The 123,031-nt window shown below is 39.1% G+C and overlaps 9 protein-coding genes and 1 pseudogene across 12 annotated transcripts; 5 read left to right on the top strand and 5 right to left on the bottom strand.

Annotated features, from left to right (window-relative positions):
- The first annotated feature begins 1,363 nt into the window (after positions 1 to 1,363).
- Positions 1,364 to 15,286, top strand: LOC134627682 (sodium- and chloride-dependent GABA transporter 2-like; annotated as a pseudogene).
- A 466-nt stretch (positions 15,287 to 15,752) lies between these two features.
- On the bottom strand, positions 15,753 to 18,685 carry ppil1 (peptidylprolyl isomerase (cyclophilin)-like 1). The gene is made up of 4 exons (XM_063473021.1): positions 18,483 to 18,685; positions 18,109 to 18,263; positions 16,354 to 16,422; positions 15,753 to 16,002 (listed from the first exon to the last, which is right to left on the bottom strand). The coding sequence occupies exons 1-4, from the start codon at positions 18,536 to 18,538 to the stop codon at positions 15,782 to 15,784; spliced, it is 501 nt and encodes a 166-aa protein (XP_063329091.1). The 5' UTR covers positions 18,539 to 18,685; the 3' UTR covers positions 15,753 to 15,781.
- Positions 18,686 to 25,850: 7,165 nt separating this feature from the next.
- On the top strand, positions 25,851 to 35,772 carry LOC134627093 (sodium- and chloride-dependent GABA transporter 2-like). Its single transcript, XM_063473022.1, has 14 exons — positions 25,851 to 26,086; positions 28,289 to 28,423; positions 28,507 to 28,647; positions 28,861 to 28,948; positions 29,800 to 29,932; positions 31,594 to 31,728; positions 31,823 to 31,926; positions 32,531 to 32,655; positions 32,876 to 32,988; positions 33,098 to 33,235; positions 33,451 to 33,553; positions 33,836 to 33,936; positions 34,030 to 34,200; positions 34,526 to 35,772. The coding sequence occupies exons 1-14, from the start codon at positions 25,912 to 25,914 to the stop codon at positions 34,619 to 34,621; spliced, it is 1,758 nt and encodes a 585-aa protein (XP_063329092.1). The 5' UTR covers positions 25,851 to 25,911; the 3' UTR covers positions 34,622 to 35,772.
- A 7,100-nt stretch (positions 35,773 to 42,872) lies between these two features.
- On the top strand, positions 42,873 to 50,276 carry eno1b (enolase 1b, (alpha)). 2 transcript variants are annotated; one of them, XM_063474001.1, is made up of 12 exons: positions 42,873 to 42,984; positions 44,588 to 44,682; positions 44,865 to 44,960; positions 45,499 to 45,557; positions 45,663 to 45,732; positions 46,697 to 46,830; positions 46,956 to 47,178; positions 47,328 to 47,525; positions 48,042 to 48,243; positions 48,774 to 48,882; positions 49,158 to 49,216; positions 50,013 to 50,276. In XM_063474001.1, the coding sequence occupies exons 2-12, from the start codon at positions 44,598 to 44,600 to the stop codon at positions 50,080 to 50,082; spliced, it is 1,305 nt and encodes a 434-aa protein (XP_063330071.1). In that variant the 5' UTR covers positions 42,873 to 42,984; positions 44,588 to 44,597; the 3' UTR covers positions 50,083 to 50,276. The 2 variants fall into 2 exon arrangements, with proteins under 2 accessions (XP_063330071.1, XP_063330069.1); XM_063473999.1 differs by lacking the exon at positions 42,873 to 42,984 and adding an exon at positions 44,341 to 44,461.
- A 3,571-nt stretch (positions 50,277 to 53,847) lies between these two features.
- On the top strand, positions 53,848 to 65,610 carry rereb (arginine-glutamic acid dipeptide (RE) repeats b). 3 transcript variants are annotated; one of them, XM_063474004.1, is made up of 17 exons: positions 53,848 to 54,050; positions 54,872 to 54,920; positions 55,813 to 55,937; positions 56,734 to 56,833; positions 56,923 to 57,021; positions 57,383 to 57,463; positions 57,594 to 57,747; positions 57,902 to 57,988; positions 58,091 to 58,284; positions 58,472 to 58,633; positions 59,955 to 60,065; positions 60,301 to 61,436; positions 62,876 to 63,080; positions 63,172 to 63,874; positions 63,967 to 64,107; positions 64,207 to 64,375; positions 64,605 to 65,610. In XM_063474004.1, the coding sequence occupies exons 1-17, from the start codon at positions 54,025 to 54,027 to the stop codon at positions 64,636 to 64,638; spliced, it is 3,576 nt and encodes a 1,191-aa protein (XP_063330074.1). In that variant the 5' UTR covers positions 53,848 to 54,024; the 3' UTR covers positions 64,639 to 65,610. The 3 variants fall into 3 exon arrangements, with proteins under 3 accessions (XP_063330074.1, XP_063330073.1, XP_063330072.1); XM_063474003.1 differs by having other exon boundaries at positions 58,475 to 58,633; positions 64,201 to 64,375; XM_063474002.1 differs by having other exon boundaries at positions 53,850 to 54,050; positions 64,201 to 64,375; positions 64,605 to 65,609.
- An 8,083-nt stretch (positions 65,611 to 73,693) lies between these two features.
- Positions 73,694 to 79,272, bottom strand: lg5h1orf159 (linkage group 5 C1orf159 homolog). Its single transcript, XM_063474008.1, has 9 exons — positions 79,094 to 79,272; positions 77,294 to 77,374; positions 77,115 to 77,199; positions 76,308 to 76,403; positions 76,164 to 76,220; positions 75,903 to 76,037; positions 75,767 to 75,792; positions 75,615 to 75,639; positions 73,694 to 75,355 (listed from the first exon to the last, which is right to left on the bottom strand). The coding sequence occupies exons 2-9, from the start codon at positions 77,363 to 77,365 to the stop codon at positions 75,252 to 75,254; spliced, it is 600 nt and encodes a 199-aa protein (XP_063330078.1). The 5' UTR covers positions 77,366 to 77,374; positions 79,094 to 79,272; the 3' UTR covers positions 73,694 to 75,251.
- A 5,078-nt stretch (positions 79,273 to 84,350) lies between these two features.
- Positions 84,351 to 87,617, bottom strand: kbtbd12 (kelch repeat and BTB (POZ) domain containing 12). The gene is made up of 7 exons (XM_063473023.1): positions 87,597 to 87,617; positions 86,082 to 87,238; positions 85,720 to 85,990; positions 85,390 to 85,540; positions 85,065 to 85,262; positions 84,421 to 84,969; positions 84,351 to 84,368 (listed from the first exon to the last, which is right to left on the bottom strand). The coding sequence occupies exons 2-6, from the start codon at positions 87,152 to 87,154 to the stop codon at positions 84,800 to 84,802; spliced, it is 1,863 nt and encodes a 620-aa protein (XP_063329093.1). The 5' UTR covers positions 87,155 to 87,238; positions 87,597 to 87,617; the 3' UTR covers positions 84,351 to 84,368; positions 84,421 to 84,799.
- An 800-nt stretch (positions 87,618 to 88,417) lies between these two features.
- On the top strand, positions 88,418 to 95,136 carry slc26a6l1 (solute carrier family 26 member 6, like 1). The gene is made up of 19 exons (XM_063474006.1): positions 88,418 to 88,659; positions 88,747 to 88,886; positions 88,985 to 89,095; positions 89,186 to 89,361; positions 89,457 to 89,621; positions 90,195 to 90,347; positions 90,665 to 90,747; positions 90,845 to 90,992; positions 91,106 to 91,219; positions 91,555 to 91,632; positions 91,734 to 91,829; positions 91,943 to 92,049; positions 92,226 to 92,295; positions 92,372 to 92,464; positions 92,769 to 92,879; positions 93,898 to 94,311; positions 94,613 to 94,667; positions 94,750 to 94,895; positions 95,006 to 95,136. The coding sequence occupies exons 1-19, from the start codon at positions 88,418 to 88,420 to the stop codon at positions 95,030 to 95,032; spliced, it is 2,529 nt and encodes an 842-aa protein (XP_063330076.1). The 3' UTR covers positions 95,033 to 95,136.
- Positions 95,137 to 95,252: 116 nt separating this feature from the next.
- p4htmb (prolyl 4-hydroxylase, transmembrane b) lies at positions 95,253 to 103,010 on the bottom strand. Its single transcript, XM_063474007.1, has 9 exons — positions 102,091 to 103,010; positions 101,925 to 102,006; positions 100,635 to 100,825; positions 100,423 to 100,519; positions 98,194 to 98,356; positions 97,932 to 98,117; positions 97,595 to 97,685; positions 97,300 to 97,423; positions 95,253 to 96,008 (listed from the first exon to the last, which is right to left on the bottom strand). The coding sequence occupies exons 1-9, from the start codon at positions 102,427 to 102,429 to the stop codon at positions 95,785 to 95,787; spliced, it is 1,497 nt and encodes a 498-aa protein (XP_063330077.1). The 5' UTR covers positions 102,430 to 103,010; the 3' UTR covers positions 95,253 to 95,784.
- A 2,273-nt stretch (positions 103,011 to 105,283) lies between these two features.
- LOC134627685 (myosin heavy chain, fast skeletal muscle-like) lies at positions 105,284 to 116,033 on the bottom strand. The gene is made up of 39 exons (XM_063474005.1): positions 115,830 to 116,033; positions 115,109 to 115,252; positions 114,865 to 115,021; positions 114,715 to 114,742; positions 114,509 to 114,620; positions 114,336 to 114,428; positions 114,158 to 114,221; positions 113,942 to 114,040; positions 113,742 to 113,845; positions 113,393 to 113,531; positions 113,173 to 113,291; positions 112,829 to 112,978; positions 112,509 to 112,679; positions 112,117 to 112,423; positions 111,887 to 111,957; positions 111,699 to 111,786; positions 111,494 to 111,611; positions 111,293 to 111,416; positions 111,026 to 111,162; positions 110,603 to 110,858; positions 110,276 to 110,518; positions 110,018 to 110,194; positions 109,782 to 109,927; positions 109,402 to 109,492; positions 108,907 to 109,296; positions 108,663 to 108,789; positions 108,447 to 108,565; positions 108,159 to 108,355; positions 107,889 to 108,072; positions 107,635 to 107,800; positions 107,183 to 107,307; positions 106,785 to 107,093; positions 106,497 to 106,700; positions 106,283 to 106,408; positions 106,017 to 106,187; positions 105,822 to 105,926; positions 105,628 to 105,723; positions 105,415 to 105,546; positions 105,284 to 105,304 (listed from the first exon to the last, which is right to left on the bottom strand). Exons 1-39 carry the CDS (start codon positions 116,031 to 116,033, stop codon positions 105,284 to 105,286), a joined length of 5,814 nt encoding a protein of 1,937 aa, XP_063330075.1.
- Positions 116,034 to 123,031: the final 6,998 nt, after the last annotated feature.

The following is a 123,031-nucleotide window of genomic DNA, read 5'->3' on the forward strand; positions in this document are numbered from 1 at the left end:
GGAAAGCATTGTGTCAATGAGATGTCCCCACAAGGATATAAATACACACATGTGTGTGTGTGTGTGTGAGAGAGAGAGAGAGAGAGAGAGAGATATGCTGCATTCAGCACTAATTGAATAACAAATTACGCAAATTAAATATACAAAAGTACAGCTGAAAAGCAAATAAATTATAAACTTCAGGCAAAACAGGAAGAAAATCAGGATAAATATTTATTTGAAAGTTATACAGAACTAATGCCAGAGACTGAACTTTATTAAAAATATAATCATATTAAATCATTAGGTTTTTTCCTCTTCGTAAAAAACATTGCAATAACGTCATCAGATAATGTAAAAAAATAGATTTTAGTAACTTGAATTTGCACTCATGAATGTGTAACAGGTCTTTGTGACACTGAGTTAGAAACACTATTCCGCCTGTGGCTTTATTGACGAAGGCGTATTTGAGCCACATTAAGAAAAAAAATGACTTTCGATCATTTTGATTAAAGTCGTAATTGTATTTCGAGAAAAAGTCGAAATGTGGAGATTACAGTTGTTGTTTAAAGCTGCCAAACAGTAATCTCCACATTTCGTTTTCTTTCTTAAATGATCATACATACATACATACATACATACATACATACACACACACACACACACACACACACACACGCACACACACACACACACACACACACACATAGTCTATATGTATATATAGATAGATATATATGTGTGTGTGTGTGTGTGTGTGTGTGTGTGTGTGTGTGTGTGTGTGTGTGTGTGTGTGTGTGTGAGCGAGAGAGAGAGAGAGAGAGAGAGATGCTCCGTCCGTCGTACTTTTTAAAGGCCTGTTCTTTATGTGTGGTTTTTAGTCTTTTGATTTTTCTTTTCTTTTCTTTTCTTTCTTTCTTTCTTTCTTTCTTTTTTTTTTTTGTCAAACACCGAGAAGGATTCTTCCCTCAGGACAGATACCGAGCACGCGCACACCCACGGAACACCTGTGGGCGTAACGGATTTTGACAGGTAAGCACGTTTCTTCACCGTCACGCTCGCACTGTCCCGAAGAGGAGGCTGTTGGTCATGTTATAACATCTGCACGCACAGCGAATTGCTACATGGTGAAAGAATTCTATCAGAACAAAAAAACAAAACAAAACAAAAAACAATGAAGTAGTGAGCTGGACTTCACTGAGTAGTCGGCTGCTGGCCCGACAGTCTTGCAAAGCTCGGTTTGTGGCCTCACAGTCGGACAGTTAGGTAACAATTAGGTAACATTTAGGTAAGCTCGTGCACATCTGCATTACAGGTCCCCAGCCCGTCACTCCAGAAACTCGGGGACTTGTGCCAGTCTTAGGTAAGCTCTCTGCACAGCAGCATGGCAGACTCTCTGTGCAGGCTCTTCCATTCCTCCACAAAGAGCACTTCAAAAACTGTTGAAGAGCGTGGCAAGTGGGGCAGCAAAAAGGAGTTCATCCTGTCTGTGGCCGGTGCTATTATTGGACTTGGCAACGTGTGGAGATTTCCATATCTTTGCTACAAGAATGGCGGGGGTGAGTATTTCTGTTATGCTCCCCCTTAACCAAAGTGCAGTGCGATGTCTGAACCTCCGAAACCTCTCAGAGAGAGAGAAGAAACAGACTACGACCAGTAGACTATTGTTTTATTAATCGCTTGTGACTTTTTCTTGGTTGGGGGAGGGTCTAATTAGCGGATGAAAAACGTATTAAATGGTTTATAAGCAGCTTAGTTTTCATCCCCGTTTCCTTCTGTCCCACAGGTTATTGAAAAAAAAAAATACATTGCCAGATTTATTCTGGTTTTTTTATTACAAAGAAAATTCCTTTCGCCTTTTTTTGTAGCCTAATTTGAATTTTACTGATTAATCTACAGAGTTTTAGGCGCATGACAGAAGCAAACAACAAAAAGTGCGCTGGGTCAATGCAACAGTGTTTTGGCAGAGGGCAGCAAGTTTACCAATCAGAACAAGTTACAAAGTAAACGCCATGTGATGATGTCAGTGTAATAAACAGTAAAGTAAGTTACACATCCCAAAAGTCATTATATTAATAAATGTTTACAAGAGAAGCAGTCGGTTAAACCATCGTAACAAATGCCAGTGCCACTGAAGCTGGACCAGAAAACAAGCTCAAGAACCGCCTTTAAGTCAAAGCGCAGGGCGTGGAGTCGGAGTCAGCGTGGTTTTCACGAGCCCGTGTCAGCAGAGACTACACACCTGTGACGTAACGCAGTACCGAACCGCTGCAGTGCGCAGAAAGTCCCACAGTGCATACTTTTCGCATACGGAGCTTATTATCACCACTACTGGCGCACATCCCAGGACTGCTCCTCACCAGAAAACAGTCTGTCCACACTGATGCACAGACCGTGGAGCTGCTCATTATAGTGTTGTTTGTTATACATGTGTGATTTTAATAAAGTGAAAGTGTGGAAGATCAGCAGTAGGGTTAACCAGTATAAACGAAGCCAAAGATTTATGTGGGTAAATGAAACAAAATGTGTCATCAGAGGATGAAAGATGAAGTGCTTTGGCAGTATGTTCTAAACCATGCCAATATGTCAATTTTAATGAGATTTATAACAAGAAGAGGAGCGATTTGGCACCAAAAACAGGTTTTGTTCCTCAACAGCTGCAAATATTAATCTCAAAGAGGGTTAAAGGCCACATTTACCAGCAAGTTTACTTCAGCTGCCAGAAAGGTGTGAAAGAATGTGTTCTTTGACACTTCAGTGAATTACTTACAGCTCTTTCTGCTGCCTTCCCTCCAGAAATACATGATACTTTCAGATTTTAACATGTAAGCAAAATCAAACCCAGCCTGTCCCGTCTCAGGAACAGGAGCTGCAGCCCAGGAGTCTTGACTTTGCCTTTTTTAAAATGTTAAATAAAGCAAGGTTGGCAGGGTACAAATTTGTTAAACTGGACACTTTAGAACAGGATCTCAAGAGGGACTGAGTTTCCAATTCTACCCGCAAGCTTGACTTGCTGTATCACCTTTGTTTACTTGTTATAGCTAAAAAATGTTGAAGAGTTTAAATTTTTAGGGGTTGCCTTAGATTTCATCATTACATTAAAAAATCAAGCCTAACACTTGAATGCAGCGATGCTCTCTCACTTCCATGACTGTATGTCATGCTGAACCACCAGATCACTTCACAAATGTCATATATGTCTTATACGTATATACGTCATATATTATCTGCAGCCTCTAAAAAGATTTGCCCATCCCTGTTCTGAGCAAATGAGACTGTGGAGGGCCTAAGCAACGCACTGCTTTTGCACGATCAGCCTTCTTCTATAAAGAAAATAATGCTTGAAATGTGCATCCAAGTAATTTGAATACTTGTACAGATTTACATTGCATTTGATGTGTGAGCATTAATGTCATTATTATGATTGCTGCTTTTTACCAAACAGATATAAAAGGCAGGGGAGTATTTTCATCACGCAGCCAGCTGGATGGGTGGGCAGCTTGTACACCCAAGTAGAAGTGGTGTTTCAAATAGATCCCACAGGTGTATCTGCTAAAGAATCTCAGCCTCAAGGTCAGGGGTCAGAAGTCAAGTTTTCTAAAAATCTTGTGGATGTGATAACTCAAGAAGGAAGTTACCTAACATTTTGAAATCGATACCATAAGTGCATCTACTAAAAATCTCCAACGAGTTCGAATCTCAGTGACCTTGAACTAAAGGTTAGAGGTTAGAGGTCAAGTTTTGTGAAAATCTTGTGAATGTGATTACTTGAGAAGATGGCAATGTAGTGTAGTGATGTAGTGATACCACAGGTGCATCTATTAGCAGGCTGAGCCACCGCCAGTATTTTAATTGTTGTATAATTCTGTATGTCTGATTAACACTTTGATACATTTTCAATAATTTTCCATTTGTCAGCATGTGTATCTGTAGGTATGCATGTATGTGTGTGTGCTTGCACATGCATGTAGGTGTAAGTCTTGGCGTGTCTCTGCTGATAGACTTTATAAATCCGTCTCTCTGGACAGCAAATGGAATTGAGCTAGCAGCTGAATCAGATAAAGAGCATTGATCCCCTTGTGTGATTCATTTCGTACATAGTGTTTGAAAGAAATAAACAATAAATAGGCTAAACAACAACAAAAGTGACTTGTGGTGGTTTCGCCAACACCTTTAAATATCCATCAGAGACCCAGCCTATTCATTTAATGGACATTTGTTTTTGGACTTTTGACTTATTTGAGCTACTGAGTCCTGATGTGCTCAATAGAGGACAATGATCAAGGATATCGCATGTGTTTGTGTGGCCTATTTTAGCTCCAAAGAGGCAGGAAATCACAAAAACAGTTAAACTGGAAGATACTATTTTGCTTGGTTATCAGGAGGATATCATGTCATTACTGTATTTCGTCCCTGTTATTTTAACTGTTAACATTTGCTTCCCTCAAAGCAGAGCCAAGCCATATGTTGTTTACTGTGTTTACAGTTATTTTTTCCTACCTCTAGGTGCTTTCTTAATTCCTTATGTCCTGTTCCTTGTGACCTGTGGCATACCTCTATTTGTGCTGGAGACGGCACTGGGCCAGTACACCAGTCAGGGGGGGATCATGTGCTGGAGGAAGGTCTGCCCCTTGTTTGAAGGTGAGCTAACCACTGGGATTGTGGTGAGGCAGATCAAGGAAGAAAAACTGAGAGAATGCAATGTTAACAGTTATGTTGTTTCCAGGCATGGGATACACCAGCCAAATGATCATTTTCTATGGAAGTATCAGCTATATTGTGATTTTAGCCTGGGCTTTTCTCTTCTTGTTCTCTTCCTTCTCTGGAGAGTTGCCATGGGCCACCTGTAATAACACCTGGAACACAAGTAAATTCAATTTTCTGTCCCACATATACATCAACAAATTACTGACTTAATTGGTAAATGAATTGTAAGTATGTAAAGGTTGGATTGAAATGTTAATATGCAAATATTCACACAACTGTACATTTATGAAATACTAAAGCTAATGTTCACAATATTTAATGCAGTATTCACTTGTTGATGTGTCAGCAGAGCGTGTTTAACAAGATTTTGATACATTTCAGATCGTTGTGTAGAAATAAACAACTACAATACTACTGCCAACTGGACATCACCTGTGAATGCATCATCTTCTGTTTTAGAGTTTTGGCAGTAAGTCACAAATCAGAGATAATTTGTTAACAATCCTCAACATTGTTTTAAAATTTATGTAAAAATTCAGATACGTATATTACGTGCATTGCGTGGCTGTTGGCATTAATGGTAATTAATACAGAGTTGTACCTAATAAAGTGGCCAATGAGAGTAAGTGTCATTAGTTATTGTTTTTCTCTGGCTTTAATTGCTATGATAAGAGACTATGATAACAGATCTTTTTTGCAAAACACTCATTTGCTACTATTTGATGAGTACTATAATAAGTTTCATTTGATACTCAATATAGTATTCTGTGTATACTGGCATATACTTTATAACACCAGTATAGTTTTTAAAGAATTTTACTTGACTTTTTAAAATGAGAAGTACAAATTTAGAGGAAATTATAGGTTAGGAGTAGTATGAAATGTCATGTGTCTGTTAAGCAGGGTTAAGCTGTTATGACACATTTAAAATGTGTAGAACACCAAAACTAAATAAAAAATCTTACAGAAATATCCCACATTTTGATAAATGTTTAGTGTGAAGATGCTTTAGATACAAATAGTTTTACTGAAGGGTCTGTTACTTCTTTTGACATTTTGCTGTCAGTGTGTAGAGATCTACAAACTGTTAAACTGATGTCTCAGTCACTTTTTTGATGTTGCTCTGTTAGGGTGGAGCGTAGTTGCCCCTGGCATTAAACACTTAATTTGGCCAGAACAACTGAAAACACCCCTGTACTGAAGGTGTGAAGGGCTTTTAATTGCATGTTGAAGCTTGTGTCATTCTAAATAGTTTCATGAGCTTCAACTTCAACAGACCTTTCATGCCGAACCCAGTGACTTGTCAATCTATATGTAAGCACTTTAGTATACTGTGTAAGTATGCTGACATCAGTTTTCTAGCCACACTCACTGAATCTTCATTTTTGAAGTCTTTGTGTATTAACTAGATTCAAAATTTTACAAAAGAGTAGGTTTTACCCAACTACATACATTGGTTTAAAAGACCATTCCATACACTGATAGTACGTCTTCTTTCAGGCGTCGGGTGTTGAATATATCCAGCGGCATAGAGAACTTGGGAACCATACAGTGGGACCTTTCTCTGTGCCATCTTCTAGCCTGGGTCATCTGCTACTTTTGTGTTTGGAAGGGAGTAAGATCCACGGGAAAGGTAACACTAAAAGGAAAAATGTTGAGTTGCATTTTATACCCTCAGCAGTTTTCAGCAGTTGTCACTGGCTTTCAGGTTCTTCAAGGAATCATTCAGATTCATTGACATTTCATGTTGCACAGTGTCTTTGTAGCTGTTGCCAATTTTATTGTGAAAATCAAATTTTCATTTATTTGGAGTTTCCATATAGATAGACAGATGTTTTGCATACTTTCTAATCTGGATTTGTAAACTTTTAGGCACACTTATTTCCTAAATTTCCCTTGGCGACCTTTGTACATCGGTTTGTTGTGTAAGCATGAAATTACATCACCTACTGACATAAAATGCTATTAAGTTGTAGTGGAGGTGAGATAATCAGTGGCTGCATAATAGAAGGGTTATAAAAATCCTAAATTGTTTCGGTACTGAGCTCAAATTACCTATTTGCCACGACTTGTTCTCAAAGTGATTCAGGTGTGGCGTGGAAAAAAATGAAACGATAAGAGCTCCCAGACATCCGCTGCTTTTTTCCCCCTCAGGCTGCCGCCACGGCAGTCGTTCAGTCTCACATTTGCACATGCCTGGCTTTCATACAGCGTATTCGAACCACACCACAACACATAACAGCCCAAGTTGGCACAAAAGAGGGTTATGAAAGCAAGTTTTACAACTGTTATGGAATATACAGCATCCTTTTAATAAACAAAGGAAAATATAGCAATATTATATTCTTGTACTTCTTTATGTTATTTCTTGATCCAATGTGTCGCACATGATTTAAATTCTGGTCATGGAAGTCGCAGTTAAATAAGAATGGTATTATGCATTTGGTTTTACCTCCAAAGACTAAATGCAAATATTCACACAACTGTGAACAATATTCACAGTTGTGTGACTTGTTGAATAATATCTTGATGCTGACATTAACAGCATGGCCTCATCATAGCGTGTGGTCATAAACAAGTAATCCTTAATTTAAAACCTAATTTATTTTTTATATATATACAGGCTACATATTTCACTGCCACATTCCCCTTTGTCCTGTTAATCATGCTGTTTGTCAGAGGAATGACCCTTCCTGGAGCCTTCCATGGTATCAAGTACTACTTGTACCCCAATCCTGAACGGCTCGCTGACCCACTGGTATGATTCAGCCTCATTTCGTAATTGTGTCAGACTTTTCTGCAGCGGTGTTTATGAACTAATAACTTGGTTTACAGGTCTGGATGGATGCTGGAACACAAATATTTTATTCCTATGCCATATGTTTGGGATGCCTGACTACACTTGGGAGCTACAACAAGTACAACAATAACTGTTACAGGTGAGCTCCTCACGAAGATATGACAAACATTTTAGTTTTTATGTCAGTGGCTGTCTCCAAATACTTTGCCACTAAATGTGTTTACAGCAGCTTTCTTACTTTCTGAAAGGCTTTAGCACTGGTCTAAGTAAATAACACATCAAGAAAACACATACTTGAAAATGATTTTGATTACAGCACTTGTCATATGTGCATCCATTACCCATTCTTTTTTTATTAACCTTTAAGCACAGGTAGACATTCAGTCACCGTACAAAGCACTTTTCTATCTTACCAACCTCTTAAAGGACTTTAGACTACAGATCACATTTTAACCACACATTCATGTAGTGCTTTATTCCATGCACTTTATTATTTATGTATTCTATGGGCAGACTCCAGTAAAACCATACTGGATTACTGGCGACCGCAGTCCTTGGTTTTTGCTCTCAAGGAGATCCCTGAGAACCTGGAGGAGTCACTCCAACCGGAATCTGTAGCAGCTGTAGAACCGGTTTATATACATCTGCACTGAACTCACTAAGGCTGCAAAGAAAAGCAATCTGTGCTGAGAAGCACCTTGTAAACTGAATTAGCACCTCAAGCACTACCGCAAACAGAACATTAACCAGTGGGTAACAATGAAAGTGTTTCCCACAGCCCATTATCTTTTTGTTGTCCTAAATAAAATAGTGAGATTATGCTTTCTTTCTGATTTGCAGAGACTCCTTTTATCTTTGTTTGTTGAACAGCGCGACCAGCTTCATGTCAGGCTTTGCCATTTTCTCAGTTCTGGGTTACATGTCTCAAAAGCAGGGTGTCGACATTGCTACTTCGCTGAGTCAGGTATGGATGTCAGTCTGAAAAGTGTTTCAGTCTGGCTTTTTTACCTCATCCATTATGCAAAAGATAAAGACAGATTAGCATGAAAGCTTGTGATTTAGTTTCAAAGTTGATCCAAGTACAACTCTGGACACAAGAATTTTTAAAAAAGCTTCTTTAACACTGCAAGCAGATTAGTTCTTTCACACAACACATGCATCAAATTGAAATAAGAGGAAAATGTCATCTAGATGTTCTCAAGATAATATCATGAACTCAGCTGGATCCAGCGGCTCAGTTCATGGAAGCAGCTTTCAGCCTTGGTAGAGGTGTATGATCCCGAACTGCTCTTATTTTTCATTTTTATAGTTAGGATTTTTACACTTAAATTTTAAAATTATCCACAAGCATACAGGATCAGCTCTGGCACTACTGACTTTGACACTATAAGGCATGATGTTGGGGAATTTTCACAAGCATGGAATGATTGTCCCTTATTTCTAAGACTTGGAGCAGCTTATGCTTATAATGCTGAAACTTCTGTACTCCATGCTGTGTAGTGTGTGCTCAACTACTGCCAACCGAAATTGAGTAAGAATGCCACTCAGGGTTTCTGTAGTCAATAACAACCCCAACACATGAATGCAGCACACATTTTATTATCAGATGGTCTGTCAGTCAATATCATAGAGCAATATTTGTATTTGTGGCCATCAGGCTGTTCTATTTAGCAGTAGCAATAATTAGTTATTGTTAATATTTCTTCCCTCACACCCAACTGGTCGCAGCAGATAGCCGCCCCTCCCCTGAGTCTGCTTCTGCCGAAAGTTTCTTATCATAAAAAGGACGTTTTTCCTTCCCACTGTTGCCAAAGCGCTTGCTCATAGAGGGTCAAATGATAGTTGTGTTTTTTTTCTTTTTTTCTCTGTATTATTGTTGAGTCTTTACTTTAAAATATAAAGTGCCTTAAGGAGACTGTTGGAAACATAAACCTAATGCATCTATCTTTCCCGGCTGTTGTTTTGAACTACTATGTACAAAAAAATACTACTATTATGGAAAATGTTGTTTTCCATTAACTACAACCTGCTTCCTGGAGGCATACTGCATACCTCCAGGGACTATGCATGCCTTTTCTATCTACAGAAAGTACACCGTCTTTCAAGGTTTTACATATCAGTAAATTTAAAAAATGCAGAAGCAGTGTATGAAAAACTAAGTGGACTGAATGTTTTATTAGCTTGTGGAACCATCTTTAGCAGGAATAACTGAAGCAGTTGTTTTCTGCATTACTTTATCGGTTTCTCGCATCATTCTGTTGGAATCGTAGCGCTCTCTGCTTCTTCAAACATAGCTTCTCTTCACTGAGGTTTACGGACATTCATTTATTCGCAGCTCTCTTAAGGTACCCCCACAGAATTTTTGACCTCTTAATTTCAGCTTGAATTTAGGCCTATTTAAACTATAAGAAATCAGCACCTTACTGGTAATTCATTTTCTATTCCTACCGTTTAACATGTTTCAGATTTATTTGATCCAATCTGCATTTCCTTAACAGTTGTACAACCCTGTATTGATCATAAAGTTTTCATTTAGAGACACTTTGGCATCTGTTTCACTTTGTAGGTCCAGGACTTGTTTTCATAGTCTACCCACAAGCTGTGACCCTGCTGCCTTGGCCTCAGGTCTGGTCTGTGTGCTTCTTCGCCATGATCATCTTGTTAGGAATAGATGGTCAGGTGAGTTGCAGTTTTTTTATATCTCCTAAGAAAATGTAATGCAGTATTGTTATTTTTTTTTTCTTCTGGTTAACTTACCTCGACACTAACCTGTCTTTGTGTAATTCTCAAGTTTGCAGGTCTTGAAAGCATCATGACCTCTTTGACAGATGTCTTCCCCTCCCATTTAAGGAAAGGATATCACAGAGAGCTTTATCTGATGCTGATCTGTGTGCTTAGCTATCTGTTTGGCCTGTTATTGGTGTCACAGGTGAGATGTTTAAAAACAACATAATTATTATAACTTTCATGCCTGAAATTCATTTCATAAAAGTTGCAATAGTGGCAATGCAAGACCGGAAAAATATAGTGCTACAAAAAATGATGGTTGTGTAAATCTGAATATTTAATGGCACCTGCTTTTTATATGGATCTTGTGCAGTGTTTTTGTAAATGCCCCAGGCTTGGTGGGCTTGGTATCATGGGTATAATGGGAAATCAAAACAAGGGAAGCACAAAAATCACATGTCTGCATGTGCTCAGGGGAGTCTGGGTGTCCTGCGAGGACACTTCAGGTGTATGTAGTACTGGGCCCGTTGCTGTGGACTTTTAGTTCCTTCACAACAATAGTGAGACCACACTTTGAATTAATAGCAATGTCAGGTTTGGTGGGTGTTGAATTCCCTTTGTTTCTGATTCTGTTTAAAATTCTTATTGATACATTTGTGTGGGACATGATGGACTCATGATCACAACCTTGCTTTTTGTGTATGATGTGGTCCTTCAGGCTTCATCAGGTGGCAGTTTGCTGGCAAATGGGATGCAGCAATGATGAGAATTACAACCTTGAAGTCTGAAGCCATGTTTCATAGCTTGAAAAGATTGGAATGCCTGCTCCAAGTTGGTTGGCATTGCTGCCACATGTAGAAAAGTTCAAGTACCTCAGGGTCTTGAGTGAGAAGAGTGGTAGGAACAGTAACAGGGATGTTCATAGCCTCACTTATAACCATGAGCTATGGGTTGTGGTCAAAAGGACAAGATTGGAAATAATTAGCAAAAATGGATGTACTTTGAAGGGCTTCTGGGACTTAGGCTTACAGTTACAGAGGAGTTTGGTCAATTTGTAGGCAAGGTGTTTTTAGAAGGGTTAGGAAGGATGGCCTAGGCAGGACACAACAGAGTGATGGGGGTGTGGGAATCTCATCAACCCAGACCTGAGTGGAGAAGCGGCTGTCTTTCAAAACTGCAGCAAATGGTTTCTTCAGTTCACAAAGAGCATATTAACCTAATTAACCTAATTTATTGGTAAACATGCCCCTGTCTGGAGATTTATGAAATTTGTTGATGAGATTTTGTACTAATGCTTCTTTTAGTATAATATAGAGTTCACTTTGCTTTCTAAATTTGTAGGATATCAAAGTTGTTGAAAAAAGGGATATACTAGATAATAAGTGTGAATAGCAACAAGATTAACATGATGAATGTTTTAATTTTAGGCTGGTGCATACATTCTGCAGATCTTCGATCACTATGTTTGCAGCGGTCCTACTCTGCTGCTGATGGCAATTTTCCAGTCAGTTACGATTGGATGGATTTATGGTAAGACAAAATTGTTATTGTTATAAAAGTCTTTGATTTTTATGTATTTTTATAGTGACGTCCTACTAACTGTCCACTATTATTACCAAAATATATGTTGTAATTCTCTATACATGCTGTATATACATACAAACGTAGGGCTGGATTTACAGCACAAAGCATTTTTGGTAATTTAAAAGCAACTGTCAGGACCTGCTAAAGAGGCACAATATCAACTGAAAGATGGGGATGCAGGTTTTTTTTGCTATTGAACTTATTGCATTTCTATCTGCAGAAATCTTGAAATGTACTGAATTTAATGCAGACAAAAGCAGGTCTATTTTCATACCTGATGCAGTGTTATTTGGAAGATATTTGCGACATGTTATCATTTCGCATAATCAGCCCCAGCCTCCCCACACCCAGCCCTGTATCTTTTTTTCTTATATTTAGCTTTCAAGGAGTCAGACTAACTTATTATATTTTTTTAGTTGTCTTGAATAATACTCCAGGCTTTTTGAAGGTATTTCAAGGTTTTTCTTTGGACATTGGCTGTTTTCACTTATTGTCAGTCCAGTTCTTGTACCGGCCCATTTTCAGAGGAATGTTTTATTTTGTGGGCAGCACGGTGGCACGGTGGTTAGCACTGTTGCCGCACAGCAAGAAGGTCCTGAGTTCAATTCCACCATCAGGCTGGGGTCTTTCTGTGTGGAGTTTGCATGTTCTCCCCGTGTTTGCGTGGGTTTCCTCTGGGTACTCCGGCTTCCTCCCACCGTCCAAAGACATGCAGCTTGTGGGGATAGGTTAATTGGATAATCCAAATTGCCACTAGGTGTGAATGTGAGTGCGAATGGTTGTCTGTCCCTGTGTGTTGGCCCTGCGACAGACTGGCTGCCAGGGTGTACCCCGCCTCTCGCCCTATGACAGCTGGGATAGGCTCCAGCGCCCCCCGCGACCCTGAAAAGGATAAGCGGAAGCGAATGGATGGATGGATGTTTTATTTTGTTTGTTAAACACATAATTTAAGGGATGAACTAGTGTTGTATCTACAAATAAAATACAAGCAAATAACTGATTTTATATTGTATCTTGAGGCAAAAACATAATTTATTCCCTTTTCTTTGGTTGATTTTATGACAAAATGGCATAAAGTAGTATTTTTGTACTTCTCAAAGAACTAAAAAAACCTGGAATATATTAGCATGGTATGCAGCTTGTCCTTAAAATAATTTGAGGAACCTGAACAATTGACAAAGGCCTCCTCCTTAAATTCAAGCTGAGAGTTTACAGCCCATATTCACTGTATAACTGTCATTTGAAAAAGTGTTCATTGTAAAAACCTTAAAAATATAATTTTGTTATGCGGAAATATTAAGTTTCTTTCTAGTAAACTGTCTCTGTTCTAGGTGCCGATCGCTTCTACACCAACATTGAGGACATGATTGGATACAGACCTCTGCCACTGATCAAGTACTGCTGGCTCTATGCCACCCCTCTCATTTGCAGTGTAAGTTTCTAAAGCAGCTTCTGTAAACAGTTTATCAATATGCTCTATTCTCATCCCATAATGTTTATTATTTATATATTTTCCTTTAAAGGGAACACTTATATTTTTGCTCCTGAGGTACACCCCACTGAAGTTCAACAACACATACGTGTATCCTTGGTGGGCTTACTGCGTTGGCTGGTTCCTCGCGCTGTCGTCGCTTTCTATGATCCCAGTCACTATGATCTACAAACTGGCCAAAGGAAGAGGGAGTCTCTGGCAGGTCAGTGATGTTGTTAGTGTCGGCTGTTAGTACTATAGATTTTTAATGACCTGATAATAACTGACAATATTAATTCCTTTACCAAGCGTCTGAAGACCAGCTCCCAGCCTGCAAGTGATCTTCGAGGAATGGAAAAGGAAATGATAAATGTCCATGATTCACTACGTGCCCCAAAATAACTGTTCAGCCATATTCACTGAAATGCAAATCTTTAAACGTATCTTTTAATTTGCATTTTAAATAATACTTAAGGTGTGGGTCCTCTATTATGCACATATATGGTGGCTGGTATTAATATTTTTTATAAGGTGAAAGGGTCTATCTGAAGCACGAAATGTCTGAATATCTGTTAGAGGTTGAATGTATAAAATACTACACTGATATGGAGCCTCTGATATGACTTTAATTTGCATTTCAAATACCTCAAACCCTAACAACAATAACATTTTTACTTGACTTTTTACTTTAAACTCACTACGAACACACAGACGTTGAGGTTGAAAAGAAACTTACAATTATTATTTATAGACCAACACAGTGAATAGAGATTATAAAACTAGTGCTGTCAGCATTAAATCTTGTTAAAATGACGTTAACGCCATAACCGCATTAACGCGGCAAATTTCCGTTAGCGAGCTAACGCGGATCGCCCCGTGCGAGGGGCTGCATGGCGCCGTGCAGCCCCTCGCACCATGACAGCATAAACAAGTTTTTTTTTCTTTTTTAGAAACATAAAAGCGAGGTCTTTTAGTGTTTAAAAGTATTGAGCTGAAAACATGTATTCACAGTTTAACACGTTTTTATGATGAAAGTATTTACTTTTTTAATGGTTTCCTACATTACATCAACTGCTACTTCTGTTACAATGTGTTTTTGTGATGTTTCATGGAAATCTGGGTTATTTTAATACAACATTTTTATATATTCATACAAATTGAAAAGTAAAATGCTGCTTTTCTGTTCCTCTCTGTCAGAACCTGTTTTAAAAATTATATCTATGTTTTTGAAATCTAAATATTTTTAAAACATTTTTTTCCATTCTTGCATTAAGTTCTAAATACTTTAATAACTTGGGCACCCGCGTAGAAACACCTTCATAACATTTAAAATGAAAACCTTTTTTATGTTTATATTCCTATAGCCTTTTGGCTGAAATGCACTGAATACAAGCAACAGAGGTCAGTTTTGTTTTGTTTTTTTACTTCAGACTCCTTTTGTCCCCCCTCCTTTTTTAATTACCTGGAACTGAGGAGTAACTATGAGTCCTTTGGAAAGATTTCTCCTTGACGTTTTCTGGTATGTATTCCATGTTCCTTGTGCTATACACACATATCAGGAAACACTAGGCCTAACGATCCGTATGTATTTTAAGCATTCAGAGTATATTTCATAATATTCTTTTTTTTTTATCAACATGTATGATAAACCAGATAAATATTGCTGTTCAAGTCTGTCAAAAAGTGGTTAATGTTTGCTCCTTACATTTATAACTGAACTCCTAAAATGCCTTAAACATTACTTTTACTTTAAGGTGCATTGTATTTTCTTGGATTATTGTATTGGTTACAAGACTTTTTAAATGTGTTTTGATATTTGACCTTGAATTTGTATAATAAAATACTTTGGGGAATAATTTAGCTTTCACTGTGAAAGCTTTTCTGTAATTTAAGTGAATATGTTGAGAGAGTGTGACAGATACAGACTGTATGGTGCGGGGGCCAATCCATGACTGATCAGTTTCAATTGTGTCTTTGGAGCATTGACAGTTTGTTTAGGCTTGTTGTCATGCTAGAAAATAAAACTGTTGCCAATCACATGCTTTCTAGATGGCATTGCATGGTGGATGACAATCTGATGGCACTTTTCTGTGTTCATAATTACATTAATTTGAAAAAAAAAAATCCAAAACAACTGGCTGAAATTCAGCTCCTCCAACATGTTTTACAGATGTTTGTAGACACTCGTTGTGTCTCTCCTGAGCTTTCATTTTACAGATATGCAGTAATCAATATTTGATTGATGCTGCTCGTCATTTAATTGCTCTTGTGGTCTTATTTTTATTCCTTGCGGAGTTAAAACTTATAACCAATACACATTATAATAATCAATAATTTGGCTTTAAAACGTAATTTGTTTTGATAGTGATAACTAAGTAGGAATGTCTAACAGTTTGATGGGTTAATATTGTCTACAGGTTATTTGCACAGCTGAAGAAAACACATTTTATTTACATTAAAAAGATATTTATTTTAAAAAAGCAAACAAACAAACAAACAAACAAAAGTTTCATTTAACTGGATACATTTGCTCTGAGAATTTTGATATCATCAGCTGGACGATCTTGGCTGTTCGTCTCCACCATCCCTATCCGGTTCAGCACTCCCATCCCCTGACACACTCTTCCAAAAATACTGTGCTTTCCATCTAACCACTGAGTGGGTGCGAGGGTGAGGAAGAACTGACTGCCATTGGTGTCCGGCCCCGCGTTGGCCATCGCTAGAATACCAGCACCTAACAGGCACAGAGACATAATGAGAAATTATAAATGTCCTCACTATCAATTATCACACAGATATTTATCGGGATCACTGGACTCAGTTTATTCAGCAGTGAACTAAAGAAATGTTTCAAAAACACCAGAAACCTTTACAAATTATTGGTATACATGAACTCTACTGAAGATTTGAATCTAAAAATAAAGCGTCCATATGTGAACATGTGCATACAAATACCAGATTAAGACATCAGTACTGACACACACAAATGATTTGAAGGATTTGCTGCAGAGCCTGTCTTTATAAGCCTATAAAAAAGCCTTTCACCTACACATCTATTCCAGTGTTGCTCTTCTACGTGCATTACCTGTGAATTTTAGTTCTGGGTGTAGTTCGTCCTCGAACTGCTTGCCAAAAATGGAGGCACCACCTCGACCTGTTTGGAAAACAAACATCACAAGTGGTGCATTGGATGAGTTTTCTGAAGACCATGAACATGTGAAATTAATCAGACAGTAGTGACAGGGCCACTTTATTAGGTATACATATAACTACTCATTAATCTAAATACCTAATCAGCCAATCACATAGCAGTAACTCTGCATGTAGACATGTTCAAGACAACAATAAAGTTTAAACTGAGCATCAGAATGCAGAAGAAAGGTGATTTAAGTGACTTTGAACTTAGCATGAATACTTCAAAATTGCTGATCACACAACCATCTCCAGGGTTTACAGTCTGTAAAAGAGAAAATTCTCTGGGCAAAAATGTCTCGTTGATGCCAGAGGTCAGATAAGAACGGACAGACCTCTTTAAGTGATATGAAGCCAACAGTAATTCAAATAACAACAACCAAGATATGCAGAACACACAGCGTATTGAAGCGTGAAGCAGACGGGATACAGCAGATCACAGTACATGCCACTCCTGTTAGTTAAAAACATGAAACTGAGGCTACAATTCACACAGCTGGTGTTAATGGTGTGGGAGATATTGTCTTGGCACACGTTGGGCCCCTTAGTACCAGGTGAACATCTTTCAAAAGTCAAAGCCTGCCTGATTATTATTGCTGACCATGCCCATCGCTTTATAGCCACAGTGTTACCCATATTCTGATGGCTGCTTCCAGTAGGATAATGCACCTTATCACAAAACTCGGATAGCCTGAAATTGGTTTGATTTACATTACAACGAGATCGCTGTACTCAAATCACCCGCACCTTGTTATACAATATCTGAAATTAACAAAACAAACAAAAAAACCCCCACTATATTTTCAGAAATATTTGTGGGTTTTTCTTGTTTGTTTTTTTTGTACTACTTCAACACTAAAGTGGCCCTCACATGAGATGACAGTGCCTGCAGTGGCCCACAGCTCATTTAAGTTTGAGACCCCTGCAATAGAGCATCTTTGATGAAAGTTGAGATTAAATAGGAGATGTCCAGTGGACAAAGCTGAATCTTTGTCACCTTGTTCAAGGTGTGCCATGAAGAATTAAGGCAGTTCTTTAGGCAAAAGGGGCTCCAACCAAGTATTAGTAAGGTGTACCTAATAAAGTGGCTGATTAGTATATATAAAAGAAGATTCAATATTAAGAATATTACATATTTTCCTGGGAAAAATACATACATGCTTTTGATGGCAAAGAAAAAGAGCAACTGTATAATATACAGTATTATACCCATCTGTAAATATTATTTGCATATGCAAACACACTGTTTAATGAAGTTATGTATTAACAAACAAAGCATCTGGTTAAAAGTCATGTTAATCACCTGAACACTGGATCTATATTAAGAGTTCTGACTGATTATAAAACTATGAGCATTAATATGCTGCTTCAACAGCCCTCATGATTCCATATAAGAATTTTGGAACTTGGCTTTGTGCACAGTCATAAAACAGTCGTGTCAGTGTATTTGGGGAGGGAAAAAAAACACAACACATTGTAAATGGGAACAATAAGAAAGACATCTACATTTACTTAGCTTCATGTTAAAGTGACTGACATATTTAATAATCTAGGCACCCTTAAGTAGCATTTAGCCTACTCAAATCATGAACCTGTTACCCTAACATGTGGACAGTGGTATTCAAACACTTATCTGTGACGAACCCACCTGTTCCTGTGGGATCTCCTCCCTGCACCATGAAGTCTTTGATGATCCGGTGAAACTTGGTGTTGTTGTAGTAGCCTCTTCTGGACAGCTCTGCGAAGTTCTTGCAGGTCTTTGGTGCATGATTCCAGTACAGCTCCACCACAACAGTCCCCATCCTGCAACGCACGGCCGGTTAGCATGTCTTTAGCGGCTCTGAATAACAAAGCTTCTCTCTTAAACTAGTTTTTAGCGGAAACATGCTATGCTTCATGCGGTTTGTTAAAAAGATTGTAAAAAAAATAAAATATGCAAAATTTATTAACGCAACAGACACCAACACTTCAGGTTCCTCAAAGCTAGCTGAGTTAGCATCCAGTGTTTCATTGGGGACTTACGTCGTCTCCAAAGCCACTGTGGGAGGCTGCCATGTGTCCGGAGGAATCCCCGACATTATCACCTCAAACCGTAAGCTACAACAGTTGTGAAAAAATGTTTAGTTAAACTTAAGTTCTAATAAGTAGCCAGGAATTTATTAGCCCAGCGAATTCATTCAACACATTTCAAAAGGAGTGTCTTCTTCTGTGGTTTGCCGAGCATTTCCTTTGAATGTTGGAGAAAGGCTGCCATCTGCTGGACGAACTAACATGAAACCCCCTTTTTTATTGTGTTGCTTACGTTTAGCATTCTTTACCAGCAACAGCCTCTCAGTAGTTCAAATTAACAGACGACTTTTTAACAGTGTTGTTACTAAGAATAAACTGAAAAACTACATAACAAACCACATTTCATTGTCATTTAGGCTTTACTTTGTAAAAAAGAAAAAGGACCCTGTCTTAAAGTTTGGTTATCTGGAAATCTGTCTTGATAATGTAGTTAAAGAGATTTCCAAATATGTATGATATACTAAATACATTTAACATTGCTTGTCCAACAACACTTAAAACTATCGAAAACATTCATAAAAGAAGTTTAAAACTACTTGACAAAAAACCGTGTGTTAAAAAAACATAAATTACTGAACTTCAATAACTTAGTGAAACTTAAAAGAGTGTGTTTAATATATAAAGTTTTACATTCCCTTGCTCCACCACCACTAAAGCAGTTCATTAGGCATAAAGAAAGCTCAGACAGGACCACTCAAGCTACAATCCGAGGAGACTTGTTTATACCCCACAGACGGACAGCATTTGGGCAGAACGTCCTTTCTGTCAAGGGTGGCCATCTGTGGAACAGTCTTCCTCAATCCATTAGAGAATGCTCTACATTCAATTTGTTTAAAAACTGGTTATGGACAAATCAAGTGTGTGATCATGTATAAGTTGTATAGTTTTAATGTTTTATTTGGGAACAGAATGGTGTGTGAATTTGGTGATGGAGTTTTTATTATGAATGAATTATGAATTTTCTATGAATTATCATGTCTATTTTTTTATGTTTATGGACAACAGATGGAAATTAGCCCTTGGCTATAATCTGGTATGTTTACATTCATGTAATTTTTTTTACATTTATGTTCATTAACATGCACTGTCCTAAATAAATTAATAAATATGTAAAACAAAAGAAATTCATATCATTATCACTGGCAGTAGTAGTAATAATAGCAGCAGTAGTTTATGTCATTACTAATAAAGTGCTTCCAAGGCGCAGTAACACACGTATCTTATGCATCTGAAGGATCCCTGGTAAGATTGTAAGAAGAACGCAGAGCCAGCCTCAGGGGGTGCTGATCCAACAGAGCCTGAAAAGGGAAAAGAGATTTCTTTTTTTATTTTTTTATTTTTGCTATTGCATCTGTTACTTGTTCACATAGGGCCAGGTAAGTTTGGAAAGCTTTTTTTTTCTCCTTCATGAACAAAGACATCATTTAAAAACTGGGGGTATGTGTGGTGTGTGTGTGTGTGTGTGTGTGTGTGTGTGTGTGTGTGTGTGTGTGTGTGTGTGTGTGTGTGTGTGTGTGTGTGTGTGTGTGTGTGTGTGTGTATCCATTGCTCTGCTTGGAGTATTGCTACGTAGTGTCTTAACTGGACAGAGACCTCTGATGTTGCGCCTGGAATCTGCTGGACCCACTCTCCTAGTTTGCAGCTTACAGCTCCTAATGCTAAATAAGCAGCTGGAAAATGTAGTGGCAACATGAGAAGTGAGCTGCAGGTGCTAGACAGACGTGACAGCACAGCATGTCTACAGCAAGTCTACACTGTTCAGCCACAGCATCAGCTGCTTACATATGAATCCCAGATTTTTGTTAAATGACTTCAGTTAAAGCTGAAAAGATTTTATTTGTCGTATATGTCATATAATTTAACTTAAATGTCTTGATAGATAAAAATTACCAAATTACATCATTGTCCAAAAATTATATTGACATTACTCTGCATTTGTAGTTATCACTTGTTTCACTTTAATAAAATGTTGTCTTTTAAACTCAGATTTGATCCCATCATCTCTCCTGTTTAAGCTTTTTAAGCTTTATGGAGGTGAGAGGACAGGCACACGGACAGACGTGTGGACAGTCTGTCCTGTCTCTTTTCTGAAGAAATCTCTGCCTCTGAATCAACATCTTATGTCCTTCGGTGCATTTTTATTTCTGGAAGTATTCTTAAAAGCATTGTAGTACATGTTCTGGTTCGTGATGTCAAAGCAGGATTTGAATTGAAGGTCTTCCTTAAGCAGGTTTGAGTTTACTCTCCCATTCATCCCAGGCTTGTTGATGATGGTCACTGGGTGATTCTAGCACCCCTTGTTGACCCTGTCTAAAACTGCTCCTCAACAGGAGAAAATACAAAATAAGCAAAAAGTTAGACTGCCTGCTCCACCGGGAAGGTCAAGAACACAAACAAAAGGAGAAAAGTTACTACTTGCACAGAGAAATGTCAACATAGCACCATAATTCATGAATCATGGTTTTGTTTCAAATAAGCTTTATAAAAAGTTCCACAGCTTCAGTGGAGAGTTCAATGGAGTTTAGTATTATTTAATTTAACTGGCCGCAACAATGCTTGTTTCAAGAGGTTTCATTGGGTGGGAGGTGAAGGCCCTGTCAGAAAGAATATTAAATTACAATCTTGCTGAATTTTGATTTCATATAAGAGAATGTCAGACTCCAAATTGTATTAATCCACACCTAGAACTGATAGAGAAGCCTTATACACGATCCAGACCTTCTTCCCACCGTTCATTTGATACTGGACTGCCCAGTTCTTCCACCCAAGCCTCTCTGTGATGACTGGTATTTACTGGCACCATAAAAGCAGTGCTAAAGAGCGAGAGACCAAATACTTCGAATGTGGCTGTGAGAGAAGTTGTCATGGTATCTGCTTGCCCATCTTTTCCATCTGTTTCTCCCCTTCTATGGCTCTCTCTCTGCCTCCTCTATCTCTCATTAAATTCCGGTGTTCCCTAGAGGTGTCACTACCTACAGGTTTCCCCGGCTTCCCTGGCTGGCACATCTGATTGTAACCCACTGTTCACTCACTTGGACTATTTAAGGATCAACTCTTTTACTCGCTCTCCATCAGATCTTTTTGTCAATTGGAGTATCGTTCAGGCTCTCTAGTGTAGCTAGCTTTGTTTTCCACGTGACTTACCCTTTATGTCGATGTGCTTCTTGTGAATCAGAGAACATGTCCAGTCTGGTTTACATATCTAACCGCTCTACAACAGTGTCATTCAAAGATATTCCCTTTGCCTGTGAAACATCCACAGCACATTCTCTGTGTCTCCTGCTTTAGAGGTCGCCAGAGCTGTAAAACCTCTCCAAAAGTAAATGGTGACAGGTGGGATATACTGACTTGAAGGAAGTAAAGAAAATGGGGCAAAGGAAAGTGGTATCTAATGTGGGACTGATGGAAAGAGGTAAACTTATTATCAATGTACCGATATCCAGTACAGGAAAATATTTAACTCCAGTTCAGAAACAATTATTGCTGGTATGAATATGTCAAGTATATTATAGGGTGTTATCCTGGCACTTCAGTACACCCTTCACATTAAAGTGGTGTGACTAGCTTTTTTCAGTAGTAAAAGGCCTTTACTGACCAAGTAAAGGCCTGAGCACACTGTCAAACATCACCTTGGAGTCAGTGAAACTCTCATAAAGGAGTAAGCTCCACTCCTTTACTTCCTCCAGCCAATTGGCCCATTTTATTTACTTAAATATACTCTCAGTGCATCTTGTGTTTGCTTCTCATGTCTGGCCATTGTTCCCTGTGTGTCTTCTCCTTCCCATCTTTAAAGTCTCTCCAAAGAAACAGTTGTCACAACTGGACGTCTTTGGACCCACAACATCCTTCAGTGTTAATGCTATAGGCTCCTTCAAGTTATGCCAGTTTTTGTCAGTGGTCACAAATATCTATTAGCTCTCAAACTTATTACCTCTACTGAAGTAGTCATGTGATTGGTTCACTTTGTCTGCTTGCTTGTTTCTTGGTTTGTTAGTTACAAAGGATTGCTGAAAAAAGTTATGGACAGATTTGGAATAAAATTTTTACCCGAGCTTCAATTAATCAGAAAGATTAACTTTTGGAATCGACCCAGGCCATTCCAGGGATGTTCACCAGCTACATACAGATACGTTCACAAATATGTACAGAATAAGGTTTTGTAAAAGTTTTGGCAGCAAGAACTCCAATCAAGCTTTTACATGACTGCGAAGGAATATTGACCCACTCTTCTCCTTTTGAGTGAGCTGAGTTGTTTTAATTCAGCAGCACGGGGGGGGGGGGCTTTTGAGCATGAACAGTCCCGTTTAAGGTCCAGACGACGCCTCTCACCCTGATTTAAGCAAAGAATTTGACTAAGACACTCCAAAATATTCATTTTTTTAAGGCATTCACATGTGGACTTGCATAGCCAAACTGCACTTGAGCTTCAGGGGATGAATTGATAGACATTCTCTTTCAATATTTTCTGGTAGAAAGCAAAATTCAACAAGTCCAATCGTGAAATTTCCTCATTACTAAATATTCTACAGTCAGCTGTTAGTGGTGTTATAACAAAGTGGGACAAGAGGGAATGTCTCTGCACTCTAGAGCAGTGGAGATGTGGTCTCTGGAGTGACGAATCACACTTCTCCATCTGGCAGTTGACCTCCCCAGAGCCTGGACTTCAACAATATTGAAGCAGCATGGGATCATGTTGACAGATAACAGAACAAAAGGCAGCCAACATTCAAAAAAGAGCTTTGAATGTCTTTCAAGAAGCCCGGAGAACTATTCCTAAAGACTACTTAAAGAAATTATAAGGTCTGCCTAAGAGAATTCAGACCGTGTTGAAGAATAAAGCTGAAAATATTGATTTTCAAGCTCAAACCCTGTTTTTGCCTCACATGTTTGCATGTTTTGATTAACTGCTACACCTATTACCAATTCCCTAGCTAAACATAAAGAGATGAGGAGCAGCTCAAGACTTTTGCACCACACTGTGCTTGTTTTTCATATGATACATACTTTATTTTTGATTTCTATTTGATATTGTTAATATTAAGAGTTCTAATTGTTCTTTTGGTTAACTAAGCATCAAATCACAACAACAGTCGCCTTGAGGGGACTGTTGTTTTGATTTGGCGCTATATAAATACAATTGAATTGAATTGAATTAAAATTATGCATGCAGGATTTTTATTTGTAAAGGAATATTTTAACATTGTGGTATCAAAACTTAATTTTATTTTCTGAATAGTTGTTTCACTGCTTAATCAAAGAGAATTTGCCAAAAGGAGCAAAGCACTTGTGGGAAAGCTGAAGAGCCAACACTGGCAGCGAAGGAGGAAAGTATCAGGCTCCACTCAGAGAGAGGGATCAAAGATCCTGAGGTGCCCCCTGCTGTGACTTTGAAATAGTGAGATGCTCATAAATAGTCCTTGATGAGAAGAAATGATGGAAAGGAATACGAGTAATTTAGTTACTAGATACTTGGAGGCAACATAATACTAGGACAAGTTAGGAGGGAAGTAGAAGAAAACATAAATATAAAGTCATACATGAAATAGAAAACATTAATAGCTGAAAAATCAAAGTCATATATTTAGTTTCCTAGACATGGAAACAGGAACTTTTTAACATTAACCTAATCAAAATCAACTCCTGCAGATATGGTGACAAATGGTTGAGTTTAACTTTATTATCACAATAGAATACATATCCATCAATTAATCTGAAACTGAGAAAACCAGTCCTGTTAAAGATACCACATCACTAAAGTTTATTGCACCAGGTCTGCTACCTGCTGCAGAAACTGCAAAAGGACATCATCAAAATAGAGCCAAATGCAAAAAGCACTGTGCATCCTGAGCACAAACACACTGTGAGCAATAACAGCTACACCATTAAAGTTCATCAACCAAATCCTTACTAAAGATTGATTTCTCTAGATAGAACAAGAACTTATGTTCCTCACAACTTTCTACACACCTGTGTACCATTTGGATTCAACTGTGCACTGGAAACTTTTCTAGCACATAATTATGGGCACATATTCTGATGTGAGAGTGATGTTTAGAGTGTTTAGAAATAATGTGAGCTCCAGGTTCACCTTATCAAGAATGAGCAGAAATGTTTCAGGCAGCCAGGAGAACACTGAGAACAACTCTGAATGACTGTGTAAAGATGCTCTGCTACCTAGTTTTGAAGTTAATTTTCTTACTGGGCATATTTCTGTTTCTATGTCAGCTCATCTATCCAGATGAGGCTAAAGCATCTCTCTCCAGATTCAGATAATAAAGACTACACTGAGACTATAGAAACTTCATCTTAAAGGGCATTGTGGGTCATTTAGTGGGCAAAACCTGAGGCCTGCTTTAAAAAAATATCTTTTACATGACATGCTTACTGACCAGTGTGAAGCTGAATCCCACTAAGGTTGTTTCTACCCACTTGCAAGGAAGGTGGTTACCGTCTTCAAAGCTTTTGTCACATATGGTCACGTGAAAATAAAGTTTTCACCAGACTTTATGTAGCCCTGTGAAAAAGTGAGTGTGTCTTTACTGCTTGCACAGGAAATAAGATGCTAATTACTTAATTACAAATTGCACATCTGGAAAGGCACAGAGCTGAAAGGTCTATACATTATTTAGAGCAACATATGCTCCCTTCAACGATCTTTTTTGAAGTAGGCCTTGCATATTTCTTTAAGACAATGCTAAACCGCACGCTGCAGTGTGTACACTACAGTATAGCTTCACAGTAGAAGAGTCCCAAATTTTCCCTCTAAAAATAAACAAAATATCTATAAGTCTTCATTATTAAGAAGGCAACATGGTGCTAAGGCATTTAGCTGAACTTCTGATGGAACGAAATGTACACAGCACAGCACACAGAAAATGGCATATAATGAGGCTTTAGAAATTCTTGGCCTCCTGGCAAAGGCTCTCTTGGGGGCCTCGGTATTAAGTACTGGAAATTCCCTGCATGATCCTTGTATGTTTTATTACACAAAACTGTAATAATGTATAACAATATACATGAATGCAAGAAGACTGAGAGGAGGCTAATCTCTGTTTTTACCTTGGTTAAAATATCACTATTAGTGTAGTTGTTAGTCATTTATAGCTCGTTTGAGACAGTGAACCCTGCTTTCTAAGCCTTCAATACCATGCTCAAAAGGAAATTAGTCACACTTACTTCTCTCTCCTGTTTGCCGGCTATATGCTGGGAAATTACTTTTGGGTATAAATCTAGAGGTCCCCCTTGTGGCCGTGCAGTTCATCAATTAGATAAGCATTAGGTAACCCAATACAAATCTACATCAGACAGTCCCCAGCAAGTCAATCCAGACACTCAAGAGTCTTTGCCAGTACTGCCATTAGACCACCTCTTGCTCAGCAGTATGGCAGACTCTCTGTGCAGGCTGTTTCATCTCCCCACAAAGAGCACTTCAAAAACTGTTGCAGAGCGTGGCAAGTGGGGCAGCAAAAAGGAGTTCATCCTGTCTGTGGCCGGTGCTATTATTGGACTAGGCAATGTGTGGAGATTTCCATATCTTTGCTACAAGAATGGTGGAGGTAAGTATTTCTATTCATTATTATTAATTATTAAAAGTGTAGTATTATAGTTGATTACAGTGTTTTTTTTTCTTAAGGACTTGAGAAAATATGTTTTTATTATTCACCAAAGCACAATTATGGGCTTTAATTAGATATTTTATTTTCACTGCCAAATACTTTCATTCAAAGTCTTGTTAAAAGTTGCAAATGATTAAAACTGTCCAATGTGAAGTGTATCTGCTATCCATCTGTGTCTCTGTCTGGCTGTTTGATGAGTAAGGATTTGACAGGTTATGAAAGGCTATAAAAATAACGTTCAGTCTGTGTCCGTGCCAAAAAGCACAATCAGATTCTTTGCTGAAGCCCTTTAATTTAAGTTCAGCATTGCTCCACTTGAATGAAAAATATCCGACTGTGATGGTGCTAAACTGGAAACAAACTGGACATGGTAAACATTTCACGTGGCAGATTTTGATAATAACGTTCCAAAAATGAATGAATGAAATCAAACGAACAAAAGACAGATGAAATATTATTGTAATAATAATATTATTATTATTACCTCTTAGGGATGGAAATGTTCATTTGAAAGTTGGTGATTTGCCCCTTCTTTGACCTTAAATAAATGAGGACAGATATGTCAGAGGCATTTCAAACAAATAAACTTCAGGCCGACTATTTTCAGCCATAGCAAAATGATGACATTATATAAATGTTCTAGCTTTTATCCTTGAGAAATTGACAATCTGCTCATAGACGTTATCAGCCGTTGTTCCAATTTGATCAAGTGTCCCCATAACAAGTGATAAATTCAGGGTTCTTATTTCCCATCCTTTTTTTTTCTTACTGAGAAAAGCCCTATGTCACAGAAGAATCACACATAGTTGTTCAAGGTAACACTTATTTGACAATGGAAGAAAGTGAACTGCAGAAAAAACTGCCCCAGAAAGAATCATCCTGCTTGGCAACAGCAATAAAAAATACTTGTGGCTTTATTAGCTTACCACATAAAAAATAGCTGAACAATTGAATTATGTAAATATGAATGTATCTAAACTATCAGCTAACAGAGATATTTCAAAGGTGTCTGTCTTTCTCTAAATCATCCTATTTTAGACCACACACTATTACATACTATAACAGCATCATCCTGAAACCTGACCTGGTTTCTACTGTTGTACTTATAAACATCTCCCTGCAGTTATAAAAAATCTGAATCTCAGAAATAATGATGTAAAGACTGATGCTGCAGCAGATTCTGTAACTGTGTATAATCTTTTACATTCTGCTGGCTTCAGTTGTTTGTCAGTGTTCCTAATCCACATGAATAGTTCCTTTATCTTGACGTGTCATGGACAGGACACTGTAAGTGGCTGGGTTATAGCTTTTGATAGTTAAGTTAAGCACCACTACTGATTTAGTCATATTGTTTAATGTAACATTGTTTAATGTAAGAAAAGCTCATGACAGATTGGAAATTTAAATACTTTGCATAAAAGCAACACAAAATGACATCAGATTGTGCAGGAAAAAACTTATAATTTACAGTCATCTCATTAAAAGTGCATTGCAAAAGGATATCTCAAGATAGATCCTCTAGGTGTTTTGATGAACTAGATGCAAATTTCTTTTTTTAAAAAGATTGTTTTTTGGGCCTTTTGGACTTTATTTAATAAAACAATGAAGATGGAAAGCAAAATGAGGAGAGAGACAGGGAAGACATGAAGCAAAGGGCAGCAGGTCCGGCTTAAAGCTGGGCCGCTGCACCACCGTTTTCTACACCTTTCCTAAAGTACATAGACTATAAAATATACTTATATTCAGACAAATTGCCTTCAACTGTGTCCTTTGTGTGAAAATTCAGTCAGAGATAATTCCAGTAATATTCACTTGTGTGTAACTGTGTGTCACTGCGGATACAAGTGAGACATCCATTCTAGCCAATCAGAAAAGTCTACTTTCATTAACAAAAAACAAAACATTTGTGGTGTACCCCAAGGTTCCCTCCTGGGCCCAGTTCTTTTCAGTCCACTCATAATACCTTTATAGTCTACTAACTACAGACATGACATGTTTCTGTAGCTGCATTTTTCTCTCATGATTCAAAAGTATATCCTAGCATTGCCCAAGTAAGTACTTCTGTCTTGAAAGATGAACATGATTAGAATATTTTTGCTAGTATACCAGTCATCTGCTAAGGTAGTTTGTTGTCACCTGCAGGTGCATTCTTCATCCCTTACGTCCTATTCCTTCTCACTTGTGGCATACCTCTATTTGTGCTGGAGACGGCACTGGGCCAGTACACCAGTCAGGGGGGAATCATGTGCTGGAGGAGGGTCTGCCCCTTGTTTGAAGGTGAGCTAACCACTGGAATTGTGGTGAGGCAGATCAATGAAGAAAAAGTGAGAGAAGGCAATGCTAACAGTTGTTGTTTCCAGGCATGGGTTATGCAAGCCAAATGATCCTTTTCTACGGAGGCATCAGCTATATTGTGATTTTAGCCTGGGCTTTTCTCTACTTGTTCTCTTCCTTCTCTGGAGAGTTGCCATGGGCCACCTGTAATAACACATGGAATACAAGTAAATACATATGTTGCTATTATACTTTTCTCTGCCTTTGCATACACCAAAAAATCAGTGGCCTTAAAAATAGTATGGATAATGTTAATGTCACTTCATTGTGTTTCTAAATGTGACATCTAGCTTAAGCAATTTAACTGACATAAATAAAATCCATCTACAATCAAGCATTTGAAGATTTGTCATCTTTAACTGTGTTTTAATCTATTTCAGATCGTTGTGTGGTAATAAACCACTACAATGCCACCCTCAACTGGACGTTACCTGTAAATTCATCATCTTCTGTTGTAGAGTTTTGGCAGTGAGTTAACATGATTTTTTTTTAAATAAAACTTCATTTGAAAGCTTAGCTATAGGTATACTATACTAAAGATAAAAGCTCTGCATGTCGATGCCACAGCCACATCAGCTCTTTGTTTTTCCACACTGCTTTCGTGTGTTTCTTTGCATGTGCTATGACAAATTTGCCAGTTTTATCATGTAGTTTGGTGAGTCCCCTTAGCGCCACACAGATTAAAAGTTTACCAGATGTCTGATTGCTCCTAACTGAAAATGCCTTCAAACACAACGTGAAAACAAAGAAATTACCTAATCTGCACTATCATGAAGTTTTAGTCAGATCTTCCGCCTTATCTGAGAGACTCATATTTCCTGAGCAAGACAGTTCACATGTAACAGCATATGCTGTAACATCTGTCAGCATAGCTCCCCCTCAGCACTGAGATTGGATCAATCAACCAGAATAATTGAAAACACCTGTGTACTAAAGGTGTGAAGTGATTTTAATTGCACATTCAAGCATGTATCATTCTGAATAGTTTAATGAGCTTCAACTTCATCAGGTCTTTCATGTTGGCCCCAGTGACTTGTCAATCAAATATGTAACTAATAATATATTTTTTAAACACATTCCTTTCTGATATAAATGTTCCTGGGTATTGCATTTTCAACATGCAAACTCACGCACGCTCATATGTTGCCCATTTTTGTAGCCCTCTCCAAACTCACACATATGTGTAGGTAATGACAGTAATGGTAAAATATTTTTTTTAAATCTTAACTAGTAATTGCAGTACAAAGATGAAGTTTTACACAACAACACATACTGCTTTAAAAGGCCATCCATCTAACTAACACTGCATCATCTTTCAGGCGTCGGGTGTTGAACATATCCACTGGCATAGAGGCCTTGGGAAACATTCAGTGGGAACTTTCTCTGTGCCTTCTTCTAGCCTGGGTCATCTGCTACTTTTGTGTCTGGAAGGGAGTTAAATCCACAGGAAAGGTAACACTAAAATGACAAATGTGTGTCCGAGATTTGTAGTAGATACACCAGTATTATCAATTTGAAGCTCCTACGTCGCTTTATTATTGAGTTATTGCATTCAGAAACTTGGGTGACCACAATGCCCGCCCACCCGCCTACCAGCCCACGCGGCAGAGTGATGAAAAAACCCCATCAGCCTTTTACAGCTGAGTACTAAAAACCCTTTTAGGAGACTTTTGTTCCACTTAGCACACACCACATGCTTAACAAAGAAGATAACAAAGGAGATCATTTTTAATGTTTGGCACTTAAATTCAATGACGGACATAGTACAGGATGTCTAGTTCACAAAACGGTATAATCAGTGGTTACTTGATGATGAAGGGGTCATAAATAATCTGAAACACTTTCCCTCCTGTTCTAAAATCACTCACAACAACTTTTCCTCACTGAGATTGGCTGAGTGACTAAGGTGTGGCATGGAAAATAACAGACCAGAACTCCCAGACAGCCACAGTTTTTTTTTCCTTACGCTGCTACCAAGCCAATAGTTCAGTGTTACGTGTGCTTAGCTTTCAAAGCAGACCACAACACTTAAGATTGTATTTCCGTCATCTCTTCATAGATAGATAGATAGATAGATAGATAGATAGATAGATAGATAGATAGATAGATAGATAGATAGATAGATAGATAGACAGACCTGCAGACCTGCAGCCACATGCAATCAGATTGTTGGACTCAGTATTAAAGAAATTACTAGTGATTAGTTAAAATAGGAAGCAGCCACACTGAAGCCACCCAAGGCACAATTCTAGTTTGGTTAAATTGAGACGTTAAGATATCAACAAATTTCCCATGTATGGGACTAATAAAGGATTATCTCTTATCTGAGATACTTAAAAAAAAAAAAAAAGGTTTGGTTAAACTACTTTGTAAAGAAAAAAAGCAGGCCCCTTTTTCACATAAACTACAAAAACAAAAAATAACTCCCGTATACATGGGGAAAAAAAACACATGTTGTGATGTAACATATTCAGTCTATACAACCCAAAGGTTTTTTTTGTCTATACCGGTAAAAAAGTAACTGAACAATTTGAATCTTTCAAACATAAACTTAAAGCAGCCACGAGCAAGCTAATGTCAAATACGGTTGCGAGTTTAATTTCATATAGAAAGCAACAGTTTGGCGAAACATTATGAAACACGCTAAGACTCTCGTGTGCCTTGTTCAGTGGATAGGCATGACTCATGTGAGGCTTGTGATTTTTGAGAAAGTGAATTGGAAGTGCTGACTGGGAAATCTCTCTGTGGGAGAGACGTGGGCAATAGATCGCAGCTGTCTCTGCCATATAATTACCTACTGTAGCGTGTAGTAACTTCTTTTCTTCCTAAATCACTGGAGTTAATTGAATTAATCCACTGGTGCCTTTTTTCCTGAAGTGATACAGTTTGTGTTTGTGACAAGAAATTGTGGTTAGAAAATTCAAGATTGTAATAACAATAAATAAAGATAGTCTTATTAAGTAACACTGATGGATTGGTGAAAAAATTTAAAAAAAAAGTTTGCACAGCCAAAATCACAGCATTGTCACAACATATTCCCTTGCAAATGTTACCATGCCCTCTATTGTTAGTTATGGTGTACTTTTTGTATTTCCCGTTTTATTTTTTTACAGGCTACATATTTCACAGCCACATTCCCCTTCATCACATTAGCTGTGCTGTTTGTCAGAGGAATAACCCTTCCCGGAGCTTTCCATGGGATCAAATACTACTTGTATCCCAATCCGGCACGGCTTGCTGACCCACAGGTATGATTTAGTCTATTTTCTTTTGATTTTTGTGCCACGATAACAGCATTTAGTAGCAGCATTTTTGGAAAAATAATCTTCTGTTGGTTTACAGGTCTGGATGGATGCTGGAACACAAATATTTTATTCTTATGCCATATGTTTGGGATGCCTGACTACACTTGGAAGCTACAACAAGTACAACAATAACTGTTACAGGTGACTACGTAATGAAGATCTAATTTGATGGTTTAAATCACAATTTGCAATTATTTCCTAATATAGCTGCTAATTCCTAATGCTAAAGAATTATCAGTTAATAAGACTGGTGTAAAAGATTCAAAATCTTAAGTTAATTTGTTTTTAGCTATCTTTGTGAGATCACTCAGAGACATCACAAATCTAGTCATTACAAGTGTCGAACCCTTACTCTGAGTCATTGTAACTTTAACCCGCACCCAAACAAAAGAATTTAATAGCACTGACCAACATTGTTATGGTAATGCAGGAACAACACAAAATGTGAGATACAGAATGAAGAAGAATTAAATTCACATCAGCACAACTTCCATAAATATGACACACACCCCAAACACACACACACACAAAACCCAAAAACATAAGTGTGCATCAGGATAGGCGAAGAACAGAAGACACACACACACACACACACACACACACACACACACACACACACACACACACACACACACACACAGACATTTTTAGAAGTTTTAGTAATTTGTTGTTATCACAGTGTCAGTCCTTGTTGTACGTTACCGATTCACAAATAAAGACAGCAAGCTTTGTTTCTGATTTGCAGAGACTCCTTCTATCTTTGCTTGTTGAACAGTGGGACCAGCTTCGTATCGGGCTTTGCGATATTCTCAGTTTTGGGCTACATGTCACAAAAACAGGATGTGGACATTGCTACAGTTGCTGAATCAGGTGAGGCTGCACACCTGTTTGGTTAGATTTCAGACTGGCATGTGTTTTTTTTTTCTTTGTATTAAAGTTACGGATTGTTAATTGAAAAATAATCTTTTTCCTCATGACAATTTATAGCCTGGAATCTTCTAAATTTTAAAATCCATTAAACATTTTTCCGTAAACCGAAGACACTTTGGCACTCTGACATGATTTGCTTGTTCTTGGTTTCACTCTGTAGGTCCAGGACTTGTCTTCATAGTTTACCCACAAGCTGTGACCCTGCTGCCATGGCCTCAGGTCTGGTCTGTGTGCTTTTTCACCATGATCATCTTACTGGGAATAGATGGCCAGGTCAGCTTCAGTCTTTCTTATGTCTTGTAAAAAAAATGTAATGCAGTGTTACTGTTTTTCTCTTGCTTAACTTATCTTGACACTAACCTGTCTTTGTGTTACTCTCCAGTTTGCAGGTCTCGAGAGCATCATGACCTCGTTAACAGATGTGTACCCAGCCCAGATACGAAAAGGATACCGCAGAGAGCTTTATCTGATGCTGATCTGTGCGCTCTGCTATATGTTTGGCCTGTTATTAGTGTCTGAGGTGAGCTGTCAGAAGCACATTTATTGTTGGTCAAATGTAATCAGTTTACTGTGTAAAATCTTTTTGCGGCATGGTCAATTGACACAAAATACACAGTAGGTACACTCCTAAAATGTGTTTTTGTTTCCATTAAATCAACAGGACTTTGAGTTGTTTGCAGTAATACTTTTTTTTTTAATAAATCAAATCTGCTGTATTTGCTGCTTTCGTTGTAGGCTGGCGCATACATTCTGCAGATCTTTGATCACTATGTCTGCAGTGGGCCCACTCTTCTTCTGATGGCAATTTTCCAGTCAGTGATTATTGGATGGATCTATGGTATGTTATAAATGTCAGTGGTACAATTGTTTATATATATATGGAAACCAAAGAGAAACGGAGGTTCACACCCTTCAATGTGCAGACATGGAAAGACATGTAAGTGGAGGAGGCAGCAACAGCAAGATCCTTGTACAGGAAAGAGTACGCATTGTTGCAACATATGCGCTTATAGTTGCTGCAAATTGGAAATTAGCAGCAACTGTGAGCATGCTAACCCAGGTAAAAATAGCCCTAGCTTCTTTTTTGTTTACAATAATTAAATAAATATTTCTGTCCTAGGTGCTCAACGCTTCTGTGACAACATTGAGGACATGATTGGTTACAAACCTCTGCCACTAATCAAGTACTGCTGGCTGTACGCCACTCCTCTTATTTGCAGTGTAAGCATCTGAAGCAGTCTGACTAAATAGTTTATTGATATTGTATAATTTCCATCTTTCACTGTTTATTATTGACGATGATTTCCTTTAAAGGGAACCCTTGTGTTTTTGCTGATAAGTTACACACCACTGAAGTTCAACAACATCTACGTGTATCCTTGGTGGGCTTACTGGATTGGCTGGTTCCTCGCCATGTCATCTCTTTCTATGATCCCAGTCACTATGATGTACAAACTGGCCAAAGGTAGAGGGAGTCTCTGGCAGGTCAGTGATGTTACTAGTGGCAGCTTTGTATTTGAATAACTAACTGTGATGTTCATTGGCGTAACTTTGTTCTGAACATTGGAGGGGTCAAGATCTCTCTCTAAATAAACAAATCTGGGAAAATTCCCAGATGATTAAACATGCAGCTATTTTGCTGGTAATACCTGAAATGAGTAAAGAAAATCAACAGCCTATCTATGCAAGATAAGTATTGGGGAGGTTATATTGGTCGGGTCTGATTATTGGAGGGGTAAAAACCCCCCTAACCCCCCTGGAAATTATGCCCCTGGTGATATTCATTGACAATCTTAATGCCTTTTTCCAGCGTCTTAAGACCAGCTCCCGCCCAGCAGATGATCTTCCAGTGATGGCAAAGGTGACAACAAAAGAAAGGGCGAGCTTCACTGCATGTCCACGATAATAGAGCAAATGACCATATTTTTAAAAAATCCCAACTTTAAGAGCAACTTTATTTTTTTTTTTAATTTCAAAAATATGTAGAGTAGCTTGTTTACTGCATGGTTTTAAATGGTGGGTCATTTTTAGTACAGCAAATTGTTTTAACACAAAAAGACCAGCTTGACAGATCAAAGATCTAAAATAAGCTTGTTTGTTTTTTTTATTAAATTGTGTTGAAATTCACTGAAATTCACTGCCATCATTGCTATATTCAGCTCTAAGCTAAAAGGACAAAGTGGTACAGAACGGCAAAGTTCCTCTGGCATTAACATCAGCACAAAAGCTGTGTCCTAGGAGCTACGTGGCATGGCTTTCCTGTAAGTGTAATGTGTAGGTGGTGCAGTACTTTTATCCATAAAGATTATCATCATATTATCGGCATTCCAAATTCTCATTTGTGTTTTTCACTGGGAGGAAAAAACAGCATTTTTTACTACATATAAATCTAAACGAATATACAGTACCTCTTTTACAGTTGTCATAGGTGTAAAGATGCTTCCTGCTTGAATTTATACAATAATTCTACAATATCTTATAAGCTAGTTTTACTTCATTGTTTATGGGTAAGTATTTTCTTGGATTAAAGTAGTATTAAGAGCTTTTTTATTTTACTTCTGGATTTACACATGAATTTACATTTTTATTAAGAACTCTAGAACAGCTATAAACATAATGGGTTGGGATAAATTTATCAGTGTTTGTTTTAGGAGATCTGTCTGTGGCCTGTATGTGTACAAAAGAAGGACATCTGAAATCCTTAAAGAGACTGGATGTATAACATATTGTACTGAGCAGTAATATTTGTAGGTTTCAAATACCCAAAAACCAAACAAATCTACTCCCTCAGCAGTGTTTGGGTCACTGGCTATGTGCACCATGGCAGCATGACAGGTGAATTTCTGTGGCTAACATTTATTCAGGGTCTTATTCATGTATTTTTATTAAATATAATACACCAAATATGTATATCCTCCACAAAGGTATTAGGACTTGCTTGAATCTGTAACACAATTTTTTTAACGCTTTAATTCAGAGTTTTCCTTTTTCCTAAAGTATTTTTTGTACTGATTAAGGGTTTTTATTCAACATGTGAATTTAAATTTGTATAATAAAATAATTTTGGGGGTAATTTTGCTTCTTTGCTTTTATTTTGCATGGAAAAAAAATTACTACAAAAAACGACCACCTGCCATTCTTGTTAAACCCACTTTCACAGCGTATAGCCTGTACAGTGACTTTGTATCTGTCACAGTCTGGCTGAGGCAGACTGTATATGTTGTGAAAAAGGACTTAAATCCAGACCGAAACACAATGTGAAACGTGACGTGGATTAACAGAAAACGAGCAGTTTATTATCGCTGGCAACATAAATACAAACGAAGGGCATGGGTGAACTAAATAATAACCTAAACTGGGTGAACCGAAATGAAACATGAAAAACCCTTAAACATGGCGAACTGGCGTGGATACCCGGCGACATGATGTGGACTAGCAGTCGACCTGACAAGGAATGACTGAAAACACACGGACTAAATACACACAAGAGGCTAATGAGGGAAGTGGGAACACATGGGGAAAACAGCTGACACACATGAACACAACGAAGTCACAGGGGAAGTGTAAAACTAAACACATTGACCATAGAAACACAAGACCTCTTCAAAATAAAACAGGAAACATAATGGGACGCAGACATGACAACATGAACTTGACAACAAAAGACACGCAGCATGAAACACATAAATAGTGAGGGGAACTTAAATACAGGGGTAGAAAAAACAAAGGGAATCTAAATAAACAAATGAACTTAGATAACTTAATGAACTTAAACAAACCATAAACATCAAAATAAACTAAAACTCAAAACGCTGGGTTAAAAGACCCAGGATCGTGACAGTATCACTTGTATACTTTGCTGTGTTACAGCTACAATTATAGTCACTTAAAGCCAGTTTTCAGAACACAGAGCATGTTATGAAGTCTAAAAAAAACCTTGCAGAGCATTTAATATTGCCCTGGAAGAAGCCAGGAGCCGTGGGGATTTTTTAGGCTTGACTGTCTGACAGAACTAAAACAGACCCAACAAAAAACCTTTGGTAAGGCAGTAGAACTCACAAACATGTTGAATTCATGGACTGAAAATATTTTTAGTGAAATATGAAAAATTATTTGTTTTATATTTTTTTCATTAAATCTCTAATACATTAAAGTGTGCAACCAGTGGACTTTATGATACTTTCCAGTGTAATCTTACCTGCATTTTGCAAAAATGTTTTTTTGATTAAATTGTCTACAACTGTCTCTTTTCTGCATCATTCAAAAGGAGATTAAGAGATTCACAACTCAAATTCTTAATTTATCTTGTACTGGGCCTTCGTGCAGCCCCTCAGTTTATCCACTGTCTGAAACAAGTTTGTTTTGGTTTTTTACAGTAGCTTCTCTCACGTTAAGGTAACCCTCCCCTTAAACCACCTTAATAACTGCCCCGCACAAACAAATGCTTTTAAACAGCCTTTGAGCAAGACTTCTGTACTGACAGAGCTGCTGTATGTAGCTAAGTTAATCATTTTAAAGAGGTGCTGAGTCCATGCAACAAATGTGCTTTCAATGGATGAAACTGCTGCTGAGATGAGGTCTCACTTCTCGCTTGTGAAGTGATCTTGGCTGACTGTAACAGATTAGTTAGTAAATCCATCAGATAACTTTTGTGAAAGTTAAAGGCTATCCCTCTGAATTCTGAAAAAAGAAAAAAAGTAGAATCCATTATAGTGCACTATTGGGCTGATTGTATTTCCAGATACAATATTTTGTGTTTCATCAAAATGGGGCAGCATGGCTGTGTGCTGTTTATTTTTGATCCTTTATTTTATTTATTTATTTATTTATTTTTTAAGTCTTTCAGCTGCTCCCTTGGCACAAGGGGTCACTACAGTGAGTAGCCCATATTTGTCTTACACCAGATGACCATCCCAGCCACACAACACAAATTTGATTTATGTCTCCTGCTGGAATTGAACCAGCAACCTTTGTTTGCTAGGTAAACATGTAAACAGCTACACAGCTACTGTTTCACTTCAAGTTTTACTGAAAGATGACCTAATTTCCTTTGAACTGTTTCACTGTAGCTTTTGATTGGCTGTATTAGATAGAAATACTTGAGGAAATCAAAAAGCAATATTATAATATTTATGGGGCTTCATCTGAAGATTATCTGTACAAGATGGGAAAATTGTGAAATGTTTTGAAAATCAGGTGCACTATTTAGATAAAGGTATTAGGTCACACCTCCTGATCTTTCAGTTCAGGTGTTGGCCCATTCTATTGTTGCAGGTCTATGGAAATCAAGCACCTATCCATGCAATCTGCCTTTATTCATTTTTGTGAAAGAATAGGTCTCTAAAGAGCAAGGTTGCAACAAGTCAGCCATGAACAACTGAAGTGGTGTTATTACAAAGTTTAACAGTTTATGAACCACAGCAAATAACCCATGAAGTGGCAGACCATGTATGGACATGTGCTGAGACGCACAGTGCCTAAAAGGATGTAAATATGTAAAAATTGTGTATGTTTCTGTTCTGTGTCTTGTGTACTGTTTGTTTGTATATGTGTCTTTCTTGCAGCTGTTACATCCAAATTTCCCCTTGTGGGACATTTAAAGGATTATTCTATTCTTCTGTTCTATTACCTTGGTCTCCAGTAACACTGTGAGGAACCTTGGAGTCATTTTTGACCAGGATATGTTCTTCAATGCACATATTAAACAAATATGTAGGACTGCTTTTTCCATTTGAGTAACTTCTCTAAAATTAGAAATATCCTGTCTCAGAGTGATGCTGAAAAACTAGTTCATCCATTCATTACTTCTAGGTTGGACTACTGTAATTCATTATTATCAGGATGTCCTAAAAACTCCCTGAAAAGCCTTCAGTTAATCCAAAATGCTGCAGCAAGAGTACTGACAGGGACTAGAAAGAGAGAGCAGATTTCTCCTGTATTGGCTTCCCTTCATTGGCTCCCTGTTAAATCCAGAATTGAATTCAAAATCCTGCTCCTCACATACAAGGTCTTAAATAATCAGGCCCCATCTTATCTTAATGACCTTATAGTGCCATATCACCCCATTCACTCTCACACTGCAGGCTTACTTGTTGTTCCTAGAGTATTTAAAAGTAGAATGGGAGGGAGAGCCTTCAGTTTTCAGGCCCGTCTTCTGTGGAACCAGCTTCCAGTTTGGATTCGGGAGACAGACACTATCTCTACTTTTAAGATTAGGCTTAAAACTTTCCTTTTTGCTAAAGCATATAGTTAGGGCTGGATCAGGTGAACCTGAATCCTCCCTTAGTTATGCTGCAATAGACGTAGGCTGCCGGGGATTCCCATGATGCATTGAGTTTTTCTTCTTCAGTCACCTTTCTGACTAAACATGTGTTAATAGACCTCTCTGCTGAATCATACTTGTTATTAATCTCTGTCTCTCTTCCACAGCATGTCTTTATCCTGTCTTCCTTCTCTCACCCCGACCAGTTGCGGCAGATGGCCCCGCCCCTCCCTGAGCCTGGTTCTGCTGGAGGTTTCTTTCTGTTAAAAGGGAGTTTTTCCTCCCTGTCGCCAAAGTGCTTGCTCATAGGGGGTCATATGATTGCTGGGCTTTTCTCTGTATGTATTATTGTAGGGTCTACCTTACAATATAAAGCACCTTGAGGCAACTGTTGTTGTGATTTGGCGCTATATAAATAAAATTGAATTGAATTGAAAAGTTGTCATCGGTCTGCTGACACAATAACAGCGGTGCTTGAAACTTCCTACAGCATTAACATCAGCACAAAAACTGTGCACCGGGACCTTCATGGCATGGGTTTCCATTTTTGTCCATGTAGTGTATGTGATTAAATTCACTTACAGCTTCATTTAAACATTTTATGAAAAAACATGTGATTGTGTTTCAGTTTTGTCTGGGTTTTTTCCCCCTGAAATATTAAAGTTTTCCTTCTGTTGCTAAGTTTTACACCTGAGGGTCGCTGTAGTTGTCAATTGCAAAATTAACTGCAGAGCACACAATACAAAAACCATTCCCTTACTTCCTCTGTAAAAGCCTATGCATATGTTAACGGAGGTCCATATTGACAGAGCTGTGAGTTAACACTGATGTTAGTTACTCGAGTTAAACATTAAATACCAAAATTCTGACTGACTGATCACAGACCTATAGGCTGCAGTATCTTCCTCCCTCAGCCTACTCTTATCTGGGGGGCTTTCTACAAGATTTGGGAATTTGGCTGCAAGGATTTGCTGACATGCAGCCAAACAAGGAGTATGAGGTTGAATACTGATGTTTAGGAGCATGCTGGTGTTCCAGTTTACCCAAAAGATGTTGCTGGGGTTGTGTCAAGACTTTATGCAAGCACGTTCTTCTGCACCAGAACAGTTTTACAAACTTGGTTTTGTGCACAAAGACACTTGTTATCTTGGATTGAAACCAGGAATGTAAGGGTATATTGTATAAAATACCAGTAATTCTCAGTTTTATTATATTGTAAAAGGAACATTGTGATCTGCAACTTACTATAAGGGTTAAAAAAAAAAAGAAAGCCAAAAGACTGAATGCTGGTTTCGCTCACTTGGTTGAGTAAACCAGCACCCAGTATGAGGCGCCCCTGGAATTTCTCCCAGCAGCTATCCTGTTGCAATAAAGGCTAAAAAACCCAAAAGATATATATAAAAAAGTTGAAGACAGAAAAAGTTGAAGACAAAAGCTACTGTGCCTGGCTGCCATGTGTCTCAAGGTATCAGTCTGGATAGAGACCTTAAGCATCCGCAGTAATTCTGTCTGCAAAAGAAAGTGCCTCACTGACCACGTGATATATCACACACCATACCACCCTGATCCAAACAAGGATGGTGGACACAATATTATGAACAAATATAAAAATACAATGCTCTACAGTACGGACTAAAAGCATAAACGTTTTGGGGGGTTTTGTGTTAAATCACTTATTACATTTTGTAATATATATATATATATATATGTATGTATTCCTTTTAAATCACTGAGAAAGCATTTAACAAACATACTAGAAACATACTAGCACAAGAAAGATTAAGATTACCAGCGGATAAAGATGATATTCATCATTCCACATTTCATTTTTTCAAATGTAGCATACGATTGTTCTTGTTTGCTGGTGATGGTGCAATATAGAAGAAGAAGAAGCTGGGATAGATTTAAAAATCTCAGAAGGCAGGGTCAATTTAGATGTACAAAAAGAAAAGCTGCTAGGGGAAACCTAGAGTCTGACTGGATTAGGATGCAAAAGCAGCTAAGACCCCAGTTCAAGTCCCAGCCAGCCAGCTGGGCCTTTGCCACATGCAATTCCTCTGCTGTCTTTGCCGACGTTTCCTGTCCATCTTTAAAAACAAAAAACTGACTGCCATTATCAAGTACTGTGAAATCTTATAAAGAAAATGCAGATTGTTTTGTCAAAAAGGGAACAGGAAACATGACAAATTTACTAGTGTAAGATCCCACGTGTTATGTTTTCCGATCACAAGATTATGAGTGCTAGGTAAGAACAGCAGAGCCAAAAGTGCTTAAATGAAACTTGATATGAAAGCCTGAGGGTGCGGCATCAAGGGCGTGATGCGCAAAAGTGTCATTACACAAAAGAAGAGAACATCAGACCAAGCTGCACGAATAAGTAACCCGTCATTTGATCAGATTTGGGGAGAATCTGAGATAACAACAAAAACAGGTCACTAAGTGGGATCGTATGAAATACAGATGAGTGCATAACAGCTTCGCACAAAAAGGCCACTCCCATCAGGGTAGATTCATTCCATGACAGGATAAAGCAGCTTACTCTCATATTGTTTTGATTTGCAGTTACTCTTCTGTCAAAGCAGAGAACTGGACCCGAGCATCCCAGAAAAATGTGTAAAAAAACAAACAAACAAATCTGCCACATCCCTTTTTTAGGGTCAAAGGTTTAGGTTTTTCCTTTATTTTGTCACTCATCGATAAGTGTGATAATAGCATTTTTAGATCACATCATTTTGTAACATTTTAAAGAAATATGTATTTGTATTTTGTTTTTTTTTAAATAAAGTGCTTTCTTTTAATGGTGTGCTTGGTGTAACCTGCCCAGGTAATCTAAGGCTAATGTCTTGAAATATTTTCAGATTAAAGGTGAATCAAACAATAATCATTATCACCTGACTTCAAAGGATTCAGGTAACTTTGCCCTTTGACTGTACTTGACTGTTGAAAGATTTAGGTTTACATTTGATGTGTGAAATGAGAAGTTTGTCTCACCTTCCTTGCAGTGTGTTTAAATGATAATAAATTCAAAATAATTACTTAAATCACCAGTTTATATGCGTTTAAATGCCAGGGTGGCACACCTATAAACAAGTGGCTCTTATTTCTTAGGAAAAAACTAACAAAAGCAAAGTGAATATTTTGTCATACAGAGGACCCCACGTCATCTTTACAGCTACCTGAAAAAGAATTGCTGTCTCTTGAAAATGGATTTAACAAACAGCTAAACTCATACATACGTTGGTATTGTATGCTTTCTGAGTCATATGGTACAACCAATGTAAAACTAGGATGTTCTATCAGAAAAATCTTTATTTCATTTAAAAATGTGTATGCTCTTGGTACCAAACATGAAAGTTAATACAGATGAATACAGTTAAAGCCAGTTTAAATTGCAACTATATGCAAACAGTAAATGGTAAATGGACTGGCTCTTATATAGAACTTTTCTGCTCTGATAGAGAACTCAAACAACACGCCTCATTCACCCATTCAGACACACTGATACAAGCAGTTTGTGTGCGTTTGTATCCAAAAGTCAGGTGGCGCAAATGCAAGAAATGCCACTTAAATTATGGAATTATGTTGTTTAAAAGTTACAGATCTATTATATTGCTTACCATAACAAATGATGAATTGACTTCTTCAACCAGAAATTGCAATTAAAAACAACAGCAATAATAACAATTTGACAACAATTTGCACCGAAAATTTCAAATTTGGATTCATTGCTCCATAAAACTTGTTGCAACTGATTTTCAGTCCAGATAGATAGATAGATAGAATGGTTCCTGTTAAAAGTCTACACTGAACACAGACATTTTTACCTACAAGATTTACACAGGCTACTGTAGAAGCTGATGGGGTTGTAGTTCACATTGGAAACTGTAGGGGCAGCAGCACGCACATAGGCACTATTCTTCTTCTTCGTCTCTTCTGGCTCCCACTGTACCCGGTAGTTTTTCTCCTGCTCTCCCACACACTCAAAGTTTTCTGCATCTGTTATCAAGGTAATTATTTCTGGGCCAGGATTAATTAATGTAATTGCCCGTTTTGGTAGGTTTTGTTTAATAGTTCGTTTTCTCTGTAAAGTTTAGCTAGCTGATATTTGTCGACCATCCCCATCAGCAGCGCTGCTGCTACGATCGAGGTCCGTATATTTTAAAAGAAATCATTCATACATTCTGCGTTTAGTTTACATTTATGTGTTTATCTTTAACTGAGGGTTTGTATCTTCCCATTCAACCACCTTTACTTGCTCAGTTTTTAATTTCACAATGCCAACGTTTAAGCTTAAGCTCAGATTTCCTTGAGTATGTGTCCCTTTACAAGGTGAATCATTATATTTTGCATTAATGGAAGTCATGTAAGAGAAGATGTTAAAATGTAAAAGATTTATATATTCACGCTAATTAAATATCAATATTCTTTGCCAAAAAAGATCAAATATAGTGTTTATAGCTCTTTTAAAAAATATTTCTCTATAAAATGGTGGCAGTGATTTATTTGGAGCATGCTTGGACACACGGTACATAAGATAAAAACGGCTTTGTGCAATTCTAATGAGCTTGAAAGTCAATATTTGGTATGACCACCTTTATTCTTCATTATTTTTCATGAAGTCTGCAGAGGTTCTCAGTCATCCAGGTCATGGAGCAATTAATTAAGCAAATCAGATAATGCAAATCCATTATGAAGTCTTTATCAGACCCTGCTGGATAAGCCTTTAGATCGATGCTTTATGCTTCAATGAATGAATTTTCAAGCCTCAGAGCATGATTTTGAAATTCTGCTACACTTTTGAAATTGCATATTCCTGAAGACACTGCGGCAGATATTTGACTTACAAAGATTTAAGTGTAACTCTAGATATTGCTATTTGAAGAGGAGTCCACAAAAAACAACTTAAAAACCCATCTCATCAGGAATAACTGGCAGTGGCAGATCAGTGGGCATAGATACCATATTATCCTAAGGCACAGACAGCAAGAACGGAGGACTTCTCAGAGTTGCCGTTTCTGTTCCTACTAAGAGAATTGGATAATATTGGGGAGCTAAAACAGAAATTGCTGTTTCTCTAATGTTTTGTTGTTGTTTTGGTTTTTTCTGTTTTTCTTTACTGAGTTTCTAGCAATCCTCATGTTTTGGCTTATTTATCTGTTAAGCAAATGGAAAAGATTACTGAACATGTCTAGTCATGTGGGTAGTACTGGCACAAAAAAGGAGTCAGTGTAATCACGATAGCATTGTTAGTCTTTATGAAAACCTTGAAATCACTCACGTTTTTCTGCATCAACACAAACAAACTGTAACTGGAAGCTCAACCGTGCTGTGACAGACGCAACCATTTCCAGCTGCCATGTGATTAATCAGATGAGGAGGCCTAATCCAATTAGCATACTAGCATGCATGTTGGCGCTCTTAAGCTTGCAGCTAGGTCAGGATATTTTTGTTTGAGAGCTTCGCAGAGGGGAGAGAGTGAAAGAGGTACGGGAGACATGTTTTAATAATTCAAATAGAAATTTAAATATTATTTTTTGTTGTATGTTTATTACATTTACAACAGCTTTTTTTTGTCCGATATTAACAAGTGCAGCTCTGTTTCTTCTCAAGGTCCTGCACCATGTCCATCGTTAAGATCCACGCCAGAGAGATCTTCGACTCTCGTGGAAACCCCACGGTAGAGGTTGACCTTTACACTGACAAGGGTAGGCCTAAATGTGCCTTCTGGGCCAGTTTTTTGGGTTTTTTTTGTAGTTAAAATAGTGTTCATTACCTAAATTGTCCTTAAGATGTGGTTATCTATGCATGTTTTGTTTTGTTTGTTTTATTATTATTTAGCCATTTTTTATTCTTCTGTCGTGCTTCTGTTTGCATGTACCTTTCCCAGGCTTGTTTAGGGCCGCTGTACCAAGCGGGGCATCTACAGGAATCTATGAAGCCTTGGAGCTCAGGGACAACGACAAGTCTCGCTACCTTGGGAAAGGTTTGTACATATTTCCTTTATTTAATTTCATGAAATTGTTGAAACATGTTTGGTTTTTTGGTTTTTGATAAAGAAGCTTTATTACCTAAAGTATAATTCGTTTTTTAAGAAAAATACTTTAAATATCAACTTCTTTCTTGTATTTCTTTTGTCTTTCTATGAGTTGTCACAACTCTCCATTCTCTCTCTCATTCTCTTTGCCAGATATGAAAGGGTTAGTGAGTTCCCATTGCCTGTCCTTCTAATTTAAAATAAAAATGTGTCCATTTAATAGTCGATCAGTGTGCATGGTGGGCTGTCTGTAAAGCATGCTGTCATTTCAGTATTGATGATTTGCATGTTGATTTTAAAATAGCCGCTAAAACACTGACTATGGGAAATAACAGAGTTAATTACGCAAACATTTCTTTCTTTGTGTCAAAGTATGAATTTTAGAATCAAAAGTTGCACGTTCTGCTAAATCTATGGCTTTAATATTGAGATTGCAAGGGTTGCCCATAATATTTTGAAAAAATAATCTCTAATGTGTCCTTCACAGGAGTCTCACAGGCTGTAGAGCACATTAATTCAACCATTGCTCCTGCACTTGTTGGCCAAGTAAGATCATTTAGTGTCTGCATTTTCTAATATGTATGCTAAGTAACCTTTGGAAGGGTTTTCATCGATGATGAAATGCTAATGTGAATCTTACTGTCTGCTCAGGATGTGTCTGTGGTTGAGCAAGAGAGAATTGACCAGATGATGATTGACATGGATGGCACAGAGAACAAATGTAAGTGACAGAAGCATCTGTACTATTATGTACACTGCAGCATAGTCTTCATAAATGTCTGCTTGATGACAGATTTCTCATACCTTTAATGGTGATGTTAAAGAAATGAAGCATCTAATCAGCAGAATTGCAAAACTGTTCCAATGAGAACAGTTTTGTTTTCTTCTAGTTACACTAAAAGGTTTTTAAATGCTGTGTTTAAGATGGAGTAGTGAGTGAATGTGCAGTCTTTGTCCCCTCAGTCCAAAATTACATTAAAAAGAACTTTTTATTTTAACCTGTTATCAGTCGAGTTTAAAAAAAGGTGCCCATAAAAGGTTAATGCAACAGTGGTTTAAGACCTTTGCAAATGACCACTGGATAGGAGGATTATGTAGCGAGCACAGAATAGAATGGAAATATCCTTGATTGTCCCTTATTGAGGAAATTCAGTAAGGGTAGGTTTATTCTTCCCCTCATGCCTGAATCCTCCAGGAGAAACTGCATCGTGTTATAGCTGCAACACAGCAACTGGAAATCATCCTTCTCCCGATGTCACCAGATGCTCCGCAACACTTATTAGAAGTGTAGTATGCCCATCTTATGATGTCCTCTGCTCTGGCTACTGGCATCCTGCAGTCCTAGGGGCTAGGAAAAGGAACTCGGGGTGTGAACCCAGCAACAACAATTTAAAAAAAAAAAAAAAAAAAAAAAGACCAAAAGTTTGCACTAAATAGGATCTGAAGAGGCTGTTTGCATGCTGTTATGAAAAAACAGTGACATTTTTCGACGAATATGTTATACATATTGCACCTTTAAAGATGATTGACATTAAGCGTTTACAGTCAAATTAGATCCATTTACTTCAATGTGAGACGAATCAAGGTGGTTCATCCTGATTTTTTTTTTATTACTAATGCAATATCATTACATTAAAAATATTTATATACATTATGTTTTTGTTTTGTTCATTTACAACTAACAGCCAAGTTTGGAGCAAACGCCATCCTAGGTGTGTCTCTGGCTGTTTGCAAAGCTGGTGCAGCAGAGAAAGGAGTCCCCTTGTATCGCCATATTGCTGACCTCGCAGAAAACCCAGAGGTCATCTTGCCTGTACCGGTGAGACTTTGTTTATCTGATGGCACGCATAAATTTGCTGGCCTGTCTTCATTCAGTTGACCTTTCAGTAAACGTCTTATTATAATTCTAACATGCCTTATTTTTCCATTCTCTGCATTCATCAGGCCTTCAATGTGATCAACGGCGGCTCTCATGCAGGCAACAAGCTTGCCATGCAGGAGTTCATGATCCTGCCCATCGGGGCTAGTACCTTCAAAGAAGCCATGCGCATTGGAGCCGAGGTTTACCACAATCTCAAGAGTGTCATCAAGAAGAAATATGGCCAGGATGCCACTAATGTGGGTGACGAAGGTGGCTTTGCTCCAAATATTCTGGAAAATCAGGAAGGTAAACATTTGTGCTAAGGATGTATTTCTGTTGTCTCTTATTAAATATATAATGTCGTGCAAAAGAAGTTACACACAAGTTATACGGGAATATTGTTTCAGTAACAAATAATGAACACGTTTGTTCATATGTGATGTTTAACCTTGCAGCTCTGGAGTTGCTGAAGGAGGCCATTGCTAAAGCAGGGTACACAGATGAGGTTGTGATTGGCATGGATGTGGCAGCATCTGAATTCTACAGGGATGGAAAATATGACCTGGATTTCAAGTCACCTGATGACCCGAGTCGTTACATCACACCCGACGAGTTGGCTGATCTCTACAAGAGCTTCGTGAAGGATTATCCAGGTAAAATCCTGAAACTGTCTGTTTTCGCAAATAATCCGAGTTGTAAGTAGTCATTTTAAAGTAAGCATAGTTTTTTTTACATGGATTATTTATTTAATGTATTTGTTGCTGGGACATTTTCAGACTAGCCTAGCCTAACCCTATTGCTTCTATAATTAGCACAACAGTTTTCAGATGAACTCAAATAATTAGATTTTTTTTTTCCTAATGATCAGTTAAATGTGGATTTGATAAATTTGCATTGACTGAATGTGCCATTGGTATACAGGAGCAATGGTTGCTGGACGTTGGCCTCTTTATTACTACTTAAAAATTCCAATAAAATCAATTAACTTAATAACTTAAAGCTGCTTAGTTAATCACTAATGCTCATATATAACATTTCTAATATTCCTCTATTGAATGTAATTGTAGAAGTGCAAGTTCTTGTCTTGTAGGACTTCTTTTAATAAGTCTTGGACTTATTAGGTTTAAAGTATCTCAGATCATAGTAATGTTGTTTAACTGTCCTTCTAGTGGTGTCCATTGAGGATCCATTTGACCAGGATGACTGGGAAGCCTGGACCAACTTCACTGGCAGCACAGACATCCAGGTTGTTGGCGATGATCTGACTGTGACTAACCCTAATCGCATCAGCAAGGCTGTGGAGGAGAACGCCTGCAACTGTCTGCTGCTTAAAGTCAATCAGATTGGCACAGTTACTGAATCCATGAGGGCGTAAGTGAACCTTTGAAACTCATACGAATGTTTATATAAGTATTAGATTTTAAGGTGTGGGTGACGTGACTATAATGTTACTTGAGTTGAGGACAGCTTTATATGTGACTTTACAAAAAACTTTTCGCTTCATTTTGGGTGAAATACGTATCATGATCACTTTGTTGGTACAGCAAAGTATATAAAATTATTTCTTTGTTTAAGTAAGTAGGACAAGCTTTCGTGACCTGGTTCTATGGGTTTCTCTCTCTCTTTAGCATACATGTGTTTATGTCCTTGGTTACTATAAGTAACTGTAAGTACTGTAAGTGCAATCAAATCTTCCCAACATGTTTCATTTCATGGAAACCCTGAAAGTCTTTCCCAAATATCCCAACTAAGCTTTAATCTGGTGATAGCGCTGATGATGCTAAAAGCTAACGCTAACAAGAGCACTCGGATGATAACTTCATTGGTAGACCTTAAAATGCAAAGAAGAGAGGAGGGAAGAAGAATGTAGAATTTAAGGAAAATCTCGTTGCTCTCCTCAGGTGTAAGATGGCCCAGGAGAACGGCTGGGGTGTGATGGTGAGCCATCGCTCTGGTGAAACTGAAGACACCTTCATTGCAGATTTGGTGGTCGGCTTATGCACTGGACAGGTAATACTTGATGTAAAGGTGCGACTTTTTAGAACATAAAAAAATGACACTTGTTTGTCTAGAATCCAAATGCCTGGATGTGGATTTTAGATGGATGACGTGCCTGCAGTGGATAGAATAAAGCACTGTATGAATGTATGGTTAAATCTGACTTTAAAGCACTTTGAGAAGAGTAGAAAAGCAGTAAATAAATGAAAGTCCATCCTAATTATAATAATACAGCTTTAACAAATGTATTATAAATGCTAAAATAAACAATGCTTTGACACACTCAGATCAAGACCGGGGCTCCTTGCCGCTCTGAGCGTTTGGCCAAATACAACCAGATTCTCAGGTGAGCTTTACTCAACTCACAAGTTTTATCATGCTTTTCTGAAATGAGCATAAAAAGTGTAAAACATGAACATAGCTCTCAAGTGCTTTAACCTCCTAAGACCCGAACTCTTTCATGGCATGCATTTTTAATTCCTCTTTGCTATTTGAGTTGTTTGGGACCTGATGAATGTAAAAACAAAGGATTACGTGTCTGTTTTTTGTTTGTTTTTACCTGATTTTTGTTTCTGAGAAAAATGAGATCCACATATGAGGACATTCGCTTTAAATTTTGATAGAACAGTGGCAGTATCATGTCCTCGTAAGTGGACATCAGGCCCTTGTAGAGCAAAATGTAGTATTTTGGTCTAGACAACCCAAAATATGATGTCCACATATGTGGATACCAGGTCCTAGGAGGTTAAGCCTGGATTCTATCTTAAGGCCAGCAGGTGGCGCTAGTTGTGGTTGCAAAAAATATTTCTGCTCCTATAGAAGTCTATGGGAAAATGGCTTTATAGTGTTTACAGAAGTCAGTGTTTTGACCTCTTTAAACATCTTTCTGCTGAGTTTATGCATTCAGTCACTTGTCTTGGGTCATTATTTGTGATATGAACCAGCACACTCACTGGCCAATGAGCATGCAGCTTAAAAGTTAGACCCACCCATCGTCATCACAACGGCTTTTTGCAGTCAAGGTGGCAACAGTAAATTAAAAAGTTAATTGAAAGTAAATTTTGTATTAAATGTTAAGTGTGATGAAAAGACCTCTTACTAAATTAAAGAGCAGAATTAATTTTGAATCTCTCTTACTACAGAATTGAAGAGGATTTGGGAGACAAGGCTCTCTTTGCTGGAAAAAACTTCAGAAAACCAGTGATAGAGTAAAGGAGTGAAGACTTTACAAATATGTGCATGCACACAAATGCACAGTAACTTGTTTGCTAATAAATGAAAATACATTTCAGCAATAAGGATGAATGTAGAACTACTCACATAAAACCTGCTGTGTAATACTGAATAGAGAACTACCTGAAACTACTTGAACTCTGACTCTACAATAAAGTTTTCTTCCATCTTAAGTTTCTCTCTTTTTGTGGAGTAAAATAATTATTGAAATCTGTTGGAGTTGACACAATATATTGTGATTATTTCTTTTTATTGTGCATATGTTACATATTTTACTCTGTTACAATTTTTAAGATGTCTAAACAATGTGATCTTCATAGTATCTTTCCAGATGTTTGGCTTGCACACAGCTTTTTTTGGGGGGGGGGGTCAGCAGTTAAATTAAAAACAATGAAGCTATTTGGAAAATGAGATTGACTCTACCCCTAAATAAGGACATTCAAATCTATTTCCAATTGTCTGATGACCTGCCAGCGCTCATTGAATTGTTTGTCTGACTGCTTGAAAGAGGTCACAGAGTGGCTGTCAGCCAATTCTCTCATTTTAAATGAGAAGAAAACTGAGATTATGGTGTTTGATAGTCACACTCCATGAGATCAGCTAGCTGCCCGATTTGGTCCCTTTGCTTGCTTTCTTACAGACACTGTAAGTAATCTAGGTGTTTGCCTGGATAGGTCATTTAAGCTGGATAAACAGGTTTCCTCTGTGGTTAAATCTGGCTTCTTCCAATTGCGCCAAATTTCTAAGGTCAAACGTTTAATACCGTACAAAGACCTTGAAAAACTTATCCATGCCTTTGTGACCTCCAGATTAGATTATTGTAACTCTCTACTCTGGACTCCAACTCGCTCACCTCCAATGATTACAGATGTTCAGAATGCTGCGGCTCGTCACCTAACCGGAACTAGAACGTTTTTGCCTCCATTGCTCTCTGACTTACATTGGCTGCCTATTAAATTTCGTATTGATTTTAAACAACCTTGCCCCTGACTATCTCACCGACCTCCTCAGTCTCTATAGTCCCAGCTATTCTTTACGATCATCTGGTCAGTTCTGGCCCAGCCCAGGCACCGTCTGAAGACTAGGGGTGATCGTGCCTTTGCCTCTGTAGCACCAAACCTCTGGAATAGTCTTCCTGCTACTGTTCGTCCCTCTGACTCCATTCAATCCTTTAAAGCACGCTTGAAAACTTACCTATTCGACCTGGCTTTTCCAACTAACTAATTCTCACCGCTCATTAATTGCTCGCTACTCATTTCTCTGGATTATCATGAATTCTCTCTATCTCTACTTATGCTTTTGTTTGTTCTCTATTTTACCTAGTTTTAATGACTTACTGTTCAGTGTAATCATTTACTGTTACTGAAGCACTTTGGTGTACCCCCTGGTTTTAAACATGCTATGTAAATAAAATTGTATTGTATTGTATTGTTAATAACATCAGTGTAGATTACAACAGCAACACTCACTCGTAGTAGTTCGTTCTTGTTTTTTTTGTTTTTAGTTAAACTGACTCCTGATGCTGTTTTTAGTTTTAGTTTTGTTTTTCCTTCTCATATGCAGACATGAGAGGATGAACTTTGAAATAGGGCTTACTCTATCCTCAACTATTACAAGTAAATCGCAAACCCTAATATAAATGTGATTCTCCCGTAAAATCTTAAATGTCCAAACCAAAGATGCAGGAAGATTCAGACTTGTATAATTTTAGAGTATATCAGGACATACATGGGGAGTAGCACACCTGATTATCTTTGCAGGTTTATGTATGCTTTCCAGTACATTTAAAACATGTTTTTGCACAAGAAGATACTTGCTGTTTGTTTTTTGTTTGCAGTTCCAGAAGCTTAATGTTAGCTTGCTTTATCTGTTCCAAAACAGATTTTGGCATGATTTTTGTCCTGTTGGAACAGCCATTTGCATCCAAGTTTCAGTCGTCCAGCTGTTTTCTGATTTCAGGTAAAGATGAAGATAGTGCTCTTTGATTATCCTTATTCATTTTGTGAAATGTACCAGTGCCACTGACAGCAAAGTGACTCCAGAGTCTGATGCTACCATTACTATGCTTGACAGCTGCAGTATCCTTAGGTTTGAAAGCCTCACCTTTACTCCTCCAAACATGCCTGTTGTCATTCAGGTAACGCCTCAAAGCACTTTTTATTGTAAGGTAAAGACCCTACAATAATACAGAGAAAACCCCAAGAATCAAAGGACGCCCTATGAGCAAGCACTTTGCAACAGTGGGAAAGAAAAACTCCCTTTTAAGGGGAAGAAACCTCCAGCAGAACCAGATTCTGGGAGGGGAGGGAGAATTAAAAACACGCTTAACTGTGGACAGTGATGCTGGTATTCCACCAATTTCCAGTTGGTGGGCTTGAGCCTTGATGGTTTCTGGGTTCTTCCTGAATATCTCAAACAACTTCCTGTCATCTGAGGGTGACACTTTGGCCCTTTCTGAATTCTAAGTACGCGAGTACGTACTCTTCCTCCAGATATTTGCAAAAGTGGTAACACATCGTTGTTGTACTTATGTACAGATGTTTGTAATGAAGATCCTGGAATCTGCAGTTTAGAAATGGTTCTGCAATTCTTCTTAGATCTCCACTGAGTTCATTGGATTTCCTATCGTTCAGAGTATTGTTCAGTCCAGCGACTGGCAAAAAGAAACTTATTAGTTGTAGTCAATTTTGATCACTAATTAGATGTCGACGAAAGAACCTTCAGCACCACCTAATAAAAGATTTAAGTGCATGTTTGTGTGTGTACTATTGACCCTGTGTGGATTAGAGCAGCGGTCCCCAACCTTTTTTGCGCCACGGACCGGTTTATGCCCGACAATATTTTCACGGACCAGCCTTTAAGCTGTCGCGGATAAATACAACAAAATAAAACTAGTACCGGTACCGAAAAAAAAGAAGATTTATTCATAACACACGTGAAAAGACCCAGGAAAACCGAGTTAACGATAAAAACGATAACAAAATAACGCTGAAAACCGATAAAAACCCTGAAAACCATACATTTCACACCTGAGCCGCAACTCTCGCGGCCCGGTACCAAACGACTCACGGACCGGTACCGGTCCGAGGCCCGGGGCTTGGGGACCGCTGGATTAGAGAAAATCCAAAATAAATTCTAAATTTTGCACCCAATTCTTGATTTTGTTTTTTTAAATAGACATTAAAAATGTTTGCCGTACAGTATTTGACCCTGGAGAGAGCGCGAGAAAAAGCAGTTCATTCAAATCATTAAAAGTCCAATATTACCATGACAGTCATTCCCATGAAGAGTGTGTGCAAAATAATAATAATAATCATAATTTATTTTTAACATTATTATTACAATATATATTAATATTATTATTATTGACAATTTGCAATATTACATACATGTTGCAATGTACATGTATGTAATATTTAATGGTTATTTTGTTTACTTCTGTTTGTGGTGAACTCAAAGCAAATGTGGCAATAAAAAAGCTGAACCGCATTAAGTGTATTGTCTAAATCACAGCTTGTGTAGGTGGCGGTCAATGTGGTGTGATGTGTTTCAAAATGCTGTCTAATAACCGCAGCAGTACACACAGTATGGTGTGTTGTTTGATTCATGGCTGCCTGTGCAGCAGCGGTAGCAGCAGCTGCTGGTGGTGGTGATGGTGATGATGATCATGAAGCCTCGGTATCGTTTGCGCTGCTTGCTGCTGATCCGCGGCACATGCTCAGTTATGTACACCCAGGCAACTTTGAAGTCTTAGCTGTGGCTGCTGAGGTCATTGCACAGGGAAAAAAAATAGAGCGAGTCCCTCCACTACACCGCCTCCATTTTGAATAGCCATGTAATAGGGGATTCGCATAGTTTGTGTGTATCGCCCGCTGACTGCGCTGCGTAGTGTCAACAAGCCACATCCAAACATCCTTCGACATGGACGACCTGTTCAGTCCGCGGAGGTAACTTCATTAACTCGCCGCCTTCATTTACGTCGCCTTCGCAGTTTAGTTGTCTTGAAATGTGTGTTTTAGTGTTTCCCCGCGTTACTTTGAGAGCAGCTTGTGTGAAATAGTCGGAGTGTCAGTGGTCACGAAGTTCGTGCCTGGCTAACAAGCTAGCCAAAATAACAGCGTAACGCTACTGTCTCGTTAGCAGCTAATGGCACGGGCTTGTCAAAACGCTTCTCTGGGCACAGTTATTTCTGCAGCTATCGTGTAAATAATGTCAATAAATGGGATTAACCTTAGGTAGAGTTTGCAAACATTTATTGAGTCGGCTGTGGAATTCCCGTGAGGCATGTATTTACATGAGAAACTGCTAATCGGTGTCAAAATGTTAGGCATGCTAATGTTGATATTTATTGTGGAATGCTTAGGTTAACTAGGCAGGGTAGGGTTTACTGTCAGTCTGCTCTCCAAAAGTAGCACACACTGTTCTCGTAATGGTGTCCGTAGAAATTAGCAGCTCATGTATGATTGATTGACAGGGTTTTGCGATGGCTGTAGCGTCGGATTTCATTCATGTAATATAAGGAAACGTCGCGGCTCACGGCTGAGATTGGCCCACGGAGGCGGAGGGGCGGGATGTTATCGCACTGCTGAAATCACTGTGCAGTCTGTGGGAGGGAAGCTGCTCTGACAAGTTACATGCAAATATTGATCTTGTGCCTGACTACATACTGTACAGCGCTAATTACCTGTTAAATACATGTGTTTGCATTTCAGACTGCATTTAATTAAAACAATGCTGCCTGTTTTTTGTTTTTCTTCTGTAATTTCAGGAGCCTAAACAGCACACAGGGAGAGATAAGAGTGGGGCCAAGTCATCAGGTAGCTGCTTTATTATTTTTTTTTTTTATAAATAAACTATAATTAAGAAATGCACCAGCTACTAGACTCACTGTACTGTCAGTTCCACAAGACTTGTTGAGATTAGGAGGTGTTTTCTGAACAATGTAGCTAAACATGTGTCTTTCAAACCTGCAGGGACTTGCACAGGTTTGCAGTTTCACAACTTTTTCTTATTAGTAGGGCTGCACCAATTTGTATGATAACCACAGCTGTTTCCAGTGATTTTTTGTTTGTTTGTATTATTCTGCTCTTTTTGTGTGTGTGTATGTATATGTGTATATAAATATATACATATACATACACTCAGGTATATTGATTTTCCTTAGATCTTGAGTTCCTTGGACTTTCTCATTGTTCTGAGTATTGGTCAGTCCAATGAGTGCTGTCAAACAAATGCTTTTTAAGCTGGCAAAGAGAAACTACCAGTTGTCAATCAAGTTAATAGGCTTCGGCTTTGTCAAGTTAAAAGATACTGCAGAACCTTCAGCACTGCCATAAGACAGGTGTCTCTTGGAAATTAGATTTTTCATCTTAATGAGATTTTTACCTGGATAAATAAAGGACTAATAACAAATAAATAAAAGATTTATATATTTGAACCTGTGTGAATTAAAGAAAACTATACATGCATCCCTTGTAAATGTTTCTTTCATAGCTAATGTTACATTCCAGTGTCTTCATGAAAATCCTATTATGTAACTCAGCTTGCTAAACCTATTTGATAACCAGAAAAACCTCTAACCATTATTTACTTCATACACATGCTAATAATGTGTTTTTGTAGCTTTTTCGTTGTAAGTTATTCTTTTGTTGTCCCTTTTACTGTTTATTTGATTGCTGTGGTTTTGGCCTTTTGTTTGTTGCACTGCAGGCCAAGCTCCCAGAGCTGCAGCCGCGGCCTGCGCCTGGTTTGCAAACTCAAACAGAGAGTGAGGAGCTCATGTGGACGCCTGGGGTCAATGACTGTGACCTTCTCATGTACCTCAGAGCTGCTAGGTAAGTGGAAGTCTTGGCACCTTTTGCAAATGAAAAGAAAATTGTATGTATAAAATTTCTTCGGAAATTTCAGATTAACAGAATTTACAATAACATCTAATAGTGAATAACTCAGTGCCCTTACTGAACAGCTAAATACAGATGTAACTTTTTGATTACAAAATAATCTAAAACTGTTATGTAACCTTTAATATGTTTTGGCAGTACGTACCATTATTGGTGTAAAAATACTAAAAGGCAAAGAGAGCCAGTCTTACTGGCCCATTTTTGACACAGTCATCAGGAAAGTGTTACAGATGAGGAAGTACATGCAAAATAGAACCACTCTTGGTTTCGCTATTGTTGTTAGATGATTTTTTTTTCTGGTTGGTTGCAGTAGATTTGAGTCAGTTCAGACTCTATTGTGCTTTTTGTTTTGAGTTTTTTGCCGCGATTATGTTGAAGTTAGAAAATATTGAGGCGGTGATGCAGGGATTTAGTGAATACTGCTGTATCTAATCTGGCCTCACAGTTGGGTGTGTTGGTGGTTTGTTGGTATTCAGCATTTCAGCGACATTTTTCATTTGTCGGTACCTGTCAGTTAAAAAAAATAGTGCTCCAATGATATAAATGTTGCTTTTCTTGCTCTTAAGCTGCATTGCTGTTCTCTCCTTTATTTTTTGCCTGATTTATTAAATATCATGTAAGCAGGCAACATAGCTTCATATGAAAAGTAATGTTAAACTAAGAAAGAGTAAAGGTACCCCTTCAGCATTGGTTTCGCTTGTTAACATAAATACTTCTGTTTATTTTCAAGGAGCATGGCGGCGTTTGCAGGGATGTGTGATGGTGGATCCACAGAGGATGGATGTTTAGCAGCCTCCCGTGATGACACCACACTCAATGCTCTGAACATGGTATGAGGCACAACTTGAGTCATTTTATTATTTTCCAGCATCATTTATTGCAGATGTATTAAAATCCACAATTCTTTTTACAATTTTAGCTTCATGCAAGTCACTATGATGCAGCAAAAGCTCTCCAGCGTCTTGTTAAGAAGCCTCTGCCAAAACTTATTGAAAAGTGTTGGTCGGGAGACGACGTGGTGAGAGCCTTTTTAGTTATATTGCATTAAAGGTTTTTTTTAGATCTTTGTGCAAGCTTATACAATTTCTAAAGGGTTTAAATATATTTAACACATTTAGTATTTGCGGGTAGTGTAGATGTATTTTGTTTTGTTATTATTTGGGCAGTTTTCCTGCATCTTAAATGGTTCTCCAGATAGATTCTAATATGATGCATATCTGCAGTAGCATTGCGTCTTTAACAGCTACATGTTTTAAAAAGCAGATCAGTAGTTTTACAAGGTAAATCAATTGCATGTTTATTAAAAGCTCCTGTCTGTAATAATTTTCTGCCTGAATATCATTCAATTTATTTTGCCTCCTTTCTGTTGCTCCCTACAGAAACGCTTCATCAAAGGCTTGAGACAATATGGCAAAAATTTCTTCCGCATTCGGAAAGACTTTCTCCCCAGCAAAAAGACTGTAATTTCACATTATGTTTTTGCAGACAAAGCAATTTATAATGATTGTAACATGTCACTGTTGTCACATCTTTGATCAGAAAGCCATAACATGACAGTCATAACATGACTATCGGTGTTCTTGTCATCAGGGAGAACTGATCACTTTCTATTACCACTGGAAGAAAACACCAGAGGCCGCAGGAACCAGAGCTTACCGACAGCAGCGCAGGCAGCCGTCCTCTCGCAAAGCAAAAACCCGATCTGCAGCTTCTCCTTTGAACGCACAGTCTCGAAATTATTCAGGTAATCCTCATAAGCTTCTTTGGAAAGGTGTTCCCAAGTCTGTTGAATGGAGGAATAATTGTAAAATCCAGAGGTTTGGCAGTCCTATGAGCTGGACTTTGTGTTGTTCTAAGCTGTTTTTGGCATGTTTGTTTGTTTGTTTGTTTTCTTGCAGTGGATGCAAGTTCTGCCAGTGATGATGATCTTGATAGTGAAGACAGTGAACAGGAAAGCAAGAGCTGCAGTCATTGTGGCACAACAAGTGAGTTTTAGTTTTAGAACAGTGGCTAAAAGCTGATAAAGAAAGCTGTTTTTAAACAGTTAACAGTGAAACTTGTACCTAGAGCCATATTTCTTGTTACAGCTTCTAAGGATTGGCACCAGGGTGGGAGAGGCAACCCTTTGCTGTGTACAAGTTGTCGTACTTATGAAAACAAACACGGATGTCTGCCGTCAGCCCCAAAGTCAGGAAGTGCTCCGTTCATGTTTAAACCTGTTAAAGTGGAGGAAGAAGTGAACAGCAAGCATGGCATGAGGACACGGCGTAGCAGAGCACCTGTAAGTGTGAGGCTGGCAGATCAGCCACACACTCACTATTACCAATGACATTAGATTACAATTAAATTCGATTTCATAGCTTTAAGTCTTGCTTCACCTCTTTGCAGGTTTTGCGAGTAAGGAATACTTGTCATCCTTGTTTTGGGTTTTAAAAATATTAAATGTGTGTTCTGTTTTGTTTTTAAAGCAGTTATCATCGTTACGAAGTGGCCACAGAAGGCTTACAGGCTCCCCGACCAGTGAGGATCAGCAGTCCAGTAACCAGCCCTCCCCAAGTGGATCCATCTCCAATTCTTTGAGATCGTCTTCCACAGATACTAAGAATGACTCAACAAAGAAAACAAACAAGGTAGAGCATGATTACCTATTCATATACTTGTTGGACCTGTTTGGAATTATCTTGTGATACTAGCTTGGTTGTTTGTGGGTCACTTTGGTTGCTGCCAAACAGTGGAGTGTGGATTTCTTTTTTTTCTTTTTGCCTTGACAACCACATCATTTTTCAGGAAAAGGACTAGATGTTACAGTCCCTGATAATGCATTGCTTTAAATGGAGAGAGTATTGAGGGATGGCTGTGATGAGGAAAGGCAGCCCAGAAACTTTACCAGCAGCACACATCGTTGTGTGCCTCAACTTTCGGTCTTTTACCCAAGCTAATATTTAACCCTTTAAAGCTGGTCGGAGCGGGCACGCTCCGTTTTGCGTAACCATTTTAAAATCCCAGTAGCACTGCAACCACTTAAGCTAGCGCAATAATTTTTTTTGCATATGAAACCGGAGGAGTTGTACTTACATCTTATGCCATCAGCTTGTCCTAGGTCACGGTTTCCTTCCACATATAGCTTTGCAAAAATTGCATAAAAGCACTTGCAGCAACAAAAACATAATATTCCAGAAACACGCTTTGCCGATCCGATCAGCTGTTCGTAACACTTCCTATGTCCATCAGCGCGAACTATCGCATGTCCGCCATGACCTGCCCGAAACCGGAAGTGACGTCATTTTGCGGAAATGTAGTTTTTTACCATCAGGGCCTTATGAGCCTATACTGGTGTTTTTAAAAGTTATGTTTGACTTTATGACTTTCTGTGTCGTTTCTGGGATGCTTAGGACTCAAATTGCACTGCTGGAAATAGTTTATTTTGATGCATATGCTGTTTTTTTGCAAATTTGCATCATAATATTTATTTTCGTTTTTCCTGCAGTATATAAAAATTGGTGTATTTCAAAAATAAAACTATGAAGACACTCAAAATAAATTTCCTGTGGTGGGAAACTATTTTGTGCAACTTTTTTGTATTTACAGTTTTGAGGGATAAGCCTCTTAAATTTCTCTAACTAGAAATATATGTAAAAAAAACAAAAACGATTTTCAATTTTTTGGTAGTTTATTGCACTTTTTTGCAATTTATGTAATTACTATGCACTTAATGCATACATATTATTAAAATTTGGGCTATAATGGTTGTATTGATGTATATCAACTTGAAATGCTCCCAAAAATGGCACTACAGCATGTAAAAATATAATATAAGCTCTGGCGGACTTGGTTCTATGGTAGGTCTTAAAGGGTTAAACAGCTGTGTGCACAGCATTATGATGCATGTATAGTTTTGTCGGTTGGAGTCATCTAATTTGTGGAGAGTGATGACATTTTTGTCCTCTGCAGAGGATAAAAGAGGAGGTCACATCACAAAAGTCAGCAAAACGTGTACGGGAAAGTGCTGCTCAGGAGCCCGATGAGCCTGAGAAAGTAACACCTAAAAGGCCAAAGACACAGGTGAGAGCACATGAGCACTTAATGCAAACTAAAGCTGCAGTAACACTTTTATGATGATCCTCATCATTTTTGTAATATCTAAGGAAAACCTGTTGTTATTCAGTATAGTGTAAAGGAACAGTTTGACTTCATTCCAGCTGATAAGACAAATAAAAACACAGTTACTATAGACATGAATTCACTTTTAAGTACAGTATGAACCAGGGTTTTTGTGTGTGTGTGTGTGTTCCTCCAGGATCCACAGAGCTCGCGTTCAGAGGGTGAGGCTGAGGTCGAGGAGGAAAGCTCTTCAGAGAGCCGCAGTGCTCAGGACGATGGCAGCAGTGACACCAAAGACATCGATCAAGACAACCGAAGCTCTTCTCCCAGCATTCCCAGCCCTCAGCAGGGCAACGAGAGTGACTCTGACTCATCTGCCCAGCCCAACGGTGTTCCGTCAGAGCCGGTTGCCCCCACTGCTGTGTTAGCTGACACACCGGTCCCCCAAGCCCTCCCCTCTCAGCCTATCACTCCCCAGCTACTGCAAAGCATACCCTCTGCGGATCCAGCTCAGAGCCCCCCTCCTCCCTCTCCAGATCCCCCTCAGGCCGCCACTGGCCAGTCAGCTGCCACAGTGGGCACAAATAGCCGTGCACAGCCCACCCCTCACTGTATTTCCGGTCCACCTGCTCTGCCATCATCATTGGAACAGGAGTCTCCTATTCCTCCTGCATTTCAGATCCCATCCACTCTCAACTCTGCGCAGCCTTTGCAGCTGCATGGTCCATCACCTTTGCCCCCCCAACGACCCCCATCCTTCTTTAGGGATGGTCAGCTCCACCAGTCTCCTCTTTCTGGTCCTCAAGTCAAGCCTCCTCCCACTACTCCTATTCCACCTTCACACAAACAGCTTCCCCATCAGTCTGCTACACCTTTCCCCCAGATGCCCTCTAATCTTCCCCCGCCTCCTGCTCTAAAGCCTCTCAATTCCTTACCCAACCAGCATCCTCCAGGTGCTCCCCCTCCACCTCTTCAGCTTATGCCACAACCTTTGCCTGTGCATTCACTTCCAGGCCAGCTTCCAGTGATCTCTCAGGTGCAGACACACTCTGGAAAAAACATGACTTCCTCTTACTCACCTGCTGCAGCCTCACACCCCCTCACCTCTGTAACACCCGCTGCTATTGGCCCTGTCCCGAGCCTCCAGCCATCATTCCAATCTCTTCCTCTGAGACCTTCGTCTGGCAGCGCTGCAGGAGGTTCACAAGTTCAGGTTAAAGAGGAACCTCTTGATGAGATGGAGGAGGCTGAGAGCCCACCGTCTCCACCTCGAAGCCCTTCACCAGAGCCAACCATTGTCAACATGGCAAGTCATGCCAGTCAGTCTGCACGGTATGTTTTTTGTTTGTTTGTTTGTTTTTTTAAAGTCAGTATTTATGTAAAATTGCAAAAAAACCAATCCAGGTTTTACTTGACAGGTGCAGTAAAATCACCTGAGAAATGTCAGTCCAGCATTTTTTTTCTCCTTTTAAAAGATGTTTTGACCTGTGAGAAAAATATGTTTCCCTTTCGCGTTCAGCACTTCTGTCCAAGAAATGTCTGAGAACAATAAAGTATATCTCATCTTTACTCAGCTGAGAAATTCTCCACTAGGCTCATTATCTCCTCTCTGAACTTGCTTGTCTGATATTTTTTGTCCTGGGCAATCAGTGTACAGTGAATTTTTACCAGCCGCAATACAATAGCTGGTATTGTTTTCATCTTTTCAGTGTGTTTGTGTCAGCAGATAGCATCACAACTCAGTATGATGCACTTGTTAAACTTTGCAGAAGCATAGCTGAGATAAAAATCAAAGTCCAGTGCAAAGGGTGTGTGAGAGTCTGTGTGATGCAAGTCTCTGTGATCTCAAGATGGCAGTATTTTTTCTTAAGTTTTATATTTTATTACTCTTTACACTGATTCTTGAAGCTTTAAACAAACAGATGTGTGAGAGCAATGACACCTAAAAGAGTAAAAGTACTGGAGCAGAGTCAAAGAGCTGAACAATGCAGCTGAAATGGACTGTAGACTGTGGTGGTAATTTTATGTATCAATACAAGTTACACTTTTCATATACAAGTAGTCATGGGAACTACTGTTACAGTAGCTGCTCTAACCGTGGGCCAGTTTGCAGCACATTTTGCTTTTCCACCAGTCCCAAAAGATGTGAAAAGAAAATACCTCAAATTGACTGGATGTATTTCTGTTTGTCTCCAGTCAAAATTTAGATTTTGATATTATTAATTTGTTGTAAAGCGTGACAAAAAAAATTGAAAACACCATAATTGGCAGGATAATGAACTCACACCAACCTCTCAGCTAGTCTGGACGTTCATACAAAATGATTCATTCTTCGACTAGAACTTAAGTTGATCCAAAATGCCCTTCAAATGTTTCACTAGGCTTTTAAATCTACTAATGTGTCTGAAGCTCTTTGTATTGGGAGACTTAGATCAAAATCATAACGTTTACTTTTATTTTCATTTCCAGATAAGTGATGGACTTAAGGCAATCAAACAATGAGCATAAACAATGTTGTAATACTGGTTCTTGATAAAGTTTCTTAATAGCTGACAGTAATTTAATAAAAAATCTCAATGCTTCATTTAAAGAACAAACTAAAAATAGACATTTTTGCAAGCAAATCAACATTAAATGAATGTTGTTTAAATTTCATTAGACTTTGCGTCTATAATATAAAAGCTAAACTTTTTGAATGATTCGTAATGCAATTTTGTGCATATGAAGCTGATACTCAGTGCTCATAAATGCATATCTGTTAAATATTTCAGGTTTATCAAGCACTTGGATCGTGGCTACAACTCGTGTGCCAGGACAGACTTTTTCTTTACTCCACTGCCATCCTCCAAGCTGGCCAAGAAAAGAGAGGAAGCTGTGGAAAAGGCCAGGAGAGAAGCTGAGCTCAGTGCTCGACAAGAACGCGAAAGGGAGAAGGACAGAGAGAGAGAGCGAGAAAGGGAGGCCGACAGAAGTGCTGTAAGTGCAATAATCTTTTAATTTCATTTTTCCCCTTTTTGTTACATAAAACATGTCAACAGTTATCTCTCATACTCTCATTTGCTTACAGAGAGCATCCAGCTCCTCTCATGACAGTCGTATGAGTGAGGCTCAAATGGTGGCTCAAGGCCACGGACGCCCCTCCTTTGAGCAGCCGCCCACCACAGTAGCAGCCGTTCCTCCCTACATTGGCCCAGACACACCTGCCCTGCGCACTCTAAGCGAATACGCCCGACCTCATGTCATGTCTCCCACCAACCGCAATCATCCTTTCTATGTGTCCCTGACCCCTGGTGACCCTTTGCTGGCCTACCACATGCCTGGCCTGTACAGTGCTGAGCCTAGCCTCAGAGAGCGTGAGCTAAGGAACCTCAGAGAGAGGGAGTTACGTGAGAGAATGAAGCCTGGCTTTGAGGTCAAACCTCCAGACCTGGAAACCTTGCACCCTGCTGCGAACCCTATGGAGCACTTTGCAAGACATGGGCCATTAGGTCTTCCTCACATACCTGGGCCCCCACATCCCTTTGCGCCGTTCCATCCTGGGCTGAACCACCTGGAGCGTGAAAGAATGGTGTTGGCGGCTCCTCAGCTGCGCCCAGAGCTGACTTACGCTGAGCGGCTCACTGCAGAGCGGCTTCACGCTGAGAGGATGGCTTCAGTGGCGACTGATCCTGCTGCCAGGCTGCAGATGCTTAATGTTACACCCCATCATCACCAACACTCTCACATTCACTCCCACCTCCACCTGCACCAACAGGACCCCCTCGGTCAAGGTGAAGTTAATTATTCAGCAGTATTCAACATATCAAGGTCTTAATATTACTTTAGCTTTTTACAATAGGTCTTTCTCTTTTTCTTCAAACAGGTTCAAGCCCTCATCCACTAGTGGATCCCCTGGCAACAGGACCACGTTTGGCCCGATTCCCTTTTCCTGGAGGCCCAATCCCCAACCCTTTACTTAGCGATCTTCCTCATGATCATGAGATGCTGCGCCACCCACTATTTGGTTTGTAGTCTTTAATGTACTTAGTCACAGACCACAGCTTGACTCACTTCTAAGTTCCACTGGTTCACTGTGACCTTGTTTAAATTTGAAAAGGAGCAGCGTATCCACGAGAGCTGCAGGGCCCAATTCCTCCGATGTCTGCAGCTCATCAGCTTCAGGCCATGCATGCTCAGTCTGCAGAGCTGCAGAGGATGGCAATGGAGCAGCAGTGGCTGCACGGGCATCACCTGCATGGAGGCCCTCTACCAGGTCAGGAGGATTATTACAGGTGAGCGCTCTCTATTCAGTCACTTTAGTTATTTGAATAATAAAATTTTCTATCTGAAATCACATCTGACCATTTAACTGCGCAAGGTACAAATTGAAATGGTACTTTTCAGTGGTACTTTTACATCATTTGCCAAAATGTCCAACATGCAGTCAGCACTGCTCAGGGAAACTCATGTCAATTGTTACACGTCATTGCACCATCTAACTCTTTTTCTGTTTGTCAAAAGCCGTCTGAAGAAAGAAGGTGACAAGCCATCTTGAGTCCAAGGAGGTGCATGCCCTGAAACTCTAAACTTTTACCCAATACTGTGTACTTTTGAAACTGTAAGAGAATATTTTGTGTCATTTTTGTTTGTTTTAATATATTTTAGAAAAATATTTGTGGATCTTTATGTGCATTCCTTGTTCAGCACTTAATGCGACTGTCAAAGTCCGTCTGAGATTTTCATATCACTAGAACATTTATACTACTTTATTATTATAATATTCAAGACTGATAATAATAGCATTATTATTAATAATAATATTATTCTGACTCTTATGTGAGATTCAAAGTGACTCTAAAAAACTTGTTTGTTATGCAGTCACTTAAAAATGAGCTAAAATTCAGCTCTTATAAAGGATATGAAAACAGACTGACTTTGGTGTCAACTATAACTATCTCTGTAATGATTTCTAAAAGATTTCCTTGTACAGAATGACATTTAAATCAATGTGTGGATGATTGTAATAACCTAGCATGACTCAGTCTTCAGTTTTCATCAAACTAGAGTAGCAAGTTGCATTGTGGTGTTTAGCCTTTGAAAGCATAGTAGAGGTTGTATGTACTCCTAAATCTGCTAAATATTTGTTTAAATCCGAAAGTTTTATATATCAAGATATCTTTTCACACTATAACCGAAGCTTTTATTCACTCATTTTTGAGATTGTACCTATATGAGCGAGTTGATATAACAGTAGTTGTGAACACTTGACCCTTGATCCAGCACAAAAGTAAGTCATAAGCTAAAAACAGTATATAGTATTATTAGTTGCAGTGACTATAATTGGACCATGATCTGTCTTTACAGACAGTGTTTTATTCATTTTATTAGGAAAGCGTATTTACAGTTTTAATGAGAACAACTTAATTGGATCGAAACTTCAGCTTAAACATTTTTTAAAAAGAACTGCCCAAATTCAGTATTTATGTGACATGATATGAAAGTGTATCCATGACATATTTATTTCAATAAATATTTCTGAATTGACACCATGTCCTCTTTGCACTTCCTGCTCTTCCTGTTTCCCAAAGAGACACTAAGAGTGTAGTAGAAGGAACACTATTGTGACAGTTCAATAGGAGCTCCTGTTTTCACGAGCTTATTGTCCCCCAATGCTGACACATGTTACAAAAACAGGAAATGGTCCATATTAAATGCATTTTCAGTACTTGAAATACTGCCTTTGGTTAAGGCAGTTAATTCTCTTACTGTGTCCCCTCAGACATGTTCTAGGGAGCTGGCACGTTATAATCCATCTAGAGTCCAATCCGGTGTGAGTCACAAAATTGCTGATCTTGCATACAGCTCCACCAGGGCTGATGTGCATGTGTGAAAATGTCTTAGTACAACCATTCTGCAGCTAATTTTACATTTCTGGAGGTTATGAAGTTCAGCTTGTGTTCAGACAGAGGAAAAGGCTCTCATTCTTGATTTGATTGCATTTAATCATTTGTGGCACTAAAAGCAAATCACATGAAGTGTTTTGACAACAACCATTTACATGAAAATCTTTCAACAAAATTGTCATTTCACAACAGCAACAAGATAAATTTGAGACACTAATACCAACTAAACATATAAATTGTTGTCTTTTGTGTTTTGTTGAAGGTACTAATGAGAAATTCGTTTAGCTTGAAATTTGTACACCCGCAGGATGTGACATCATCATAGGAGATCTTGCCCTGACTTTTTAATCATTTTAAACCAACATCTCCCCACTTGTGCCTCTGTGCCCCCCTACCTGATAACGGAAGCAAGAAGAAAACAAACAAATTTGACACTAAACCAGTTTATTCATCTTAATTTACCCTGAGTTAACCTTATTCAGCTGAATCTGAATAATTTCATCTTGTAGAAAATGTTTGAAAAATGCCAGATCCCCTCTAAACACCTCTTAAATCACACAGGGTGCAATCATACACAGACGTGACTTTGTCTTAAGATTCTCTCAAACAAAGACATTTGTGAGCCACCATTTGTATTCAAAGCTTTTCTGTCACCTATTTAACCTTTCCCTACAACATACAGCAAAATACATATGAGACATCTACAGCAAAACCTTTCTTCCTCCACACAGACAACCACTTACACTCTCCATCTGGTCAAAATTAAGCTGCTCTGACATTATGCAGCTGTGTGTTTTAGCACAACAAGACATTCAAAGTGGAAGGTGGTGAGCAAATCTAAAATGTCTAGTTATGGTCCTTGTATCAACACAGGCCTACCCAGAAGTGACACACTGAAGTTAATAAAACATTAAAATGCCGGATATCGCTGTAAAATCTCTGCTTTGTGGCTCTAAACTGCGTTGTTGTTCCTTCACACTGAAGCTATAAATCCTGAATATCTTTGTCACATACTGTCCATACTTGACCTAGAAATTGCACCAGAACAACTGAGGCTGGAAACAACTTTAATTTCTCTCAATTCATGCCGGGCTGTAGCTTTAAACCTTGTGTATGCACTTTAACTGTAGACATTTTGCAAAATATAAATACAGTGGATTTCTTTTTATGCATGGACCCAAGTGAGAATGGCTGGAAGTAGTTTGTTTTGTATGTACATATCAAAATTGAGCTTGAGGAGGATTCCTCTTCTTCACATACTGCCGCAGGTACCGGATAGCTGACAGTGCACTCAGATTTGCTAGTAGAGCTGAAAAGGATTTCCATGAAGGTTATTTTGAATTTCAACTTTTCGTGTTTGATCACCTAGTACACAAACATGTGACAGGGAAAATGTTTAATGTTTTAAGGCAAAAGTTATTTTCCTTACTAAAATTGGCAGCACTTCATAATAAAGCCTACAACTAAGGACGCAATTCTCTAGTAACTAAATGGAATTTCAGTGTATTTGATTTGAAAATGGAATGTAATTAAATTTACCTACAAATACTTAAAAGTAGGTACGCTAGAATAAGGGGGTTAAAGTCAAGTGTTTACAGGAAAAAAAGAAATAATTAAACTGTAAATAAATGTAAGTAATTTATAGTTCAAGAGTAATTGTAAGTATTGCATAACTTCAGGTATGTTACAGGGAAAAACTAATAATTACATTGTAAATAAATTTAAGTAATGCCTAGGTAATTTTATGTATTGCTTAAATTTTGGGTATCTTACAGAAAAGGAGACACACATTATACTATAAGTAATTTACAGTACTTCATAATTAATTTTAAGTACAAAACGATATCTCCCCATACGTTCCCTTTACGTTGTAAGTACACTGTACTTTTTGGGGCGCGGGTCATATTATGAAGTTGATTAACTTTGCCTCACTTTCAAACATGTTACAGGAAAGGAGACACAAATTGTACTGTGAGTGATTTAAAGTACTGCAAAAGTAATTTTTAGTAGTGTGCAATTTAATTGTAATTTTTGAAACAAACCATGTTTCCCCATCTTACAACATAAGTACTTTTTAGGGCACGGGCCATATTATGAAGTGGATCAATCTTGCGCCTTTTATTTTACCAATATAAATATAATAAGGTCTGTTCTTCCTTACCAACTTACATAAAAAAATAAAAACTTAACATTTGCAGGCCTATGTGATTTTTTCATAATCACAGTTCAAACATAACTATCAAAATGAGTGTACAGTGTCTTCTTATCTATATAGTACCTTAGAGTTGAGCCTCTCCATAACATCGCCTGTGCCTCAAGAGTAAGGTGTGCTTGATGGAAGATGGGAAAATAATTAATTTTTCTACAGAAATACCAAAAAATACTAATCACTTAAAATTTACCTATTCAGTACTTACAAAATTAACTACTGAATAGGGTGCCCAATCATAAATTGTTACCCTAAATTTTATCAGGAAACATAGCAAAGTAATGGAAAAAACATTACCACTGACTATGACTGATAGAGGAATATAAATTCAGAAATGATCATACCTGCTTTCCAGGCATCAGCAGCCTCTGGATCAGAGGATCTTAGTACCCAGGAGGCAAAGGCAATGCAGACTAAACACATGTCTGACTGCTTCAGTGTGGAGAAGATGCCCTGGTGTCCTGTAAGGGCAAAAAGTGAAATTGAATATGTTGCATTTTTACATTTATGTCTCCTGATTTTACGTAAGCTCATGTTTACTTGTTGTCTGTATAGTTTCCAAAATGAAATGCTGCTCTTCTAGCTCTCTAAACAGCTGCGAGGAAGCCGGGGAGACCCTTCCCTCACTGAGCACCGGTGCCCCTGGATCTTCTCTCCTGCTGGGTATCTTCTCGAAGTCAACTGGAAACACCCAGTCACCAGATCCTCTGCACCATATGCTCCCTTTATCATGGAAGTGAATTTTTCTTATCGACAGTAAACTTTTCCAGCTGGCAGATCCACCCACAGCTGCTTCTACTGTGGATCCATGTTGGTGGGCCTGAATGAAAGAATGAGACACAATTCTAAGGGGAGAGATGTCATCCACTTCATCAGAGTTTGCACTCAAGAAAACATAGTCCACCTTGGGCAGTGTGAGTTCTCTGACAGTAGGATGAGAACAAGAGAAAATGGGGATGGGTTTCTCCTCATTGCAGTGAAGAGGAGAGAAAGACATTTCATCTCTACATGAACAAAGAGCATAGTCAAAGACAGGAGGCACGGAGATGTCTTTTGGATCATAAACAGTGAAGCGCCTGGAGTCAGAGTTTACTTTATCCTCTGTGAAAAAGTATTCAAACACCTCTGGGTAAGATATTTGGTAATCAAGAAAGTCTGTGCTGGATAGAAAAGACAGAGGAATTTGTGTTCCCAGGCTGTCACTTAGTTTAAAAGCGGTGTTTTCTGCCAAAGACTGACATCTGCTAAAAAACAGACTACTTTCATCATTACCAAGTAAAGCAGGCAAAGATGCATTCTCTCTGTTGAGAGTTTGTATATTCTGCATACTTTTACTTTTGGTTAACTGTCTAGGCAATGCAAGTGTGCTTGAGGTCAAAGTGTGGGGCTTCTGGCTGTCAAAACACTGCCCTGCAAAGTCCTCTAAAGGCACAGGCGTCTCTCTGCCTTCAGAGCATGTGGACTCATCGTTTGAGAAGAATGGAGAGTCACTCCTGCTGTGCTTGTTTTTTCTGTGAGGGTCAGGGCTGGGGTTCCTGCTGGCGCCAACAAATTGCCAGTACTCCTCTTCAAAATCTGAGGTGGAAAACTCACAGCTTGATTGGTCTGGCTTAGATTCGTCGGCCTGCGTGAAATAGTCTGAGTCTGCTGTGTCTGACATATCCATGGGAGTGCTGCAAGACAAATTATACTCCACAGTGTCAACCAGAGGGTCATGATTTGTTGGGGATTCATCTACATTTGGTGTCGTGGCTTCTCCTGTTTCTCTAGGTGACGAGCCTCTATTCATTCTGAGCTGCAAAATGTCATTTATTGTCAATTTTTCCATTTCATCCCAAAAAGCAGAGATGGCGTACACGGGTCGACTGTGACCCACAGCTTTGGCATATGTTTCTGGGCAGTCTTCCTGAGAGCAAGGTGTTACTGTTACATCAGGAACACAGAGAGGGGAGGGCTGTTCTTCCTTAGAGAAACCAGATACTGAAAGATTGATTTTATGTCTTTGGGCTCCAGGTGTGTCCAAGAGTATCAAGCTGTGTGTTTCATTTTCACATGGGGGGATATGATCTGGCATGCTTGTATTTCTTTGGTTGGCAGATGGATGCATCGGGGAAGGCACAGCGCCGGTACCTTCATAAACTTTACAGCTGGCAGCTGACACATTGGTGGAAAAAGAAGAATGCATTTGTCTGTCCTGTGTAGAGTCAGCATCTTTTTTTTGGCAGTCGGATGTCAAAGATAACGAGCGGCACATTTCTGGGTGTTGAGGAGGATGCTGAGCTTCCTCCACTGATTCAGCTGCTGACAAATAGCTTTCTGAATCATAACTGTAAACGGAGAGGAACTCAGCACTGTCTTCAAGCTCATCGCACTCCTCATTCTCCATCTGTGAATGCGTGAGTGGGTCTTGTGCCATCAAAGCTGAGCTGTCTGGTTCACTTTTGCTTCTCTTCATCATCGGCTTAAGAATATTTTGTTTGAGTGATGGAAAATTGTCTTCTTCATCAGATATTAAAGCCACTTGGGATGATTCTGAAATGACTCCTACCTCCACATTGTGTTCATAATTTGGGTTGCTGGCTGATTTTTGGTTTTGGTTTGATTTAGATTCCCTTCTTCCCTGAGATGCAGGTTTATTTTCATTCATCTCTAACTTTACACCATTTTCAGGTGAGTTCTCCTGAGTAGTGTTGCACACGTGACGTCTCTCAAAGGGTTTTTTTTGTCTTCGTTTTTTTTTTACAGAGGTGGGACGTGCTCGCCATCGTGCGGGATTATCATTCACTGTCACAAACCAGCGTTCCTTCTCTGCTCTTGCAGAAACACTCCTTACATCTTCCTTTACAGCCCTCTCTGTCATGTCTGGCTCATTCACATTTAATCCTGTTTGGTGACAAGAAAGCGGTTCACTCTCTGGCTGCACTTCTCCATCTTTTGTCAGATGTTCTGATTTATTCAGTAGCTCAGTTTGCAGAGTGTTTGTAGCGCTGTAACCCGTCTCCTCTGGGACTGGTGCAGGACATTTAGGATATACTTCAAAGTCCTCTTCAGATTTTGTTGCAGCATCCTCTGGCTGATTAAGTGGCACTGACGAATTTGAGCTTTCTTCTTCAGTGCATTCTGCTGTGTTGCTTGTATCTCCATCTTTGTCATTATCAGGATTCTGCTGTGAGTCTTGCTGGCTTTGGCTGACAGCTGAGCTTAGGTTTCCCGAATCCTCTGAATCTGTGAGGCTGGCATCATCAAGGCAGGCAAGTGAAGGCTGCAGCAGACTGCACTCCTCACTCTCCTCATAGAAGCTTGTCCAGTCATCCTCTGCAATGTGAATGCTGTGATCTAAATCATCCATTCTGACAATTCACATGCTCTTCAATCTAAAAAAAAGAAGAATATATATTTATACTTAAACAGATTATTATTATTTTTTGCATAAGCTTAACTAAAGTGGCCTTGAGTGATGCATAACAATCCATTCTTGGTATCTTTGGTAGCAGATATGGTTACATCAACACATTTGAGTTAAATATAGAGCATGTGCATTTGTCTTAGGCTTAACATTGCTTATAATCACCTGTCATTAAAGGAAGCCGTTGTGTAGAGGGCAAAGCTTTCTCAGATCAAAGTTTGATCAATGAGCGAGACTTCAGAGTGGCAAAGTAACACCAAAGCACCTTAGTCACAAGCTCCATAACAAACCCCAAAATACTCCAGGGCCCTGATCTTTGAAAACAGGTCATAAAATCTGATATGAAAACAAATCAGCTGCCCAGTGTCAGGGAACAACATATGAGCTTAACAAACATCTGCATTGGGTTTTTTTTATCTTTTCAACATAGGGAAAATCTCAAAAATGACTGATTATTATAGGCCTCAACGTGTCAAACTCAATACATTTGCCATTTTCCGTGGTTTTGTTTAAGTAACAGTAAAATACCATTAGTATTACTTTTTTGTCCTAATTAATATTATCAGAATATAAACTGCTGTGGGTCAATACTACTAAATATCTTACCAGCAGTATCCATAACCACGAGCTGTATAACCACACTATATTATGTTAAATGTGCTCTAGTAAAATATACAGAGGCTTACCTGATGCAGATTTTATTTTATTTATTTTTTAAATCATCCAGTTTTCGAGGTAGCTTTGCGTTTTCCTGCAGGAATAGATAAGCTACGATGTCCATCTGCCCTTGCATATGTCAGACTGGGCCCTTGCACTCAGATGTTATAAATAGAGTAGTATGTCCTGTCACATGTAGCTCCTGGTGCAAACGTCCTTCCCTCGACTGCCAGACACGAGACATTCCAGCTCCCCAAAATATTAACCCTGATAATAATAACAGCAATATAAGTTCTATTATTACATTAAAACACGACAGAAATCCAAACATTTTTACTGTCATTCATAAACACATGTATTTATTTTCCCAAAAACTAAATCTTTTTATAAAAACTTTCATAAAATGTCTTTTATCTTGAAAATTATTTTTAAAATTCTTTCTTTGATTGTATCAGCAACATTTAGGAAATGATAGTGTTCTTGTTTGATCGATTTCTTACATTTTTGTTGGCTGTAATGTCAGCAGTCTTGCTTTTTGCAGTTTTCACATCAATCTCAAATTTTGTGTGATAGTAGATACCTATAACAACTCTGCTGATTTAATTTTTGTGAAAAACGGGTCAGGGTTTCACCAAAAATGAAAATGAGTAAAAACTACCTCAGCTTTTACCCTAAATTTTGTAAGGATCACCTTGAAACAACAACAATATACTAGGTCTTGGGGGACACGAGCACCTAGGATGGCAAAGCATTTGACCTTAACCTTCATTGTTAACGTCCAAGGTCAAAGTTGACCTTGAAAAGAAATGCTAAGACATCATATCGAGTAATATATTGCATTAAAAGAGTTGCACAACACGCTTATTTTTTTCAGTATGACACCCTGTGGCATCACACTAAAAATCATTAAGTTTCACAAAATCACCCACTGCACGAACATATGTTAAAATTTTTACAGATTAAAGACTTTACAGTTTGTAGAAAGAATTCTTCAGTCATATGTAATAGGAATGTTTGTAAAGAATAAGTAAAGATGATCATAAAATACACCATTTCAGTAATGCCTCAAGGTCATAGGTCACACAAATTAGGAAAAAGTTGAAGTTAGCATGTTTAATAAAAGGTTGAAATCAGCATGTTGTAATAAAGACATCGTAAAGTTGTAGTATAGCCTTTGCCCTTCAGGGGGATTTGCACTCTCTGCGATTGTTATAGATTGCATATTGTTTAAAGTTTTTCTCTGTGGTTTTGCTTTCTCTGTATTCTTATTTTTATAGTAAAAATATTGTCAATGTTATAAATGATTTTTTTTTGTAAGTTAATTTGAACAATTTAACCTTTTTCCCTCCTCAAGACAACCAGCGGGTATAATACATTCAAGTTTACAAAACAACAGCAAAGACAAGGCAACTTTGCATTGGATTATGAAAGGTGCTTTATTTCTGCAAACAATACTTAGATCTTCTGAATTTATTCATGGCACTGAAACTAGAATATGTACATCATTACAAAAACGATACATCATTTGTATAAAACAATATGTACATGTTTTTAGCTTATGGTTGTTTGTACAACAGTAAACACATGAAGCCAAAAGAGGAATATTCATGGAATAACTGCTGCCTTTCATCTGGTTCAGTTCAGATTGCTCCACGCATACTGAAGACAGACATAACTTTTAGAACCATCTTGTGAATCAAAACTACAATATAGAACTTGGAGAGGGTTTAGGATTGGAGCTACAGTAAAAAGGCCACTTGTCATAATTCAAATACCCAATTATTAGTACAGACACATTGTGATTAAATGCTTCCTGGCTCCATTTAAAGCTCATAATGGCAGAGTCATCACAGTAACAGCATTTAGGACAAAGCCATATTCTTCATACATTTGGCAAAGTTAATAGTAATCAAGTAATGTTCAAAATGCAACTACAGAGCTGCCGTCTATGCAACAGAAAGAAAATAAAAATCTCAATCACACTAAATAGCAACATTGATTTCTTTGGAAAAAAAAAAATCGAGGTCCAAAGTCCAGTGAAGACCTCAGATGTATAAAGTGCACGGGGATGTTTGGAAATTCTAAATTTTGACAGGAAAAAACAGGAACTCTTATTTTATATGCATCAGCAGGATCACAGCTCTAAAAAAAAAAAAAAAAAAAAAAAAAAGAGCGAAGGAGTGGCTCTGCACATGGAATGAAAAAAAAAAGTGCATGCAACTGCAATGCATGCTCTGTGTTATGCACGTGGAATACATTCACCTTGGCTGATTACAAAAATAATAAATACAACGGCAACAACAAGAGTACAAAATACAATCAAACAATCCATCATTAATATAGTGCCTACAGACCTGGTCCACCAGAGAAGAAATAAAACTATGATGACACGTCTTTTAACCTGTCAGCCTAATTCTAAGCAGTAAAACTCAGTGCAAGTTACAAAATGCAAATAAATAGCACACAAGTAAAAACAAAATGTTCATCGCATGTTACCGTTCTGTTGCTAAGTCCACACGACGAACGGTTTACGAGTCAAACCTGACAGGCATCCACATGTTCACCAAACTCTTCATTTACCAAACGCAGCAGATAAAAAACGCTTGCCGACAGCATTTCCACTTAAACTGAGTCATGATCGTGAGACGGGCAACTCTCGTTCACCACAAGAAAAGACAAACTTGCACATGAACACGAGCCATTTTTCCTAGGACGGCTAGACTGCGTGTCTGCTTCATTTTTAACGAATAACTAATTGTGTACAAGACAGTTCAGAGCCCCAGAAAGTTAGTTACTTGATACTGGTCAGTTTTTTGTTATACTCTCAATACATAGAGAAAAATTAACAGCCCTATTGACATGAATGCAGCAAAAGCAGCTACAGTTAAATTTGGCCATCCTTATTAGAGTCATCTTGTCTTCCGTCGCCCTTTTGTAAATCTTACGACGTTCCTGAGCTCTCTCTCCTACCTGCACCCCCCCCACCCCCCACCCTACACATTATAAACTTGAGCAGATGAAGTTGTCGTGATGGTTGCACTGTTCAGTGTTGACGAAGCAGAGGGTCGCTCTCTTCGGACATATCTGGGTTTCCTCACTGGAAAAGAGAGCAAATGAAGGGTCATAAAATCATCTGTGAGAGGAACAGGAGGACACATTCACTGTAATCACAATTAGCATGTTTGAGCTCATTTTGTGTGGTTTTTTTGTTTGTTTTTGTATTGTTTTGGGGTTGTTGTTTTTTTAAATAGAAAAATTTGCCATCCATCCTCATGAATAATACCAAATACTGCTGCTTCACATAGTACTTCCTGGTCAAAGATTACAGTTTACAAAAGAGAGTGTGGCCATCTCACCTGACGAGGAGGGGATCATAACAGCCTAGAAGGAAAAGAGCAAAGGTTAAACAGTTGACGCACAAAGACTTTGTTGAAAACAGATTTGCAGTTTCTACACTCTGAATATGCTACTATTACTAAAAAAAAACTAAAAGTCGAAATCCACTTACTGTCTCACTTGGTTGAAATATGAAGGCTGAAAAAGAACAAAAACATAATGTTGCATTTGGAGGGGAAAAAAGAAAGTTACAAAATCAAAGCCAGCACCAAAAGTGTGTCACTGAGTCACTGTGTAGTGCTCCTCACCCTTGTTGCGGCGGTAGAAGATACTTGGAAGTCGGTTGGAGCGTTTGAGGTAGAAAAAGGAGGCGACAGAGAGTATCAGGAAGAGGCTGATCAACAGCGTTCCCAGAAGTAGAGAGGCTGCCACACCAGGGCCACCTGCACAAAAACACACAGCACAAAAACAGGAAATGAACTGACAGACATTTACTGCATCAAACATTCCCGTCTCTTCTAACCATGCAAGGAATATCACACCGCATAAAATCAGTCTGCACGTCTTACCAATTTTAGGAACAACTGTCGTTACAGTTGTATGATTTTTACGCTCCAGTGTGTAGTCTAGAAAGCACAGAAAAAGGCATGTTAACGCAAACGACCCAAACATGCGCGACACAATCCAACACGCAGTGAGCCGAGAGTCCTTACTGTAGGTGCAGACTGTTACGTTTTCTAAATCGACAGCTGCCGAGTCGCACAATATGCAGACGGTGTTGGTGTTCTCGAGGACGCGCAGGAAACATCCTGTGAAATTCAAGAGAATGACATCTGCATTACATAGTGTGAATTTTTACACACTTTGATTTGAGTATTTATAGTGCTGTAGCAACAAACTACAAGTCTTTCTCCAGTTTGATACACTAAATTAACTGCAGTTTCTATAATCTGATGAGGTAACAGGGCATGGCGATTTATTAGCGTCACGCAGATATCTTTAAGTAGCTGCTAAATGCAAGCTGTTTCCATTCATGTATCAAAAAGGCAGAATTGTTTTTAACTTATCTTTGAATCCCAACTGTACAGAATAAATCATCTATATCAGTGATGTCAAACTCATTTTATATCAAAGGCCACGTACAGCCGACATTGATCTTAAGTAAACAAAGTGTTAACTACACATTTAATCCCTGAGATCTTCAAATGCGTAGTTAAACATTAACACACAAGTACGATGCACAGCAAGCCTTTTTCCAAACTTCAGAAATGAATTATTCTGAGTCATTATGGGGAATAATTTAGGTCAACTAGACTAAAGAGACCATATGCACAAATCTCCAAAATACTTAACAATCAGAGGCTCTGCACTATTCTCAGTCTTTTAACTCTGCCTAATCGTATACTGATAACAACAATGATGTCAAACAGGTCAAATCTCAGTGGTAGCCAACGTAATAAGGCCAATATGCTTTCTCCCAGTGTTCGTCAGTGATAAGACATTAAAAACATCCACACTACCTGGTTCACAGTGGGTGTCATTTGAGCATGAACTGTTAGCTTTTTGCTTATCACCACAACATTCAAGTGAGTTCTGATGTAGGGCCTGTAAGCAGAGAAGCATGCATAGATTAAGAGATCGACATCAGCAGAACAAAGCATGAGCTGGTCTTTTGCCTTAGGTAACGTTCATTTCCTACCTTAGTTACAGGCGTCTCGGGTCTGATAAGAATCACGGTGGCAGCAAAGACCAGAAGGAATGGCAGAGCCATATTTGAACCCTTGGAGAAGAAAAACAAAAACAAAAAGCAGACACAACTTTTAATACATTTCATAAACAGGATGTCTATAAAGCCTACATACTGGCTGAATTTCCTCTTAGAAAACCAGTAAGTAATGAGAGCTGGCTTCAGATTTTCTCAGCTTAAATCATTTTTTTTTTTTTTATTTATTCAACCCTAATGCAACTTACAGACTTTATTTGAGCCCACTGTGTGTCACTATTGCCTCTGATTTAAGTGTCTTCTCTCCGTACTTTTCTGCAGGTATCCCAGGAGAAACATGTTTCTTATCTGCAGTTGAGGGCCCGTCTAACCTGCCAAGTGTTTGTTGTAACACTATTTGCTTTCACCTTCCCCTCTTCCCCAACCGGTCGAGGCAGATGGCTGCCCTCCCATAGTCAGGTTTTGCAGATGGTTTTTTTCCTGTTACAGGAATCATTCCCTCCCTATTGTCACTAAAGATTTACCAAGAATTTGACAAAAAAAAAATCCAATTTCATCACTCCTTAACAACACCTGTTGTCGCTGATTTTCATTCCAGTTCTTTAATAATTTGGAATACTACGGTTGTCCTTTCTTAAAGATTACACTAAGACCATTTCTGATGAGTGTTCAGTGAACAGTAGATGGATCAACTGGGCCAGATGATCTCTCAGATCCTGTGGCAGTTAGTTACATTCACATACTATTAATCTGTTTGGATTATTTAAACAATCTTGTCTTGTTTCCTTATTTTTTTAAGGACACGCTGCACACCATGCCAACACATGTTAAGTTTTCAGTTAATAACACTACAAATCATTTTGTTGTCGCTAAGATACTTTTTTCTGCCTGTCAAACTGTGCCAACTTTTTCTTTCTTTTTTTGAGATTTGGCTAAATAAATGGGAACGAATTATGTGGTTTTGTGACAGGTTACTAGTAACAAAATGAATAAAGACAGAAAAACTGGTTAGTTGCTAAGCTGTCTGTTATGGGTAGACACAACACTGCTTCATCCTTTGAATTAGGCGAGTCTTTTATGCTTGAATGATTCACAGGTCAGTGTTAAGTGGTTTAACAAAATTTAAAAAAAAATGGTCAGGTACAAGGACTGGACTGAAAAGGAATGAAAAAGCATCCAATGTCCAAAGAAAAACTTTAAAGGATCTTCAGAAAACAAAATAAGATATGAAGGATGGCTCAAGGCACAGTACTGTAGGTAAATATGTTTGTCTTTAACTGCTTTAATTTAGTTAATATAAGAATACATTTGTCTGATCACAACAGTGGAAGATGCAGTATATGCTTGATACTAAACTACAATTTAGTTACCATTAAACAGTTTGAACATTCATGACAACACAAATAAATGCATAGCCCTTTTTTGTTGTTAATAAAGTAGTTTTCACTATTTCCCCCCACAACTTTTTATTGTGGAAAAACTACACTTTTACATCTAACTCTGCAGCACAATACAATTATTTGAGGAGCAAAGCAGCAAAGCTAAATTATCAGAAAACTGCACGCAACGAGCTAACGTCAGTGAAGCTACACAGCGGTTCAGCTACAGTAGCTAGCACCTGTCACCGAGATGAAGGCTTAACTTGATTGTTGTAGCAGTTAAAATAACGCCCAACTACCGAGTTGAAGATCTAAACCTTTTTCACATGATCGGATATATTTACAATCTAACAACATCAGTAGCCGCTGAATGTGGAGACAGAAAAAGTTAACTTACCAGCCAAACACCAGGCTTTGGCCTGACCAAACTCCTAGGCGCGGTTTAGTAACCGGCTGGTCTCGTCCGCCGCGGAGGTGTTACCACACAGATAGTAACAGCTATTGCCAGACTGCTCATCCACACACCTCTGGTGTTGACCCACAAACAGATAATCCTACAACGAGTGGCTCACAGCTACCGGATTTACATTTAGCATGTAAACTTCCGGAAACGCTTTTCAAAATAAGAGTCATAAGAACGGCGACGCTCCTGTGAGAAAGAACAGAAGAATAACAAACAGAACATTTGTTTTATTTCTCTTCTCATTCTCCATTTCGTCCTCCTCCTAGTACCAGTAATAATGATAATATTAATAATGGATCAGTACACACAACGCTCTTGAATGTTTCGAGGGTTTGGAAATTATAAATTGCAGTTTTGAACACTCAAATATTTTCACAGGATTTGCAGAGTAACTGAAATTTTTTAAACAAAGTACAAAAAAATATTGTGTTAGTAATAATTCATTCAATAATAATGGACCACTTTACAGTTCTGTTTAGCTTGTTGTATTGCTTTTATCTTTAATCTAATTTATGCAGATGTTTGAAAATAAATGCCGATAGAGCCATGGGTGGGTGAGCAAGGCATGTCAATAAATACTTGGATTGATAAAGTATCTCTGTATGATAAGAAAAACTTTCTCAAGGACCGGTGTCCCTGCTGCAACACACCTCAATAAAATCAGTAGGTCATTAGCAAGACTCTCTAGAACTTTACTGCATGCTGAGGTGGCAACCCCTAACCCTACTCAAGTAAATTTACATAAATGTAAGCAAATGTGTTTGGAAAATGTACTTCTAAAAGTACTTTTTATTGCACCATGTTCATTCACTCATGAGCTGCTGTAACATAAATCAAATGGCTGAACTGCCACCTCAGCGTGCAATCAAGTTCTATTGTCTTACTAATAATGACCTACTAATTTTATTCAGGTGTGTTGCAGTAGGACACATTCCGACGGCCACTGAACGCAGCGCAGCCTCTGTAGATGGCGGGAGTTTGAATTACGTTTCACACAGCTAGCTATCACAAAATGAATCACATCTGTAAGAACTGTGAGGTAATTTAAATAATATATTTCAGTGGCGAATTACTGATATAACATCTGTACACACTAACGTTAACAAGATTACTTTTTACTGAAGGCCTTTATTGATTATCTAGCTGTGAACAACTTGCTAATATCTACCTGTCAGCTACTGTACTGCTAATATGACAGTTAGATGAGACTGTGGCTAACTTATTATCTTTACAAACAGATAACCAAAGAGCAATGAATCATATAAGAAATATAAAGGAAATGCTAAATATCCCAACTGGAAGCAGGTAATTAAAATGTGCCACTACACGATTTTTTGTTTTTTTTAATCTATGTTATTGACATATAACTTTGCTATTTTCCGTTTTAAAGCTAAAAACATTTGAAGTTTTACATGTAAACACAATTTAAAAAAAAATAGGTTACTAAGTGGTTTTGCTACATAATTTGACTGTGTTTGTGTTTTCTTCTCTATTGTTACACTTCATGGGGATGAAAATGCAAACAGAAATGCATCTACCAGTGGTTTCTCCAGTTTGTCAGACTCTCAGATCTTCTTTGAGTCTCAGTTTTGGCAGGAAAATTCTCAGAGTGCATCTCAGGATATGAGTTTGTCCTCCAGAACTTCCCAGCAAAGTTCACAAGAGGTAGGATTTCCCATGTTCACCTTGCAGATGGTTCTTGGTTACGAAATGCAAAGCCAAGCATTAGAAATGGGAATAACCAAACACCCCACGATATGATATTATTACAATACTTCAATGAGGATATGATATTATTGCAATTTTTAACGTCTGAGTACTGCAATAACTTACTTTGCAATTTGTCACCTTTTTTTGAACGCAAATTATTCCTCACAGTTAAACTTTGTAAATGTCTATTTTATCCAGTACAAGAGAAGTGATCTCACTTTGGATATTTTTTTTGTGGTTATTTGCGCTCACCAGCCTTTCTGTTCTATGGGAATATAACTAGACTACAGTCAGCTGGCGGCCAGTTGAGTCAAGGCCCCTCGAATTGTGCTCATTGACAAAGACTCATTCACACTGATGGCAACATGTTGGCAATCTGTTAGATCTCACCTAATGTTATTTCAGGAGTCCTCTTGTTCATAGTATTCCAAGAATATTTAAATTTATTTAATAAAATATCAGTATTTGGTGTCTCTATCAAAATCGCAATACAATGCTGTATTAATTTTTCCCTCCATCCTGTTAACTTCACAAAAGGGCTAATGACGAGGCAAATATTGTAGTAACGGTTTGCATTTTCTCACTCCTGGTGTTAGCTGTGTATATTACACAGTCTTGAAACTACATACTCAACCAAATCTATAACTTTGGCTCCCACTTGTACTAACATTTACAGATCTTTGACTGTAGCCCTTCATTACGTATTTCCTCCATGAAACCATTTCGCGCTTTACTATCTTTGTTTCATCACACTTATTACTGTTAACCCAATTCCCCAGTCAGATCACCTGTTTTCATTCAGCTAATTATTCTCTTTTTATAGAGCTGCAACTCTCCTCTTTTCATTTGCAATACTGTGTTAATTTCTAGCAGGCTCTTATTTAGTTTTAACTCTACCTGTAAATTGTTAAAGCTTAGCCCTTTTTTACATTAATGTCAAATATTTAAATGACAAAGACAACATGGTAAAGAAATGAGTAGGTGTTCGATGTATGAAAAATAAGCATTTCTGAATTTCCAATGCCATAAAAGCTGTTTATATGTGTGACAAAAACTAATGGGATGATAAGCGCGCACATACAAACATATTAAATAATTCTTGCTTTCCTAACATTTGTATTTTGTCTCTGTTTAGGGGAGTGACCCAAAGTTTTTGAGCAGTTATCACACTAAGCCTCTCCTCCTTGGAGACTTGAAGGATAAAACCAGAATTTCAGGAATACTGGATAAATTTGAAGAAGACAAGAAAAAGGCAAAAGAAAAAAAGGACAGGTGTGTCTTTTTGTCATTTCAAATATGCAACTCTAAATCCCTATGTAACCTTTTTTTCCTCGCTCTTTGCTTTAACAGTGATCACTTAGCCAAAGAATGCCAGCATATCAGAGAAACACTTAGCAATGTAAGTTATAATGTAAACTGATTCTAGTTATTCAAATTCAGATTACCTTCTCTTTAAAATGTTTTTAATTTGAAAACAACTTTTTTTTTCAGATTCAACAGCTGGTTGCTGGCACTGAGAGAAACGCAGCTGTGTGCCAAATAGTTTCTGAGAAGATTGACAGTTTCACATCAACATGTAAGTTTCCTTGTTGAATTGTGTGTTTTTATCAAACATGGTTAAGTTGATGTATTGAAAAGGAAATATTAGCACCAGCAGATGGTGCTGCTTCCCAAGCAGCAATCCACTTCTAGCGCCGTTGACATTTTTATTCTGTATTTAATGTTTTTGTTTGTTCATCCCAGTGCAAAATAATTTGGACAATCTTCAGGGCCACATCTCCCAGCAGTTTAAGACTTTGGTAAATAATATGGACTCCCAACAGCATGTGATGACACAGCTTAAGGAAACAGTGCAAAAGGTGAAGATGTTGCCTATTGTGTTCTTTATTTTGAGATGAGATTTAATTGGCAATGTTTCTGATGAGTGAGGAGTGTAACTGTTCATTTATACCCTGTAGAATGGAGACACTCTAGCAGAACTTGACTCACATCTGCAAAACTTAAAAAGTAGTCTGGAGGGTCTGAGAGAGGAACAGGGAAGACAAGGACACATGCTCGAAGAGGCCCTGAAGCTGCTCAGCGCCTTAGTCTCAGAGCACCTGTCCAAACCCCGCTCTGAGGGAGTGATGGATAACGCCATGCAGACGTCACCAGTACCAGAGGAATCAGTGTCCAGCATCCTGCACAACAGCAAGCTTGAAGGCACACAGGTTACATGTGCATCATACAACCCTGAACAACATCAGGTTGAAGTTCCCCGTCATAATCGCAGCCGCCTCGCTGGAAAGCAGAAATTAACTCTGAGACAAAGAAGGCCCAAAAAGAGACCCCTGGTTTTGTCACAGAGGAGTAAGGGTGCAGTCTCGGATGAAAACCGTCAACCTCTTGTGAACAAACAGCAGAAACCTGAGAGCTGTGACATGAGCACAGTGAGCAGCAAGGACAGTGTCAGTCCAGGCAGTCTGATGCCACTTAACAAGGAGAGGAGATCCAGTGAAACTGAAGGTTGTTTCATCACGCCTCTGAGCTTCTGGTCTCAGGACAGCAGCAGCTCTGTGTGCCTCACAGAAATAGACCCCATCTTAGAGAAGCTGTCAGCAGAGCAGGGCTCCACTGTACAACCAGGAAGCTTGTGGCAGCTGTTTGATTCTGAATTAGACTTTTAAAGAATAGTTAAAGGTGCCAAAATGTGTTCTTTATTTATTTTCAGAGCATAGAGGAGAAAAGACTAAAAGTATATCTATATTTATTATTTGTATTTATTAGTTCTGACCTGTGTTCTCTTGGAAATGTGTTCCCTTTTGTCTTTGTGAAAGAGCTGTAAAAAAAACCTGAGCACTGTGTTGTACACAAAGCATTAAAATTGTTGACCTTATCATTTCTTTTTTTAATTATATATATATATAAACCAGAACCAGAGCAGGAAAGCAGCCAGGAAGCCTAGTTGCACAGCTATTCAGGTAGAAAGTGCATCAGAGACCCCCAGTCTGAGAAAGAGATTATTGACATTTCATAAACTGGCACAAACATCTGTAACACCCAGATTGTGTTTTAGCATGATTTTCTTTCTTTTCAATTTTATGCATTTAATAACCATTTTTTAGAGCAAGAATCATCCAAGTTCCTAAAGAAAGAAGAAATATTGCCCTCGTCTGTCCAGACACACACATGACCAAGTTTACTGCAGCTTTATTCAGTGCATCTTTAAACATGTTAAACTTGTAATGGGCTGTTAGAACACAGGAGTGGTGGTTACTAAATAATCACTCCTCTACACCTACATTGATTTTAGCCATTAGAATTAATATATGTAATTTATGGTAAACTGTTCAATTTTTCCTTACTTGGCATTTACACTGCACTCAAAAGAACATGTTCAATAAATATGAATGTGCTTTACTTTCAAAAACAATAACATTTTTAAGTGGCTTCAAACTTCAGCATGGTTGTCTTGAAAAATCTTTTTCCTGTCAAAAACAGGCCGAGTGCCAGAATTTTGCTATATATATATATATATATATATATATATATATGTATATATATGTATATACATATATATTTTTTTATTTTTTATTTTTTTGTCAAAGTGTGAAGTCCACTATTATAATCATTATATCCCTCAAAGAAAATCCTTTCCTGGAGCTGCTAATAACACTCCAGATATGCTACACAGCTGCAGGTTTGGGATAATCCGCTTTGCAGCTGTTACACAACATATTAAGAAGCAACAAATATATTGTATTTACAAATTGCTTTCCTACTTCCCGGTGTGCAACCAAGCAATTAACCATAGACATCTCTTTCATGCAGAGTACTAAGAGCGTTCTTGCTTGAAAAAAGTGATTGCCATAAGCTGTGCAATAAGTGCATTGATGATTAATTTCCTTCACTAATTCTCCTTTGCAGACTTTGATCTGACTGACAGTGCTGTCACAGCTTTACTAAGTCTGCAGGTGGGGATACGAGTCCCCTTGGGTTGAGATTGGCCACTAAGCAGACGTCATAGTTGTCATGCATTAAAGCACGCCGAGCCACCGCAGTCCACCGGTTCTCCCACGGGTCTAGCTCCAGAATGTCCTTTGTTATGTCATCATGGCGATCTAAGGATAGTTAATACACAGAGTGGAAATACAGTCACAGGGGGGGAAAAAGCTAAATATTTTATGCATAACAGATATGGATACTTTTTCATTACCTGCTCCTTTGTAATATCCACAAACAAAAATCTTTCCTCCCACAACACCAGCATTGGAAGCGTTGGTACGCAGTGAAAGCTGGGAACATGGCAGAGGAGGTCCATCCCTCCAATAATCTCCATCTGGGTTGTAAATCTCCACAGTGTTGAGACAGTGACGGGATTGTCCACGGTCCACACCCTCACAACCAATACCACCTGAGAAAGAAGTCGGCAACATTCCCAAAGACAAAAATCAGTGCAGTTCAAAGAGGACGGCCACCATAATGGCACTAATAAAATTCCTTCAAATGTATTGGCAGCTTAACAAAATAATTCATCTTACCCATCACATAAATTTCCCCATTGAGTACCACAGCACTGCAGCGGTACTTTGAGTATTTCATGGGACAAAGCTCTGTCCATTTGTTTGTGTTTGGATCATACTCCAAGAGGCGGTTACTAAGACAGTCGGGCTCCTCATCCATCCGGTATGACTGGAAGGTCGAAGGGGAGCAATGATATGACAAAGCAGAGCAGGTGCAGTCAGAGAAGGGTCACATAGGGACACAGTAAGAGCTCTCCTTCAATGTGTAAAAGAAGTATCTTTAGTTTATAAGACTTAAAGTGAATGTGTTTAAATAGCTGGAAAGTGATTTCTTTTATTTTGCCTCACCTGTGGGGTTCGACCACCCACCACATAAAGGCGATCTTTCACTCTGACCACGCTGTGACAAGCCAAAGGCATAGGAAGGGGTGCTGCGCTCCGCCAGGGTCCACCCTGCAGAGACCAGCGTTCCACACAGTTTGTGATGAGAAACTGGTTCTTCAGCTTCATCTGGCCACCCAGCAAGTATAGAGTGTCTCCCAGTGACGCCAGAGCATAAGAATCACGGTACTCTGCTGATGTCAGGTGCTCCCAGCTTCCCTGGGCCTCCACCATGTACCTGGAAATCAAATCTGGCAACATTTAGTATCTTCTGTATGTGGGGTAACCAAAGGCAAAGCAGTCAAGTGCTGTCAGATATCTTTTCTTACCTGCAGATTTCAACACTGATGTCTTTCTGTCGGGCCATTCTGCGAGCACTTGCCTCTCCTGCTACAATGATGTCATTTCTTTCAGTCACAACCCCAGCACACACATACCCCAGAGCCTCTCCGTAGCGAGGTGAGGTGATGTAATAAATTCGCCCTGTGGACGGGGCAAAGCAAAAGCTGCGCTCAGCATAGCTGCCATACCTTGACCTGATACCGCCACTGTCATTGCCAATGCAGAGCAGCAGATCTGTGGTCTCCATGCCATAACGCAGCTTTAGTTTGCGTGGTGCAGCCGCGGGATGCAAAGCCATGGCCTCCAGTCCTTCGTTCATAATCTCCAGACACTCAGCATCAGCCAGCAGGGCTGTGTTTCTCTTTATTGCTTCTCTTAAATAGTCGGGGTTTATCAGTGGCAGACGGACCTTCCGCAGGAGCTCTGGGAGATGCCGAACACGTACCTCTCCATCCACCAGGGTGCTGTGTTTGACCCACCGAAGGACCACATCCAGAATGGTTTCTTCCCGAGACACATTCAGATCGTCAGATGACAGAAGCTTTCCAAGCTGATGGGCCTCCAACTCCAAGACCTCCTCATTCTGGCACACTTGGACAAAGTGCTGCCTCAGGAAGCGCTGAGCTTGGTCAGCCAGTTGCTCTGCACCGAGGTCACGGGCAAAGTAATATACACCGAGGCAATTGGAAGCATCCATGTTCTCCATCATGTGCAGCTGACAGCGAGTGAAGACATCATCCATCTGCAGAAGAAAAGCTGCTATGGAGATGCCTTGTACGTTGCCATTAGTGAGAGGAAGATCTGAGCAGTACATGTAGTTCAAGAGGAGGGCCAGGCTGTCTGCAGGAGTGTCACGCAGGAATATCTCTCTGTTGTTGCACTCACGCAGGCCACAGGTGAACATAACACGGAAGTATGGGCTGAAGGCGGACAGGACAACTCTGTGACAGGGAAAGCTGACGCCCTCAGCAACCAGCACCACATCTGTCAGATGCTCAGCTTCCCTCATCTTCCTCAGCTGGTCGAGCAGCAGCAGCCCATGTTTGGCAGTAAGATCCATTATGCTTCAAAACGTCGGTGAAAATGTTATTTACAAATTTAAACAGGAGGTTTTATACACCCTGAACAACTAATGAGGCTTTTTCTGAAAAACAGAAGAAAATGCACACAGAATTAAAGGTTGTCACTCCCGATGTTTCACTGGTGCATGATAGAGTGAAATCTGGTTAAAAAAGTTTGATCAAATCAAGCTTATGTGGATAAAAAGGAAGTAATGTTTCAGTTAAGATCAGTACAGTCTAAAAGAGACTTTAAGCAGTGCCTTATATTTTCACCACCATCATGGTGAAATGACATGACATTTTCAGATTAGCCTTTGTGTACAATATATAGATCAACATATAGAAGTGTAGAAGCAGAGTAACATGCACACTGTAACAGATTACTATGACAGCAGACACATAGTGCAGCGTTTATTCCCTTTAAAAAAAAAACAGTCTTACCAAATGCATCAGCTCCTCTTGGCGTACTAAAAAGACCGTCTTCGGTCTAAAAAGACCAGTGCATATCTGTTTTTAAACAGGCTACATGTGTTGTTGATGTTGCCGAATGTCACAGTCGGTGGGGTTAGAGAGGCCTGAGCAAATGCGTGGCAAAGATATGTACCCCCTCCTATGCTGCTGCCCTCTGAGCTGGTAACCCAAAAATAGATAGTGGTGTGGCAGACAACAAGTGGGTCAGAAGGTTTTGAGTGATCCTTGAAGAGAAGGTTTTAAAGCAGTCACAACAATAACTGTTATTATATTTTATGTTGTCATTCATAATTTCACTCATCAGAATTAAATTGCCCACCATTTGGGGTAATTCTTTCCAGGTTGTTTGCCCTGGTTACATGCATGCCGCTCTGAAATGCATGAGATGTTGCTCTGAGTTTGGATTCAGATTTCATGACTGTGTTCTCTTAAAGACCCAGTGTATACTGTGTTTGCACAAGCTTCAGAAATCAGACTTTCTCATAAAAAGGGACATAAAGCTTTAAAAGAACTCACATTTGATTTTGTCACTTTGTTCTGAGGAAGACTTCATTAAATAGTTACCTGGGTACACTGGGTTTAAAATGACTGTTCATGGTTCATTAGCTTCAGTTTTGTTGCTGAATGGAAAAAATAAAACAACGTGAATGGAAACACATGATCACTGAGTTAACCTTTTTCTATTTTCAGCACATAATTACATATTTTGCTTCATCCGGTCCACTATCTTTGTAAAAGCTCTGCCCACAATATCCTGGCTGTAGTTAACCATTAGGCAACATGGTGTACATATGCAGATGCAGTTGCTGCTTCCACAACACTTCTCCGGCATCTGCTTTTGGTTGCACGTTTGCAGTCAGAAAGAATCTTTGTACTTAGACAGAGTTAGACAGATGGAGTCAGCATGCAGATCTGAGAGATTCAGAGTGGAGAGGGATGTGCTTGATGAACTGAAACTGGAAGAGGTAACACAGAGGAAATCCTATGCTGAGATCCACTCTTCTCTAAGTGAGCAGCTAAAGAATTCCTTAAGGTAAGGTCCTAAAGAATACCTGCCAGCAGCTCTACAGCACAAAGATTTTCACAGTTCTTCTTCTTGAATTCTTCAAATTCCTCCCAGATGCAACGTACCTTACCTCAAGCAAAGTATAGTGAGCAGACTTCCTGTGTTATACTGGCTCCCCAAGTACTCAGTCTGGGACTACGGCATGCCAGACCTCATCTCCGGGATTAGTGTGGGTATAATGCACCTGCCACAAGGTATGGGAATATTTGACTTGCCAGTTATATTCAAATAGCATAGCTCCTTAAACATACTTGTCTGTCAGCTGGTGTAACAAAACATCTGCCATCTACAGGTATGGCATATGCATTACTGGCTTCTTTACCGCCTGTATTTGGCCTCTACTCATCGCTCTACCCAGCACTGGTCTACTTCTTTTTTGGAACATCACGTCATGTTTCCATAGGTAATGATGAAAACAGGAGACATACACTGTGCCATGACAGCTGTGGTAACTGTTGTAATAACACGAGTTGCTATGTTTTATTGTGTTCAGGCACATTTACGGTGCTCAGCATCATGGTGGGTAGTATGACAGAAAGACTTGCTCCTGATGTAGATTTCCAGAAAGCGAATGGGACCAACATCACTGCAGAGGTAGATGTGACTGCCAGGGACTCATACAGGGTGCAAGTGGCAGCAGCTACTACTGTGCTAGCAGGACTTATTCAGGTTTGCAAACCTGGAACATCTCAGAAAACAATAACGCCCTATTTTGCTATTACAGCTGCATTAACACATATGTACTGAAAATATTGCATTCACAGGTGCTACTGGGTGTGGTAAAGTTTGGATTTGTGGGAACATATTTGTCTGAACCTCTGGTGCGAGCTTACACGACAGCTGCAGCAGCCCATGCTGTCGTGGCACAACTGAAGTACATCCTTGGAGTTTCCCCTACGCGGTTTAGTGGTCCGCTGTCATTGGTGTATGTGAGTACTATGAAGTATTGTAAGTAAGTGCTCTCTGTGTTTCTGTTAATAAAACAGTCCTGACCTTATTCTTTTACATGTGTTGGAACAACTTGAGTGTATGTGTTAAATCGCAGCATTGACACTCACAGAGAAGCTGCATATATACTCTCACCTAAGAAGCACAAATGCTTTCAGGACTTTCTTTTCTTTTCTTTCTTTTCTCTTTCATTTAGACATCTTTTTTGCATCTTCAATTTTAGGATTTTACTGATTTGACACGTCCTAATCTGTTTTTGTTGTAGAGTACTAAAGCATTAATTGGAAAAAGTATTTAAAAGTACTGAGTGGTTCCAGAGTTAACTACAAGGCATGTGATATGTGATAATCTGAAATCAGTTATCTGTCATAGTTTGATTTCAACCTATGCAGGCAACACGGCTTGTTAAAGACACTATTCTGTACTTGTGACTTAATATGAGCAAAATCAGTACAATGTCACTTTTATGTGACTTTATATATATATATATATATACATATATATATATGTAGCTTAAATCTATAACCACCTCCTACTTTTAAAAAAATTTACAGACTCTGAAGGATGTTTGCTCTTTGCTGCCAAACACTCATCTTCCCACACTGCTGGTCAGCGTTGTGACTATAGTGCTTCTAATTGCAGCCAAGGAGCTCAACTCATTTCTCAGTTCAAAGCTGCCAGTTCCCATCCCAGTGGAGCTTATCACGGTAAGTTGACCGGAGGAGACCCTCTCTGGCTGCTCTTTAGGTTATCACCTCTGTGCTCTGTGCTGATGTAGCGGTGCTGAAAAAGCACAGACACAGTGGAAAAGAGCAGCTGAATCAGCAGCACCGTCGGGGCCTCTCTCTTTTTGCACTTCATGGCAAAAAAAATTTATGTTTATGGCTAATAATTAAGTGCACATCATCTATTTAGTCATACGAATGACTGAATTTTAATGATTGATTTTTAAGGTAGACGTGCTGCGAAATTTCGCTTTGCACCTTTGTGTTTGTGACATTCGTGTTTGCTGTGATCACTTTAGATTGTGGCAGGGACACTGATATCCTCCTATGCCCACTTGAACACCAACTACACAATTTCAGTTGTTGGAGAAATTCCTAGTGGGTATGCATTTAACTTTATCTTCTACTGCTGTCATTTTGCTTAAGTCAAGCATGTTAGAACTAACTGGTTTCCTTCATATCCTTCACCTGTGCACCAGTTTAAGCTCCCCCAGTGTACCAGATGTGAGTCTTTTCGGAGAAGTTATCGGTGATGCTTTTGCACTGGCCATTGTTGGATACGCCATAACTATTTCCCTCGGAAAAACATTTGCACTAAAACATGGATACAAGGTGGACAGTAACCAGGTGAATAAGACCTCACAACAAATAATCCATGACTTTTTCTACATTCAGTAAAAATATGTTATTTTCATCTGTTTCTCTCCAAATTGTGTGTCTTTGTTTCCACTCTGTCACAGGAGCTTGTGGCGCTGGGTCTGAGTAATACAGTTGGAGGCTTCTTTCAATGCTTCTCTGTCTGCTCCTCCATGTCTCGAAGTCTAATACAAGACACAACTGGGGGCAAAACACAAGTGAGTGAGCACCTGAAGTTAAAACTTTACACAGAGGCAGCCTAGAAATAAGTGTTACATCACAAGCCAAAGTCATTCCAAAAAAGCGCTGCATGTGCGAGAGCTGTACAGCAAACTGGCTACAAATATGTCCTAGTTGAGTACCTTAATTTAAAAAAAAAAGAAAAAAAAAAAGAATAGTAAACCGGAAATTTGACATTTATGACATTTAGTTATTATGCAAACCCAAAGCTAAATGGAGACAAGAAGCAATCAAATAGTTGTTTGGGGACTGCTAAATGTTAGGAATATATGTATTAGACACATGCTGTCATATCTTTGTGTTGTTTGTGCAGATGGCTGGAGTTGCCTCATCTCTAATTGTGTTAGTGACCATACTTAAACTTGGGACACTGTTCCAGGAACTGCCAAAGGTCTGATTGCGCTATGACCTGCCTGTCTTTACTGTTTTTATGATGCTTTACAGATTTTCTGGCATTTCTGACCATATTTCTGACTATTCTTGTTGCTTTAGGCCGTCCTATCAGGAATTGTGTTTGTAAATTTGAAAGGGATGTTCAAGCAGTATTATGACATTGTTACACTGTGGAGGAGCAGCAAGATCGACCTGGTGAGAGGATAACAAATTGTGTATCATTTTAAATCATATTTAAATGTAGTTACAGAGTTTCACAATAATTGTCACAGGAACGGGATAATGCAGTGTAACCCTGTGTCTCATAGGTGGTTTGGTTGGTCACCTGGGTCTCAACATTGCTCCTCAATCTGGACCTGGGTCTGGCAGCATCCGTCACGTTTGCTTTGTTTACGGTTATCTTCAGGACTCAGCTGTAAGACACCTCTCACCTCATCATAGCAATTCACTCTGCAGTCTGTCAGTCATGCTGTTTGTGAGATGCAGCATTAGGGACAAGATGTTAGACTGCAGGATTTGCCAGATTAGACAAATTGGCTGTATGCAAACATAATGTGCACATACATTAAGTGTTCTTATTCCTTTTCTCAGGCCGACATACTCTGTTCTGGGAAATATTCCAGGTACAGAACTCTATGTGGATATAGAAATGCACAGAGAGGTGAGACAGAAAGCCATGAGTAAAAGCTTGTCTCCCTTGACTGCCAAATAATTAATGATGTCTCTGTGTTTGACAGGCAAGAGGGATTCCAGGTGTTACTATATTCCGCTCGTCTGCAACGGTTTATTTCGCCAATGCTGATCTCTACCTGGAAGCCCTGAAAGAAAAGGTCTGTAAGAATGATATCAAGCCCATGACTGCAACTTGTGACTTTATCTCTTGAATAGTCTGATCATTCACTATTTTATTGATCAATAATCAAATCGCACAGTGGAAAAAAAAATGTATCACCAAAATGACCCTGTCAGTCCCAATTCCAATCATTTATTATCACGCATGACAAAAGCAGTTTGAGAACATAAAACCAGACAATTACAGATCCCTACCCTTTTTTTGTAAACATTTTTCATGTTTCATGTCCTTAAATTTATGTTATCCTCATCCTATATTTTAATTCTTCTTCCTGTTTTCAGAGCGGGCTTAACATCAGCAAAATGATTATCTACAAAAGGAGGCAGGAGGCTAAACAGAAACGAAGAGAAAGACGGGCTGAGAGACGGGCAAAGAGGCAGGCCAAGAGAGAGGTAATGTGCTGACAATGTTCAGTATCTTGTTCTCCTTTCAGCTGCTCTCTTTAGGGGTCACTGCAGCATCTCTTCTCGCCCACTGCATCTTCCTCTGTTATGCAAACTACATACATGTCATCTCTCACCACATCCAAAAGCCCTTTTGGGCCTTTTTTCTTTTTCTCCTGCCTGGCAGCTCCATCTCAACATCCTTCTCCCAGTTTACCCAGTATATCTCCTCTGCAGTTGTCCAAGGCAACAATCTGGTCTTTTTTACTTTATTACCAAACCATCTGACCTGTGATGTATTTATTAATCCTATTCATTATCGTCACTCTCAACACAAATCTTATTATGGAACAGTGGCAGTCACATTTAAAAGAATACAGTGATTTTGACTGTTGCCTCACCAAAAGTTAATGGGAAAACTGATACATAATAGGAGTCACACAGATTCTAAAGAGTGCAGGCAGGATGGAGATGAATGTCAGAGGTGATTTGAGACAGAAGGTTAGCAGAAAAAGCGAGAAGGAAGGTTTAAGAAGTAGTGAAACATGCTATGATGCACGGTTTGGAGCTGACAAAAAAGACAGGAGGCCAATTTATAGGTGGCAGAGCTGGAAATGATCACTCGAAGTGGCCAGAATGGACAAGATTATATATAGTATATTAGAGGTACTGTTCTAGTTGAGCAGTATTGGAAACAAGGTAAGAGTGACAAGGTTGAGACAGTTTGGAGATGTCCATAGGAGGGATAGTGGATATACTGAACACAGTGTTGAGGATGGAGGTGCCAGGCAGAAGAAAAAGAGGAAGCTCCATGGATACACTGAAGGAGGACATGTAGAGGGTTGGTGTAATAGAAGAGGATGCTGCAGGTAGGGTGAGATGGAGACAGATGATCCACTGTGGTGACCTCTAAAGGGAGCAGTCGAAAGAATAATGATAGATGTGGGCCATCAGTAGCCCAACTCCTCTAAACCTAAAACCTTCACAGCTATATTAACAATCATTTCCTTTATATCCAACTCCTAAGAGACGAGCACAGAGGGCAGCTAGACAGCTTTCAGAGTTCTCTGTGGAGGAAGAGGGTGGCTGTTGGAGAGACACATCCATAGATGGGACTGTTACAGTGGAGGACGAGCAGGGTGGGACAGAGAGGGAAAACGGGACAGTGTTTGTCATCCCAACCACTCCCCGAACACCAGAGAGTAGATGGGAATACCTCAAAGGAGGAGATCCAGATTGCGCCAGCTTAGGATGGATGTCTGAGCTGCAGGATGGGGACACCACCACTCTGGGCTCAAGCAGTGAGGACACCTTGAGCCAGGATCTTGAGCGGATCTCTCTGGGTTCCCTGGGCAAATGGACCTGGGATATTCATTCCATCATTCTTGACCTCTCCACAGCTAACTTCATTGACACAGTGGCTATCAAGACCATGAAAAATGTGAGTGATAAGCAGGCAATTATTTCATGATTGAAATGCCCACACATTTTATGCTGTTTTAAAAGCTTGGAACAAAACCATAAGACTTTAAGATAATTCAGGGAAAAACATTTTACAGCATTCAAGGTTGTTTTTAAATAGCAATGTCAAATATAGACACAGAGCAGCATACTTTTCGAATGCCGGTGTCTAAAATGCAGTTTTCTGTAATAGATTCATAGCTTGTCACAGCAAAATTGACCCTGAAGATCCATTCTGATATAAATTATTGAAATAATTATTATGTTTATTATATCGACAGATTTTCCAGGACTTCAGTGAGATTGATGTAGATATCTACATGGCTGGTTGTCAAGGTAAGTGAATACTGCTGCTGCAGGTGTATTGTGCTGCACTTTTTGGTGGTGATAATTCACTCATAGACTCTTTTGCTTGCAGCCTCTGTGGTGGAACAATTAGAGCATGGTGACTTTTTCTCTGAGAAAATAACAAAGAGACGTCTTTTTGCCTCCGTACACGACGCTGTGCTCCACTGTCTAAACCATCGTGGAGCGACAACCATCCCAAGATATGAGCCATCAGTGGTACGTCCAGCCAACATTTAGGTTTCATTTTCAAACACAACTTTCATCCGTCTGGGTATGGACATGTTATGGCTGACGATTTAATATTTAAAACACTTTTTTGATTACAGGAGCTGCCTACCAGCACGAAACTTTAAGGCCTTCATTCAAACACATGGAAAAACATTGACTAGAAGGAATAATGAATTTATGCAATATCAATTTACTACTTTCTGAGCTATCCCACTGTGTGATAATGGTGTCTCCTTTATTTTCTTGCTGACTTGATTCGATATTCATAGTTTTTTTTTATTTAACTTATATAAAAGAAAGACTAGTGTTCAAGACAGAAGAGCTCACTTTATTTTATTCAATGTGGGAGAGTGAGAGTGCATTCAAAAATAAATACATAATAAATAAAATGAAATCTGGAAGATATCTTGTGCATTTCATGTATTGTGCATTCCACATGGAAAAAGTACCGATGAATTCAAGGGAGAAAAACAAAGGCAACATGCATCACACTGACAGTGTGTGAGCCTATTTTTTGGTAATGGCAGCAATAACAAGGTAGAACACTGAAAGCTTTTTGTTTTCAGTTTTCAAGTGCAACTGTTGCACATCTGACGCATGCAAAGAAAAGCTTTTTAAATTGCAACTCCTTGACTGTGTTTCTAGTGCAATACTTCTAACACATGAGGTTTTGGTAGATAAAAATAACAGGATAGCAATATCCAAGCAAAAAAATATAACAACAAAACATCTTTTTACTGTTGCATAAACCCACTGTGACCTCATTCCCTGAATAAATCGTGTCTCTACATACTGGCCACAAAGGGTGTTACCAAAAACATTGTGCACAGGACTGAGGAAGGCTGGGATTTTTTATTTGTATTATTTGGCAGATGAGCTACAAGTCTTGATGGATGCTGGGACTCTGTATTCCTGTGTTCATAGTCAGATCTTCATCATCATCTTCTTCCTCTTCTGGCTGTTGTAACACCAACTGCTGGTAGCGAGCCTGCCTCTGGTAATCCGGATCAATGTTGATCCATTTATTGGCAACCCACTTAGTGCCATGGGTGACCATACAACCTCCATGCAGAGCGTATTCGTCCTGTTCCCCCACCCAACCTAATGAGAAAAAATGTGGGTTTTTTTCCTTTTACTAAAAACATCCTTTAACTATTTTAATTTAAAAATCAAATTTACATTAAAATACTGACACTTTGGTGGCAACCAGAGCATTTTGCAGTTCAGATTAGAAGTATTTATCACTGTATTAACATGAATTTTTAAATCTACGTTCTTAGGCTCCAAAACAACAGTTCTAATATTTTCTTGATCTCATTTAACTTTTATTCACGTAAACAATTTGATCACCTATCAGGACTGTACAGATGTCCATTATTTTTTCATCTACTTCTACCTATTGGCACCAAAGTCAAAGTCAACTGTGGTAAAGACATTCATGAATCCCTGACACTGTATCTACTGTATTCTTCACTTTGATCTAACATCACCATGAGATATATGTCTCCTATATATGTTTCTATGACAACAAACCAACCAATCATATACCAGAATTAACCATCAGTATCAACAGCCTCTATTCACTGTTTAGTCTCAAAAGTTTGCATGCAAATCTAACATTGTAAACATGTTAACACTGTTGGTATGCACTAATTTCCAAGAAATACTGAGTCTATGTAACCTCTTAGGATGGATTTTTAGGCTTATTTAACACTTACTAAGATTATGAATTTTTTTTCATAGAAAAAAAAAGCAAATTACACATCGAGACTCATTCGCTAATGTGCACAGAAACTTTTTTACCCTGCACAAAATTACTGAATTCACAAATGTGTGCACTGTCCAATTTTATTCACATCACATGCAAATGTTTGGGAATTTGAATCAATTTAAATCAACAGTCCAGTGGAATCTGCATACTATGTGTATATTACGAATTTCCCTTTATATGGAAACATGTTTATCTTGACATGAGTAGGTGAAAGCGGGACAATGCTGTAAGATAGAAGCTTGCACTACTAAGGCAAAAAAGAAGCTTGAACATCAAAGTTAAGGAAAAAACATTAACAATAACAAAAAATATTAATTTGATTACTTAATCAATCATTATTAGTAGGGTAGTAGTAAAAATAGTAAGTAGCAGTAGTAGTATTTTTAAGATGTATATTTAAATTCTGTGAGACCAGATTATTGTCATTTGTTCATATTATGGTCTGAGCCATTTCTAAATTTGTTCAGAGAGTGAGAGAGAATGAGGTCATTCATAACCATTGTATTTGAATGTTGGTACACAATCTGTGTACTGGAAATACGTAATGAAAATAATACACAGTTTGGTTTGCTGCATTTTCTTTTTGCTTTTTTACTGGAAATTTGTCTTTCATTTACCCACCTCTTCCATCAGAAAGGTAGTTGTACCAGAAAACAGCGGTCCCTTTGGTCGGCTTCACCCTCAGGTTACTTTTGTCACAATTCCTTCTGGTGTCCAAAAGATCCACGTCATTCTGTATGAGAGACTGAAACACACGTTCAGAATCAGTCACATAGCTTGCCTGATGTCATACTCATGCAGTTGCTGACATATGTGTGAGTCGCCACAGTTATGAATCACATGCGCAGAATGTACACAATACGTTTGCAGGACACTTTGCACACATTTCCTGACCATTTTCCTGACTATTACGCACCACTTCATCATAGGTCCTGTTGTCTGCCACTGGGAATGCGGTCTCCCCGCCCCCATCAACAGAATTCAGGTAGAAGAGAACTGTGATGTACCTAAGTGTGCAACACAGATGTAAATTGACACACACATGTATACTGCAAGCAAACAGCACACAAACACACACACAAACAACAAGCGTGCACAATTTTTTGCAAGATAATGTTGAGTCACACAAACTAGCATGCCAGCTGTCACAATGGAGCAAAAGTGAGTAGTTCAGTAATGACGTCAGACAGATGAATTCATATGTGAACAAACGTGGATATATTTGTTAAGAAGGGCTGCTTCTAGGTTCTCACCTGCAAGATGTTTCAAAAGGAGTAGAAGCGTTTGCAGCAAGGCGTGTGTGTGTACAGGCTGTTTCAGGGTAGACCGGGCCACTGTCGTGGTGGGCATGGTAATGTCCCCCCTCCTCATAGCGAACCACCTGAAGAGGTTCACTAAGATCCACTAATGTGGGTGGGAGTCGAGTGAGGCGAATCACCCTTTGACAAGTGAAAGGAAACGTTTTAAATAAATGTAAGCACAGGATGAATCCCAGTAACGGTTTGTCTTTCTTACCTCTCTTTGATGTCTTGGAGGACCTGGTGTGCTCCTTTGCCCTGGTACAACCACGTGTGTCTGCTGTTTCTCACCAGCTGACTCCTTTTCACCCCGCGCTGCAACAGGAAGCGCTGGAAAGCATCGTTGCTCAGAAGCCTGAACTCTTCTAGACTCAGCAAACCTACCCAAAGTATGAGGATGTACAGTCATATGAACATTTTCAGAGTTCTATGCACCGCACAATTCACTAGCTCGTAGAACATCCTGCAACAGCAATAACTTGAAGCAATTGTTTTCTGCAGTGTCTCACATTGTTGCGGCAGAATTCTCTACACTCTTCTTAGTAATGTAGCTTCAGTTAACTGAGGTTTGTTGCAACTTGTTTTTGCACAGCTCTCCTGAGGCCTCTGTTACCTCCAGACCCTCTGGACTTTGACTGAATGATTACAAGATCTTAATTCTTTTCTTTAACAGCCGTCCTTTTGTAGATTTGTTGATGTAAGTGAGATCATTGTCCTGTTGCATGACTCAGTATCAGCCAAGTTTTAGCTTTGGACAGATGGCCTCACATTAACACACCTGTCATGGTTCATGGGTCGATGGCCCACTGTGTTGAGCTTTGTGGGTTTAGTGAAGTGGTTTATGTTCTAGTTCTGAACAATTTCATCCTTATCCATTTTTCTATTTCAGTTCCTTGGTTGATGTTAGTCCCTTTTGTGATCCCTGTCTCCTGAGTCATGTCCCTGTGTTCTGTCTCCATGTCTGTCTGCATTCCCTGTCTTGTCTAGTTAATACAGCTGTAGTGTGGCTCTGTGTGCTTTCCCCTTTCCTGTTCCCATGTTTCTCTCTCTATGTTCCATCCCTTTGTCTCCTCAGTCCCAGGGTCAAGTTCACATGTCTTAGTCTGTTTGTGTGTGCTGGTGATATTTCCTGTCTTACTTTGTCTCTTGTCCAGTGTGCATTATGTATAGATTTCTGTCTCGTTAGTCAGATTTAGTTCACCTGTGGTCCATCTCCCTAATTACCTCTTGTGTGTATTTAGCCCTCATTTTTCTCAGTTCCCTGTTTTGTCCTTATCATACATGCCCTAATGTTATGGCTATCTGTTAGTCAACATTAGTTCCTTCCAGTTTGTTTTTTTCTAGCGCTAGCTCTATTCTGCTCTGCTTTATATTTTGTTAAATCAGCGTTTTGCCAGCTAATAAAGATGTGTTTTCAGATAAGTCTGTCTGCCGAGTCCTGCACTTGGCTCCACATGCTGCCTGTCGCAAACCTTCCCATGACAACACCTGAATACTCCAGATCTGCTAAAACTTCTGCTTTTACAGAGATGGTTAGACTTGCTGATGATCACTCGTGGTGTGATTGAGACATGGCGGGTCCATAGATCGTTATTCAGACCCAAATTTAATACCCGCAGCTGCAGCTCTCAGCTGGCAGCCGCACATTCATCACACCACATTCCACACAACTTACAACTCTTGCTTCCCTGTGTTTTAACACAGGGGGCGTGATTGCGGATGCTGTGCAGGTGTGTCCGCACGGCACCGCAGACCACGCCCCACCACACACCCCGATCGCCCGATTGAGACCGGGGAGCCATCTGGCCGAACCTACTCCCCCCCAACCCGCTTCCAACCCGGCGACAGGGCTGTGTCCCTTCTGGAGGCCGCCCACGCCTCCAGCAGTGGCGGCGACGCTGGTCTGGAGGCCGTGCAGACGCACGGATTGTGATTTCGGATGTCATGCAGGTGCGTCTGCATGGCACCGCAAACCACGCCCCACCACATCACTTAATCAACACATCTGATTGGCAGCACTTTTCTGCTAGTTACACTCTTTAATTCCTCTTTAACTCTCTTTTATGTTTAAATAGAGCTCAATATGTGATTAAGATTCTTATCACATCATTGTTACTAGCATGGACATATAGCACTGAAACTTTTTGTACTGGAGAAGAAATTAAATGTATAGCAGAAGGTAAGTAAGTTTAGTTGCCACCTAAAATTTTTTCAAAATTATCCATAAATACATTATTTTTGTAAGGAGGTAATTACTGTGGCCCTGAGAGCTCAAAAGCACTGCAGCCTATGAAAATAACAGCAAATCATGTGAAGGGCTGCACTGAGACACGCGAGATAAAGATGCAAGGTAAAGTAAATTCTCAATGGAAAATCAGAATACACATTACCTTGCATCATTTTTACAAGGTCTTGGTGGAAATGATTAATTAAGTTAATTTCTTACCATTACCATCCTTGTCAGCTTTGAGCCCAGCATAGATTTCTCGCAGATTCTCTGGTGTGAGCCAGATGCCATCTCTCACTCGAGAATGAGTCAGTATCTGGTGGAGTCATAGTGTTTAAGATGGAATGAGTTAGAGACCTCTGAAGCAAAAAGTAACAAAAAAATACTTCAGGTTGCGCACTATGCCTCTCAGTCCACAAACTGACATACACCTCATGGAGCTGCAATTGTCCATCCTGGTTGATATCTAGAAGGTTAAAGATCTCCTCTGGGCTGAGATTGAGCTCCCTGGCCAGATCCTCCTGACCATCTTGTACCATTAACTGACTCTCCATTAGACCCTTCAGCTGGGCAAGCTGCATCACCACACGGCACTCATCCTCAGACAGAAAACCCGGGATCTCTGCAGAAACACAAAAAGTAAGAAACACTACAGAGGAAATTAAGACAGCATTATCTGTCTGATTCTTCATCTTCTCTTTTTAAAACTAATGGGGTAGCTTAGAAAGTGTGGTAGGAAGGGTCATCTACCAATTGGTTAAGAAGGTTAGTCAGAAGGTTGGTGGATGGAGCCCCATAATTCAAAGAATCCTTGAGCAAGAACCCTGAATTTCCTGCATTAAATCGTAGTATGCACATGAATGTTAGAAAACAGTGGTTAGGTATAGATAAAAGCACTGTATGAGTGTGAATGTGATTGGGTGAATGAGACCGGTAAAAGAAAAACACTTTGAGTCCTCAAATTGAGTAGAATGATGCCATACAAGTACCACTCTATAATGTTAGGCTACATTCCTCAGGCTGGAATTAAATCAGTTGTTGACTGATTTAAAAGTTGGACTTGTTGACTTTTGGAAATTCTGAATATTGCGTCTCACATTTTCAAAATTTACTTGATTAAGGAAAAAAACATAACTATCAGATTAATTTAAATTTCAAATATTGTCAAACCAAAGTTCAGTTAGTGTCCAGCTGACCTACAGCATATATATATATATATATATATATATATATATATATATATATATATATATATATATATCAACCTTGAGTGAGCTCTTTAAAATCTGCATTACTTATAAAAACAAAACAAAACATGTGAATAGATCAGGAAGCAATCCAAATGACTACAGGCCTACATTTCCCCACTTCATAATACTTGAAAAGCATTCTCACTGCATGCTGTGCGCTGATGCATTATGTTTTTCAGGTACAGATGCATTTCTGCCCTTTACCCAGTCAGCTGTGAGACCCTAATTGCATCCCATGTGCAATGGACCGACTTTGAATAGAGTAGTTGCCTTAGGACTTACTTGCCTATTTTATGAAGTCCTGGATGATCTTAGCACAATACTCAGCCCAGTCTGGGTTATGTTGAGGTAAAGTAGAGCCAAGTGTAAGCTGCAGCACTTCTTTTTTTATTCCCCTTTTGGGCATCTGAGGCAGATCTGACGAGCTTCATTTTTATTTTCTTTTAGCTACGTGGCTGTGCAGCCTCTTACCAAAAAGAAGCGGTTTCAGGCTCAAAGTCCTCATCTCGTGAAGTCTCCCTGACACCAGTGACACCTTCTGGACATGTCCCACCTGAAAGGGAAATCAAAGGCGTGTGAGAGGATGACAGAAGGAGCGATGCATCATCATCATCCTCAAGTACTCACCCTAACTCACCCTTATTCCCTCTATCCGTGGCAGAGAAATATCGCGCTGAAACTCGTCTTTCGATGGCGGACGTCGCGACTCGGGGCGCTGGTGGCCGCTGCTGGGAGCATCACGACTTCGGTTCGCGTCTTCCTGCCCACTGTTGTAGTGCACGTAGAAAAGCAGCGCGATCACGTTAATGATGTAAACATGAAAAAACACCATCACTACCACAAAGTAGGAGCGGGAGCACACGCTGCTCTTGTGGCAGGAGAGGCGCTCGCACGGCTGACGAAGCGGCAAGGTCGCGCTCCCGGACGGAGACGTGTCCTCAGCAGCAGCATCTTGGGTTTCCTGGTTGTCAGTCATCTTGGCTGGAGGAGTTGTTGGGTCCTCGGCAGCCAAGGTCCATCTGTTTAATCAGGCGACGAGATAAACCTTTTATGTGTCACCAGAAGTAGCAGATGTGCCGAGTGACAGATGTCTAGTTTGATTACATTTAAAAAGAGAGAAAATCCTTAAAGAGCTCCAGTTTTCTTTTTTCTTCCCCTGGAGAAAATTAACCAAAATCCTTGCGCATTTTGAAAAAAAAAGAAAAGATCCCTGATACAGCTCTTCTTTTCTGAGCCTAGAAGTCAGCTATGAGCGGAATTGTGTATGTTTTATTGTGCAGATAGCAGCGCTGCAGCCTCGGACAGTCTTGTTTACACTGCAGCAGTCCTAGTCAGCAAAGCGCACTGCGCATCCCAAAGCACTACGAAACTCATCTCACACACGCGGTCCGTAAAGCTGACCCCGCATCGACTGAAACCGACGAAATCCGTCAACAACAAAAAAAGAGAAAAAAAATCAGCTTTATTTCGACTGCAAATAAGAAATCTGCGATCTTATTTACACGCCGTAACAGCAACTCCCCGCTGACAGCAACAGCATGTGCAGCGTGCAATGCTGACCTCTGGCGACCTGCGGCAATAACACGTCCCCGTCTTTAAGATCTCCACACAGTGCGGGGCAGGGCCTCTGCTTACAAAAGGTCCAGCGTTTATTTGCTCGTCTCAATATGTTAGGTGGTTAAATGTTGAATGTATTGTAATGGTTTTAATAAAGTTTTGTTTTGAATGGACTGTCGTTTATCCTAAACCTGGATGTCTGATCAAGCAATCATTCCCAACTTCATTGGGATAAGATGCTCAGTTTTCCAAAAAATAATTAAGTAAAGAAACAAGTAATACGAACATTTATTGAACATCCTAATAATTAATGTATTGAATGAATGAATATTTAGCTTTTGTACTTATGCCAACTAGTCACTTCCTGCTGCCATCTTTGTTTGGTTCAAAGAGTTACAACCTGGAGAGCAGGTAAGTTTGTCTTTATTGTGCACCCAGCTCAGTATTTCTGCTCCAGGTTAATAGAGAAGTTTTCAAAGTTTTATACGAAGTTTTACAAATAAAAAAATGAAAAAAACTTTGTCTGGGGCAATGGGTGTGGTATGTATCGAAGCTTGTTTCCCCACTCCCCCCATAATGCTATCCGTAACTCGAAATTTCCAGTTATTTTCTTATTAACTGAAAATAACTGGATATGGATCGCATTTTTGTAGTGGCGGAAACAAACTTTCATACATGGGTGTAGGGATGGAGGACATGCAGAGGGTTGGTGTAACAGAGGAGGATGCTACTGAGTGACCCCTAAACAGATCGAAGAAGAAGAAAAAAATGCTTGTAGTAGTAAAAGTAGTTTTCTTTTGAAGTAGCAGTAGGCCCATCATTTGAAAACAGTTTTGAAAGTATAGTACTTTGATTCAAAATACTGACTACTAAGGCAGTAAAATGGGATAATTTCTTTTCTCATGGACACAAATGTATATAAGAATCAATGTATGTATAGTACGTATAGAATAGCAGGTTCTGCAGAAAAATTAAAGATTCAATTGTTGTTAGTGGTGAATCGTAGATTATTTATTATATGTTCTAATTGGTTATTTGTAGTCTAATATATGTATTACGTTTTGCCATCTACTATATTTGACTCTTATATTTGATGTTTAATACAGATAACAATGTCATTCAGAAATAGGTCACTTGTAGGTAATTATCCTCAGGACTTCTTTCTGACATGCCTCCAAAAATGATGGAAAGAGCTTTCATGTGCTGAGACTGTAACAGATATTAGGTATTATGAGCATGAGAGTGTTCCTATGATAGCTTGAAAGGTATTCAATTCAGTTCAGTTATATAGTGCTAAATTACCACAACAGTTGCCTCAAGGCCTTTATATTAGAATGTGTATATATATATATATATATATATATATATATATATATATATATATATATATATATATATATATATATATATATAAGACCCTAAAATAACACAGAGAAACCCCAACAATGAGACAATCCCTTATAAGCAAGCACTTGGTGACAGTGGGAAGGAAAAACTCCCTTTTAACAGGAAGAAACCTCTGGGAGAACCAGGCTGAGGGAGGGGCAGTCAACAGCTGTGACTGGTTGAGGGTGAAGGAAGACAGGACAAAAGACACACTGTTGAGAGCCAGCGATTAATGGTAACTAATGATTAAATGCAGAGAGGTGTATAAACGCATAGAGAGTGAATAGGGTGAGTGAACAAAACACACTCGGTGCATCATGCGAAGAGCCCAGCAGCCTAGGCCTATTATAGTGTAACAATGTGAGGATTCAGGGTCACATGATCCAGCCCTAACTATAAGCTTTATAGTTAATAAAGGAAAACATTAAGCCTAATCTTAAAAGTAAGGAGGCTGTATGTCTCCTGAATCCAGACTGGGAGCCCGTTTCACAGAAGAGGGGCCTGAAAGCTGAAGCTGAATTTTAGACAAATCTGTTTGTGCCTGGAACAACTAAAAGCACACAAACTCTGTTGTTTGTGCTCTGTTAAATTTCTGTTTTTGAAAGGTGAAAATCCACAAATGGAGATATGTAATCTTGTGTATGAATGCAGCTTCATGCTTTCACACTAGAACCAGACTGATAGGTTTACACAACAATAACCAGGGTGTTAGAGACTTTAAAAGGGTTCAGAGTCATTCAAAAATAAGAGCACAGAGACAAAAGGTGCATCATTCTAACTTTTATTGACTTTAGGTTGTCACCACACAGTCACTTTGCTTATGTGAACAGCTAACAAGACAGTCATATTGTATGATTTCTTGTTAATTTACAACCTTGATTTCTTCATCACTCCTCTGCTTCCTTGGTCTGAAATGACAAAACAGTGGCACTTAAAAATTTGGCTGGATAATCTCGATTTTAACAGGATGAATATTTCTACAAATTTGATTCATGCTAGATCTTTTTTTTTTTTTTACCTTGACTATTTCACGACTCTTCACCCTGAGTTTGTTAACTTGAGACTCAGCAATGTCAGCACGCTCCTGAGCTTCCTCCATTTCATGCTGCACCTTCCTGTACCTGGACAGGTGAGTGTTGGCCTGCTCCTCCTGTAGAAGAAGCCACAGTGAAGTTAAACCCTGTGCACTGAGTGATACAAAGTGTGTTTCATGAGAATCAGGTCTACTTACAGCCTCCTCAGCCTGTCGCTTATAGGACTTCACTTTGAGCTGGAGCTTGTCCACCAGATCCTGAAGTCTGGCAATATTCTTCTTGTCCTCCTCCGTCTGTTGTAAAGCAATAATTAGTTATTCTAGTATAAATGTAATACTCATTTAAGCATGGTATTTTCATTACTGTGGTTTTGTAGTAGTAATCAGCTGACCTGATAGGTGAGCTCCTTTACTCTTCTCTCATATTTTCGCACTCCCTTGATAGCATCAGCGCTGCGCCTCTGTTCAGCATCAACTTCAGCCTCTAGTTCACGGACCTTGACAAAGGATGTATGCAGTTATTTTTAAAAGATAAAATGTTTCCCCAGCTTACAGCGAATCAGTTGGATGGCTCTCATGACACTCACCCTCGCCTCCAGTTTCTGGAGCTGCTTCTTGCCGCCTTTCATGGCCAGGTTCTCAGCTTCATCAAGGCGGTGCTGCAGGTCCTTCACTGTCACCTCCAGGTTCTTCTTCATCCTCTCCAAATGAGCACTGGTGTCCTGCTCCTTCTTCAGCTCTTCTGCCATCATGGCAGCCTGAAATTTCATGTCATTTGTATTGTTGTAACTGTTAGGCTAATATAGTTGCCAGAGAATGAGTTACTGTGTAGACATTCATCAGGGTGGCTCACATCAGTGATGGCCTTCTTGGCCTTTTCTTCAGCATTTCTGGCCTCCTGGACAGCATCTTCCACTTCACCTTGGATCTGAATGAAATCAGCCTCCAGCTTCTTCTTGGTGTTGATAAGGCTGGTGTTCTAAAAGGAAATACAGGATAATGAATCACATATTCGGACTTTCACCCGTCAAATTGTAAACATATGAAGTTTTTGAATCGTAACTAACCTGAGAGTGCAGCAGTCCCACGCGCTCGCTGGCATCAACCAGCTCCTGTTCAGCAATCTTGCGGCCTCTCTCTGTTTGCTCCAGTGCAGCTCTCAGCTCCTCGATCTCAGCCTGCATCAGGTTGTTTCTGCGCTCCACCATTGCAACCTGCTCCTTCATGTCTTCCTGGCTTCTGATGGCTTCATCAAGATGGAGCTGGGCATCCTGAAATGTGGAACATTAAGAGGTATTAGTGCACACCTTTCAGATACTTTTAGAAAGTTTGGGCAAATCCTTCAGTGGACCCACCTTCAGCTGTCCCTGCACATTCCTCAGCTGTTTCTGGGCTTCAGCTGCCTGGCGGTTGGCATGACTCAGCTGAATCTCCATCTCATTCAGGTCTCCCTCCATCTTCTTCTTGATTCTCAGGGCGTCATTCCTGCTCCTGACCTCAGCATCCAGAGTAGTTTGCATGGACTCGATCACTCTCTGGCTGTTCCTCTTGATCTGTTCAATCTCCTCGTCCTTCTCTGCAATCTTCCTGTCAACTTCACTCTTGACTTGGGTCAGCTCAAGCTGAATGCGGAGGATCTTGGATTCCTCGTGCTCCAGAGTAGCCTTTGAAAAATAAAATATTTACCATGTAGCTCCAGGATCATTAAAATTGAACTGTGCTGATTGGAGAGTAGTTTTTTATCAAACAGTACCTCTGCCTCTTCAAGTGAAGTCTGGAGTTCAGACTTCTCTGTTTCTACAGTCTTTTTCGCTTTTTCCAGTTCATGAATGGTTTTTCCACCCTCACTGATTTGCTCAGTTAGATCAGAGATCTCCTCTGTAAGATAATAAAGAATAATCAGTTTAAAGTTTAAGCAGAATTCATTATTTTGCTTACTTTCGGTGGATCTTGATGTCTAATAAATGCAAACTTGCATTGATTGTAGCGTACAGTATAACATTTGTAAGACTTAAGTCTCTGAGCAGTAGTGTGGGGCACACTATCGCTTCTTCTAACATAAAATACATGAAACAACATTAGAAATTGGGTAAAATTCCTTGGGTATAATAATTGAAATACGTTATAAAAACTTTAAAATTTTGCACAGTTAGCTTACTGTCTGGTATTTTTGTTAGTTGACTGAATATCTAAAGCTTTGCATACGTTGCAGGTTCTTGTTCTCCCTCTTCAGGGTCTCCAGCTGGTCCAGAGCTTCTTCATATGAATTCTTCATCTTAAACAGCTCAGTGCTGAGCGAACGAGCTTCTTTTTGAGCTCCCTCTAGTTCTGCTTGGGTTTCTTCATACTTCTGCTTCCACTCAGCAAGAATCTTAAATATAAGGCAGACCCATGTATTTGCATAATTCATGATTTATTAGCTTTCATTAAAATAAATAAGTCAAAAATGAAAATGGTACCTTGTCAAAGTTTCTCTGCTTCTTGTCAAGGTTAGCAGCCAGAGCATTAGCTCTCTCCACGTCGATCATCAGGTCCTCCACTTCACCCTGCAGTCTCTGTTTGGTCTTTTCCAGAGAGGCACATTTTGCATTCACAGCTTCGATGGACTCCTCTGCATCCTGGAGACGCTGGGCGAGCTTTTTCCTGTTAACAATTAGTTTACAGACTTTATATTCTATTATAACTTAAACGTAATTTGCAATAGGACAAAACTAAAACCGAAGACTTACTTTGCCTCCTCCAGCTCCTCAGTGCGCTGAATAGCATCGGTTTCATATTTGGTCCTCCACTGAGCCACCTCGCTGTTTGCTTTGGACAATGCACGCTGCAGCTCAGCTTTGGCCTCCTGCTCCTCCTCATACTGCTCTCTGAGGAGGTCGCAGTCATGACGAGCTGACTGGACAGCATGAGCCAGGGCGTTCTTGGCCTTACAGAAAATTGGAAAAATTATTATTATTAACTTAAATTGTGGTTTAATCAGCTCTGAGGTAGTGCAGGTGTTTTAAATGTGCACTTACTTTAACTTCCTCTTCAATGTGCCTCTTCAGCTCTTCAATCTGCTGAGTGTAAGCCAGCTTGCTCCTTGTCAGCTGAGAGATCAGGGCTTCCTTCTCCTCCAGTTGGCGAGCGATTTCACCTAAGGTGAGACAGAAAAAAAAGAAAGAAAAAACACAATCCACATTTGAATATGATCATATATCGAATGAAAAATACCTCAAATATAATTTTCCCACCATTCTCCGTTTGAAGCCTCGCCCTTTGCACCCCAATGTCATTCAGTTGTCGCACATGTTCATCATTTTTGGTCTTCAGCTCACTCAGCTGATCCTCCAGTGAGCGACACATTTTCTCCAGATTTGCCTGAAATGAACAAAAGCTGCAATAATCTAAAGTAATGGACACAAGAGTCAAATGTACATGAACACAAGGTTAAATGTATGTTTTCTCTTGCCTGTCAAATGTTTTACTCTATCGTACCTTGGCTTTAGCGATGGCCTCCATGTTGCTTGTGAGGTCATCAATCTCCATCTTGTACTCGCTTTTCTCTTTCTCCAGCTTCTGTTTGATTCTCTGCAGGTTATCAATCTGCTCTCCTAACTCGGCCACGCTGTCAGCCTGCTTTTTGCGGAGAGCTGCGGCAGTGGCTTCGTGCTGCAGGGTGGCCTCTTCGAGATCACGCCGCAGCTTCTGAAACTCGGCCTCGCGTTTCTTGTTCATCTCAATCTGAACAGCAGTGGCCCCGCCAGCTTCCTCGAGCCGCTCACTGATCTCCTCCAGCTCCCTGGAGAGATCAGACCTCTGCTTCTCCACCTTGGCACGAGCCGCGCGTTCAGCCTCAATCTCCTCCTCAAGCTCCTCAATACGAGCCTGCGATTTACATGTTGAAAGAAACAGACATCAAATTGTAATAATAAAGCTGAATATACTTGTTACTTGTAATAGACTTGGCAGCTTGCTGTCAGATACACCAACCTGCAGTTCTTTGATCTTTTTCTGAAGCTGAGCAGAAAGAGACTGCTCATCCTCAATCTTGTTCAGAAGCTGGCTTATTTCAAAGTCCTTCCTGTGGGGAAAAGTTCAAACCAAATTTTACATCCACATTTTCTATTTATTTATTTTTAATTCTTGAAATAGATAACCCTCATTCTGACTGCTGATTTTTACACTGAAAACAGAGAGTTTTTGTTTTTTCACTTTTGCGGAAGAGTGGGCGAACCGTTCTGTTTTTATTATGATTTGTTTTTCATTAACGTATGCTGGTTGGTCGGAAAATGATCTTTAGCGTTGCTGCTGTCTGCTAAGCAAATGCAGTTATATTAGATACTAAATTTGATTAATTGCATTTTGCTTACTTCTTTATTTTCTCATCAGATTGCTGCTTATCGTTCTCCAGATCCATGATGGTTTCTTGGGCCAGTTTAAGATCACCTTCAAGCTTTCTTTTAGCCCGCTCAAGGTCCATGCGAAGCTTCTTTTCTTGCTCCAGGGAACCTTCAAGCTGTGTAAAACAAGATGAGATTTTATTTTGGTTTTGAGATTTTTGGGATTTATAGTTTATTTTCAAGGAAACTCAAATTCCTATACTCACATCGTCCACTTGCTGCTCCAGCTTGGTCTTGGCCTTCGTCAGACTGTTAACTTTGTCTTCCTCTGCCTGCAGGTCATCGAGGGTCTGCTGATGGGCCTCTTGGAGGGCTTTCTTTTCTTTGGTCAACTTGGCAATTGTCTCATCTTGGGAAGCCATTTCCTCAACCAGGTTTTTAACCTATATTGACAGTATATTTAAAAAAGGTCTTTGCAGTTTGCAAACAATTTGACCTCAAACCCTTGAGACTGATGCACCAACCTTGTTCTCAGTGGCATGTTTCTCCTTTTCCACTTTGGCCAGAGTCAGCTCCAAGTCATCAATGTCTTTCTTCAGCTCAGAGCACTCGTCCTCCAGCTTCCTCTTCTTTGCAGTCAGCTCAGCGTTCATTTCCTCCTCATCCTCCAGTCTCTCAGCTGTCTCTTTGAGTTTGGCCTCGAGCTGGATTTTTGCTTTAATGAGCCCCTCACACCTTTCCTCTGCATCAGCAAGGTTTTCACCTTCCTAAATTGATAGTAATATACAAATGGATTAAGATTTCCTTATTCATAAAGACATAGTTCAAATTCCTTTGTTATTTTAACATACCGCTTGAATTTGGATCTGCAAGTCATTCTTCTCCTGTAGGAGAGTAACCATCTTCTCTTCCAGCTCTTTCTTCTTAGCCAGAGCCTTTGCCAGATCCTCTTTGGTCTTTTCAAAGTCCACTTTCATTGCGGCCATCTCTTTCTCCGTCTCTGCACTCTTCAGCAGAGGCTTAATCTTGAAGTACAACTTCATCCAAGGCCAGGTTTTGACATTCATGAATGAACGGATGTTGTACTGGATGGAGTAAATTGCCTCCCTGAGGATAAAAGATTGAGGAAAATAGGTATTTTTAGATTTGAAAAGCTGTAATGAAAACTATGGGTTGAACCAGAAAGAAAAAATTGGCGCAGAATTTACATTGAAGTTGTCATCTGCATTTGTAAAAAACCCCTTTGGTGTGTAAAGCTACGATGCCTACAGTACCTGCGTTCCATCATCTTTACAAACTCTCTCCTCATGAGGAAACCTCTGCAGAGAGCCTGCGTCATTGTGACAAGGATAGCGAGTTTTTCATCACGCATCTCCTCCAGGAGACCCAGGAGACCAGCTTTGAAGAACACCTGAAAAATAGTCATACAGAGCACATACAGCATTATCAAAAAGCAAAATTGTAATACCTGCTTAAAGTATCATGATTTAGCAGAAGTTTATTTAAAATACCCACAAAAGTTTGCATTTTTGTTACTGTACCTTTGTGTGGCCAAACTTGTACTGGGTATGGTCAACATCAATGGACCCCAAGAGTTTCTCTGAGGCCTTTTTGTTGTCGATGAACTGTCCCTCAGGGATGACACTGGCATTCAACACTTTGTATCTGATTGGGGGTAAATGATGAATTAAGGAGAAGTTGATCTTTAGATTGTGACAAATGTCTTTATTCTTAGTAATCACCTCTGCTTGAAGTCACCATAGAGGATTCTGCTGGGGAAACCTTTCCTGCAGATCCTGATCCCCTCCAGCACACCGTTACACCTCAGCTGGTGGATGACCAGGAAGTTCTCCATGAGACCTTAAACCCATATTAAATTCAGTCATGTACATGGCATTACATTTACCTTAAAATGCATTAATTTATATTATTGTTACCAGTCTTTACCAGGAGTTTTTGATTCATTTGGAATGATACAGCGTACAAAATGAGGATGAGTGCTCCTTAAGTTCGTCATCAGCTTGCCCAGATTCTCCTGAAATATGAAAATATTCAAATTGTCACATGATGGGAAGTAAACCCTGGATGCTACCTACGCATCTGAGGAAAAAAAGAGATAATATTTTTATGCTTACCCTGAACAGAGCAGATACAGTCTGAAAAGACCCACCCTTTTTCTTGCCACCTTTCTTTCCACCTCCCTCAGCTGTAACATTTAATGTCAGATATAAACTTAAATGACTTTAAATATAATTTTTTATTTCATAACTTAATTTTTATTCTGTTCTGTACTAAATCTGATCATTTTGAAATATAATGAAAACAATAGAAACTCTGAATTCTGTCTTAAAAATATGATCATCACCTTCTGCAGAGGCATGTGACGCATACAGGAAAGCCAACAGTTTCGCTGATGACTTCTGGTAGAGCTGTACCACAGAGTCATTCAGGGGGTCTTTGTTCTTCTCCAGCCAGCCATTAACATTGTAGTCAACAGTACCAGCATAGTGCACCAGGGAGAAGTGGGCCTCAGCTTTGCCTTTGGCAGGCTTTGGTTTCTGGAAGGGGGCACTTTTGCCAATATGCTGGTCATAGAGTTTGTTCTTGAAGGTTATGTCTGTTGCCTTGGGGAACATGCACTCCTCTTCAAGGATGGAGAAGATGCCCATCGGCTGCCGTGATGAAAGAAGCATAAAAAAACAGTTTCAAGTTGTTTTCTACTGTTTTATGTGTGCAAATAGACAGCACACGGCTCACCTTCTCAATAAGCTCAATGCAGGCAGCCAAGTCCATGCCAAAGTCAATGAACTCCCATTCAATGCCCTCTTTCTTGTACTCTTCTTGCTCCAGGACAAACATGTGATGGTTGAAAAACTGTTGCAGTTTTTCATTAGTGAAGTTGATGCACAGCTGTTCCAGGCTGTTGAACTGAAAAAATGCAGGTAAGCTCAGCAAGCGCCACCGAAAACGAGACTGTGCTTTTATTCTTGACATACCCTAAACCCTGAAATGTTTTGAAAATGTTTTGTATAATTAGCAACATGAACATAAGATTATGCAGTGTTCTGCATACTTACATCAAAAATTTCAAACCCAGCAATGTCCAGGACACCAATAAAATAGCTTCTTGACTGCTTTGTGTCCAACATCTCGTTGATTCTGACGACCATCCACAAGAACATTTTCTCATAGACGGACTTTGAGAGAGCATTGACGGAATTGTTGACCTGATTTTGAAGTGAAGGGATATTGATTTTATCGTTAGTGGTTATAAATTTAAGAACTTATTTAGTGCCATTGTAACCTATTGATAAAAAAAAAGCCTTATCAATATGTACAGTGGCTTGAAGGGTTTGGTTTAAAGACACTGTCTTACAGGAAATAATTTGTTATTTGTGTGTTTTCTTTGTAACATCTGTACCTGAGGAACAGTTTGACCTTTGGTCACATACTCGTTCCCAACCTTCACTCTCGGGTAGCACAGTGCTTTTAGCAAATCAGCCGAGTTCAGACCCATGAGGTAGGCGATTTTATCTGCAACTATAAGAACACAAATTCATAAATAAATAAACCTCTACCTCAAAGGTCCTCTTTCAAGTGACAAAATCAGCAGTGCTTAAAGTGCACAATGTTCTTCATACCCTCAGTGCCATCTGGCTCAGCCTGCTCTTCTCGCTGCTTCTGCTTGAACTTCATGTTTCCGTGATGCATCACAGCTCCGGTCAGTTTATACATGCTTGCCTTCTCGTCTGCGGTGAAGCCCAGGATGTCAATGGCAGTCTGTGAAATGATGAATAAGTTTTAATAAGCACAAACAGAACCCATTATATTTTTATGTAAAATAGAAAGCTGTTTTTGATACAGCATTTATTACATTTTTAATTCAAACTCCCCATGAACAAAGCCGAACATCAATATGATAAGCTTCATGGAGTTCTGTTTATATAGTTATTAATATTAGTGAAAGGTCGTGAGTGAAGCTGTTCTTACGTCAGTAGCGATGAATTCTTCAACGTCATTGATACTCTTGACAGTGATTTCACCCTGACTGATCATGGGATAGTCGTATGGGTTTGTGGTGATCAGGAGAGCCTCTGAATGAGAAAAACAAAATACATAAAACATAATGAACAAAATATATATAAACACTATATTTTGTTTTTGGTGTAATTTTGGTGTAATTCTCTAACCAATGAGCTCAGGTCTGTGGCCCGTTGTGAGCTGATAGAAGATATGGTAGCTCCTCTCAGCAGAGAGCTGGAACGTCACGCGAGACTTCTCCAGCAGATCTGTACAGATTTAAGTTTCGTGGTTATGACAGATCTTCCTTGTAGCACAGTCAAAGCAATTTCTGATAATTCCCTCAAAAATAAATTCATAAATAAAACCAAAACAAAAAGTCATACATGTTTCAATATCAGCCGAAGCCAGTTTTCCAGTTGTCCCAAAGTGAATTCTGATAAATTTTCCCTAAGCAGGAGAATAACGTTTTAATTAGAACTGCAACAGTGAACACGAACTGTGAATTTTTACCACAGAATTTATAAGAATTTCAACTAAAGTAAAATCACTAAAATAACTTACAAAACGTGAAGAATTGTCATTCCTCACAGTCTTGGCATTACCATAAGCTTCCAACAGTGGGTTTGCTGCAATGATTTGGTCTTCCAGTGACCCCTAAAGACACCGTTCATGAGCTGTGAGTACAGGAATTCATTGATTGATTTTTAGATCTAATACTTTGCAACTTCATCTACCTGCATTTTGCCGGGAGCTTGCTCAGTTTTCTTTCCTCCAGCCACTGCAATTGTTGCAAAGTACTGGATGACACGTTTCGTGTTGACAGTCTTTCCTGCACCAGATTCTCCACTGGTTCGAGTAAGGAGTTTTAGAGATGTAATTTTGATATTGCGAATAATACTTTTGGAAATGCTCATCATATGAAAGCATGCTTTGTACTTACGTAATCAGGATGGACTGATTTTCTCTGTCTGTAAGAGACCAAAATCATCAAGCTAAAATAATTAGTTCACTTTTGAATTGCAGCTGTTTTATTTCTGAACTGTAGCTTAAAAATGATCAGGACACATTGTATCTTAAGAAGGTTTATTACCTTGGAGCATGAACTGATAGGCATTATCAGAGATGGAGAAAATGTGGGGTGGAGCCTCAACTCTCTTCTTGCCCCTGTATCCTGCCACAACCATTGAATCATACACTGGGAGCCACTTGTAGGGGTTCACAGTGACGCAGAACAGCCCAGAGTAGGTCTGTGGAGTCAGAAAGGATCATTTATGATGCAGATCTTCCTTTTGTCATGAGCACGAGTATCAGCTATGGAGTTCTGATCAACTCACGTAGATCATCCATGCTGCATAGCGCTCTTTGAGGTTATACAGCACAGAAGGCTCACTGAGGTGGGTCATCATGGCCATGTCCTCAATCTTATCGAATTTGGGAGGGTTCATGGGGAAGACTTCCTCTTCTTTCACAGTGATAGTCTGCCAAAGGGACCAAGAAGGCACAAATGTAAATTCAGATAGAATTAAGCAGTTTTGTCTTGTGACATTTGTTTTTAATCTTGTTTGTTTTATTCTCATTCTTATTTCAAATTATTCATTTGGCCTTCTGATCAGTTTTAGACAGTGGGATACATCCAAATGGGTCCAAAAAGCTACTTCTTCTTAGTCTACTTTGTAATTTGCACAAGGTTGTATTTCAGATTTAATATGTTTTTGGGTGGGGTTTTTCCATAAAAAGGCCAATATCAGGATTTGGAATAAAATGTTAATCTCAGTTGTGATGCCATGTTTTCTGCTATCGTGGTGAAGAATGGCTTCAGGGCAATCTCACAAGTTTAAATTTGATTGCTGAGAAGAGTTTGTCAGATTCTGAAAATTTCAAATATATCTTAAATGTCATGACTTCTTGTGTTACATGTAAATATACCCAAACCTCTCTGGTTTCAGATATTTGGACCATGCTACATATAGTTAACATATCCATATAGGTATTCATAACTTGAGCAGTCTGAATTCACATTTGAAGCTGCACAAATTCAAGTGTCACTACTCTCACCTTCCCGCACAGAGTCTCCACGGTGGCTTTGCCGCCCTCTCTCTTAGTAAGTTTCCCCTTGAGGTACATTTCTTTGGGCTCAGTCACGAAGTATGCTGTTTTAGCATCAAATGGAGTGTTTTGAGCTTCAATGCGCTCTCTTTCTGGCTTGCGGAGAAAAATGGCCGCCTTGCCAAAACACTCCATCTCTGCGTCCCCACTCATGATGACCCTTTACTGCAAGTGAGGAAACAAGAGAGGAGTCATTCATCTTATTTGTCAGCAATGTATATATTATATATATTCACACTCTTATAGCTACAGTCAAACATGCTATTCCTTTAAGAAGAGAAGGCTTCAGAGTAGCTACTCTCAAGCCAGGGATTCAATGAGTACCAACAAGAGATGCTCATAAAGATCCGCTCTTGTGTCTGTCCTACTCATGCACTGGCACTGTTGATCAAGAAAACTGATCACATTTACCTTGGACGACACCAGATGAGAAATGGGTATTTCTGTCAGACTTCACTGCAGACTTCTGAAATAAGGAACAAAGATTCACAAATTTGACAGTTAAGTCAGTGGTTCTTTGTTTTAAAATAGTATTAAATAGAAATTAATTTTCTAGTTTTTCCAAAGAAAAATCTGTTTGGAAACATAAAAATGTGAATAACCAGCCTGATTCCTATGATATGGCAAAGTACTGGAATAAATGACCTCCTCAAGATACTTACCTTTGCTGGGTGCCTGTGCTTGGTGGTGGCTTGCTCTTCCTTTTATATCAAATGATGGGAGCCTATCACACGTGGGTTTCTCTATTTGGTCATGCTGTGTGGTGTTATCCTTGTGCACCAGTTCTTTCCTCCGCCTCTGTCATTGCACAGTTTATGTCTTCTGGACGTCTTACATGCCAGAACTCCTGTACCTGTAATTACCAACACAAAGTCGGGTTGTGTTGCCTTTAGCAAAAATACGGAGATGAAGCAGCATTCCGAACTCCATACTCCTGTATTGTTTTAAATTTTTATGTAACATACAGATGTGCAGTTGGCTTTTGGTTGTTTGTGTGTAGCACAGATAGGAAATTGGCTCATTTTTGGCCAAAGTCAAGTCAGCAGTTACAGACAGTCCAAAGGTGTGACTAATGGATCTTTTTATTGGTCTCTGGCACAACAGTAGTCCCTTGAAGTGCTTTGGAGAAGCTTTAAAAAGTCACTGAGGTACTGTTTCAGAGGCCTTACAAGTCAGAAATTATTATAAAATAAAATGAGTGCCAAAAAGCTTTAAAGAAAAGGAAGGATTGCCAAGGCATTACATTTTACAACAGTGCCAACAGCTGTTCTTAGTCTTGTTCTTAAGGGATACACAAGGGAGACTGAGACAATCCCTAAAAGTAGAGCAGCAGAGTACCAGTTCTTCTTCCTTTATGTTTGAAAAATGACCTCATCGTGGATTTTTCCTGTGAATCTAAGTGCAGTGAGTTAACATTGTTTAGGGCATTCAATTCCATATTGTTTGTTAGATGGTTGTTGAGGCTTTTGTCAAGGATGGCAAGCATGCAGACATTTTTGCCAAGACTATGGAACACAGCCGGCACAATTAAGTGTGGGTAGAAAGCCATTGGGCACTGTTTCCCTGGAAAGAAGATCAACTTACAGCAGTGAATAAGAAGAAGACATTCTAAAGCACTTACCCACAAGATATAATGAGCCTCTGTCTTCAATAAACATGTGTTACACGATACCTGCTCTGAAATCTTCTGTCTTATTAGGGCAAAACTCAAATATAGCATCAGGCTTATGTTGATACTAAAGTCAAATGCTACATACCTAGCAGGCTTATTGTATTTTAATGGACTTTGATCTACGCCTGACACCTTCTTCATTTGTCAAAGAGTATCAGCTGGGCTGTGGATAATAAACCAAGGTGAGTGCTGGGTAACATTCCAGTCTGGTGGCTGAACACAAAGAAGCATCCTTGTGCTTGTGTTCAAATGTACAACACTGTAAGTATTGTACAGTTTAATTTAATCCTTTAAGCATTTTGGTTGCACTTTTATTTTCATGTTAGTGTATAACAGTTTTAATGTAATATTCTGATGTGTAGAACAGTGTTTTACCTGTGTTTTGTCATTTTTAGTTACATGTGAAAACCTAAGGTCAGTGGAGTGATTTTTTTAGCCATGTGGTAGAGTTATATTTTGTATGTTGCATTATGGCAGCCATTCAGATTGTTGTGTGGCATATTTTGTGTATGTGTAAAGCATTTAAAAGATTTCTATGACTAATGCTTTAGATTGCAGAATGAGGATTTGGGGGGTTTTTGACGCCATTAATTGCAAAGCCTGGAACTCAATTACTAAAGAATGTGTTATTATTTCATTAAGAAAAGTATTTGTCTATTAAACTCTCTTAATAATGCTGTGTTGTTATGCAGCGTTTATATTTTTAATATTGTCTTTTAATCTTTCAGTGCATGCTGATAATAAGTGGTACTCAAATATAGCTGCAAGGAGCACTGACTGTGACCTTTTTTGATGACAAAGAGTTTTGTTGTTGGCGTGGTTTTTCTTTGTTAAAATTAGGTCTGAGATTTTGACTTGGCAGTACCCATCTTGCAGTAGGGCTCTGGTATTAGGGCGTGAGAAGGTGACAAGTGTGAGAGTGCCTGGGTGTGACTGTTAAGCTGTCTCCAACAGTTACACTTGTTACTCACACTTGATATTTTGGAAGCTAATGGCTTCATGCAGATGAAATTTTCCATCATCGTTATGCAAATGAATCGACTATTCCTGATTTTTTGAAAAAGAAACTGAATTACAAATTTGTATTGCTAACCTTTGGGCCGCATCTTTTTTTTTCTTTCTTTTTTTTAAAGAGCAAGGTCTGGTTATTAAAACAGTAGTAGTTTGGGATGCACTCATTTCCTGGCAGTGTTAATGACTGCCACATGAGTGGTAGTCACTTGCATCTTATATGCCTCGAGTTGCAAAGGTGCAAACATGTTGGTCATGTTACCGGCTTCTCTGTCATCATCACCATCATGATCATCTTCTGGTCTCTTAACATTACACTGCTTCACCAGCTTTCACTGAGAGCTTGCATTTACCTAAAAATAATTTATTCTTTTATTTTAGTCTTTTTTATTATTATTATTATTATACAAAATGTTTTATTCAGGTCACAGGGTGATGCTTGAATCTGTACCAGCTTGCATTGGACAGAAGATGGGAAAACCGGGGACAGTCCCTTGGAACTATCTTAAAATATGGTATGACATATTTTCAGATTTTTCTATATGCTATTCAGCTTTCATACGGATTATTTATTGCATGCATTATTCTGAGAAATTTGGTAGAATTTCCAGTCTTGCTTTTTTATGTGAACTGTAATTGTAATAGATTGTAAAGATATTTCACTGGTTTACTGTGATTTTTGAATGTTGGGAATTGCTCTAGATCACCTTGAACTGAACTTTAAGCATATTTAAATGAATACTGGGGAACATCTGGATTGAAATGAAACCTGCATGGTCATCAGACAAGTATAATTTAAGAGTTCACTGATGTAGTGCACCCAGTATAAACTCTATTATGTATCTCAAAAGCACCAGCTGCCTCTCCTGTCAAGCTTAAAAACACCCATGCTGTTTTCCATAGTTCTCAGCAGAACCTTTAATGAAACCTTTGCTGTCTTTTTTCTGACCACAGCCAAGGTTGTTTTCCACAGGCAGTAATGTGATCCTCACAAATCAAATGATACATGTAAACTTAATTGAGTAAGAAATATTTAATAACTACTTATCACAAAATCCCATTGCCATGTGAGTTTTCCCCCTAAAAGTTTAAAGGTAATTAATAAAAGCAACGAACTAATGCTGTTTTTTAATTATCTACACAGGAATGGGGCAGAAGGAGAAGAGAAAAAAAAGAAGACATGGAGAGATGGAGCAACGACTCATGAAGTGCTAACTGACAAAGCTGGAAGAGTAAGAGAGACTGCAGGTGCAAAACTACTTTTTTCAAATGTTTTAAAAAGAATATAGTAAAAAATAAATAAATAATACACACAAAAAAGGAAACAATCCACATGAATGTTATTTGCAGATTTTCCCATATTAGAAAAAACCTTGGCACAGTGGAATAGATTTACAGGAATCATGTAAACATGAAATTGTAGCAAAAAACTGAAAAATTATGTGTATGCAGAGACCCATCTACCTGTAGAAAATAGAATTGATTAGTATTAAAAATACATCAACATGAAAAAATGTTTATTTATTACGTTTTATACAACATTTATACACCTGAATTACATATACAAGATTTATCTACACTGCCGTATTACGTTCCTAAGTTACTTTCATCACTAAACATTTCTAGTTGGTTGCACATAGACTTAACTATCTTCCAGTTTATACAGCTTCCCAGATTGTGGGTTAAGCCCTGCATTTCAAGCACTTGAATCTGATGCTCATCTCTTTTGCAACTGTACTAAAGGAGTTCATTTACAAAGTAACAAATCATAATCAACAGCCACATGACTTACATTTCCTCCATGCTTACTATCATTGCTCTCTGTTCTATAGTTGTGTGCGTTACTGCAAAGTCAGACCAGTTATGTTTTTTGTAATTTTTTGTCAAATATACAATGGTGGAACATCAAATTAAACTTGGCCAAACTTTCAAATGATGAAATCTGATAAATTCCTGTTAGCCAAAATCTCAAGCGTCAAAGAGCTTGAAACATTCGGTTTCTTGTAGTTTTTTTTAACTCTTGGATCTGTATGTGTGTGAAGGGTGGTGGAAGCTTGTCCTACGAGGATGACTTTTTCACCTGGACTTTTTCGTTGTTAAAATCAGCAGAAAGTTGGTTTAAAGTAGGATGGTAGCCTTTAAGGGAGAGGAGATAAAATGTTTGTTTCAGAAGAACTAAGGAGAACTAGGGAGCTAAATATTACCTAAATAAGAATGATTTCAAATTCTAAACCATCCAAAGCTTATCGGGCTAAAGTGAGTGTAATATTCCTATAAAAGTCCTTTTAAATAAAATGTAATTAGTCAGGAAAAACTGTTATGCACTTTGTAATGAATGAGGATGTGGGAGCAGCTGCATTTATCCATTACAGAATGAGAGAGAACAGGCGGATCTGATTGCGGATCTGTTGGCCTTAGAGCTTGATGAGAGTTCACACAAAATACTTTTGCCCATCAAAAACAAATATGTAAATTAATCCTATCCAAAAATTGATAGTGGAATTTGTATTAAGCAGGCTGGACTCACTGCTACCTCCTACCTCCACCTCTCTCTCTCTCTTTGAGCTGCTCAATTCACATCACAGTGTCATCTGCAAACATGAGCAAGCTTGGCTTTTTTGGAAGGGTTACCAGAAGAAAGCTTCACCTCTGTAAAAAGAGTTTGCAATGTTGCATATGAACAAAGCAGAACACTTTAGGAAAAATGTCTTTTGCAGAGAGGAGTCCATAGTGGAGATGTCTGGTGACGTAGCGTATCAACACCTTATATGGTACAGGGGTGATGATGTTTACCAAAGTATTCTAGAGACAAATATTCAGTCATCAGTCTCACAGCCAAAGCTTGGTCAAAATAGCTCTAGCTTTTGGACAGACAGCTAAAGGCAGAAGTAGGTACATTCAGCACAGCTCTGACATGATAAGCAAAATGATACTGAAGAGCATCCGTCAAAAACATTGTGTGGTTCTACAACAGGGCAATAATCCCAAGCACACAAGTAAACCTATGACAGAATTACTGAAAAAGAAGTTGTAATGGTCCAGTCAAAGTCTAGAAGCAATGTTCTGAAGAGTGGACCCTACAGTGATGCAAAAGACTCATAAAGACATTGTTACATATTCAAAACCTTTTACTAACAACCCTAAGAGCAGAAAAGTGTGCCCCATCTGTTATTTATAGGAGGCTGGTATATATTTCATGATTCTAAAAAGGAAATCATACACACTGCAGTCAGCACCAAAACATCTTTGCATCATCCATCTGTCGGCAATGTCAGTAACAAAAGGCATGTGGTACACAAGGAAATGCAGACACTGGTAGTGCATTTAACAAAACATGTGACGCTCCATTTTTTTTAGGTATTTAACTTACCTGAACTTTCCAAAAGGCGACTAAGAAAGGTTCAGTATCAGTCCAAGTAAGCTATAAATCAGCCTTAATCTCTCCTTTCCTCACTCTCTGTCTGCTCTACTGATTTCAATTTTTTGTCACTTAAGAATAAATGAACACACAGAAGCAAAATTGTCAGTGTGCTGCCAAAATCCTGCACAGAGATGTCTCATTTATCACACACAGGGGAATATTTTCCTCATTAGTAGTTCAAAAATAACTCGGACTCCTTGAAGCCAAGATAGATTGTTTACCAAAGGCGAACAGGTGCTCTGCCATGTGAACAAGTTGTTCATTTGTTTTCATTAAGACAAATATTCACTGTTGATTACTTGGTGCTTTTTCTATCTATAAAGCAATGAAGTGGATGCGGGTGAACGCTTAAAAACAAAACAACAAAAAAATTGGGATTTCCCAACCTCCTGCCCTCCTCTTGTTTGTTAATACCGTGTTTCACCCTGTTCACAGCACTGGCTGGTCCAGTACGATACAGACCATCCCACAATACTATAATGTTGAAGTATCAGGTGCACAGTTTTCTTTAAGTGCATAATAATCATCAAAACTTTAATTTATAATTTCAGCAATTTTTATGCTTTTAAAGATTTTTCTGACTGAAATTCTCAAAGCTAATCCGGCTTGTATGACCATCATTGTCATTGTGATTCACTATGAATTTGATTTTCTTCTTTGAATAAATTAACCACATGTAACCACACAGGAGTTCAACAGTTGCCATTTTTCTCATAGTACCATCAGTGTTTGCAGCATCAGAGCCTCAAACACAAACTACAATCAGTGCTAAGCATGCACTTAGCAAACTCGCTGCGCAGAACAGAAACGATACCAGACTTGCAAAGATCTCTACTTACCATGAAAGAACTTAAAGCAATTGAACGTGATGTGTTTGTGACCTAGTTACTGTACTAACAGTCAGAAATACAGAGCTTAGGTGTTCTCTTTCTTTAAAGAGAAAGCACATCATGATAATGGACCATAAAGTGATCTCAAATTAGCTTCTGCTTAATACTTGGGCCTTTGCTTAAGAGATGTTTGAAACAATTTCTCTGCCAAAAATGT

This window comes from Pelmatolapia mariae, linkage group LG5 (assembly GCF_036321145.2).
Source record: "Pelmatolapia mariae isolate MD_Pm_ZW linkage group LG5, Pm_UMD_F_2, whole genome shotgun sequence".
Taxonomy (NCBI): domain Eukaryota; kingdom Metazoa; phylum Chordata; class Actinopteri; order Cichliformes; family Cichlidae; genus Pelmatolapia; species Pelmatolapia mariae.

Excerpts from the sequence above, each read along its gene's own strand:
- ppil1 (XM_063473021.1), bottom strand. The coding sequence starts at position 18,538 with ATGTCGGGGATTCCTCCGGACACATGGCAGCCTCCCACAGTGGCTTTG. Across the intron at positions 16,423-18,108 it reads AGGAGATCCCACAGGAACAG|GTCGAGGTGGTGCCTCCATT; the intron begins GTGGGTTCGTCA and ends TTTTCCAAACAG. Across the intron at positions 16,003-16,353 it reads CCCAGAACTAAAATTCACAG|GTGCTGGTATTCTAGCGATG; the intron begins GTAATGCACGTA and ends TGTGCCTGTTAG.
- LOC134627093 (XM_063473022.1), top strand. The coding sequence starts at position 25,912 with ATGGCAGACTCTCTGTGCAGGCTGTTTCATCTCCCCACAAAGAGCACT. Across the intron at positions 26,087-28,288 it reads TTGCTACAAGAATGGTGGAG|GTGCATTCTTCATCCCTTAC; the intron begins GTAAGTATTTCT and ends TGTCACCTGCAG. Across the intron at positions 33,236-33,450 it reads GCCTGTTATTAGTGTCTGAG|GCTGGCGCATACATTCTGCA; the intron begins GTGAGCTGTCAG and ends CTTTCGTTGTAG.
- eno1b (XM_063474001.1), top strand. The coding sequence starts at position 44,598 with ATGTCCATCGTTAAGATCCACGCCAGAGAGATCTTCGACTCTCGTGGA. Across the intron at positions 47,179-47,327 it reads TATTCTGGAAAATCAGGAAG|CTCTGGAGTTGCTGAAGGAG; the intron begins GTAAACATTTGT and ends TTAACCTTGCAG. Across the intron at positions 48,883-49,157 it reads TCGGCTTATGCACTGGACAG|ATCAAGACCGGGGCTCCTTG; the intron begins GTAATACTTGAT and ends TGACACACTCAG.
- rereb (XM_063474002.1), top strand. The coding sequence starts at position 54,025 with ATGGACGACCTGTTCAGTCCGCGGAG. Across the intron at positions 57,748-57,901 it reads ACAGTCTCGAAATTATTCAG|TGGATGCAAGTTCTGCCAGT; the intron begins GTAATCCTCATA and ends GTTTTCTTGCAG. Across the intron at positions 60,066-60,300 it reads CTAAAAGGCCAAAGACACAG|GATCCACAGAGCTCGCGTTC; the intron begins GTGAGAGCACAT and ends GTGTTCCTCCAG.
- lg5h1orf159 (XM_063474008.1), bottom strand. The coding sequence starts at position 77,365 with ATGGCTCTGCCATTCCTTCTGGTCTTTGCTGCCACCGTGATTCTTATC. Across the intron at positions 76,221-76,307 it reads CGTAACAGTCTGCACCTACA|ACTACACACTGGAGCGTAAA; the intron begins GTAAGGACTCTC and ends TGTGCTTTCTAG. Across the intron at positions 76,038-76,163 it reads GACAGTTGTTCCTAAAATTG|GTGGCCCTGGTGTGGCAGCC; the intron begins GTAAGACGTGCA and ends GTTTTTGTGCAG.
- kbtbd12 (XM_063473023.1), bottom strand. The coding sequence starts at position 87,154 with ATGGATCTTACTGCCAAACATGGGCTGCTGCTGCTCGACCAGCTGAGG. Across the intron at positions 85,541-85,719 it reads TGGGTGGTCGAACCCCACAG|TCATACCGGATGGATGAGGA; the intron begins GTGAGGCAAAAT and ends TCGACCTTCCAG. Across the intron at positions 85,263-85,389 it reads TGGGGAAATTTATGTGATGG|GTGGTATTGGTTGTGAGGGT; the intron begins GTAAGATGAATT and ends CTTCTTTCTCAG.
- slc26a6l1 (XM_063474006.1), top strand. The coding sequence starts at position 88,418 with ATGCAGATGCAGTTGCTGCTTCCACAACACTTCTCCGGCATCTGCTTT. Across the intron at positions 92,880-93,897 it reads AGAGGCAGGCCAAGAGAGAG|AGACGAGCACAGAGGGCAGC; the intron begins GTAATGTGCTGA and ends CCAACTCCTAAG. Across the intron at positions 94,896-95,005 it reads CAAGATATGAGCCATCAGTG|GAGCTGCCTACCAGCACGAA; the intron begins GTACGTCCAGCC and ends TTTTGATTACAG.
- p4htmb (XM_063474007.1), bottom strand. The coding sequence starts at position 102,429 with ATGACTGACAACCAGGAAACCCAAGATGCTGCTGCTGAGGACACGTCT. Across the intron at positions 102,007-102,090 it reads CACGGATAGAGGGAATAAGG|GTGGGACATGTCCAGAAGGT; the intron begins GTGAGTTAGGGT and ends TTTCCCTTTCAG. Across the intron at positions 100,520-100,634 it reads GACAATTGCAGCTCCATGAG|ATACTGACTCATTCTCGAGT; the intron begins GTGTATGTCAGT and ends TGACTCCACCAG.
- LOC134627685 (XM_063474005.1), bottom strand. The coding sequence starts at position 116,033 with ATGAGTGGGGACGCAGAGATGGAGTGTTTTGGCAAGGCGGCCATTTTT. Across the intron at positions 112,680-112,828 it reads CTGGGTTTGAAATTTTTGAT|TTCAACAGCCTGGAACAGCT; the intron begins GTAAGTATGCAG and ends GCATTTTTTCAG. Across the intron at positions 111,612-111,698 it reads AAATGAATCAAAAACTCCTG|GTCTCATGGAGAACTTCCTG; the intron begins GTAAAGACTGGT and ends TATGGGTTTAAG.